Source organism: Corvus hawaiiensis, chromosome 5 (assembly GCF_020740725.1).
Source record: "Corvus hawaiiensis isolate bCorHaw1 chromosome 5, bCorHaw1.pri.cur, whole genome shotgun sequence".
Taxonomy (NCBI): domain Eukaryota; kingdom Metazoa; phylum Chordata; class Aves; order Passeriformes; family Corvidae; genus Corvus; species Corvus hawaiiensis.
In genome coordinates this window covers 14,020,096-14,164,274 of record NC_063217.1, presented here as the reverse complement: position 1 = coordinate 14,164,274, position 144,179 = coordinate 14,020,096, and the positions used below count along the sequence as shown (strand labels likewise).

The 144,179-nt window shown below is 37.9% G+C and overlaps 2 protein-coding genes across 7 annotated transcripts; one reads left to right on the top strand and one right to left on the bottom strand.

Moving 5' to 3' along the window:
• The first annotated feature begins 57,570 nt into the window (after nucleotides 1–57,570).
• Nucleotides 57,571–114,749, top strand: CLNK (cytokine dependent hematopoietic cell linker). 4 transcript variants are annotated; one of them, XM_048303879.1, is made up of 19 exons: nucleotides 57,571–57,659; nucleotides 62,199–62,247; nucleotides 83,994–84,065; nucleotides 85,048–85,097; nucleotides 88,805–88,839; nucleotides 91,283–91,442; nucleotides 93,160–93,236; nucleotides 93,527–93,572; nucleotides 95,866–95,894; nucleotides 96,242–96,261; nucleotides 97,730–97,858; nucleotides 100,824–100,851; nucleotides 103,667–103,685; nucleotides 104,710–104,773; nucleotides 105,901–105,941; nucleotides 108,341–108,474; nucleotides 108,791–108,868; nucleotides 109,000–109,155; nucleotides 114,215–114,749. In XM_048303879.1, exons 2-19 carry the CDS (start codon nucleotides 62,213–62,215, stop codon nucleotides 114,341–114,343), a joined length of 1,302 nt encoding a protein of 433 aa, XP_048159836.1. In that variant the 5' UTR covers nucleotides 57,571–57,659; nucleotides 62,199–62,212; the 3' UTR covers nucleotides 114,344–114,749. The 4 variants fall into 4 exon arrangements, with proteins under 4 accessions (XP_048159836.1, XP_048159835.1, XP_048159833.1 ...); XM_048303878.1 differs by having other exon boundaries at nucleotides 114,212–114,749; XM_048303876.1 differs by lacking the exon at nucleotides 114,215–114,749 and having other exon boundaries at nucleotides 109,000–109,806.
• Nucleotides 114,750–115,459: 710 nt separating this feature from the next.
• On the bottom strand, nucleotides 115,460–129,086 carry ZNF518B (zinc finger protein 518B). Of its 3 annotated transcripts, none has more exons than XM_048303874.1 (2): nucleotides 128,926–129,086; nucleotides 115,460–121,449 (listed from the first exon to the last, which is right to left on the bottom strand). In XM_048303874.1, the coding sequence occupies exon 2, from the start codon at nucleotides 121,229–121,231 to the stop codon at nucleotides 118,001–118,003; it is 3,231 nt and encodes a 1,076-aa protein (XP_048159831.1). In that variant the 5' UTR covers nucleotides 121,232–121,449; nucleotides 128,926–129,086; the 3' UTR covers nucleotides 115,460–118,000. The 3 variants fall into 3 exon arrangements, with proteins under 3 accessions (XP_048159831.1, XP_048159830.1, XP_048159832.1); XM_048303873.1 differs by lacking the exon at nucleotides 128,926–129,086 and adding an exon at nucleotides 128,527–128,791; XM_048303875.1 differs by lacking the exon at nucleotides 128,926–129,086 and adding an exon at nucleotides 128,570–128,791.
• Between the last annotated feature and the right edge of the window lie 15,093 nt (nucleotides 129,087–144,179).

The following is a 144,179-nucleotide window of genomic DNA, read 5'->3' as shown; positions in this document are numbered from 1 at the left end:
TTAGGCAAAGGGCACAAGACCAGAATTACTATCCAGATAATACTCTGTATATAGTCCACTGAAATAGTTTCCAAAAATAATATTCTCATAATTTTCAGATTCATTAAGGAAGGTTAATAGTCTTTTTAGGGGCAAATATCTTACTCTGGATCTTCATTATATCTGCTAGACCCAAAATCTGACTAGATGACATTAGAAAGGTAATTTATCCTGATGAGCTCTGATAATCCTTAGAACTCATCTATTCCTTCTTCAAGTATATTCTCTGTAGTGATATGGTAAAAGAATATCTTCATTCTTCTTTCTTGAGTACAGAAGGTTTCATATCTTCACTACTTCAACTGGTAACATATCCCAACACAGCTTTTTGGAGTTTACACAGTTCAAGCTCAAAACTTTATGTGGATCAGGTTCTTTGATGAAGTATTGAAAGTCAAAAGTTTCCATTTTCAAATACACGGTCTCATGAACTTTTGAACCTCTTCTGTTTCCTCTTTAAATTCTGTTTTAAAGTGATAAATATTGCGCCAATTAAAGTGGATGTGTTAAAATGTGTTACAGATCCCTTAAACCACTGTAAAGATGGGAAAGGAAGACTAACATGCCAGCAGTTGGATTCTCAGTAAATACCCAGAATATATCAGCATACAGGAAAAATCAATATTTTTACAAAAGTAGAATATAAGATAAAAAATGATGAATCACATGGAAGCTCATAATCTTATGAGTGTCATATCAGCCTAGCAGGCATTCATTTTGGATAAGTAATCTTAATATCACAGGATAAAGATTATATAAAGGAATTGCCAACATTTTGTTATGGAAATGAGAAAATTCAGGGTTAAAATAGAGACGAACGATTTCTTTTCATCATCAAGTGAAAAGATCAGCAAAAACTCACATGGAGCATCTTTCTGTATCTCTGTGGGAATTGTGCTTCTTGTGATCTGCTGCTGCCAGATTTAATGTGCTGAATTTATTATACACAAAGTTGTCTGACTCACAAGTAGTTTTTATTTCCTCATCACAGATACTGCTTTATGTTGTTGTTCAACAGCATAAAATGGTTAAAGTGGTTTTTTGCAGTATATACTCTACATTTTAACAAAAAAGGACACAGATTATCAAATATATTAAATACATAGTAAAAATAAGTGGGTTTGACAACTGCATGTTACTTGTAAAACAGCCTTTAATTCCTTCTTCAGGTTCCTCTTTTAAACATTGATCATATACAATGATTCTCGTTGACCTCTGACCACTTCACCTGTCATCCCTGAGGAAGGTATAATCTGGTCAGGACAAAAAAAATTTTTTTTACTAGTTTGCTGCATTTTCTTATTTGAAACACAGCAAAGCAGGGTTAAGAAATGAAAGGAGGGCCCCCTTCTTATTGGGATTGGTGGTATCACTGAACTACTGAATGTTGTCAGTGAGAAAAGAAGGGTGGGAATGTGCAGAGAGTACTTTTATTTGAGCATCTTTTATCTTGCACACATAAAGTACACAATTTAAGATTTCTCCGATATAATTTCTTGGCTAACAGTAAATAACAAGGGCTAAATATATGAGTAGCATAATCATTAATTTCTTTATCAATCCCATGGCAGGACAATTGATGAGCATCTCCCAGCCAGGGAATTGCCAGGTCAGTGGGGAAAGAATGGATCTGTTACGTTTTGAAACTAACCAACTTGATATTGCTGAGGTCTTGTTTTCTGATGTTCTACTTTGTCTTGTTTGTTTTATCCCTTTTCATGTCAGTATTTTTCCTCTTGTGTCCTTCAACTGCTGAAGAAAACTATCTCAGCTACTGCACTTCTGCTTGTTTTTCTTTTTCTTGTCATGCATAGCTCTAGTTCCCATACTTTCTTATTTCTTAATAGCAGTTTTCTTAGTAAAACCAAGCCTTAGTCATAAAATTGTCATGCACCAAACTAGGCCTGGATCACATACAGTTGAATCCTTAGATGGTGGGTTACAACAACAACAACGGCATTCAGAGCTGAACAGATTTACTCAGTGTTTGTGGTGAGCCTGGATTATAATCTGGTCATCCCTAATGAGCTCAATGCCTTATCTACTAGGCCACATTGTCTGCCTTCAGTAATAGCACATATATCCCAGCATTGCCCAAACCCCTGTGCTAAAGAACACCATTAAAATTGCAAAGTCATTATTCAACATTTGCAGATGCTGTAGTGGAGCTACTGATCTGACCTAATTCACTGCATTTTCTATTTATATAATCTGAGATGCACTAATCATATGACTGCTTACTCTTTTAAATAGGAGTCCTGCACTATTTAGCCCTCATTTGGAAAGAAGTTATTCTGTATTCTATTGATTTCCATTTCCAATGCCTTATTTGTTGCACATTATTAAAGACAATTATTAATTCCACATGGCCTTCCCTATAAAGCTCATCTCTGCAGATACCTACAAAGTTTAACCACAAATTTTGTCTGTGCCATTCAGGTTAGTTGGGACCTTGTCTCTAGACAAAAGACTTTTATGTAACACTTCATTGTTGTTTTCCGCTCATGCCATCAAAATACAAAGCTCTAACATCAAAAAATTTTCAAAATTACCATGGTTTATTCTTGTACTAATAGTAGCTGATAGTCCAGTATTAAAAATCTACTACCCTTTTTCCTTTAATTTTTTGGTTTTCATGAAAAGTAAAGGCAGTCAAATTCAGGAATACTTCTGGGCTGTGGAAAGTCTTTTAGAACAAGTCTTCAGAAACAGGGCCTGAGTATTCATGAAAAGTAAAGATTTTACTGTTGTTCATTCTGATGTTTGCAGGAATTCTTGATCTCCCTCTACAACTGTCCTAGGGTCCTGGAGGAAAGAAAGATGAATTTAGAAATATTGAGGGAAATCTATCTGCAAACAGTTTCACTGTCTGGGAATAAAAATCACAGATTTTTAGGTAACAGCTATTTCCATGACTGACTAATCTTGAGATTTCTGGTGAGAACTGTTTTAAGCCCTCATTACTTTTTTTTCCTATTTCTACAACCAGGTCCAGTCCCAATTCCAGTCGGTGTTACTGAAAGGTGAACCAAAGCACTGAATATATATTTTATACATGAAGGGATCTTTACCAAATAGACAACCACCCATTGTTTGCAGATCATTAAGGCAATGTAAGTAATGTAGGCTGAAGAGGAAAACCTTGTGTCTGAATCGATGCAATAAAAAGAAGATGTCTAAATCTCACAAGTAACTACAGATCCAATAGAGGTAGCTGGTGTCTGTCAGTGCTCACTTCCTCATGTCTTCTTTGTTTTCCTCAGCTCACCACCACAGATCTGGGAATTCTGGGAAACAAAATTCTCATTTTATAACATGAGACTGAATAGGTATCTGTTGTGTGCAGAAAGTTTATTTTTGCTCTATACCTTTGGCCAAAATAATGTTTCCTTGAATATAATTTCTACTGTATATGTGATTGGCATATCAGTTGCCTAGTAGCCTTGACTAGTATTTTTCTTATATTTTAGTAGTTCCAGTATCCTAACTCTTATCCCTGTCAGCCTACAAAAATAATATTGTCATAAAGCACCAATGCAACTATATCAACAGAAACCTAAGAACAAATACTGTTCTAGCAAAATAAATGGCACATACATTTTATTTTCTTTCTCATACATGAAGATCTACACTGATAAATATAAGCTCACAGAATGGAGGGCCCTGCTATTTCAGTAGATAATCAAACCCTCCTCTAGCTCACAATATCATTAGGTCTGACTTTCCCTTTTATAACAAAATTTCCTTTCTCTGATTTATTTGAGAATTTAGAAAATAAGCTTTTTGGAGTATAGATTCTCAATTAAGTGGTTGGAATTAGTAATGGTGTGTTTTGGGAATCTATTAACTATTATTAACTAGTAATCTATTAAGTAGTAATGAGAGATTATACTTTCCACAAATATACTAACAATTTTTCATTTTAAAGGTTATAGGGTTTTCATATTTACAACACATTTTTTCAGCAAAAGTGACATCAGATTTTCCTTTCTGCTTGAAGAAACTCTCTGTAGTTGCATGTGATTTAAAAATAAGTGTGCCCAACATTCCTTAAAGCAATGACTATAGATTATTTTTTCCCTCCTGTGCAGCTCAAGTTCGGTGTCTTTCATCTGCTGTATTGCACACATGAGGTATTGTCTGACGCGGGATCCTGATGTTTTAATAAGAATTTTGCATTTTGGCAGCCAATGAGACTTTCTTAGATAATTAATGAACATTCTTGCACAAAAATTAAACTCATTCAATTCTGGAGAAATCCAGAACAACTTTTGTGTGTGACAGCATGATGCATTTTTTCGATGATGAAGTGATACTCTCCTAACCCCTCATCTTTCTGTAGATATTAAACACTGACAGTCTTCACTTTGTTGAAGGGGACCTCTCTGATTTATAACACTCATACTTACTAATTTATCTTTAAAGGCCAATTAGCTGACTGAAGTGCTCAAATGAGTCAGTAGTAAAACGGAGATTGCAGCAAGGACTTAGCCACTATCAAAGTAAATCACTTCTCCCTTTTAATAAGGCTCAAAAAAATTATTTCATCTGTCCATTGCCTATGCCTCCTTCACTGATTCAGTTTTCTATAGGCCAATTAAAGGTATGTTTGCTAAAATACATTTCAAAACAATTTAGAAGGAAGCAGTAAGTGGAGAAAATGAAAAAAAAGGCAGACATTTGGGTTAACTGAGTACAACCTTTGCAGTGGACTCAAAACTTAGTAATGAACAAATTATTTTTATCTAGAAAGCCAGCAGAAGGCAAAATACAAACATAATTTCACAATAAAATTAAACATAGAAATTAATACTACCCTGCTGATCATGCCAACATGAACACTGTTAAGGTTTGAGCTGTCACAGAGCTGGGGTTTTGTTTGATTTTTTTTTTTTACACTACTTTAGCCTACATTTTGTTTGGTAGGTGAGGCACTTTGCAGATTTGTAGAGTTCACCAACAACAGTACTGGTTGTGTTACCATTTGTCATTGAAGCAATTCTCTGCTTAAAGGACACTTCATGTCCTAAAAGTCTGTTCCCTCCTGTGCCCTCTGCAGTTCTAGCAATCTAAATAAATCAAGGTCCCTTTACAGCAATGCATTAATGTGGAGGTAACCCAGAGCTTCTACCCAGCTCATCAGAGTTTACATCTTCTTATATATTTTTACCTTGCAGTTATATAGTGAGTTTGAAGGAGATGAGGGTATTATCCGAAAATTGCATACATATATTTTGTCAGGTAGCAAAATTTATATAGACCTATTATTTGTCTGAGTCTTCCCATATCCATCCTGAGAATATATGCTCCCTTTAAAGTACTGTAAATCTAACTGTCCCCTAAATCACCTTGGAGATGTCTGTCAAAATGAATAGCATTAAAGCTATCAAGAGTTTTCCAAAGTACATGTCTTTCTAAAAATCATAATACTGGTTTTATTTTATATTTATGACAATGCAAAATAATTATTGGTTTATCCAAAGGCAGCAAAGAGTCTTAAAGTATTGGAAGGGATTCTGAGTCAGAATGATGAAGTGCCTAACAGCCAATATTCTACAGCAAAGAACAGATCTCTGTCATTAAAATATATGCAACAGTCAGGCTTTTGCTAAAATGTGTTTAGTTTTAGAATGTATTATTTATTAAATAAACTTGATTTTCATTTTCCTCTTTTATTATCTTCTTCCTTTTCTATTGTTCTAGGATATTTTATAGGCATTTACTTGCAAAACAGAATGTTAAGATTGTAGAGTGTTTCCTGCTAGATGAGAGGTTTAAAAAGTCCAAAGAAATTTATAGCAAATGGCAGCATGTAACTGATGAAGGCTTACTGGTTGCTTTATTTACCAAAGTTGTTTGGTTTTGTAAGCCTGGCACTTCATTAAGTGAATGTCTTCAATTTAAGGTGCAGTTGCCTCACTCTTTAATTTGGACGGTTCTAGTGTTACAGTAAAGATTTTTATGTTGCAGTTACTGAAAATAGCTTAGCTATTTAGGCTCTGAATCATTATTTTAATACATTGAAGTACAACCATAATAGAATCAGTTCATTCCCCTGTTAAAATCCTGGAATGAAGCTGAAGGAAAGCAATAGGATCATCTAGGATCATTAATAATGGTAAAGAGTGACCAGGATGATAACAGGATGAGAAGCATCTCAGGATATAACTGCAGAAGGGAATGGTAAGGGAAAAAAAAGGAAAAACCATGGGGCACAAGGAAAGTTAAGCTCTAGGCAAAAGTTTTGTAATGGAGGTCCTTACTCCATTTCCAACAATGCCACCAAACATACTTAATGTTTAGCATAATTAATCTGGCTGGAACAATAATCTTTGCCATTGAGCTAGTCACTCAAAGACAAATATTTCCTTGACACCTTGAAAGACAACTAGAGTGTTTATCTATCCAACTCCAGGAATTGATTACATAGTCAGGGCTGTTTCTTTTCTCTGGGGGTTGTTGGATTTTGAGGTGGGAGTTTGAGGTGGGGGGCGGGGGGAGGGGGAAGGTGGAACTTTAAACAGTTTAAACACATGCTTGTCTCAGTCCTGCTTAAAGCCACAACAAAACATCAAAGCCATTCCTAGCTCCTTCTTCGTAGGTCTAAAATATAATTAAGTTCTTTTCCTTCAGTATCTTCAGCTTGCTGAATGCCACTTGACTTAAAAAGGAAGGAAACAGTCTAATAAGGTACACACTGAAGTGTACTTAGCTATTCATAGCTCATAATATCTTTCAGAGAAGGGAGATTTATTGGCCCAAAACCCTAGGCCAAATTCAAAATCTCTTTCTTTCCTCCCATGCACTAAAGAACAACACATGTGCAGACATGCACACACACATGGTGGCTGGGGAGGGGTGTCCTTCACTCAGGAAAAAACTGTATAAACTGTTAGATGGAAAATTAGAAAATAATTGCCCAAGGAATGAGTATGGCTTCCTGATTTCAAAAAGCAAATCAGGTGGATGCCTTTATGAGCACAGAAATTCATCTATCACATGGTTTTCCACTTACTGATGGAAGGACGGGAAAATTAACTGAATGGACTCACAGCTGCACTAATACACAAAAACAAAGGTAGTTTTCTACACCAAAGACTTATCTCAGAATATATTCAATCAAGATTCTATTCTTCTGCCTTGGTAATTAGATCGAAGATAAAATGTACTTTCTTCTCACATTTCTGCTCTTTTTGTACAAATAAAAATGCTCTGCTACACTTCATCTGCAGTTCATAGCTAGTTTTGAAAATCTTAATAAATAAATTTTTTTAGAAGAAATTACTCTGATGATATCATGGAAAAATGTTAGCATGAAAGACAAATGCAACTGCATTATTTTGAAGAATTTTTTTTTTCCAAATAAGGAAATTGTGACAAATGAAATTAATTGTAACAAAACATGTCAAAAAGAATCAATTAAAAAAAAAAAAAAACACAAAACCAACCCCAAAATACGGAAGTTGGTTGTAAGTGGAAATTTGTCTTACAGACCAAATGAGGCTTCCTTAAAAAAGGTGCCTCTGCTACCAGTCTAAAGTGATCACATTCCCTCACTGGTATGTGCAACCCAGATTCATAGCAGCTACTAGAGTCATACTGAAGTCTCCTGATATAAAGCGTAAGATAAAAAAATATAGCCAGCAATGTGAAGCACCTTATCTACAGGGCACTAGTGATGCACTTCAGAAAAATTACTACAAAGGACCTAACACCTCTTCACAAGTTATCTGCACTACACATGAAAAAAAGAAAAAAAGAAGTCAACAGATAAGACCATGAATCTGTTTTGCATATGATAAGAGGCTGGTTTTCACTTGTGGTTTTGGTGGGGCAGGTAACAAAACCAACATGTCTTGAGGTTCCAAGACTAATTTCAACAAAATCTTAGGATCACAGAAATACTCCTGAGGTTATTAGACTTCAATCAACAGACCACTGGGAGTCCACAAATTAGTTTTAAGAGAATAACAAATTTATTTCTAAAAACCACAGTAGTTTCAATAGGTCTTAGTGAACTTTGGACTTTATGAAAAACAGACTCTAAAATCTTCTTAAAGGAAATTATTAGCCAGTCTACAGTAATAGAAGCTCCAGTTCATCAAGATGCTGTTCTGGTTTTGACTGGCTCAGAGTCCATTTTCTTCTTAGTAGCTGGTACAGTGCTGTGTTTTGGATTCAGTGGGAGAATAATGTTAACACACTGATGTTTTGGCTGCTGCTCAGTAGTAATTACCCTGAGGAAAGGAGTTTTCAGTGTCTCATGCTCTGCTAGCAAGGAGGTGCACAAAAAGCTGGGAGAGATCATGACCAGGAAAGATGACCCAAACTGTCCAAATGGATGTTCCATACTATAATACATCATGTCCAGTATATAAACTGAGGGGAGTTACTTTGAAGGGGGATAATCACTTCTCAGGGGGAGGCTGGGCCTCCATCAGAGGGTGGTGAGCAATTGCAGTCTGCATCCCTTTTTTCTCTTGGGTTTTGTCTTCTTTCCCTTTCCTTTTTATTAACATTATTAGTGCTAGCAGTATCACTATTATATTTCATTTTGCCATAATTATTAAACTTGAGTTTTATTTTCCTTTCTTTCCTGACTCTCCTCCCCATCCCACCATGGGGGCAGAAGGGAAGAGAGTGAGCAGCTGGGTGGTACTTGGCTGCCAGCTGGGGTTAAACCATGACAGATGCACAACCAAAAGCTTAGGCAAGTGAGTTGCATCTTTTTTGATCTGATATAAACTCCAGTTCTCAAGTGATAGAAAAAACAGTTAAGGTTTCAGGGAGGGGTAACACCTTCAGATCCCCATCTTAAATCATTTTGCAAGTGCAATGAGAAAGAGAATATTCTGTTGGAATGAGCATGTTTGCTGAAGGGTGATATGCTTCATCAACGGGTGTGTTACAGGAGATGATTTCAACCACAGAGAGAAATTAGGACTGACAAGCTAAATAGTCCTGACATTTCTGTGTGTGGGCAGCATCTATTCTGGTACAGCTTTTACCACTGGAACTCTGCAACAGCCCTGGCTGCCAGCCAACATTCATAGTCCCTTGAAATAGAAACAGTGGGCAAAAGATGCATTTCTTGGGCCATTTCCATGTTGGGGGGTTTTTTTGGTTAATAGTAGAATTCACACTTTAGCCAGCTGGACAGGATCTTAAAAACTCTTAAAATTTGCATAGAAATTCAGTGTAACTAAAAGGTGTCTGAGATCCAAAAGCCTACCAATGTCATTTATTCAAAACCAAGGTTCACCCCCCCCCCATCCATCTGCATTTCTTGCTACTTTCATTATGTTAATTTCAAATGCTTTCAACAAAGAAGATATAATTTTAAGCCTAGTGAAAACCATTCCCTGTGAAACAATGAAAGCATCACATATACCCAATAGCAGAACTTAGTGGTAAAGGAATATGTTATTGAATTGGAAGAAGCTTCATATCTTATTCCCATAGAACTAGATAAAAGGGATAATTTGAAGTGTATTGTTCTATAACACTGAGTTTTTGATTTCATGGACATTCTTTGTTTTTCCTGTGTAACATATTTAATTTCAGATAACTGTATTAGCATAAGAAAGCTATCTCAGCAATGCAAGGGGAAAGACATCTGTCATTATTCTTAGGGACAGAGCTGATGACAGTATTTACCAAAAATTTCCCTAGCAAAGACCAATTTTTACTTGCTCATGCTGTCATGAGCTTTGAAGTCACCTAGGCTGAAACTCTCTGTGCTCCAAATGCCTCTGTCAAATGAATTATACATGCATGTGCAAGGAAAGCTTCAGTCCTATCAATATCAAAGAGCTCGTCTTGAAAAACTGACCAAAAGCAAAGAACTGTGCTTTGTTACAAAGTTTATTTCGCATATACTTTCCCCTCACCCTCAGAGAGGTGGATCAGATTTAACTGAATCTTTCTTAACCACAAGTTATCACTTCACAATGAATCATGGAATGGTTTGGGTAGGAAGGGACCTTAAAGATGATCTAGTTCTGACCCACCTGCCATGGACAGAGACACCATTCCCTAGACCAGGTTGCTCAAAGCCCCATCCAACCTGGCCTTGAAGACCACTGTAAATAGAGTCAGAAGTTCCATCTTCTTGTAGCTGTTACCAGGGTGTGGGAAAGAGTAAAAAAAAAAGAAACAAACTTGCATATCGTTGGAATCCTGATGGATTTGGGTAACTTAGTCATGTGCAAATTGTGTCTGCATCTATCAATGAATTTCTATTCATTTTCATTTTCTTATGTCTCTAGACTGTGCTATGTGCAGGGTCTGACAGGTATTTTCCCTGTAACTGCTTTAAATCCAAAACCAGACAGCTACCTCCATTACCTGTAAAGAAACATATCATAGCAGAGGGGGAAAAATGGGAGAAAATCGTGGGTGAGAGGCTGGGACTGAGGCTATGGAAAGTACTATTGAGGGAGAAGACCTGATACACACGAACGTCGTTGTGAGGAGTCTGGGTGTGCACAGGGAATTGGGAGGGGACACATATGGGACTGTTAACCCCACCTGACCATAGGGATATTTAAAATCATATGGCATCATGCTCAGCAAAATACCAGGAGAAGAATCACAGGATAAATTAGGTTGGAAAACATCTCTGAGATCATTGAGTCCAACCTATGAACAAACATAACCATGTCAATTAGATTATGTCACTAAGTTCCATATCCATTCTTTCCTAAAAACCCCCAGTGACAGTGATTCCACCACCTCTCTGGGCACTCCATTCCAATGTCTAATTACCCTTTCTGTGAAGGATTTCCTCCTGATGTACAACCTGAACCTCCCCTGGCACAGCTTGAGGCCATTTCCTCTCATCCTGGTTGCCTGCGAGAAGCCCCTGACTCCACCTGGCTACAACCTCCTTTCAGGCAGTTGAAGATTGTGCTAAGGTCTCCCTTGAACATCCTCTTCTCCAGGCTAGACAATCACTCAGCTGATCCTCATAAGACTTGTGCTCCAGACCATTCACCACCTTCATCACCAGTCTCTGGATTTGCTCCAACACCTCAATGTCCTTCCTGAATTGAAGCAGGAAGGAGAGGATATTTAGTTATGGTATTTGTCTTCCCGAGGAACTGCTAGGTGTGATAGAGCCCTGCTTTCCTGGGGATGGCTCAACACCTGCCTACCCTTGGGAAGTCTAGAGTGAATTCCTTGCTTTCCTTGCACAGGTCCCTTTTGCTTTACCCATTAAACCATCTTTACCTCAACCCACAAGTTTTCTCACTTTTACCCCCTCCAATTCTCTCCCCCATCCCACCAGGGGAAAAGCAGTGCTTGGTTAGTGGCTGGGGTTAGACCATGGCATCTTCAATTTTAGTATCATTTTTCCTGTTTCTCTTTATTCTAACCCAGGAATATTAGGTGTATGTCCATGTTCCTACACGGAAAAGACTTACATGAGTGATATTTGGTATGACTGAGGTATGCTCTCTACTCAAAGCACTGATTCAGCCATTTTGTTAGCCTATTCCTAAAAGTATTCAGCTTTCATTTTCAGGACCAGAATGAGATGGTAAAATTAATTAATAGCTGTACCTTTTGACTAATTTGGGGAAAAAGCCCAATCTCAGTTTCATCTTTCCCTCTAGTGATAGCATTAATAATCACAGATTTAACTCTTATTGAAAATCTTATAGTCAGGTTTAACTAAGGTGTTAGCAGTTATTTGCTTATATTATTGTAACACTATGAACAAGCTCACAATCATTTTTAAAAGGACACCCAGGCACTCATCATCATTCCTCTACTCATGATTTGCACCAGCATGTTTTTTATTGTGATAATTCAGTAATAAGGCAGAGACTGACACATATCAAGAGTTCTTATCAATCCTTGGCTTCTCCCATTTGCCACTCCAGGCTTTGGCTGCATGTTACCATGAAAATTGCTTTCCAGAACTGGTAATTATGCTTCTACAGCTGATGCAATTTAAACAAACAGCAGCATCAAGAACACAAGAAGGGCTTTGGAAGATATAGTTAATCCTGTAATAAAAGGTTGTTTGTTTGCTTTTGAGAAAGATTTAAGGATATTTTTTCATTAGATATAACTCAAGTTAATATTTTCTTGGGATTTAATTCAGGATTAGTGTTTATTTATGAAATCTACTATTTTGTAGAAACTATAATTTCCAAAAAACAGTATTATATTTGCATGGAATTAAAGCTGATAACATATAAGTAACAAAATGAAAAGAATAATTTTCTCATAGTCAAGTTACATTATATCTGAGAATCCAGACTTACATTTAAAATGTAAAGAAACCATGAACTCCAGAAAAAAAAAACTTAATCAAATGCTATGTAAAAAAATACAGAAATTAATGGGTTTTGCATATCATAATGATCTAAATCTACATTAAGATTTTTTCCATCTATCCTTCACATGATGTCAATTATTATAACAATAAATATCCCTGAATTGAACACATAAATTGGGAAAAACTAACATATTCAACCACTGTCTTATCTTAAATTAATGCTAATGTGGGTTGAGCTAAACTAGAATATTTTTAACTCAAAAGAGAGAGTACAATTTGACTATGCTTTAGGATTATGATTTTTTAAAATTAATTTATAAATTCCTAGTTGTTCCAATACAAATAAGAAAAAAGTATTAAAGAAATTTAAAACCACACTTTTACAATCTCAGAAGCATCCACATTAAGGGAAAATTTATCAAGCAAGCATTACACAAGAAAAAGATTTGACATAATTTGGTAAATCAACATTTTATGCATATCTTAGTATTTACGGTCTTTTTTCAGTTTGTTCTTTTCACCCTATTTGGAACAGCCCATCTCATTTTCTGTTAGACATAGTTTTTAACAGCTTGGTAAACAAAATATTGCAACATCTGGTAATGTAGGATTGAAAAATAAATATATTTCAGTTTGATGTTCGCAACTTTGCAGAGCAAAGACAATTCTGCTCATCCTGAGTATTCACAACATTAATTAGGGAACACCTAAACTTTGATATCAGTATGATTTTAATCTTTTTAATATTTTAATGGCAAGGGTTTCTCTGGTAGAATTTTTACCCTAAGATTATTCATACTGTTAGTAGGAGTATTATTTAACATTAGCTCATCCTACACTATTTGCAGAACTGACAGAGAAACTGAACTATTCTGTATGAAAAGGAGGAAAAAACCCCAAAATCTGTCAAAAATCAAATATCATAAAAACAAAGAAAAGAAAAAGTTCTTTATTTAGAAAATTTCAGAAATTACTAGGCAGACAAAAAATTAACAGAGGCACAGATTTCCATCAGTTTATAAGAGCCAGAGATATAGCTTTCCAACAGCAACAAACTTAATGTACTGTATATCACTGACTCCAACAGACCACACACAGAGCCCCCCCAAAGCCCTTCAATGTTAGTTTTATTCTTCATATGTCAAGAACTGCCATCTGTCTTAAACTGCATGCATTCTCTGATCTGGTAAAATTAAATGTGGGTAGCAAAATCTTAGAGCAGAGCCCTCCTCTCCACTGCTTTCTCCAGCCACACCCAACGCTCCCTTAAGCTCGATAGAAACCTACAAGCCCAGAAAAATAAATGAAATAATTACCATGGTTTGACAGTTCCTAGTCATACATGTACAAAACACTATTCTTTTGAGCTATAAGGAAGGAAAAAATCCAATAAACTCCCTTCATCTCCTCTACCATACAAGGACAGAGACTATATATATTCTTTCCTCTTAATCTGAACTAATTGACTCCAGGTGCCCCTCTGCAGGAGTGGTGCTGGGAGAAATCACTGATTTAAGGGTTTTGACAGGTCCTGTATAGCACCACAGCATTCATACATTTCTGTCTTAGTCTTCAAAGGTTATTCTTCAAAATGTTTTTGCCAGCTGAAGCATTGAAAGACACTGTTTTCACCTTTGAGAGGAAAAATGTGGTAGTTATTGTCTTAGAGAAAAAATGTAAGGTGAATCAGGAAAGTTAAGTTTCAACAGAAATCAGTTTATGGAATCTTGAGAATGTTTGCATGGGAAAATTACCAGTGTGTTAGAGGGAAAAATTAAGGCACAGGAAATAAATCCCTCTACAGGTATCCAATGAATTCACGCTTCCAGTTGCTACATTGGTGTTCCACCAGATACACAAGTTTTTACAGGAGGAGTGCAGGTTGATTTATGTTATGGCAATGCAACAGCAAGTTGCGATGTATGAACGCGACTCAGTGACTTAGGACTTCTTTTCCACATTTTCACTCAGAAGTTCAAGTTTTTTGGCAAGCCCTTTTGAATGTATGAAAAGGAATTGTTGGTATAAATCATACATATATTTTTATATAAGTTTTTTATATGCAAATTTAAATCACATTGAATCAACCACATAATTATAAAAGCTGACCCTGCATATTTTTGTAATGCCATTCAAAAAAGAGTAGAAGCAGTGCAGTGTCAATATACTATTTCTTACATTGCAAGTAGCAAAGAAACCATTAAGACATGTACACTCATTTTTAGTCTGCAAACACATATTTGACCTTAATCCATATACACTTTTTAATTGATATATTAATTAAACTCAGAATCAACCTTGGGACTGTCTAGACCTTATATATAAACATTTGAAGTTTAGCCACTGCCTTTAGTTTCAGACTGAAGTTTTGCTGATAGTCTAGAGCTCTAGGGACTCATGTCTATCAAGGATCCTCCTTCTGTACAAAATTTATTCCACTTAATTTTAACAGCCTGAGATTAGAAAAAAGCAATTATCACTCACAGCCATGGCTGGCAGAGAACAGATTGGGGTGACATGGCCAGATGATTATGTTACTTAGAGATGAGGACAATTTTTTTCATAATAGCAGATCCAGAACTCGTTCAGACCTAAAGAGGTGAGAAAATTATGGAAGTCAAACAAGTGCAAGCATCTCTCCAGAATCCTCAGAACTCTGGTCCTTTGTGCAGGCATCTCACCTAATTGTAGCCCAGTCAAAAAATCAGGAGAAAAAAAAACAAACCTCAGACCCTGTCTTGACAATTTGTACGTTCTATGGTTGTCCACACCAAAGCATGTGATAAATTCCCCACTCATTTATTTTGCATGCGCTAAAGTGATACAACTCAGTCTGTTTTGCAGAAAAAGATCTCCCTAAGACAACTAAGCAGAGTGCCAAATACAAACAGAGTATGGAGGTATGGTCATTTCTTTGCCCTTAAGCTCTCATCCAACCAACAACCACTTTCTATATCTTTGAATAACTATTCTCAAATCTCATATATTGAATTATAGTAATAAAGCAACAATGAAGAAAAACTTCTGAACTTTGGAAATAGACTTGAGAAAATATCTAATGAAACTTTCAAACTGATAATACTCAAAATGCATTGTGAAAAGCCAAGAATACATCATTGCATAGGGAGTTTCAGGAGAAAACCTTTATAAAGATAATCTGATAACAGAAACCTGGAAAGCTAACCTTTAAAAAAATTACCAATTTTCCCATTTTGTGATGCCATGCTACAACACAAAAAGTAATAGAATAGTAAAACAATCCCAGTCTCTTTAAAACAGGTCCCAAAATCTTTCAGTTACAAACTCCTGACTAAGCCAAATAGAATAATTTGTTATTTAAAAGGAAAAGTAATAAATTGGATTTCATGCCTGGAGAGCAACCTAATCAAGGTGATGTTGGATGCTGATAATGAGACTTTACCAGGAAATCTGGAGATTAGTATATTACCTTCCTATATGTTATTTCAGTTCAGATCTTATTTATAAATGCAGGCACATTCTCTGCTAGGTCATTCCAATTACTTGGTATATAATTCAGCACCTGAATCAATTCTATCAAGTTGAAGATGATGCTCTTGACAAGATCCTATTTGCTGAACAATAGTGGATAGAAGCTTCCTTAATAAAAGAAATAGAAAAAAACCTGTGAGCAAGTAAGACAAAGTGGAAAGTCGCTCTCCAAATGCAGGCCTGTTTCCTGTGGCACAATGAGTCCTAGCCCAGCATTTGCATGGTGGAGTGTTACTTACAGATGGAACTGTCAAAATCTGTTTTTTATTGTACAGGACGACAAATGTAGTCCCCACGGGAGAAACTTCTCAGCATAATGAAATCTAATCTCTCTGGAAGGCAAAAGATTCATTCCCTGTACATTTTATTTCTCCTCAACTTCCCTCTAACTACTACATGTTTTATAAGGGTTTCATACCTTTCTCAGCCATCACCAAATAGCAAGGGGATAGAGGGGGAAGAGACAGAATTGGCCATATTTTAAAATTTTTCTCCCTCCTATGCACAGCTGATTTCTTCTATTTCTGCTCTGTACCACAGTGATGCTCAGCTGGTGGAACACAAGAAGTACCAAGAATCTGCCAGACCTATACCAGCTGGACCCAGCTCAGTTCTCTGATTTTTTTCTCTACTGTGAGTTCATGCACATCTTCAGATCTTCCCATGCATTTGAAATATGTGACTAAAGGCACTGTATTTCAGTTACCTTTTCCTCATTTCTTTGATCATTTGCTATGGAATCAGCTTTCTCCATGGTGCTTTGCTTTTCCTTGGTCTCATCCCTTAAAATTACTAATGGCTTGGATCATCTTTCTGGCTATAGCCTAATATTTGGTCCACTTAAACTTGGCAATAATGTTACCACATTTTTATGAAGTTTGATATTTCCATTAAAGTTTTTTTCATTATTATCTATATACACAGTTAAATGACATGATTACATTGGTATTCTGGTGCAGTTTATTCCATTTCCCAAACATTATCAAATCCTGTTTCTCAACACCTGGAAGGACAGAGGTGCAGCTTATGAATGCCAGTCAATAAAGAACTCACTATACTTCTAATTGTTTTAATAGCGAGTCCTTCAGTCAAGCCCTAAAATATAATGCACCAAATCTGAAAGAGGCTATAGATCACATGAAGTCAATGTGTGCATTATCTGTACAATAGAAAGTTGTTTCAAGCACTCATTGAGAAAACCAATGAAGAAATCAGATGGATTTATACAATTTCTCTCTTTTTATTTGTTTCTTGCCACAAGCTGCTTCTGGTGATGGCACTAATGGCACTAATCTACTACAGAAGCTACTCTTGACAATGAGTGAATGGCTCATGGAAGAATCATGGCCAGTGAGGGGCAGTTCTTGTTTTGTATACTTAGAAACTTGTCCCCAAAGATTTCTTTGGTTTAATGCTTTGGTATTCAATCAGTGATCTATGGAAATGTAGATTTGTCATTTTCCAGCTAACATGACTCCACTGGGGATGTCAGCCCTGTCATATGACAATAAGATCATGTATTTCAAGAGGAATCACTTTCTTATAACTGAGAATTCTATGGGCTAAAATCAGGGTTCACTTCAGAGCTGGTTACTGCCTTTCTTCTTCAACCCACAGCCTTTGCTCATGACCTGTCTTATACCTCCCCACCCTAGCTTCCTGCTGCAATTTTAAAATGTATAAAATGTATAAAAACATATATATAGCTCACAAACTCCAGACAGGTAGCCACTTCCTTTGCGGGTTTTCTTTCACAAACATGAATATTGAATTTGCTGATGGGACTCCACATCTAGATGTCCTGCCACCAGAGGCCTCAGAGCACTGTAGAGCCAAAGCTTCATGTTTCTTAGCTCGTTCACCCTCACATTTCTACACCATGATATTTCTGCTCTCATGCATCTTATCAACACCTGTGATGGTGAGAAATGAACATAACATGCAAGATAACTAGAAGATTGAAAGTCAGTGTAATCATACTGAAATTATTCTAAATTATGAAGATGGAGTACAGACTCACTTTTATATCTGTAAGGAGGGATGAAGATTACACTGTGACCAGTACTTAATGCTGTCTTCATTCACTCTTGTTCAGCATGAGTTCACTTTTCAGACAGCCCCTCTGTGTCTGTGGGAGTGTGTGCAAACTGCAGCACTGGTATTTGTAGAAAAAAACAGGTGTGTGTTTGTCAAGTCAGTTATAATATCCAGAATAGCTAGTTTGCACAAACCAATGTGCTTGTGTGAGGTAAACAGATGGCATCATATTTTCCCTCCTGACGCAAGCACTTTTTAAAAGCTTTTGCAAATATCATTTAAGGACAGTTAACAATGTCAAATGCAAACATATTTAGCATCTCTCCTCAGTTCTATTTCAAGGTATGGATATAATACCAATGTATTTGGTATTTCTCTATCCATATCTATATGCATCAAGACATATAATATCCTTCTGATATTATTCTTGATTGTAATTGGGAAATCTTTAATTCAGAGGGACCTTTGTCATTGATGGTATCTCTCCATTAAAGGTCTTTGTTTTAACCATAATCTTTCTCCATATTTCAAAATTCTGCCACTGCAGCTTGGATCTTCCAAGTAGACAGTAAGCAATGCTTTCTCCTTGATACAGCTCATGTACTTGAGAGGGAAGCACATGCTTACATGTTTGTAGAATACTGCGAACAAAGCCTCAGAGTTTTGCCAACAGTGTGCAAATTCCATGCACTTCGATTGATTTTTCCTACAAGTCTTGGATCAAATTGAGACATCAAAAATCGAATTAATGAATAATTTCTCTGGACAGGAAATTATTTCATTTAATTACCCAAATATTATTTACTGACTTTGTCTCAGGACACAAGTCATGGTCATTTCTATTCCTTCTGCTCCCTTCATTTGATTTTCTTTGCACAAAAGGGGCAAGTGTTCTCTGTTTAATCACCTGTAGGAGCCTCTGTCAGAACCAGCAGTGCAATATGCAAGGCAAATGTACAACACCACAAAAAATAACCAGCTGACAGATCTGGTAGGACTCACTTCAATTCTAACTTCCTTAATGTAAGCTAGCTTGCTAACCTTGCTTCACCCCAATAACTGGAGCTGGATACACAGCTCATGTTACTTTCTTTAGATTTACTTTCATCTGAAAAGACAGGATATTGATTACATTGACTATAAAGAGTGACTAGGACAATTAACTCCTGATGTAGACACTAGTTCTCTGATCAGAAGAGCTTTCTATTTAATTTGGAAGTTAGATTCAAGCCATTGCTGCTAATCCACAGGCTGCCAAAGTAACAGAGAGAGATCTGCAGTGCTGACTCCTGATTCTGTAGACATTGTATTTGGAAACTGTGTTTGGAAACAGAAAAAAAAAAATTACCAGAACAATTTTTTCCAAGACCACATTAAGAAATACAGAGCAAGACTAAAGTACACTCAGGAAACAATATTTTTGCAGTGCTGCATCTTCACAATGCCTTGGATGGATGGAAAGACTTTAAAGAGGAACCAGAATCATCCTACCATGCACTTCTCGCACAGCTCCATGAAGAAAAGCAGAAAAGTCAAGGAATAGTATGCAGTAAAACATCAGAAGAATAAGCAGCTGAGGGCCCTGCAGCTGTTGGCATGTCCTGACACAGTGCTCATCTGCAAAGCACAGTGCTCTATTTGCATTCTCTCTTCCCTTGCATTCCTTTAACAATAAAAATAAAAAGGCAGGACAGTTCAAGGCAGAGGGGAAAAAGATATTTACAAACAGAAATGATACATCTTAAGGAACACAGGGTCTCTATGTAGAATTCAACATGTTCAGAGATCGATAGATACAGAGATTCAGTGTCAAATGAAGAGTCTAAAACCATACCATGAAAAAAAACAAACACCTAGACTACTGATGAATCAATTTCTTTTTAGAAATATGATTCAGATTTAATCTCTCTTTCATTGTGGCAGAAAACAAAAATGAAAAAGACATTTCGATAGCAATTTTTTAAAATTGCTAAATATTGTCTGAAAGCACTATTTACTCTCTTCTTCAGTAAATTTATAACTGGATAGCCATTGACAATAATGCTATAAGCACATACTGCAGTGCTGCTTAATTTTGATGGACCCTGTTGAGTAATCAAAGTTTTAGACACTTCATTCTCATAGCATTAGCATTCAGGACAGTAATAAAAGGGAATTCAGGGAGAAAAACAAGGGAAGAATGAATATTAGCAGAGAGTTACTGTGAAGGACAGATGGACAACATTGCTACAGAAGAAAACCTGCTGGCAATTTCTGTACCTAATTCAATGCTCAGGTACAAGTCATACTGGAGGGTCTTGGCATCGAGTCATGTGTAACTGAACCAAGTATGAAACTGTATCATGAATTTTTTGTTATTCTATGTTTATTGATTGACTACTGACAGAAAGAAAGAAAGACAGACAAGCTTAACAATTTCCATTTCCAAGTTAAACCTATATACTTCCACATTTTTATAGAAACATACATACTATTAATACAAAATTACATTTCAGTGAAAATCAAAGTCTCCTTTTCAACATACAGATCATTTCGATATTCCTGAAATATAGGATATTTTCATTTAGATTAAATCTACTCTTATTTAGTTTTAGGAACCCAAGTATAAAAGTAGATCAGTATCTCAGCTAGAATATATCTTCCCAGATCACATCAGAAAGCCTGACTGTACTGAAAAGCCCTCCACGAGCTGATGACTGGTTATCTTAATTCAGAAAGCCATGACTCCCATATGCTGAGTCCCATGAGCCCTAGGACATTGAAATAGAGCATCTGTTCTACTGCACCACAGTGCACATTTAGATGACTGACTTCTTCTATATGGTTCCAAGCAAGTGGGAAACCAATTTCAGATAAATCAACAGGCACAAAGATTCTAAAACTCTTATCTTTAATTCAAGTTAAGTTACAACTTGACTTCTTGTTCAGTTTTTTCTGAAGTTATATGTTTCTTTTCCTTTTTATTGTTAATATAGTATTTAAACATCTGATGTTCTCCTTATCCCCATCAGTGGTTATCGCTGCCATTCCGTTTGGTGATATTCTGCTTAGCTTGTCCCACTTGTACGATCAGATAAAGGAACAAATTCCTTCATGCCTTTTCATTCTGGATACTGGCCCATTGAATGAGTATGGTGTCTGTGTCATGATAACAAGATCATGAAGGATGCATTCCACTATATGTAATGTGGCGGCTGATGGGCCTGTGGTACAAGGGACAAAGAGAGTCTGCTGGTGAGACAGTCCCTAGTACCAAAAGATCCTCCCCAGGTTAGGGTGACCAGCAAGGCTTCCCCCAGGCGGCATTGCTTCGGTATGTTAATGTACCCCAGTTCTGCTTCCCTGGTTGGCCCGTTGGCCTCCCCGCCCCTTCCTACCTTATATGTCCGTGCCCTAGAAGGTTCTGCACTCCAGGTTCCTGCACTGGCCCTTGACCCATCGCCACAACCTCAGCGTTCCCCACTGGCTCCCATACCCTAGTCCCGCCTGTGTACCGCCCCCGTGCCCTCAGACCATTGGTCTCTGATGCTCAATCCACTCCCGTATATAACCCTGGACCCTGCCGTGTTCTTTGTCTTTGTCCCTGGAACCCTTCACGAGTCTGGCTGCAATAAACCTCTCCCGTGGAGCTCTATATGAAGACCCTTCCTTCCTCTTTGCCATCAACTCACTTTAAGGAGCTATCCGTGTGTGTGTGCATGCATGCATGTGTGAGTGTGTGGTGGTCCTGCCAGAGTGGCTTAACCTTGGAGACGCTTTTAGGAAGGTTGGGCACCAACAAGCCAGAGACAGTGGAAAATGTAATAACCAACAAAATATCACAGATTTTTTTCTTTTTATGATAAGAATAAGGGGAAGAAATGCAATTTATTCTAAGTTCATATGATAAATAAAAATGTGTTAAAGTCTGGCAGTGGACAGTTTTTAAAGATAATGAAAATACCTCTCAGTTCTATTTGGCATATGAAAATATTTCATGTTGAGCTTTCATGTGTTTCTTATTTCAACCTGTGATTATACCAAAGACCAGAATTCATGTAATACATGCAAATAATTTTTGTTTTGTGTGATTGCATATGTAGGTGAGCTAGGCTACTTCCTGATACGTCTCTCGTTTCAGTCATGGGATAACTGAAATCGCCGTAAATGTCTTTCAAAGACATGTAAATAGGCTGTGGAGATGAAGGAGTGTAACTGCTGATGTCAAAGCTGTTCTGCTTTGGATAGAAGGAACTGTAATTATTAATGTTTCCAAAAGCCTGAATAGTTTCAAAAACTTCAGTTTCACATCAAATATTCAACTACTCAAATTCATTAACTGCTAACTTGATATTAGGAACTACATAGCAAATATGGTGTAAGTAGCTCCTTTCTCTTCTAGCATATGCTTCATTGTTCTGAAAACTCATAATCTCTGTAACAAGATAAAGAAACAACTATAAAAATCTATACCCCCAAAAAAAATCCTAGAGCCATCCAGATTTGTTTTCAAACTCTGTGTAAAGCTGAGTTATCCTCAGTTCTTGATCAAAGAAATATGCAAGAACAGTCCTTGTTCAGCCTCCCAGAAATGCTGTGAAGGGCACAGAATTGATGCATGGGGAAATGAGTGAAACCCTTAAACAATCAGAACTACAGACAATCTGTACTATTACTTGATTCAGAGCTGTATAAAATTGCCTGATACAAAAAACCAAAAATCAGAATAGTATTTGAGCATTCAAGAGATTTTTTATAGAGTTCTGTTTCTTTATTTAAAAAATATGTTGATAAGCAATATTGAGTAGCAAATTTCTTTAAAATGGAATATAACTGAAGATCAGAGTGTACTAGCAAACTTTTTGCACCTCTCAGGAAACCAAAAGTGGCAGCCACTGTCCAGCGTATAACTCTACTTCTGTTTGACGTATCTAGTTCTCAAAAGATACCCATGTAAATTATTGCTCTTAGGGTAATGTATTCAAACTCTCTTTAGTAAAACAGGTGGACTGAAATACAGGGGAAAAATTTCCCATCAATACAGCTTTGATCCTAAAGAACAAAATTTCTGAAGAGTTAACAAAGAGTACAAGAAGGGAAGGGACCACACATATGTTACAGTATTTGATCATTTTAACATATAGGTGAGAAACCTCTACTGACAATTGTTTATTTCAGAAAGGACTAGAACAGCCAGCTTAATGCAGGACTCTTAAGTGGTTTTGCTAGCACAGATTAATCAGGCCCTTGACTTTTTAGCATTTGATGTCTACATTTAGAGGATTATAAGTGTTATTAACATCAATTCCCTGAAAAAAAAGATAAAGATACAAAGATAATATGGAATTATTCTGGAAGAATATTCTCATGGAACTCTAAATATGATGCAATGGAAAGGAAAAAAAGATTTAAAACATTTCAGGACTACAAGAGAGAAAGATTGCTTGCTAACAAATAATTACAGAATAATGATGCAATATTAGTTTGATTTTCAAGCAAGTATTAATTAGAAAAAACAGCAAAAAGAACTGCACAAAATCAGATTCATAGGATAGTTCAAGTTGGAAGGGGCCTGTTGAGATCATCTAAGTCCAATCCCCTACTCAAGCAGGGCCACCTAGAACTGGTTACCCAGAACCATGTCCAGTTTGTCTCCTGGCATTCTGCACCGGTGCTTGGTCATGCTCAGAGTAAAAATTTCTTTCTTGTGTTAACATGGAATTTCATATTTTTTCATTGGTGCCCTTTGATTCTTGTCCTGTCAGTGGGCCTTGCTGAAAAGATCCTGGTGTCTTCATTCAGTTCCACAAGAAGGGAATACACACAGGTAAGGTCTCCTCTTGAGCCTTCTCTTCTCCAGGTTGAACAGTCACAGTTCTCAGACTCTCCACATGAAAAAAATGCTTCAATCTCTTAATCATCTAGTGACCCTTTGTCAGACTCACTTCAGTAAGTCCGTATCATCATGTGTTGGTGATCCCAGTAAATCCAAATAAGCCCAAATATGTTTGTGCATTGCTTTCTAGAGTGTTGTAGAAAAAGAAATTATATAAAATCTACTGCAAATGAGAAGAATATCTACACAAGGATTTTGCATGTCACAAAAGTTCATTTATTTATATTTGTATTTGATCTCTTTCTGGCCATTGAAAGACTTAGTAGACACCAGAAGCAAAGGGAAACTTGCTGCAACATACAAAAAGAGGGCAAATCAGTGAAGAAAAGAAAACCAAGTGAATCATATGTTCATGATTTATTTGTTTCCTATGGATGTAAGGCCAAACTGATACCAAGGGAGGAAGTGAGGCAGTGCTACAGGAGCAGTAGCTGTCAGCACAGTCAAGGCACCTTGTGAAAAACACGAAATCAAGCAACTCACAGCAACAACAATCTGTGTACAATCTGTGGGAATATTCATCAAAGTATGTTGAATGGATAATCTGGAGTGAGTATGCACAAGGTAAAAATGGGCAACGAAGCTGTTCAAATGTTACCTGATTTCTCATTTTACAGTTTCCTCACATAGTGTTTATTTTCTCATCTTTCTGCTCTGGGTTTCTTCCATGACTGAAATGAGCAGATGTACATATTGAGGCTCACCATATGTGCTCTGGCTCTTTTCTGTGACTGGCTCTTTTCTATGACTGGATGCTGTTCCACTGAAACAGGAACTTAAGGTGCCTGCAAGCCCAGATCTGCTTCCTTTAATTTGTCAGCATAACTCCAGTTGTGCCCACAAGCTGCCCCCTGGATCACATTGTTCCTCAAAATACCTGTCCCTTATTTGGGCCTTCATACCCCATCACAGTAGGCTGACAGACCCACACAGAGGTTTTACACAAATGTTGTCCTTAGGCCACCATTCACTTGAGACAACCTGCCATTCGCCCTGGCGTTCCACAGATTAGGTTTTGTGAATAGTATTTAAATAGTGTGAAGATCTCAAAATTCAGTCTCTTCTACTGCATACTGCTTGCAGTGTCCCTGGAGATCTACGCTTTGTGGTTTTCTCAACCCTAAATCTAGGCGCAACCCTAATACTAAGCGGAGCAGTAAAAGCAGCCATTTGTCAGGCTGAGATTCCCAGCACATGGATGGTGCCAAGGAGAAAGATGTGGAGGGAACAATGCTGTGGCAGTGCCGTGCTCCCCTTGGCATGCCTGTTGTAGTTGCAGTATCCCTGGAGCTGTACAGTTTGTGGTTTTCTAAACCCTAAACCCTAAGCATAACCCTAACCCTAAGGGCAGCATTAAAAGCAGCCATTTGTCAGTTGGAGGATCCCAGCAAAAGGGTGGTGCCAAGGAAAATGGTGTGGAGGAAGTAATGTTGTGGCAGTGCTGTGCTCCTCTTGGCATGCCTTTTGTAGATGCAGTGTCCCTGGAGCTCTAGGCTTTGTGGCTTTCTCAACCCTAAACCTAAGGGTAATCCTAACCCTAAATGAATCATTAAAAGCAGCCATTTGTGAGGCTGAGGATCCCAGGACATGGGTGGTGCCAAGGAGAAAGTTTTGGATGGACCAATGCTCCCCGTGGCATGCCTTCTGTAGTTGCAGTGTTCCTGGAGCTCTGGGCTTTGTCGTTTTCTCAACCCTCACCCTAAGCCAAGCACTAACCCTAAGTGGAGCAGTAAAAGCTGCCATTTGTGAGCTGGTGGTTCCAAGGAGAAAGGTGTGAAGGGAACAATGTTGTGACAGTGTCGTGCTCCCCTTGGTGCCACCGCCTCACAAATGGCTGCTTTTAGTGATCCATTTAGGGTCAGAGTTACGCTTAGGATTAGGGTGGAGAAAACCACAAAGCCCAAACAGAGACACCGCAACTACAAAAGGCGTGCCAAGGGGAGCACGGCACTGCCACAACATTGCTCCCTCTGTAACTTTCTCCTTGGCACCACCCATGTCCTGGGAACCTCAGCCTCACAAATGTCTGCCTTTAACTTTTGAGATCTCAGTACAACACATTCTCCACAATTCTCCTCTTACTCCAGGGCAAAGTTTAGAGGTTCAAAGGCATTACTATGGGGAGTCTCACACCTTTTGCAGTATATGAGCTTAAAGCTATGGAACATATCTTCTTAAGACACATAAAAACCTAAAGTGACTTCTTTACTATTTTAGTTCATGAATTTCTTTTCCTCTCACAATTTATAATTGATACAAGGTCATTACTTTCATACTGGGGTTAGAGTTTAGGGAGGGCAAGTACAAATACTGGTATAAACTACATAAATCAGTTCACTGATTTTTGTTTTGCTTCATACCTATTGAAGAGCAATGTTGTTATTTTGCTTTCTCCCATCTACAAAAATTTTAAATTATACTTTCAGTTACAACTTTGTCTTCCCATACTTTTCTTTCTTTTCTGTCGTATATCCACAACACAATTCTTTTGCTCTTCTCTGCAAAATTTTGCAAACAGCAAAAATATTCTCTCAAGCAGCTCACCACAAACCACCTCATTCTGATGTTACTGCAATTTTCCATCTCATATGTTTGTTTATTTTCTCACTTGCTGGAATTTTGAGTTTCTCAACCAGACACATTGGCACAATTATTTTTACCTTATTTTATGCACCCCGCTGAGTACGTCTACGGGCTCACAGTCAAACGTCTGCTTCCTCAGCAGCTGATAATCTTCTAAGCTCTGTGGGACTTGTTTACTAGTCAGTGCCAAAGGGGCACAGTGTTCTTTGAGTGGCTCTCATAGAGAGCTGTTGAATTTTTTACCAAGAGGAAAATCAGCAATGAGCAGAAGAAAGGATGAATTTTCTTTCACTTAATTAACTCAGAAAACTGCATTTTCAGAAGACCGCCCCATTTACTCAAATCTGCTACAGTAAAGACATAAACTTCATAATTATTTGGGATATTCTTTTACCTAAAGCATAAGCGTCCAATCAGAACCTAAGAAAATTAAAAGGGGGTTTTGGTTCTTAAAATATCCCAGTTAAAATACTGGTAGATGATGGCAGATGCACAGCATAGGTGCATAAAACCACCGTATAGTCTAAGTAAGTGCTTAATCATGCCAAGCTTGTAGTCACTCTATATCCAGTATTTGCTGTTGAATCAGACCATTGCTTTTTTTTCTTAAGCAATGATCTAACCCTATGGCATAATTAAGATGAAACAAATAGGATTTTCCCCTCTGTGCTCTTCTGTACATGGGAGACATCTTGTCCCACCAGACAACAGAACTTAAGCACTTACCTGTCCCTTTCTAATTCAGTCCTGGTATGCTGGACAAGTCACTTTACTTCTGCTTTTCCTGGGAAGCAGTAATAATAATACAGACTTCCACTGCAAATTGCTTTGAGATTTAATGATAGAAACAAAATAGAGAAGACAGGAATTATCACAATAAGATGATAATCATTTAATTGTTCACCCATCAGTAAAACTTAAATCAAAAGGTAGTGCAATAACCTTAGAACAGTATGAAAATTCAGCTTTTGAAGACTGCTCTGCTGTGCATTTACTAAACAATACACTGTGGTTCCCAACATTCATTTTTCAAGAAGAAATTATTACTTGCCACCTAGAGGTGTAGCAATTATCAGCAGTGTCACTGATAAGCAATAACTTACAATGGATAATTGAAGTCCTTCTTCTGTGAAAATTGAGCATTTGTTTTAATATATTTGATTGTTTTCAGCATGCTCAGATCTTCCTTTTCTGACAAGTGGAATAGCTATTAACTACTTCTGTTAAGCTGGATAAGCTCCATGCAAAATTAAACACAACCAAATTTCAGTGAAAGGTACAGCTCTAACAGCATCCCTCTGAGCTGCATTCCCTCATGGGGGTAAATGGAGAAATGACCTGCGTCAGGTTTATCACCTCAAGGTTCCCAGTCACACACGATTTTTCTAGTCTTGCTATGAACTTCTTGCTAAACATAATCCTTGAAAAATCCTTCTGGTATTGGCATCATCCCTTCAACACCTTGCATTAATTCCAATAGAAAGATTAAAAATAATGTGTGCTAAATAACAGGATTCAGCATCAGGTTCTGCAGCTCCTCCTAATGTCAAAGCAGTTACAAGAGGACACTCATACCAGATACCACCCCCCACAAAAAAATAAACAGGCCCCTCATTGATATTCACCTTTTCAGTCTAGTTTCTTTGGCGAGTACAATTTCAGGAATAAGGTGTAAATTAGGTATTTGGTTGAAATGCATGCATTTTCTGATTAAGAGAAACATTTTCCCTGTAATTTTGAGTGTTGTTAATTGCCTTAGTAGTCCAATGCTGAAATATAAAAAGTGGTCATTGTTATAACAACCATTGACATATAGCTGTATGTTTATCTTGACAGTGTTACAGCACAGAACAAATTGATACTGGGGTTTGTTTATGTTTATCCAGGGAACAAACAGAATGGTTTTTTTCTTATATTTTACCAATATCTTCAATAGTAGCAGGAGTCTGGGAAAATTTAAAAAGATAACATACCAAGAGAAATTATGTGACTGCTTTTTCCTAGGGGCCTCTCCTGGAGCCCTCACAATAACAAAGGCAGGGATACCAGGGGGTAAACAGCCAGAATTCAACATGAAAAATACAATACATGCATCAGCTTCAAGAAGGATGAAAGGAATTATATCTCGAGTACTAGGCCAAATTTGAGGTACCTTGCTGAGTTGACTGCCAGATTTCCTCTGTCATATGATATAGACTCACCAGATGAAACAAATTGTTAAATAAGGGTCAGAAAAACCTTCTAATATTCAATGATGATAGCTTTTTCATCTTTACATAACATACAACTAAAGTATTAGAATGAACAGTGTAATATAGGAAGCAGCAGCAGAAGTGATAGATGCAGTCATTAGATTAGAAATGGGAAAAGTTGTCTTCTGCAGATTGAATATCTAAGAATTCAAGGAAGTAGGCAAAGTAAAACAAACATCTATAATAGAACAAAGATAAAATGAGGCAATAGGGATTCATTAATTAATTTTGAAAATAGTCATGTTGTTCTTTTCCATTTGACATATTCACTGGCTTTTTAAATTATTATTCCTATCATTGGATAGTATTAGTAAAAAGCTGCATACTTTGGTTTCATCTGAATATAGTCTCATTAAGATTTAGCAGCCTAATGAAATAAGAACAAATAAATAAAATTTTCAATGTTAAACCATATCTCATATGTAATATTGCTATATCACAATATGTTTTGTAGCCTATGTATCTATGTTTACATGGGATGTACTATGTTTATATGGAATGCCGACAAATTTATTTAATAATGAAAATTAGTAATTATTCCATAGCTTCATAAGTTGGGCCATATGGGAGATATTCAAAGGTTTTCCTCTAGGGAACTCATATTTCATAAGGAAAACAGAAATACATTTGGGGGCACATTGTAATCCAGTGTACAAGACTAGAGATACAGCTATACAATTCAGAAATTCCACATTTTAAGCAAGCATATATTCAAAATTTATTTAGAAAATTAATTTTGTTTGGTGAAATTTAGCATTGCTGACTGACATGAAGTTCTATACGGTAAGAATAGAAATCCTTTTTCCCCTGGTTTATCATTTCCTTAAGACAGCTAAGCGTAAATTCTTGCAGAAATTCTCTGCATTAACAAATACAGTTATCCACTGTGCGTACAGACTTTGATCCTTAAATTAGTTGAGGGCTGTTCCCTTGGGGTTTTTTACATTCACAAACAGCTCTACTATTGTCACACATAGTAACATAGATAAATATATCACTACTTATAAATTGCCATGCCAAAAATACATATCATTACCAATATCAGAGTTTAAAAAATTAGGGAGTAGCTCCAGGAAAGCTTTACACAATTTACAATTCAGTTTTAGCTATTGGGAAGTTTGGAATGCACAGGGCAGAGACAGTGCAATGGCCTTTAGATTTTCAAAGAGAATGGCAGTATTCATTACTGGTGATTATAAACTCAAAGTGATAGATGAATTCATCAGTGGGTTCTGATGGGCAGGTCATGTAAGTTCTGCAGAGAGGAATTTCTAGAACACTACTTTTATCATGATTCTTAAGATTATGCTGAAAATCACTTACATGCTTAATATTTGTATCTTTAGGAAGGACAGACACCCCTAAGTGACCTAAACTACTCATCCACAACAATTGAGAGCAATTATTGTTAGAATGATCAGTGGTTTAGCATCATTTTTCCTTTCTTTGTTCTTCAAGTCCAAATTAACTTTGGGAAAATAAAATCTCCAATATCATGTTTAAAAATTGCAAGCAAAATACTTACCTGTGCAGTATTTTCTTTCTTAACATGTTTTCTGTAAAATGTTAATATATTTTTGCATTTCTACTACAAAGATCTAAACTACAGTGAAAAATTAATAAAAAGCATTGAGCCATTGTTTTGTGCCAAGACAGCACATTCAGGTCTCTAAAAAGCTAAATGAGTTTAAGTGAATTCTTTTTATCTCCAAACTGAACCTTTTCCTACTGTGTTTGAATCAAATGCATTAATGCACCAAGGCCCACAGAACAACTGTATGTCTGTGTCTGGAAACTTCTATTACATCCAGCTTAATGGATCTTTGAGGGTGGGATGCCAATTGCAGCTGCACTTTCTGTGGAGCACGAAGTGTAACTTACAAAAATTTCCCTTTCTGAAAGTGGATTTCACCTTTGTCTCTAGTGTCCTTGTAAAGTAAAAAGATGGGTGAATCTTATCAACATTTCTAACCTTCTTGCATTTAACTTCTATAGATTTAAGGAGGACAAGGCTCCACATCCCTTCTCATTTCAGATACAAGGGTGTGAATTGAAAATAAAGCATATTAGAAATTTTTGTCTCAAGATCAAAAAAGTTCCACATATAATGTTATAAAACCCAAAATTTCCTTTAACAGAAAAAAGAAATGGAACAAAAACCCCATATTCTATGTTGGATGTTATGACCAATATCCGATCTTTACAGTATCAGGGATGGAAAAACCTACAGCCAGAATACCAAGTGCTTCCCAGTCAAATGAGGATAAGCACAACTCAGTCAGCATTTCCAGTCTGATTGTCCAGAGCTATGGTCTCTCACAGAAAACTCTGACCATGGACTGTGGTCCTTGGTCAGCTCATAAAACTCTGCAGCCCACTTGCTTTAGATCCTGTAATCAATGCCTACACAGCCTGAGCCCACACTCACATTTGCATACTCTTCATTAAAGTATCATCATCTTTTAGTAGTTATTCCTTGGCTTTCTGGATTCCTCATTAAGGCTTCTTTTAGAGAAATAGACTAGAAAACAAGGGAGCACAGACTTAGCCATGCTAAGCCAGTCTTAACCAAGGAATATGCTACATCCTTGCTTTTTAAAAACATTGCAGAATTGGGGTGTTAATCTGTTCTCCTGTTGAGAAAAGCAGTCCTTTCTTTCTTCCATGCAGGCAAGCTGAATATTTACAGCAGCTCAAACTACTGCTGAGGAGACAATCCACTGTTAGGAGGCACTGGATAAGCAGTTCTGAAGCAGTAAAAGATGGTCCTTAACTGCTGTATCATCTTTCCCAGTCATAAGCCTTCCAGAGTTTGTCACAAACCTTCTGTGGAATACATCATAGCAGGTTTGCCTGGTCAAGCTTAGACACACACTGAGCACTTACCACAAAATAAACAAGTGCATCCTGTGTGTCACAGCCACCTTCCACCTTGCACCAATCCACCTTCAGTTTATAAATAAAACTGAGCTGCTGATCATTGACAGTCCCTGATGTTACCATGATATTGTTCTTCATTATTTTATCATTGGTATCCAAGCCTGATTCTGGACAGGTTATTACTATATTCTACTTTCTCATACTCCTTGTTATCCTTTAACTGGATTGGATATTCTCTCTCACATCCCATTCTAAACTTATAAATATTTCTAAGCAAGTTTCCATTTCCCTACTTTTAACTAACTAAAGTAATTGCTGCAATTATTTGACCTACTTGCAATTTTTATACTAAAACTGGTGCAGTTAGTGCTACTGTTCTTTCCTATATATTCATTCTATCTACTAACATCTATAAAAGCTCAAATCAACATATCTCATATCCACACTTACTATAACTAAAGAAATAGCTTTCTAAAAAATCTGCCCCAAATGAAAATGTATTAAATGAATACCACAAAGCAAAAGCATGTGGTACCAATGGGATAATGTAATCTTAGTCTTACTTATCTCATGGCAATCATTGATGATTTACAATAAGGGACACAGCATGAGGTACTTTCATAAAACTGTAAGGATTAGAGCTGAACATAAACAAAACAATCCATGCAACTGGAAATAGCTTAAAGATCATCCTTTTCCATAAATATGTATGAATTTATCGAAGAAAGGAAAGGCGCAGTTATTTTATCTCATTGGCTTCTTATCACTTGTCACAAATGGTAACTACTCTACATTCTCTCTTTATATTACCCCTTCACTCTCAATCTGTGATTTTTCAATATGACGAGATTGTGCTTTCAGCAAAACACACTCAAACTATGCTGTGGAAGGACACAGATTATTTGTGCACCGATTTGGATGTTAAAAGCCAGTCTCCAAAAACGTACCAGTGACACCACTCCAAGTTCCATAGCCTACTTTCTCATCTGATTTTTCCTGAGAAAGTGTTGGTTACATAGTTCAGAAAATCTGGGGATAAAATACTGCATCTCTACTGCAGACAGTTCTCCTGAGACTATTGGATTTTTACCAGAAATAAAGGAGCACCAGTGATAGAACTAAAATGATGCAATTTGCATAGCTCTCTATGACCACAGTTTTTTATCATAAATAGAAATAAAGGCAACTTTTTAAATGGCTCCTGAACCCTAAAGGCTTTGACTCGAAAAATTCTCATTTTCCTTCTACAACTCTTGTCTCCTCAAATCCCCACACTTTGTCCTTCAAAATTGTCCTTACATGGCTTTTTCTTCTAAGACAGGTATCCAGCTTTATATCCCTTTTAACAAGTGGCCACACTCTACAAGGCAACTTTTTTGAGGGATCAAGAAGGATTCAGAGTTCTTTTACAACCTTTCTATTCTGGAGGATTCAGCAAGATTTAATGCCTTAGTTCATCTTCTAAGCAAAAAAATCTAGTGTAAATTTATGATCTACAGATACTTTCACCAGATCAGCACCCTGATGATTTAAAACACTGTGTCTGGGAGTCCTTCCTTAAATTTCATCAAGAAGGAATTAAAATGATGGAATATCTTTCAGCTACAGCCATATAATCAAAACAAAAATGGTTATCCACTAAATCTATTTTCTGATGTGACTAATGGGAATCATTGATCTAGTAAGTTAATTACAGCTTTGATTTAACCATATTTTTTTTCTTTTTGTAATAGATGTAATAGTAAAAATTCAATAATATATTATACATAAAAATAACTTTGATTTCATTAGAAAGTTGAGCAAGCAAGAAAAAAAATACACAAATGGAAGAGGGAGTGGATCCCAATCATCTGCATCATGTCACCGTTAGACAGCATTGCCTTTCCCTCAGTTCACTCCAGCTAGCTCTTTTCAAGGCAGCTCTTCTATAGGGGAGACAAGTCCTAAGATATTCAGACATGATCCAGACATTTGCATTTATACTGAGTACTAATGACCCCTTTTTGGCCCTCCTTTACTTAATAGCATGGACACAGGATGCATAAAACCTGACAGCTCCAGAGATTTTGGGAAAGCAACCTACACACCACAAAACTCTACTTCCAAATGAAAACCAGTCCATTTATGTAACTGCACAGGACTACATCAAATTCTTATAGACTAATGTGACAATTAAAAAGCTGTAAATATATTCAGCCCAGCATTTTAATAAGTTTTTTAAACAGGCTTCTGAATCTTTTGAGAAGAACATGGTCTGAGTACAGTCTTGCAACCTGCAAGATTTAACAGCTATCAAGGGCCAGTTATATCTGAGATACTTTCACTCAAAGTGACAATTGAAATTATGAAAAGTCATGATGTAAATTGTATGGAATGTACAGTGCTCAGTAATATAAATAGTGACCTTTTAAAACTGACAGAGTGAATTTGAGAATCCACAGCACTGCCCCTTCCCTAAAACTGTAAAGTTTTACATGAGGGAAATGGATGTAACAGGAAATGCCATCACCTTAACCTAGCAGCATTCTTAACCAACAGGTTTCTGACTTCAGTACACATAAGGTCTCTTCCTGGATTTTACCTTTCTTGTGCTGCAATGAAAACTTGTTTGAAGATCCAAGGCTGTCAAGAACAGATACCATTAGTGATACGAATCAGATTCCTATAACCCAAATACTGTCCAGTACTGGAGCTGAAGAGCCATTCAACTCCTATCAGCCTGAGACTTTTGAGTAGCACTTTTGAGTCACTGCTGGATGTATCACTGCTAAAAACTAATACTTACCTTGAAATTCACATTGTTACTCCTTTTGCTTCAACATCCATTTCTCTCTCTCTTATGGATGCCTTTCATGACATCGTTTATTCTAATGAGTGAGCTATACCAGTTATGTTTCAGTACATATGGAACCATGCCATTTCTAGTGGCCCAGTATCTACATCAGATACAGAAATATGACACAAATTCTACAAATCTACTGGCATAGTATTTGCACTGACTGTATTATTTACTAATGTGGGTAACATAGCTGTGAGCTGTGACACACTCACCACAGCTACATCAAATGTATGTCAGCATATATAAGTTCTGAAAATTATCAGGGCTATACACTTATTTTATCTTATGAGTGATCCCAAGACATAACAGGTGGACTTTAAAAACCATGAGTTCCATTCCTTCATTCTATCTTTTTAAGTTAGACTATCCCAAAAATTTTTGTCATACTTAGTCCAGACAAGGCTGAATAGTTCAGTTCCTATTTCACATAAAAGTCTTACACATACTGACAATCCTTGCTCTTCTTTCCTCATTTTGAAATAGTCATTGGCATTCACTGTTTCTTCTTAAGTCCATGAAAGGACTGATTATATACATTTCTCCTATTTCTACTCTTCCTATTGCACAACACCAAATGTCACTGTTATGACTTTTTCCCCTCTGTGCAAGAGAAGACAATCTTTTAAATATAGATTTTGCTTATGTGGGAGGGTTTTTCCCAACAGTAGTTTTCCTGACACAGTTCTGAATTTGTAATTTAAATACTTACATATATTTTACATATATAGTGTGGATTGGATGGATAGATTAGACAACACACAGGCAAACCAAGAAAGGGGCATAGAAACGAAGAAAGGAACACTGTAATCAAGTGGTCCTGCAAAGTACCTGTGATTACTGGGTGCATTTTCCATCTTGGTTTTACTGAAGGTCATGAAATGTAAATGCTAGCAAGTAGGTATTGAACACATAGAAGATTTTTCTGGTTCTGATTCAGCAATTTATGATAAGGGTTCACTGTATCCTGCAATGATACCTGAAGAAATTATGCCTTTTGACAAATATTATCTCCAAATTAAAGGCAGAATTTTATGCTGAAAACAGCATAAAGCAGATTTGTTTTCAGAGTACTCCCTAAAAAAATCTCTTTTTTTAAATTATTTTTAACAGGTGTAATGCACATCAAGAGCTTTGAAGGGAGATAAAAAATAAACAACAAATAATATGGGTAAATTGAATGAATAAAATCACAAAAATGAACATAAAATAAAACACTTATACAATGAAAAAAAAAAAATAGAAGGAATAAAACCAGCTTTAAAACTAGCCCTTAAAACTTTCAGGTGCTAAACCAAGAGCTCCCAAAGAAGAAGTATAAAGCCACTTGAGGTCATACAAATTACCAGTAAAGTCATGAACTTGATGGAAATTCTATTGCAAATTTGGCTCTTGCAATCAAACCTGGAAACCAACAGCTGCCAAAGAAGCCTGGTTCTCAGGCTAGCAAAGAACTTCACTTAAAATCAGAATCTCAAATACAGTGATAAATAAAGAATAGTGCACTGCAGATAAAAATAGGGAGTTTATACGTGCAAAAGCGTTATAAAATGAGAGTGCCTTAATAATAAACAAAACCAGAAATGTTTGTACTCAAAACTTCAGATATTAACTTGAATATCACTAATGAGTCACCATTTCGTTGGAAAGGCAGTTAACTTCCATTTAGGGACACATTTTCAAAGACCCAGGGGACTGAACTCAACAGAAACTAGAACATGTTCTTGAACATAAGTGTAGTGCAAGGTAAATACCATCTTAAAACACAGCATCTCCTTATAATCATGTCTTTAATGCAGAGTTATTTTCTTACTCTGAATGAGTTAAGTGAATGATTGTCAAGAACATAAGACAGATAAATACACAGATTTAAACTTTAATGATTTAAAATTATTTAATATTTTAAAACAAATTGTTGGTCTATTTTGAATTAAAATGCCTTTCAAACTTTGCCCATAAAAAGCCCTGAATCATTTGTTATTTCTGATTCTCCTTCCTGACAACAGTTTCCAGTCATCTTATTTCCTATTCATATTACTAAAACCAAACTGGGTCTGTATTATCTGTGACCTTTACTTATGCTTTGGTAAGCTTTTACCTATGGTTATTAAAGCTTTTTGAAGGACTATAAAATGAATTAAGTCTTGATGACAGACCTCAGAAATAAGGTCAAGAGCCTGGAAATAAGGTCACCTGTGAATATTTTCAAAACTGCTGCTGTGGAGAAGGAAGAGGTCTTTAGATTGACAGGAAGTTTAAAGAGCATCCTCAAAGCTGCTTTGTGTACATGGGTTATTTAGCTCAGATACTAATAGCAACTCCATAATGAAGGAACCTTCTATCCCTATCTAGATGAATAAAGAGAAAGAGAGCTTCACTTGCATAAGATTTCTACTCAGATATCTTTTTGAAAGAAACTTTGTGAACCACAACAACTTAGCATAACTCAGTACTAATTAGCAGTTAAATTCAGACAAGAAAGTCTTCCATTCTAAGCCCATTAATTTGGCTTTGGCAATGAAAATTTTGCTTAAGGATCTCAGATATATTAGTTGTCTGCTCAAGTGTTATATGGACTATATCGTTCAGCACAGGAAATAATAGCAGAGGGTGATACAGAGATGATTTTCAGGAAGAATGCAATGCAAAGAAAATCTTTGTTGAAGTCTCAGAGGACAGCAGCACAAACAAGCCTTCCTAGTCTTTTGCTATATAATTTTGAAATCACTAAATCTAAATGAGATGAGGGAAATATGAGGATTAGGCCAACATCACTTGCTGGGGCAATTTTCCTCGTGGACATATCAAAACTGTAGAGCTGTAATACTTGTCGAAACCAAACTATAAATGGGTTTCATGGGACAAGGGAGGGGAAGGGATAATGGAAAGGATAGTTTGTCTCTCATAGATGCATGTGTCTATGTGAAGAATCATCTAACCTCTTCTTGACAACCCTGTTATGCTTCCTTTTTCATTTTTTGCACAACTGTCATGCTCTATATTCAATTTTTATGTTATTTCTTTTCCTTCTCTCTTCCTCCCCACCATCTCAATTCTCTCTACTTCAATTTTCAACTTATACAATGAGGAATCCAAGCAGTCAAAGTAAGAAGTTCCATGCTGGATCAAAAAAAAAAAAAAAAAAGTGCTGTCTCTGCCAGTCCACCAGTTGCTAATACTAACAGAACCACTTAAGCCTTGAAGCATAATGTTGGACATCTTTTCAAAATAAGGGCTGTAATACTCTCACAGTGATGGTATTCCTTCTGCCTACCAATATGTCCCTTCCTTTAAAAAAATTGCTAGTATCTTGAGATGTGTTACTGAATTTGAGTCTTATGTACATGAAGGAAAGGGGCGGGAAAGGGGAGAATTTAATCATTTTACTCAGAAAATCTTTTGATTTATTTCAGTCTCATTTTGCTCTTGTGTTGCTCTGTTTGCCCTATCAGCATAATATGCCAGATTTAATAAAGTCCATTCATGCTTCACTGTCATTTTTATTTAAAGACTATTAAAGCACTGATATTTAGAAATTTCAATTTAGTTAAAGGTGAAGGTTTGGGTTTCTTAGGTATCCTCAGATGCTTAAGCAGAAATGTTAACGTATCAAAGGGTGGCTAAATCTCAGGTTTTGGATTACTGGTCTTAATCTGAACTTTTGACATCTGGCATTTCACTCAGCTCCCTAAAAAACGTGCTTCAGAAGTGATATAGCTGTGGAGATCACAACACAGCTAATTAGCACCAACAGATGAAGTGTTGATTTCTCACCACAAGTGAAACCTGCTATAAGAAGAAAAATAAAATAACTGATAAATGTTGGTGATTAGAATTTGTAATCTTTGTTTTCATGGTACACACAAAAAGTCTGGGAGGAGGTTTGCATAGACAGCCTATATGAAAATAGCTGCACCTGTACTGTGGGGGAGGGATGAAACACAAGGCAGCAGATGGAGGAGCCACATGGACTCTTCACTTCCTTTGCTTTCAACTAAGTGCTTTCTGTCACCAGTTCCATAACCCAAATCAGAAGGCATGGCAGGTACAGGCTATACCATAGTCCCGATGAACACGTGGATTCCTAATAACAAGAACCCTGTCAATCTCTGCAATGGAAGGGATTTGACTGTTTTCAGTGGTTGGAATAGCAGCTACAGAGGAAGTTACACAATTACCAGGTAAGGCCTGCAGTTGGATGCCATACTGACGCCTGCAGAGACACTAACAATGAAATCGTCACTGGGTTGCCTTCCAGAGTCAAGGAATTTCAAAAGCCTTGAATTCTTGTAGACCAATCCTTACGCTAAGCATCTATATTTTGGAGAACAAAGGACTGGAGAAATAAATCGCATTCTTAGTCTAAATTAACCATCAACACTGCTCTGTATTCAATGAAGAGGGATGGACACTGAAAAAAAGTAATTCATCTCATCTGTGTTGAGATGGAATGAATAGCTCTCTGGAGATAGCTCTTTCTCTCCACTGACTACAGAGTGAGCCTGGATGACTACCTTAGATTAGAGCTGTGTCTTTTTGGTGGCTGAAATAAAGTAAGATGAATCTAGGCAAAAATCACTAGAACTTCTAGAAGCCCATTTATTTTTCTTTCATCTCATGTTACCTGCAATCACTGGGTACCATACAGATGAGTACATTTTCTCTGCTCATTAAATTTAATTCAGTAATGTTCCTTACATAGCATAGTATAAATTTCTTAAAAAATGCCATATGCTGTTCAACTCTAATAAATTCCTACCAACCCTTCAGCTCTGTTTAATTTTTGAAATCAATCATTTTAACCCTACATCATAAATTATGCAGTATTTCAGTTTATTTAAATAGTCTGAACAGTGGTCTGTGGGATCTAAAATCTCTGTTCGTTAACTGTCGGTCACTTTTCCGTTTTATCTTTTTACTCTTAATGGCTCTTTAAAAGACAAGCCTATAGGAACTATCATATTTTAGAGCTAGCATTAATTAATTAGTAAAAAAAATGTTATTTTAATTCAACAGAAAGACTTTAACAGATTTAGATTTGGTTTTTTGTGCTAGAAAAACTTTTAGGTTTAGTTTAATATATGTCCTGCCTGGGCCTGTGGTTCTTTCTTTGGCATAAGATGATGTAAAAATCTCTTCTCCAGCTTGCAGAGGATAATTTGCATTCAAATACACATGGATAGGAATCACTCCACATTATTTCTGCTTAATTATCTCTTTCCCTCTCCAGAGCAAATGCAAAGAAGTGAAAAATGAGTTGGACTTTGGTTGTGCCTTTTGCACAGCACTCTGCACTACTGAACTGATGCCAGCCAGAAGCTGGCAGACCCTGGAGTCCCTGAAGCTGGACAGACTTTGGGTCAAGAGTATTTCAGGAGAACACTTCTGTAGAGGATAACACAGAACAAGTAATAATAAAATTAATGCTCCATTCATCAAATCCAAAATCATCAGAAGCATCTTTCTGCTTAGGGGAGACACATTGCTAATAAATAGTATAAACCCAAGAAAATGGAAAGAACTTCTTGTCCAGAAAAAGGCAACAAAGCTGGTGAAGGGGCTGGAGCTCCTCTTATGAGGAGCAGCTGAGGCAGCTGGGGGTGTTTCATCTGGAGCAAAGGAGGCTCAGGGAGGACCTTATCACTCTCTACAACTCCCTGAAAGGAGGTGGTAGCCAGGTGGGGGTCAGTCTCTCCTCCCAGGTAACAAGTGACAGAACAAGAGCAAATGGCCTCAGGTTGCACCAGGGAAGGTTTAGATTGGATAGTCGGAAAACTTTCTACACCAAAGGGGTGTTCAAGCACCAGAACAGGCTGCCCATGGATGTGATGGGAAAACCATTCCTGGAAGTGTTTGAAAAATGTGTAGTTGTGCCACTTGGAGACATGGTTTAGTGGTGAACACTGTGGCTTTGGGTTAAAAGTTGTAGTCTATGATATTAGAGGTCTTTTCTAACATTAACAATTCTATGATTCTATGAACAGTTTGCCACATGTCTTGAATATATGCTGTTTAAACTCCTCTTTGAGCAGAAAATAAAGGTGTTTTTCTCTCAGCCAACAAGCCACACTTGTCATTCTCCCAAGCACAATGAGTGGCAACTGCAGGGCCCAGAGGAAGGCTGGGCATGAACTGCTTTGCCTAATGATGCTCCACTATCTTCCCACCTTATGCTACTTTAGTCAGGGCTAGATTTAATCAGGACTAAATTTAGTCAGTTTTGTCAGAACTACTTTCATGCCTGCTTTACCACATGGGTGCTGGCTGACCTGCATCCTGAGGGCTGTGCTGGAATCCTCTCCCTGCAGGGTGGCCTGCTGTGGGTGATATTTGGGGGAGTCTCCTGAGGGCATGGGTGGCCACTGGCTGGGCAGGGTGTCCATCTGCTGTTTGTGGTCAGCACACACAGTGTGCAGGGCTGAACTGGACATGGCTCGGAACAACCCAGCCACTCCAGGTCTAGCTGAGCTGGGGGTGGGTTAAGATGGCCTCTGGGGGTCCCTTTTCAGCCAAATTATGATTCAATAACATTATTGTCACTGAATGTTGATAAACGGTCTGGGGCACTGCTCAGCAACAAAGCAATAAAGGTGGAGCTACAGTGTTAGTGAGATGCTTGGACCAAATTAGCCCAGGCAAAGTTTGTGGCATGAGGTGATGCAGTGGGACAGTGTGTAATAATACATACTTGACAAATGTTAATAATTAGATGCAGGTCTAAGGGAGCCTAATTCACATGTTAAGCTGCTTGGAAGAGTCTCCTTCAGCTTATACCTGAATGCAACTACAACAGAGAGCTGAGTAGGCTGGAATTGCTCCTTGGCTTGATGCTCTCTGTGCTTGTCAGCACTCAGTGACACCTCTACATAGGCAGGGAATTAGGCAAGAAAAAGTACACAAGAGGCAATGTGAATGGGAAAGGAAAAGGACCTATAAAAAGAGAAAGACATTGATACTTGAAATTAAAACTCCATACTTCATCATTAGTTTTATAATATATTCAACCACAAATCTATTCATAATTTGATTATCAGTGGAACTTCTGTAAATATGAATTACATTACTTCACAAGCTCATATTTGAAAGACATTTCATTGAACTGAAATTATTGGGTTTTTTCTTTTTACTGTTGAGAATTTGTCAAAGATATTAGAAAGAAGTGGTATTTGGAGCAAAACTCCTGCTGCTTACTGTGTGCAGGGATCTGCCAGAACCTTTCAGAAGGGGCATCATGTTCCCACTAGGCAGCTCCCACCTTTGAGAAGTTACCCAGTCTGTGTGCAGAAAGCTGCAAGGCCTGTCACACTACACTTAATTTTTCTAACTGAACCTACAAACCAGGTCAGACCCCACCCAGGCACATACACATATGTGAGGTGCATGACAGGACAGAGAAGGTTTCTGACTTCCTGTGGGCCACTTCAGCAGTTAAAATATGTAAAATACTGGTGGTTTGGGTGGTTAACATCTCCCCTATAATTCCAGCAAATGCTGCACTAACAGCCTCACTTTCTCAAGCCCACTGGTTTCTTTTCTGTTTTTTTTCTTCCTGGTAGAAAGAGAGCACTTGCTCTTAAGTGTTATACTATTATGGCTGGTTCTGCAGTAGTGTTTATCAAGAAATCACCCTATACAGGGCTCAGCTGACATCAGTGATGAAGCAGGTGCACTACATGAGCAAATATGCTTTGGCAAGATAAAGCAATGTTTGCAGCTAAATTGTGATTCTGCAACAGAACCAGCAATCTTAACCCCAGTTTCACTGGGGGAAAAACAAGGTTTGTCAAGGCAGAGATTATTTTCGGTCTTCTTAAAGAGTGTTACAGATGAAAAAAATATCTTACTTCAGTCTGTACTCTGGTTTCACTTAACATGTAGAATGCCTGCCTCCCTTACAATGGATTTCAGGACTGAAGAGGCCTTAGCAACCTGATTTGTAAACTTGCTCTACTGTATTATTCTTTTATGAATTCTGTGTGATACCTGGCTTCACCTTTCAGTTTGGTAACTTCTCAACAGAGGAAAGAGGTTAATTCTATAATTCTAAATCTTTTATGGATAGCTCCTGAAAGAGAATGCATTTTTCACAAAGGAGACTTGGCAATGATAACTACATAACCTAGTGAATGCATAAATGTTGAATCCTGACTTCAGATTAGGAAGAGTTTTAAACGTTCCTTCCATCCTGCTTGTCAACAATTGGCAGAAATTTCACAGATTTCCATTAGCACTAATTAGAATTAATTTGCTTTGTAGTATGTGACAATTTTGTCACTTCTTTAAACTTTCCAGAGTTTTGCAGTTATCAGAATAGAAAATTTGGAACTATGTGGCCTCAAAAGTTCAACAATTATTTGATGCCAGCAGATGTCTATTCCAAATGGCATCTGTTTCCCTTTGAGATTAAAAAGGATGTATTTTTATTTACATTTCCCATTCTATTCTTGCATGTAAGTCTAAAGAAAACCTATTATAACATAGAAGTAAATCAGATAAAATTTAGATGCACCTGTGCTTTCATAATTATATAAATAAGTCTGAAAATTCTGCATGGTTCCCATTGTTGCATTAACTCAGCTTTGTGTCCCTAGAAATGGATTAAATTAGATCAAATCAATAGTCTGGCTTTCCTTTTGATATATTGCAGGGACAAAACACAAAGCAATGAGCTTACAGTGATTCCATCAAGAAGGTAGTTCCATTCTGATGGGTCTGCAATAACAGTTGACTCAGAATTAAGTCTTTCAATGCTCAAATCCCCTACCAGTGGAAATGAAGAGTAGAACTCACCTGCGTGGCTAAAAGGCAATTTTAAATATTTTAAAAATAAAAGATATTAATGAACACATGATTATTCAGCTGGGACAACATCCAAATACCCAGCAATACCATGCTCTGGACATGCATTAAAAACATGGGTCTTCACAGTCCATTACTTGCTTCAACTAATTTTCAACTAATTTTTTAAGAATTTTTAATTAATTTCCAGAGGCACTGCAAATGCTATTACTTTTTCACTGTAGAAATACCCATCTATCCTGATTGTTTTGAAATCTATGAATAAATAGAAATTCCACAAACACTGTATGCATAGCTGAATCTCAGATACTCTTTTCTGAAGAATGACTCAACACAATGAAATCCTACTAGTAATTAAAATTAGCATACAATTAAAAATAGGAAGAATTTAATATACATCTTTTAAAGTTATGATGTGCTCTCCAAGGACCTATCCACATAACTAGCTGTTCCAGAAGCTTCTTGTACACCATTAACTAGTGCAAAGCACTACAGATAAGTGTGGCCCACTTGGTAAATAATGAATGTCCTGTTACAATTATTTGTAGCTCCATGACATATCAGCAACACAATAGAGTGACTAATGGAGGAAGGAAGAGTATGAAATGAGAGATTTAGAGATGCTACATACTAACTAAATCCAGAGTATTAAAGGTATCAGGTGGCAGAGCTCAAACTTTTAATTTCCCTTTTTTTGACAGACAACTGCCCTTAGAACTGGACTGTTCATGTGATAGCTATCAAATATTTTAATTCAGTTTTTCTTATGAAAATGTAGGTTTCAAGTTACAAGTTTGTTCTATTGCAGCATCTTCAGAAAAAAAAATTATTAAGGCTCCCTTTAGACATTCTTAAACAGTTGTAATGTAGATATAGAACATCTATATGATTATAATGTAGAAAAAGATTTACTATGCTACTCCAGAGTACATTTCTTTAGCCTTTAGCAAACTATAAGAACAGTTACATAGGCTTTTTAATTCATACATGCCCATAATTTCAGACACCCCCACAAATACACTGCAAGTGGGAAGAAGTGTTCCTTTGTCCCTCATCTCCCATCTGTGGTTGCCTTGGCAAACAGGTGATGTAAATTCAGGTCTAGTATTGATACACTAATAAATACTAAGTATTTACATACTAAGTATGTTTCCTACTTAACCATTTGGCAGTTTTGCCACAAGCTGTGTTGGGAACATGATGTCACTTACTTGAAGAAGGTCTCTAATTTTGTTTTGAAAATGAGCTTGCATTTCTTTATTGTTAAATTCAAATATGAATCACTCTCAGATCAAGCATTAATAGGATAGACTAATTTGGGAACTACGTGGCCAAACATGGCGTTGATCATTGGATTGCTACAGACCTTGTCCAAAAAACTGTCAGGGTATTCCTGGAAAAATTAATTCCTGATGGGCCTCAAAGGCATTTTAGAAGGGGGTACTAGTTAGTGTGTTATGTATGAACCTTTCAGTACTTTGAAATTATTATCAGCCATGAATTTGAGGCATGGATTTTTCAGGGAAAGAGTTAAATCTCTGCTCCAAAAAAAATCAATATTAAATGTCATATGATAACCTGACCTTAGGCTTATCTATGCATCCCCTTATCCCTCTAACATAGGTCTAGCCTATACCTACACCTGGATCCAGGCCAATTTTTTATCCATCATTAAAACTGGTATGTCCAGTATTTTTAATAGCTGGTTACTGTTAAAGTGTTTGTTTTCCACTAACGCCTGCTCTCTAATGGAAATAATTTAAGCTTTAAGCTTTTTCCAGCCTGGTTTTTAGCACCTGAAAGCACAGTCAATTGTCAGTTTTCTTATGATAGATTTTAAAATAGAAAATAGCCAATATTTATTTGTAAATAATAAGAAGTTTACACCTAAGCCTGCCTTGATTCTTCTACAAGTCCAGTGCATCAGCTTTGGCAAGTATCAAAATGAGACAGCAGGATCAAAGAGTTCTGCACAGGTGGAGTCAGAGAAGTGAACCATAAGAACCCAGTTTCTAACACTAAAGTCACTGATTAAACAGCAAATAACAGTTTCTGAAAAACTGGAATCACCTTCCACTACTGTAAGGTACTTTTTCTGCAAAAACAGGGTGATAGGAAGGAATGTCCTCATGAGAACATTGTGTCATGAGGGTGTAAGAAGCATAAAAGTACTTTTTTCCCCCAGATATGAAAGCCAAAATGAAAAAACAACCTTTAGGAATTTCATGATCTCCTAATTACTCGATCAAGGGTTTTCCTTCTGGATTTACAATTTCCAGATGTTTCATGATTATAATGCCAGCTTAAATTCTGATTTGACATCAAAAAGAGAGAAAAATAATAACAAGTTTCAAAGGGAAGCAAAGGACAAAACATGTTTATTGGAGAGTTCTTCATACATTTTTTAAAGCAATTATTGCTTTTAAATGTCACACAAAAGTGACTTCTCTCAAAGCATTGATAGTTCGCACTCCCAGACTAGACCCTGAGTAAAATCACTCAGCTATTTATGTCTTCATTTCCCAGCTATAAGGCTCAGGAGGATATGAGGTTTTCCAACCTCAAACCCCTTCAGTTACAGAATGTGCAACTGTTTAATTGGTTTATTCACAATTGCTACAAGTTTATACGGTTTTGATCCTTTGAAAAGTTATATCTGGGCAAGTAAAGTTGCTTCATTTTCTTTGACCCAGCACGTGCACTCTGAGTCAAGGACACCTGGAAAAAGAGGGCAGCTGAGGAGAAACCAATGGGAAGAAAGGGATACTCAGCACTCTGGTGGTATCAGATTCCAGAGTGATTTCTTGGGAAAAAAACCACCCTAAACAATTCATCAATTTTTAACCAAGCTGGGCATATACCAACTTTTAAAATAAATAAATAAATACATTAGCATAAATAAATAAATTTCAGAGCACTTAATTCTGTATTATCTTCTTTTACTTGGATAACTATCTTGGATTTTGACAAAAATAACTTAATTTGGGATCTTTAGTACAAACATGTTTTTTACTAAGCCTTTCAGGGATAAAGCAATAACAACATGTCACAGCTGCAAGGCACTTTTAGTCAGTACTCTTCCACAAATTCTCTCAAGACTTGTGTTTTTATAGTCACAGCAAGTTTTGGCATCTTCATTTTTTCTTTCTGTGCTCTGGCTTGACTTTGCTTCTCTCCAAATGCCCTCCAAATAAAAATAAAAAACATTCCACCTAAATAACTTCAACATTTAAGTGATTATACATGTGCCTTTTTTTCTGTTTGGAAAATTTTATCTCATGAGTTCTGCAATCATAAGTTCAGAGCAGGGCCAGATCCTCACTCAGCCAGGCTTTTTTAAGATTTATTAGCTTAGTACTAATAAGTATTGAATTTATTTCCTGTTTTTAAAAGTACACTATTCTTTTACTTACTTGGAGCTTTCTAAAAAGAAACTGGATTTTAAAACACCTTTTTTACCTCAGTATACCAGATGATCTTGAAGGTCGCTTCCAATCCAAACTATTCTGTGATTCTAGGATTCTAAAATAAATATATAATAAAAATAATAATAGTAATAATATTTGCATATTTCAAAATTGCTTAATATTATGCCAAATATGATAGATATATATATATATATATGGTTTTTTAAAATGTATTTGTCAGAGTTTTCTGTTGGTATTGAGACATATTTATTGCAGTGCCAAAACCCCCTAATTTTTCTCTGTGATAAATTCTTTTATTCCTCTGCTTCCAGCAGGTCTCCGGGTAAATTTAAAGAGTTACAAAACGGTAAAGACTGGTGGCCTCCCTTCTATGAAGTGCAATATATGGCTTTACTTCTTCTGCCTTAGAGGATGAATCTGGGTCTCCAACATGTGTGTGTCCCCAGCACCTAAGAACTTCATAGCACTTCTCTGGTATTTTTTCCCCTCAGAAGCAGGTAGCTTATTCTTGTGAAACAGGATTTTTTTCTTCCAATATAAAAGAAGACAGCTTCTCCCTCCAACTGCTTTCTTCTTTGACACTGTTACACAAATTCTTTTCATCGATTTATATAACCTTCTAACTTTAACATTTGACTAAATTTAATCAAATGTATGTTGTCATACACACTTGTTCCTGTGACAATTTTGTTTAGTTTAAATAACTCTTCTCTCCCTGTTACTTTCACTCCTAGTATGGAGAATCTCTCCCCAGACTTTGTTATACAAGCTGTTCCTGTTTATTTTCATCAAATATACATTTTGTTCACCTTCTCCTTACATTCTGCATTTCAATTTCTTATTTTCAGATAAGATTCTAGAAAACATTCTTGCTCCCCACTACTCTGCATCAAGACTTACTTAAGGACATTTGTTGGGAAATAATTTAATGAGAAAGAAGAAGCTGAGCATTGTAATTCTTTTCTTTTGAATTTCTGAGAAAAACCAGACTTGATCACTCAAAAAGCAAGCAGATAGTAATAGCAACACAAACACACCCACTTCCACCTTGGGCCATATTTTGGAAAAAACTGTCAATGATGGAGAAAAGTTATGGAAAGTTAAATCTTGTGGACATTGTGATAAAAAATCCATAGTGAAACTGAGGATTCTCTAGAATGATAAAGTAATAATCCTCTATTTTCTATAGAAAGTCAGCATTTTTGAAATCTTCTAGCCATAAACATGTAATCTGTGGTAAAGAAACTTTCTAGATTTTTCTTCCAAACAATGAAGACAAATAGACATCTCCTAACAGGCTTTTTTATGCCCAGTTTGACATCTGTCTTCCTGTTTCACAAGCAACAAGTTATCTGCTTCACATTAGTAGTTAAACAGGTTCTTAACTTTTCTGCTGAATGAGCAGCTATCAGGAAAAACAAATTGTTATCATATAGCCCACAGTTTGTAGGATAATATAATATGCCTAAAACTTTCCAGTCATGGTGCAGCATTGCTCTCAAAGTCAATGAAATTTCATGTAAACACAAAGACGTGTCTGTGTGAAGAGTGATCTGAGACCAGGACCACAAACTCCAGGATTCTAGATCTATTACAGAATAATGTTCAAAAGTTAATTTTCCCTGTGGTATTTAAATAGACTGAATGTGCAAGTAATTCTTGGTCAGCCTGAGTCCCAGCCATGTACAACTAGTAAGAATGTTAAAGTTGAAAATTATTGTTTCCATATAATCTTTCTAGATACTTCTGTCTCTCCTGGGTGGGGGATATAAGTTGTTTCTATCTTTACTATTCATTTCATATAAACTTGAGTTATTTGGCAGCTTTGTGGGTGAAGGCATATCTGCATTAAAATATTTAAAATATTAGCTTTTTTAATCTACAACTCTTTGAATTTGTTCTCTATCAAATTTTCAATTAGTTGTCCCCCTTAAGTCAGGTTGCCAACAAGAAATTATTCTAGTACAGACACTCCTCAGCCAAAGGAATGCAAGACCATAAGGCTGGCTCAAAAAGATCCTCATTATTTTCTGACAACTCCTTAGGAACAGTTGTTTGAAAACACTGTGAAATAGGTTGCATTTAAATAATGTAGAGGTGCCTGTAAATGCAGCCTGATTCAAAGCAAAAGCAACAAAATGTCAAGGCTGGCTAATTTTAGTAGGGGTAAAATGGAATAGTTTTAAACTTATCTTTTCAGGTTTTTGTTTCCAACCCTGCCTAGATCCATCCTTCATCCTCTTTTTCTCTCTCCAAACCTTTGTTTGTGCTTATCCCTGTTCTTCTATTTAAAAAACAGTAAGAGCAACCCCGCTGTAACCTCAGCTCCTCAGCTCCAGCTCTATGCTCAAGCCCCCACACCACCCCTCACTTTCTTGACATCTACAAAGCCCCAGATGGGAGGATGCAGTAGGGGTCAGTACCTATGCAGGCAACCTCACTGGCCTTCAAATCCAGACATTCAAAGCAACATTGCTAAATGAGGCCATTCAAGAGCTGAAGTACTTCGAACTATTTTGGGTGGGGGGGGAAAAACCACGCTCATTATTTATTCCAGGAGTGTTTGAGTATTTTCTTTTTTAAGCATAGGCTTTATGTATTCATGCTTTTTCTCTGAGGGTTAGAAACATAATTCCCATTTAAAGGAAAGCTGAATCTCACATAACCGTGTGATTTGGGGGCTATGGCCTGTTAGAGACAAATATAGTGTATTACAAGTCTCACCCATGAGAACTGGCAGAAGTGAGTGTAATGATAGCATTTCAATCATCATAACAGAATGCTTGGAAACAAATATATAAAATCAGAAAAAAATGGGACAAATATTTCTTCCAGTCTCAATTGTATAAAAGTTTGTTTATATGCAGTGTACAAGCCAAATCTAAGTTGGCATAGTCTCCGTAAGCCAGAATGAGGAAGAAAGGTCTAGACAAATATGAATAATACTTTTTAAGAACAAAAGCTTATCTGAATATCAATAAAAGTATTTCTCTTGAAGACGAGATAAACATTACTTCTTGTTTTATTTCTCTTATGTAATGTACCCTTAGTGATTATTTAGGTAGTTGTAGAAAGGGATTTTTAAAGACAGAAGAATTAACATGTAAAAATGAATAAGAAATGTGAGGCTTTTCTATGCTTCTTTTCATAATAGAAAACATAGTCACACCATAAATTAATAATCACAAGCAATAACTTCTAAGAAATTGATAATCACAGACTATGTATTTATCTATAAGATGTTGTTTTTCTCAAAGTACTTAACACAGTGATGCCTTATTGTCACACACAGCTAAGGAATTTACTTTTTTGTGACTTCAGTATGCTTTGAACTAGGTTCCAGTTGAGAATCCCAACAAAATATATTACATTATGTGAAACGAATGTATCTGTTGTTTAAAAAATTCCAGCCACTTATAAAAATGATTATTTGAGTGCCCAGAATCACAGTTTGGAAAAAATATACTAAAAAAAATTGGCATTATCCAAATCAGTCCCTTGCATAAGCATAGCAGTAGTGGTGCAAAGCATTTACTGGAAGGCAGCCTGTGATCAGCCTTCCTCCAGCAATGCTGTTCATGGCTGTGAGTCAGTTCTCACGCCGCAGACTATTTCAGAGAAATCTCCATAAAACCATGTCTCTTAAAACACCTTCTCTTTTCTATTACTATTTCATTACAGGCACTTTTAGGAATCATTATATGTGCTTTTTGAAGTAACCATCTGCATTTAAGCTATATGTGTACTGGTAAAGTACAGTACTGCTCATTGGTGTGTGCTCCTGACACACAATCATAAACACAATTAGTGGACACAATCATTCAATTCAAAGCATCAAAGTCCTAGAAAATATTTTCGATAAATTTGTCTCCTCAGTCACCTCGTGAGGTTCAGAAATTGCTGGTTATTTGTGAAGGGTTGGCTTTTGTTGGAGGATGGATTACACCTAGTCAGCAGGATGGACCACGTATACAATGAGAAGCATGTGCCAAGATGAAAACTGCTTTAGTAACTGCCCAGAAGTGCCTTGAAGGATTAAATGTATAAAAGGAATATGAATAACAAAATAAAAAGCTGAAACCACACATGTGACCTCAGCATAAAAAGACACTGAACACTTCCTTTTCTGGTTTACACTGAAAAACTAGTTCTCATTTGGTTTGCTAAACATTTTTTATCTCATTTAATATGATGGTAGGTGTTTTTAGCTTTTGTACTCCCATGTTAGAAAAGTGACCTTTTCTGTAGTATACGGGGAAGACTTATATAATGGAGATTAAAATAATTTAGAGAGACATTTTAACATATTAAATATATAATGCAAATATTAGCAAAGCAAATGTAGAGAAATAATAAATATACAAAGTTCACCTGTAGATTTGCTTTCAAAATAATAGGAACATTGTATAGAGCTAGAACCCTAGAGGGATATTTCCTCTGTATATTATAGGAACATTATAGAAAATTAACATGGAAATAATTGTATGTAGCACTAACAGTACATAATAGACTCTGCCAACAGTGACTTAGGCAGGCTAATTAGAGGATCTGTCAATGAACAGCTATGGACCCACATCCAGTGTTATTAAGACCAGTGAAAGCAATGTTGTATCTTCTCTGTTGTCCACAGATGAAGGATGTGAAAATGCAAAGGCAGTTCAGAGGAGAGCCAAAATAATGAACTAAGGCATAGGCAAAATAAACCCCATTATATGAGTCTTAAAGAGCTCAACTTGTAAAATACGTGCTTGATCATGAATACATGAAATAGTGGAGGCCTTTGAACCTTGCTGACAATGTCATAACGAGATCCAATGACTAGAAATGGAAATTAGGCAACTCAGTTTCAAAGTAGCTGTAATTTCACAAAAGACTAAATTTCAGAGAAATGACACAGATTAAGTACTTCAACAACTTAGCTTTACTAACACCTTGAACCTGTAAAGTGAGATTAGATACATTTCTCCAGAACAGAACTAATTCATCTTTTGGAAGAAATTCCTTGGCTTGTGATCATGGTTTGAAAGGAAGAATAAAATTGGAGAATCTTCCTGGTTTTGAACTCCTTGAGTTAGATTAGTATCAGTCATGTCTTTTATTTCTGATCGCCAGGGAGACCAGGACTTGCATGTACATCCCCCACAAGCTCTGTAGTTCTGCCTTAAGATAAGGATTACAAATTTCATGCTTTGGGATTTTTCAAAATGCCTGTAAAGAATTGAAAGTAAGTGTTTTGCCATGACACCTTTTTGGTGCAGAGTGGGGCAAAGATTCTTATCTCTCTCAGAAGCAACAGAGCCTAGCTATGGGGAAGGGTAAGACATGTAGCAGTATCACCCTCCAAGCTTCCCAATTAGTATACTTTATAAGTAAATTAATTAACTATTAATTTAAACTGATGTAGGAAAGTAAATTTCCTCTCCAGTGAGGATGGCATAAACACTCATTTTTCACAATTTTGTAACTTAAGAAGAGTAATTCTGCTTTCTCCATGTCCTTTTCACTCCAGAAAAATCAATTCATTGTTACATGTAATAAATATTTATTTCCCAAGTACCGAAGTCCTTGGTCTTGTATGTTATGTCTGATAATCTGTAATATAAAACAATATCAAACAAGTTCTCATGGACTACTAGTCTTTGACCTGATTAATTAAGTTAAATTAATTAAAATTAATGTAAAAATCTTAAATATTGCATTTAACATTTGGCCAGTCAGTCTAAGCAAAAGGCAAAACACAATACTTACATATATATATATATATATGCAAATATGATTAATTGCCTGAATAGAGCAATTTTAATAACAGAATCTTCCTTTTCCTGGTGCTACTAAAATCAGAAGATCAGATTTCTGTATTACTAATCTATTTCTTATAACTTTTATATTCCTATTGCACTTAGAAACTTAGAGAAAACCAAGAAAAACATTTTAATGATTTCCTGCCTTGGCCCAAATAACTCAGTTATTTCTAAGGTGGATACTAAGGATTATTATAATACATTGCCCATGTAAAAACAACTTTAAATGCATTTTAACCATGTAAAAATAATTTTCACCATTTTTGAAGAAATCTAGTATTCCAGCCCTCAAAGTTTAAAGAAAGTCTGTGACAAAAAAATGACATTTATATTACAGATATTTTTTTCTACTGGAAAAAATATCCATATTTTGAAGTTTTCTGTAAACTAAGAAGTCTCACAGATCTATAGGAGCTTAGACAACCTGAGCTGCAAGATTTCTGAGTGACTTCTAGAAGTATCTTGCCAGCTGTGACTCTGAAAAGTCCCCTCCTTGCAGAGTACTCCATGGTCCTCCACTGTCCTAAGTCCCAGCTTCATTACAGAGTCTAGAAACAGGGAGATGTGACTCATGCTGAGTGGACTCCCAAAATTAAATAGGGTGAATTCTGCACCGAAAGCATGCTCATGCTGTTGGGGAATTTCACATATTTCACAAAGGTGTATTTGGGTTTACTTGAAATGTACTATTGAGCCTTTCCCCAACCTCAAACTTGATTAGAGAGATATTCTTGCAATTTACACAAACTAAACAGAACATTCTTCTTCCACAAATGCATGATGTCAGCAACTTTTACCCAAACCCATATTTGATAACTCTGCTATTTAAACTCACAAGCAGAGTACAAAAAGCTACCTAAGTTGAAAGTAGCTAAGCTCATAATGATTTGTGCTGGTTTTAATTAGTATATTCTATAGGAAGCTGAACTGGAATAAAATATTAATAGATATTATTTTCATTGTTCAGCAGGCCTGATAGGTTTTTATTTCTTAAACAGTGCTGATCTGTTTAATCTGATTTAAGTCACGCTTCTCCACAGCACAGTATGAAGATTTCAAAGCCTGTGTTTCTGGAAAAACAAAGTAAAATAAAACAAAACCCATGCAAATGAGCTTAATCAGCATAATATCAATGAAAACGTGATTTATTACCAGTCAAAACCTCTATCATTTGTTTCAGTAAATTTTTGTACCTCAAAGACAGACATTTTTGCTATGTGCAAATATCATATTTCTAATTAACTTGGAGAAAAGGGGATGACTGAAATGGAAAGAAGACCAAAAATATTGATAAATTTGATCAAAATGTAATGTCCTATTCTAAAAATAGAAAAATTTATTTTGCCAAATAAAATCATACTTAACTGCAACCTCACCTGATCAGTAATTAAGCAAAGGCTCCCATAAGGCTTCCCTGGAATTATGGCCTTTTAATTTAGCTTTGAAGAAGAATACATTTGGATTAAAAAGATATGTTCTAACCTCATTTATATTGACAGAGTTGATCTATTACTGTAGAGTCTGTGACCTTGATAACACATAGAAATTTTAATATAGACATGATCTCCATTCAAAAAATTGCAGAGGCACATTGTACACAGAGCTTCCCCATCAGATACACCAGCCTTATCTATATTAGCATTATTTACAGGACGATTTGGCCTTGTAAGTGACACTGAGGAATGTATAAAAAGAAAATTCAGAAGTCAGCAAAATGCATTGTAAATAGGGAGGCATACTTTGCTTTTCAAAGCAGTATTACAGGCAAGAGAATGGTGAGAACAGTCTGTAAGCGATTGAAAAATAACCTTCCTAGAAAGGTTTAATTAAAATTTTGTAATGCTACAGGCACCTAATTATTGCTTCAGGGAACAGATGCAGAATATCCATGTTCCACATATACTAGAAATTCCATTATGAATAGGATTTATCCATAAAAACATAATAAAACATAACTCGGGATAAAAAAGGATGGGCAAATGTTTTGGTTTTTTTTCATTGTCCAAAACACAAGGACAATGTCTGTCTGACAGCATGTCATCTGTAGGGCGCAAGCATAAACAGTGTATAAATAATAGGTCTTGCCCTGCCACTTACTAATTCCTTTCCCCAGCACAGGGCTTGGATGAACCCAGGTAAGACAGAAGGTTCCTGCTAAGCCCTCATACTCATAAACAATTTTATAGCCTTTCACTGAAATTGGAAAAGCAAAAAGTTTTTATTCTGTTTATCTCAAAGCTGAGTTTATTCATCATTCAAATTGTGTTGTAAAAGCTGTCTTTCTGTGTTTACTTTCTCATCATAATTCTATTGTTAGAAAACAAATTTGGTGATTCTGGCATTTCATCCTGTTCTGGTGGCTACCTGTAGTATTTAAGAATGTAAGGGATATTCCCATGCTGTCATGACTGACAAGATAATTGACTAAAAAGAAAAATAGAAGATGTAAAAATTAATTGAAGTAAATTGGAGATGTGAATGTAGGGCATTTAATTATTCATCCAAGAACAAAAGGGGCTAAACAGAAAAGAGAACATCCTGCAACACAGAAAAGTCAATATTCTGCAAACCATAAAAGGCAAAGTACAACCCATTCTTCTCTCTGCCTCATAGAGAAAAATTCTCTTTGTCTATTGAATTCATGAAAGGGCAATTCCACTGGCCCTATTAAGCTTCAGCTCTTCCGTATGGGAAGCCTGCAAGAGTGGCTTTGCCTGGGACAGGAAGCCTCCTCCCCAGTACAAGAGAACTTGCAGGTCCAAGGCTGCCCAGCGTGCTCATGTGCATTAAGCCTGTCCCCCAGGCAGCCTGCAGCTCTACCAAGGCAGCCATGCAGATGGAAAGCTTGCAGGAGGTGAACCATGCTGTGTTTACATCTGTCCTGGGATACTGCACTTTCAGAGACACAAAGACATGGCCATTAGAGTCCCTCCACTGTAAACGAGACATTTTCTCACAGTGAACAGCTTGGGTATTAAAGCACTAATGTACCATTTACTAAAGGCAAAGTACTACTGATGTTAACTATAAAGATAAAACAACTTTTTCTGAAGAAAAGAGAGTTTGAGGGAATTTAAATCTAACCATTTTGAGACGCTGAGAAATTTTCTAGGGAAGTAAGGTTTTTCAAATTCCCCTCATTGAAACAGGATGTCAGTGCTTATGGGTTTTAGCTTTTGTCAATGTCTGTTGCTGGAATGATGGTTACCAAAAGAAATTGTGAGACTGGTCACTCCACAGCAGTACCTTATTGTTCAGCCATAAAAAAGACACATATTTGTTGCAAAAATTTTGCATGATCCATAATAATCATTAAGGAAGGTTTGTTCCCTTGGAAACAAAGAGTTCTTTTATAAATGGTACCTTTTTGAACTTTCTGAACTTAGTCTAACAAATGTTTAACTCCAAAAATTTCAAAACTGTTTCAAAATGGCTGATTTTTTCCCCCACTTTTTCCTCAGTTGAACTACTACTGGATTCCAGTGGTAACAGAGTTTTCAAGTAGATTTAGATAAACTGAAGTTATTTTTATCAACAACTTTTTATCAAAGCAAGTAAGCCTCAGCAAAAGAATACCATAGTCATAGAGTCATAAACATAGCACAAAAACACTGTCCCTCAGAAACTGTCTCACAGCTCCAGAACTTTCTGTTCTGTAAAACATGAGAAGAAACAGACTTCTGGAACAAAACCAAAAGTCACATTATTACTGCTTCAGTCAGGTGAAACCCTGACCTGAACAGAAAGCCAGAGATGATGAGCTGCTGTGGTGGCACTTCTGCAATATACACCGCAAAGGTCCATCCTGCAATAGACAATACTGGTATGATCAGTGCTTCAAAACTCTTCCTAAGAATTCCTGAAGTTACTCCTCCTCAGCAAGATGGCAAAGACTGCCCATAGCACAGCAATAAAAGAAAGAAAACTGAATTTTCAGGGGTGTTCTACAAAGAAAGCCATAGTGTGCATCTTCCTTCTCTAAAACAACAATTCATGAGAACAGTGGGACTCATGCTGAGACCATTTTATGCTAAACTGGCACTCCGCAGTTTTACAGACAGTAATCATAAATGTGTTCATCTGCCATTATGTAACATGGTTCCATGCAATATATTAATTATAGTATTTTATTTATGCACAGAGTACTGTCAATGTTATGGCTTCAAATGTTTGCATTAAAAATCCCAAATAAAAATACAGCGTGCTTTCCAACCACAGAAAAAGTATCAATTGGTTTGTGGGTCATAGGCTGATCTGATCAAGAATTGAAAATACCTATTCCATTTTTGACTGGTTTCCTTCATGGAAAGCAGATTGTCAGATAAAATACCCTTTTTTTCCTGAGAAACACAACAAGCCTGCAGAAAAACTAGTGGAAGGGGGGTCAGCTTACAGCAGAAGTATTTGTTTTGGAAATTCTATTAACAAGATTTATTGGGGCTATATTGTTAGTGCCCCATTCATGCTAGCTTCTGGGCTCTCTAAAATGCTGCCAATGCTCTTGTTCTGGGAAACCGTTCCTGTATACTATGGACTGATGTTTTCAGGATATACGGTTTTCTCCCACAGCAACATTGCCTTTTTCTACAAAATGCTATTATAGTAGAAAAAAAATGTTTACTAAAGTATATTTTTTAGAAACCTCATATATTTTTTTCTATTTACATATTTACATGTCTTAAAATACAAGGAAAAACATTCATGTTCTCCACAGTAGTCCTATACATGAGTACAAAGATTTACTGAAACCCCTTGAAACCATGGCGTAAGAATAAGCACGTTGTTCCCAAATTATTGATTTTGTTCTGAGAAACAGATAATGAAAACAGTTAAACATACCTTGAAATAATGTGTAAGCTCTTTGAAAAGCTTTAGAAGATGAGAAAACTTAAAATCAGGAGATATATTTTTCCCTATTAAAATTAAGCAGCAGCCTATCAAAACAAAAAATTTTTCTCTGTGTTAACATTTGAAATTACTATTGCCACAGAGACAGAGCTGCTGAATATGGGTTAAGGTAGGCGAGAATGAGAGAGCATCTTGTCTGTCTTACTGCACTTTGAGGTATATTCTTAGAGCGGAAAGGCTGAATATCTACCAGTCTCACAGAGCTGATTGGTGCCTGGACTGTTGTGGCCATCCACAGGAAACTTACCAAAAGCCCACAGAATATTTGTCCACTGGCACTATTTCAACCTGCCAGTGCCTCTGACCTTCAGACAGCTTTGTTTTTGTGGAGCATATAGCAAGGCTTGAAAGTTTGCTTTACAGGGGAAACCACCTGGGCATTGTGCTAGCTCCAAACCCACACACCGTGAAGGAAGACCTCTGTGAGTTGCCCTCGATTCTTCCTATGCTCTTCTGCTTTTAAAAGGTTTCTGCTGAAGAGTTTTATCCAAGGGGATAACTTGTGTTTCTCAGTCTGTTTTTGCTCCAGCAGATGCCTACTATGTCTTGAAATCTTGAATTTCATGGGATGAGAGTCCTAGAAATAGCCTGATGCCTTGGATGGTAGCATAGAGCAAAACCTTGTGCCTGCCTTAACTGTTTTCTTCTCTAGTAAGAAAATCTATAGAGCCCCTATAAAGCAACTGTACTTTTTTTGCCTAATTCCACTGCATGTTTTTTCTGCATTGCTAATTATGTTTCTGGGTAAAAGTTATGTATTAGAACTGCATTACAAAGTTACACTTAATAAACATGCAAATAGTTTCCTAAATAACTGTCTTTACAGCGAGCTTTGGCAGCTCCTATTAGAGATATATTTTGTTACTGTGAAGCTTCTGGTTGCATTTCTGGCAAGACTGGGAATCGAATTAATGTGCCATTTAAATAAATTGAGCAACATGCTAATTATTGCCAGAAACAAATTAGTGAAACCAGATTGTATTCATTTAAATCAGATAAATAGGTACTTCTTCCTACAAGTAACTGTTGGTTGTTGCTGTAAAGACAGTCTGAAAAAATTTTTGACAATGCCTTTTGACAACTGCTTTTCACTTGCTGGTGAAATGACTGTTTCCATTCTACCACTGTTCCCTGTTGTACCGAATACAATTGGCCTGGTGCTATAAAGAGCTTCAAAAGGAGATTGAGAAGAACAAAAATTAAGCTTCCCGAGAATTCCCACACCTTAACTGTAATCTCACAACTGATTTTCTGAACCAGGAGTATAGTAGTGTCTATGGCAACTTCTACCCATTTCATTAAACTTTAATGTGAGAATACAGACGGCCAAACGAGAGAGGATAACCAGTGAAAAGTTTACACAATGCCTCTGCAGTGCCACAGTCTCTGCATGAAGATCTGGCTCCTGGCAGACATTTTTAGCTATTTATAGGTTGAGTTAATTATTTGCAGAACTGAAAAACAAACTCTTCAGTTCTTCCTTCTGTAGTACTTGACAAGGAGTCTGGCTATGCTGTCAGCAGGATTTTCAAATCCAGTTTTCAAAGGTGTCTAAATGATTTTAGAAGTTTATGTCCCATTTTCAGAAGCAAACCACTTGTTTGTTAACTCACACTTGATTGTGAGAAAATGTCTTTTTTTTTTCTGCAACAACTCCATATAGGTTTTGTTTTGGTTATTTCCTGTTGGATTGGGGTTCATTTGGGGTTTGTTTGGGGTTTTTAAAAAAAATTTAAATGTCCTGAAGAACTTGTATATTTTCTTCTTAGTGAAATAACAATGGCAAAAAAACCTTAAAGCACTAACTAGTACATACTGTCATGCAAGTTGTTAATAGAACAAACTTGTACTAACTGTACAAATGAACAGACAGGGACCTTCTTGGTTATAAAATGAAGCATTTTAAAATGCTCAGCATTTTAAAATACTGGGTCACCCCAAGGATAATGCAGGTTCCTCTGATTTTCTCCAGTCTGATGTTTGGACAAAAAACTCATGCAATTTCCTGCAGGGGCCTGCCTGAAATTTGTTTGCATTGCACATCCCTCTTCTGAAAGTAAAAGCCCCAGGAAATCTGCTGCCTTTTGTGCAACAGAGCTAAACCAAAAGCAAAGCTACACATCTTCACTTTTCCCTGAGTTTCACTTTGAAATTTCATTTAACTAACAATAATTGAAAGGTTTTGATCATTTTTTATTGTTCTTGGCAAATGGTACTTGGCTGGATTTTTAACCGTGCTTCATATGTTGACTAGTCATTTTTTTAGACAGCACATAAAAGCTAATTCTCATTTTCTCATTACCCTTAGTTACGCTTTTTACAGACTCTTGGTGGCTTGGGGCCTTTTATTTTTCTTGCTTCTTTTTAAGTTGCATAGAAGCACCCCTTCTGAGCCTAGTTTATTGGAGACTGGAATATATTTTTTTTGTTATTTTGACTAAGATGGTCTTTTAAGGACAGGGGCATGATTAGCATGTGCCCTGCTTCAGTTTGCTTGGCAAGGGGCCTCTGTGCCACAGCGGTTTAGCCAAAAGAAACAGCCAATCTCCTTGACTCCTGCACAATGTGCTGCATGTTCCTGTGTTCCTGTGTTTGATGGGCAGAGGAAGAATGGCAGTGCAAAGTACATCATGAAGATACAGCATTTCTGTTGTCTGCAAAAGATTTTTATTTTTTTTTTTTTAGTCCTCCTTTTCTCCATGGAACATCTACACCTACAATCTGGGCCAAGTTTGCTAGTCTAAATGATTGCAAACCCTCTTCTTAATCAATAACAGACATGGTTGGTAATTTTACTAGTTGTATTTATTAGCAAGGATTTTATTTCCAAAGGCCCCCATGCCCACAGTAAAGGCAGCCACCCAAATTCAGTAGGTGTAAACTGCCAGAAAAGTGGCTTATCACAACACCTGTGATGAGGAACTTAGCATAGTGTTACTTCTGCACTCTGAGTGATTTCCAGCTAAGTTACAAGAAATAAAGAAATATTTCTGTGATTCTGCTGAATAGGGTTCTCAGTTGAATCTGCTAATGTATCCAAAGTTTTCTTCCTACTGCATTTTACATCCCCACTACTAACAACTTCAGTCTTTTAATGTTCTCAAATCAAACTTTAAAAAAATAAGGGGTCTTTTTTTCATGTGAGTTTTCTCTTTTCTTCCCCCTCTAACTTAAACCTTGTATTTTAAGATCCAATCTACATCAAAATGCCTATAAGTTTTCCAAAAAAGAGATTATTACATAACTATGTAATTATTAAATTCATAACAACTCACTCATTTGCAATACTGTGAGTTATTACAAGTTTACAGTTTAGCTCATGCCATCTTTGAATACTTTGAAATAAGTTTAACAAGTGCAAAGACCCGAAGAAAATGTTGGCCAAACTGCGTCATAAGGTATTTCACATTTGATAGCTAATTTTCAGGAAGCTTTCTTCAGAATATTAAGGACTTTTCAGATGATTGGAGCATAATGTTCAATATTTAAGGCAGGAAAAATGGCTTTTACTCTTGTAGTATGTGATAAGAGAAGTCAGCACTCTTTGGTGACTTTTTAAAAAGAAGCCGTTTAGAGAAAATGCTGTTTCTTGCACATCTTCCAAAATTTTAACCGTCTCTTAATTTTAAAAAGTAGTTAAGGAACTCTTTTTCTCAGATGTCCATCTGCTTCTACCAATACTGCTTACTGTAATTCACAAGCCATCACTGGCAATGTCCACTATCACAAACCCATTATTGTGATTTCAGAGAAAGAGCAACCTGCTCTAGAAATCTACCAAGAATACCACAAACACAGAGTAAATACAATCTGTACAGAATAACAGCAGGAGAAAATCAACTGTAGAAAAATAAACCAGTTTGGTTCACTACCAATACCATTCAGCAATAGCTAAATCCGGGTCAAAGTATTTTAAACTAAACTGAATGTGCACACTCATGGGTATATAGAAAGCTTAATAATTTTTATCTGTGAATTTATGGCCAATTTTAAAAGAAATTGTAAAAGAAATTTAAAAGAAAATGTAAAATAGAGTGAGGATAAGAGAAAGCTCAGAAACAGCTGGTTTGCAACATGCAGTTCCAAGTCCCTGCCCTCTGACAAGTTGCTGCACATTAGAAGAGCAGACAATAAGACTGTTTTTTACGCTCACTGCAGTTATTAAGCTAAGAGGAAGTAATGGCAGTGGACAGTGATAGAGACAGAGTAAATGGAAAAGTTATAAATTCCATTTTTATGTCTAAATTACGTGACTACTGATATTAGGAAATATCAGGCAGAGAAAAGCAGACAATTGGAAAATTGATTGAGTCATCAGCTTAAAAGTCTTGGCAATACAAGACCTGACAACTCTGAAACAGGTTTTAGAATTCTAGATTTCTTCAGCACAATGGTAAAACCAAACTTTTAAAAACTTTGTTTGTCTGAGTGTGTGTGTGTGTGTGTGTGTGTGTGTGTATGTGCATATTTTAATTCCCTCTTTTGTGACCAAGGAGTTTCACAGACCCATAACATTTAGATTTGTTTTTCAGAGATACTTTTCGAAATTCATGTTTGGCTTTTAAAATTTAAATTTCATTTCCTAAATTCTCATATAAACACAGATCTGTATGTACAAATTCCATTACTGATTGCACAGATGGTAATGGTAGAACAATTTGTACAATAAATGGAAATTTGTCCATGTATAAATGGAGATATCATTAAGGCCACTTTTAAAAACATGATCCTGCTAAACACTTTCTGATGCTGCTCATAGTAATTGTCACATCTTCAAACAGATTAACACCTGCCAAAACTGAAGCATTTTTCTCCTTAGAATAGAGGATAATTCAAGATAAGCTCTTTTCTAGTTTAGCAAAAATTATTCTGAAGAAAAAAAAAAGACAAAAAAGTACTGAAAATTAATACATCTAGATTTAAGTCTCTAAATAAACAGTATATTTATTTTTTCATCACAGACTCTTTTGAAGATATGCATTTCCCTGACTCAGGAATCATGAGCAAGGAGTAAGTACTGTACCTGAATGTTTGCCAGCCTCCCTTTGGTACTCAATACTTAGTTGTATGCGCATCCAATTATTAATGTTCATTTTATTCTTCACTCATGCTAAAAGGTTAAATGGCAGGCTCACAGTCTTTCCACATCTTCTAATCTGTTACTGCCTTCTACTTTTGTCCTTCCTGAAACTGCCATGTCCTACTTTATCTCCTAGTTCTCAAATCACCCCTCAAGGATGATTTCTGAAGGGTGACTTTAATTCCACTACACTTGCCTCTATACAAACCAAGTATAAACCTCTAAATACCAAGTACATTAACCTGATCTGACTTTCTAAGAGGGCATTTCAGGTTTTTAAAGAAGGCTAAAGAGCCATCAGCCCCATGCAAATCATGCCAGTGCTGAGGGGTTCTGTGGGAGCAAATGAAGTCACAAAAAAATTACACATGAGCAACTAAAGATCTTCCAAAACCTGGGAAAAACAGATGTAGCGCTCTAGAGTCAGCTTGTAGGAACTACAAGGGCAACAAAGCTGAGGCTTGATTTTGAATGCCAGTTAAAATACGTTGAATGCATGGCCAAACCCAAGGTCATATAGGGATTCAGTAGCACATCCTGGCAAGGAATGCAAGCTTTCCAAATCCCACTCAGATGTCCTTCACTGTGAAACACTGCCTCCTGTGTTTTTTTACAGCTGGGGCCTTTGAACACAAAGTTTTTCAAAGCAGTGCCAGAGTCATATATTAGTGGATAGCTCTGAGAATATGTTTTAAATAATCTGGAGCCAATGGATTTTTTCCATGGGTAATAGATGGAATTTAAAATTATTATTGTGTCACATTATCCCTAAAAATACTTCTCTTGTGTAAGCATTCAAACTGAACAACTCATGTGGGAGATGGATTCAGTAACTTTTCACTTTCTTCATGTGTTTATCTTCTCTTGCATACTTCTCCAAATTTATGTCTGCTTCTTGAAAAAATATTAAGACAGAACTGAAAGGCAAAGACTGAAAGCGGCTTCTGTGTTTTCTGTTGAGATATTTTCCCCAAAGGAAACCTGATTGTCTAACAAGGTGAGCCATCTTTCTTTTACTATGAGGCATCTTACCTTTTACCCATAATGAGTACCTGAACTTCTGCTCAGGTTACCTCACACCACTTACACTGCTGTTGCAACATTGTACCATCGATGTAATCCCTTTTTCTTCATTTTAGGGTGGCTTTGCTTCTGTGTAGCATCACAAAATTACTGTCCATTTGCTGCTCTTAGCCATCCCCACCCTCTTCTCTGTAGCAAACATCTAAAGCACATTGACTCATACCAGCTGCCTGGGAGTGTATGTGTTGCATCAGGATTCAACAGCACACACAGAAAGGAAATATTCAGCATTGAAATATATTCCCTTTGCTGCAAACCAATTCAGTTATAAGGAACAGAGCAATTCATATGCTGCCAGGAATGTGTGTTTTATTTCAAAACATGTCTTAGGTAATTGAGAGCAATTACTAAAATTGACAAAGGGAAATAACTCCCCAAATCAGTCTTTTGTTTTAGATCCTTGTGTGTCAGACTTTAAAGCTTTACCTTCTTTCTCCTTTATATTTCTCCCTTTGACTGTCTTTCCACATTGCCTCTTCCCCATAGGTTTTTCCATGTTTCCTTCAGTGCTCCCAAATGATGGGAGCCACCACACAGGGCCTTCCTTTAAACACAATTTAATTCCTTTTACAGATCCTCTGATTGCTAATATGAGAATGTATTTTTGACAGTTGGAAAGCTTTAATTTGATGCAATATGTAAGTGAACAAATAATGGAATGGTCGAGGTTGGAAAGTATCTCTGAAGGTTACCTCATCCAGTCTCCCTGCTCAAGCAGGATCATCTAGAACAGGTTGTCCAGGGTTGTGTCCCGTTGAATTCTGAATATCCTCATGGATAGAGACTATGAGAAAACTGTGCCAGTGTGCACTTGCCAGAGCAAGGAAGTTTTTTCTTGCATTTAAACAGAATTTACTGTATTTTTGTATTGATAAAATTGATACATTGATAAAATCCCCCTCAAGCCTTCCATTTTCCAGAGGGAACAGTACCAGGTCTCCCAGGCTCTCTCGGCATGAAAGATACTCTGGCCCTTTACTGGACTCACTCCAGCAAGTCCATCTCTTTCTTTTGCTGGTTAGCCTCAAGTTCCATACTCAGGACGGGGCTTCACTGGTGCAGAGTCACCATCCTCAGCCTTGCTGGCAATACTGAGGATGCATCTGGCCTTCTTTGCTGCCTCATGCTCAGCTTGGTGTCCACCAGGACCCCTGGATCCTTCTCTGCCAAGCTGGTTTCCAGACTCAGCAAAGATTGGTGAATGGAGTTGTTTCTTCCCATATGCAGGAGTCTGCATTTCCCTTTCTTGAGCTTTGTGAGTTCCCTCTCTGCCCATTTCTCCACCCTGTTGAGGTCCCTCTGAATGACAGTACAACTGACTGCTGTATCAACCACTCCTCCAAGTTTTTCACCTCCTGAAATCTCGCTGAGGCTGCACTGTCACATGGGTCACTGACTAAGATATGAAACACTATTGGCCCCAGTATCAACCCCTGCGGTACACCACTACTGACTGGCCTCCAGCTGGAGTTTGTGCCACTGATCACAACCCTTCAGACCTGGACATTCAGCCAGTTTTCAATGCTCTTTATTGCCCACGTGTCTAACTCATATTCATCTTGTCTATGAGGATGAATCATGCATGTATATGCACATTCTATTATGCCTTTTTCCTATTCTTTTCCCTTTCTTCTAACATCACATTAGAAGGGATGTTACCACATCATGTACTTACTTTAATGTCCCTTACATTCCCAGAGTGGGGCTGGGTGGAGCAATGCATCCTGTGATTGGTGCAGGGACTGTGCAGTTCAGGGAACAGTAATTTTCCTTCAAGTATTGAATTTTGCTAATTTGTGGTTTTCGTCCAGGGGCACAACCACATTTCACTTTTTTCATATGTCGGCTTCAGAGAAGAACTCAAATTCAGGGAACATAAAGGAGGCCATGTAATTTCCTGTTTGAAAGTTTGCAGAACCCTCAGGTTTTGCATGTCACAGAGGATACAACAGAAGCCACACTCTGGAAAATGTTATTTTTGGCAGCAGCAAGAGGTCACAGTTCGGGGAGGGGGTGAGGTTAGTGAGATTCCTTCAAGGTATGGCACTCTTTTGTTCAGACTTGGATCCATCAGTCAGGATCCCCTCACATTTCCACAGAGAGCAGGGGACCTGCAGCTTCTGCCTACCATCCCAATGGGAATTATAAGGATCTGTGAAAACATTTTTTTTTTCTGTAGGAAAGCTCAGCTTCTACTTCATTTTCTCTTGTGATTATTTTTAGGCACCCCAGACACTAAGAAAATTTCACTGCAGAAACATCCTACAGCTACCATGACCTATAAAGAAACAGCTAACTCAGCTTAAAGTAGTCAGCCTACTATTGAGAGTAACATACCAACAGCAGCTCACTGCTTGATGAAAGCAACCTTGGAGGATTTACCTCCATGAGCAGGAAAGGTTCTCAGTTCAAAACTAGCTCTAGCAGATTCACCTTGACTGAAGTCCCTCTAGTAACCAAATTAAGACATGGAGTCAGGTTTTATGCATGAAGTCGAATTTGTGTGTGTGTAGGAGCACTGACAGAATAATCTAGTACAAAATTGTGTTCTGGCAGGTAATGCCAGGCAGCTCTTTCCAGCAAAAGAAAAATTTTGTGTATAATATCCAATATCAAGTCATTCTGTCTGAAAACTGGTACCTATGCTGCACTTGCAGATTTTTTTTCTTCTTCAGAAGGGAGTGCTCAGGTTTAACTAAATGAGAAGACTTCACTAACACCCATTTTCTGAGATATCACAAAAACACACTTCATTTTTAAGGAAGTTACACTTTCATGGGGTCCTGGACCTACAAACAAGAAGGGGCAAACACTAATTAGAAAATTAAGAACCATTTCTGAGGTCCTGACAGGTTTATATATACTTTGTTATAGCTTTTATAGGTGTCAAATACATAGACAGACAGCTCTCCATCCAAGCTTACGCTTGTTTTTTAAACTGTGATCTTCGTGGGTCACTTCCATCATAGGCTATTCTATGATTCCATGATTGATCAGTGGCAGGACTCACCCAGTGTGGGTCTATAATTTTGAATGCTTAATAAAATCCAAAAGAATGGCCATGTGTTAATTTAGACCATGACACCCATTCTGTAAATACAGAAATTCATTAATCAGTGAATGAAATACTGTAGTTCCTTCAGCTGGCAGCAAAACAGATGCCTGTGGACCTGTGTATAACTTTTGTGGGAAAATCCCATGTGTACAAAGTCACTTAGCATTTATCATATCACAGTTATAGTAAAATAATACAAAATAAGATATGCACATATTTTCTCTCCTATCATAAGAAAAATAAAGCCATTTATTCCCCTAACATGAAAATCTATTCAAATAACAGCTTTAAATCCATGGGCTTAAATTATGTTACAGTCAACATTCTCTTTCATGCTCAAGCAAAAGATATTCCCAAAATCTCTCAAAACCTTGCTGCAGTCAGTCATCTGGTACAAAAAGCAAAGCCATAACCCATTGTTCCTGATATTTTTAACTAAGACCACAAATGAAAATAATATCTCAAATGGAACTCTCTCTGTCCATCACAAAATAACACCAAAGAGCACAAACAACCTTTGTGGTTCACCCTTGCACAGACTCTTGCTCTTGGAGTGCAGTGCAGAAATGGGTTTAACAGACTTTCTGGCACAGTGCACTCATCCTCCTTTCTGTTTTTTCATTTCATTTTCTCACAAAGCTGACCAGAGGGAAGGAACACGCAGCTGCAATTGCTCTCTTCAAGGTCTAATAACAGCCATGCAGTATATCACTTTAAAATACATTTTTTTAAATGAACAAGTTGCCCTCGAGGCTGAGGACTGGTGAAATCTCCCATGCTAGATCAAACCACTGCTTTTGGTTTCAGCCACAGGCCCTGCTGTGACTGCTCCTTTGAAGTGCTCACAGGTAGGGGCAGCTCAGCAGAGAATGCCCTGCTGTGCTAAACCAAGGAGCTTGAACCCAGAGATCTTATTTTCTGCTTGTTCTGGAAAAAATCCTGCTGAGCTGCAGGCATAGGTATTCAAATAGGAGGGCTATAGGTACATTAGAAATATTGCAATTGATTAAATGACATTTTGCATGGGAAAGGAGCTCAGATTTAAGCCAGGGTCTTTGAGCCTAAGTGTAACATAGCTATAAACTGAATTTCAACCTGTGTTTTAATGCTGGTGGCTTACTTCTGCTATGAGAGTGGGTTTTAACTACATCTGAGACTGAAGATGTGGTGTCACCTGCCTGTAAAATAGATACAGAGATATCTCTCTGCATTGAGAAACAACTCTTCAAGTTCTAACTAAGCTACAGCAAATTTAAAGGCAGCGTTTTAAGACAGTATGTTTCTTTGTCTGCAGAGAGGAGCTTCAGCCCCAGCTGTGAGTACTTCAAAGGCATAGATTCCACAGCTGGTACTAGAGCTAGAATTAAGATGCCAGCTTCAACATATGCTAGATTTTATGATCCAGAGTTTTTCATCATTAGTTTTATTAATGTATACATTTTAATAAATTGGAAGTCATCTATAACACTAATTTGCAATTTTAAATACAGCTACACTCGAAAATATTATTTAGATGAAGGAGACATTTTAGAATTTGTGAATTATTTACATTTTTCACAGGTTTTCCTTTCCAAAGGATCAGACATATACCTCCTGTAGTTTGGTAAGGTGCTGAAAGTAAGAATTGCCTTTATTAGCATGTCGAGGTAGAACTTTCCTATTATCAATAAAGGCCTCTGAAATATTTATACAGTATACTGAGGAATGACTCCATAACCTAGCCAAGTACAAGGCTGAAGCTACAAAAAGGCCAGTGCTACTACTTGGAAAGATGGCATTATTTCCTATACTTTTTCCTGAAATAACTAAATCACTTCAAGCACACAGCTTGGCATGTGAAGGGAGAGGCAAGAGTGAGACTGCAGCTTTTGCCACTCTGTAAGTGTGGCAAGGCAGGTAAGAACAAGCTCCTCATCACAGAGATGCTGTATCCAGGGGAAGCTTGGCTTACCCTGGGGTAAAGCACAGATTTCATAATACTGCTTAAAAAAAAATCCCACTGATATACATGTAAATAGTATTTCCTAGATTAATCCACAGACCCCCCCCCCCATCTTATCCCTGATCCACAGATAATGTGGTTCTGCCATTCTCCATCTCCTGAGTTTGGAATCTAAAGATAGGATTTAGAGGTGGGCAAGGGACACAATAGGAAAACCCCTGCTGGTCCATTGTCTACAGGGTGTATTGAGCCAACAGGACTGGAAAAGTATCTTAAGAACAGGCTTTTTGGGGGCTATCAATTCCATTTTTAGTCATGGGGTTTATTTCATCTGAAATGAAGCCTACTTTGAAGAGTTTGCCCTTTTAATGAAAAATCTAAGTCAATAATTTACAGCCTTGCTGACAAAAAGGTCTCTTTAAAAAATCCTTAAGATTTTCTCAGTGAAATAGCTTTTTTCTCTTTGACTGAATTATTTGATAAACAAGGCATTCTAGTGTATTTGGCTTTGTTTATATGCTTCCTCTCCTTCAAAATGAAATGAAAAAAGACAAAAATGTAGAGAATGAGATGAAATCAGGAGTAAAAGCTAAATTAAACTGGAGACAGCTCGAAGCTTCCTGAGAGTCCTTTCTGCATACTCATTACACCTCCTATTTCCTCCCTCCCTTCTCTAGGCAAGAAGCAACATTGCATTTTATTAGCCCACGATGAGAAGCAGTACAATGTTTGCTATCTGGCCAGGCTGGAATTACTGTCAATTCAGCTGCTCTGTGCAAGAGACATTAAAGAGTATCTCTTGTTCCATACTGGGGTTTACATTTTGTCTGCAGCTATGAAGCTTTTTCAGTCTTTTTAACAAGGACAGTACAATGTCTTTGGAGGGATTATATCGTTGCCCTTTTCTTACTGCAACTTAAAGTATAATAGAGAACCATGGAGTAACTATAATGCTGTAATTAACTGGAGTGGCTCTGCTGATGTTATTAACCATGAGCATATAATTCAAGTGGCTTCTAAATAGCCATAAAGCCCCAGGAGTGACATACAGCTCCATATTCACTTCATAACCATCTGTTATTATCAAAATATGTTGGATTTTCCAGTTTATGGTGAAAGTTTTAAAGTAATGCCTGTGGGAAACACAAAAGGTGGAAAGGCTCTTAGGTGTGAGAAAAAAGCACAGGGGGAGTAGGCAGAAATTATAATACATTTGTACTAAATATTAGTTTTATTTTACTGTATCAGATCCAAGACATGCTTGTAATTCTTATTGTCCTTTTTTCTCCCCAATGCAATATTCTTTTTCATTCTAATTCTTCATTCTGAGCAATTTATGTACATCTGACATATCTGTAGCCTGCATTAGGGAGAAGTGGAAAACATGCAGTTCAAAACCATTATGACTTTCCCTGCCCTGTGGTGCAGAGCTCAGCTTGTGTGAGTTGTCATAGCTTTATTAAGGTCAACGTTCCAGCAACTGGTAGAGCATCTGATGCTCCTGTGGTTTTGATCTGAACACACTCACAATTTCCTTCCCATCTGCTTTCCTTTACATGCTAAACATTTATATTTCAAAAACTGTGTTCTTAGAATTGCACCTTTTAATTCACACACAAGCAGTTAAAAGTTTTTAAGGTGCATATGCCATCTCTGGCTTCTGGGAACACAAGACAAGAACCATGGCTGGCAAAGCAGAGTTTTAGCAGGCATCAATCCTTTTTGGCAAAGAATTGGAATTTCCTGATTTTTTTTTCTGCTTCTGTTATTATATGCAATATCATTCGAATTCTATTTTTAAAGATCAAATTTTCAGGACAAATTATTAAAAACATTAAATGGGTCACAAGGAGCTAATAAGTCAAAGGAATCCAATAAGCTGGGCAAGGTGAACTTTACCCCTTCCCTTTATCAGTAGTCTGGCCAAATGTCTCAAGTACAGCCAAGCAGCCAGGCCACTGTAGCTGTGTGGAAAGAACTGGAGGCTGAGTTGAAAACAGTCAAGAGATGGGTGAATCCAGTTGTTGATTCCAGTGTGGGGTGGGGATGGTGTTATGGAGTACTGTTTAAATTTGGGACACAGTCAGATCTGGGACTGGAGTTTGAAACTAAAGTAACCAGAGCTCGTTTATAACAGGGCTCTGAAAGGCACTTGAGGTTACATGAATGCTGCTGCTGCTACGGACAAAGAACCTCTGTTGGTTTGAGGCTGTATTATAATTAGTACTAGAATCAGAGTTAGCGTAAAGCTGTCAGAGAGTAAGCAGTGAGAAGGTGGTTGTGTTGATGAATGACAGTGAGACCCATAGGGACAGCAAATGCACATTACCAAAGGTGACTTTATATATGTTTATGGTTTGTTGAGACACAGTAGTATCTGGAGCAGAGGTCAGGGAATTAAATGAGCATGAAGTGAATTTAATATGATGGTGGATTTGATCGGACTGGTAGAGCTCAGATAAAAACTGTCCCAAGGGATGCAGAGCCAGAAGTCAAGGGAATTGATAGGACTATCAGAGCAAGGGCTTTGCCAGGCACTGGTAGCAAGATTCAGCACAGGGTTCAGATCAGAAAAACTCATGGCAGTGAGGCAGGGGCAAGGCTGACCTGGGAAGTCAGTTTGCTGGTCAGGGTTCTGGCCTTACCTAGTGGGGGTAGTAAGGGTCGGACACAGCACCATGGTTGCTGGGCAGGATCAAAATCATGCTGGGAAGTCCTTTGTGGATTGGGGTATCGATCAACAGGGTCCATGGACAGACATGCACATGCCTGTGGCTGATCTGGAGTCTGTAACTTCTGTGAATTCATTGGGTAGGGTCTGACAGCCCCGTTGGACTGAAATGGGGATCCTGGGCCAGGGCATTGGGCTGGGCCAGAGGCCCCAGGGGGTGGGTGGTCAGAGCCTTTAAGGACTATTAGTGCTCTCAGGGTCCTAGCAGTAAATGATGAGCCACTGACCTATCTTTAAGGTTCAGAATTGGGGTTGAGGCTAAAGGCATAGATTTATGAGATAGCTTTAAACGGTGTCAGATGTACCCCACAGAATTAGGATGTGGGCTAACAACAGCAGCATGGTGGTTTGGTCTATGAAACGTTTCACTCAAGTACAGTTAAGGCTAAGTTCCACTCAGTGAATAAATAAATACAGTAAAAGGCAGAGTTTATTTCTGGATCAGTATAGGCTAGGATAAGAGCTGTGAATAAGAGCTTTGCTGACTGATGGGTTAAAGCACAGCAATGGCCAAAAAAAAATGAAGATGGATTTCTTGAGTTTTTTACTTCTGGGCATGAACAGGAATACGTTGCAGACCAACCTAAAGCAAGGACAAAGGGCTTCCTTCAGAAAAATAGATGGGGTTTTGTGCATGTATCAGTGGTCAATTCAGCATGGGCAAATACTGAAAATGGATCCCACTTCCAAAGAGGTTTTGGTTGTAATTAACATTATCGATTGTTAGATATTACTAATATTATGTTTGAAGCTGAGACCAAAGTATTGGCTTTAGCAATTCCAGTGATCTGTTGAACTAGATGGAAAATTTTACAGTCTTTCACAGGACTTTTCTGAAGTCACCCCACTGGGCACACCATCACAGTGAAGCTGGCTGAGTACAGCACCACTGATCCTGGCCTTGAAAGTAAATCAGCTGGTAGCATTTTGAACACCCTCAGGGACAAGCAACAGAGCTTGCACTGATACTGTGCCAATGGGTTAGCTGAAAGTATGAGAGCACTATATAGAGAGTGAAGAACCTCTGAGCATGATGTCACTACAGCAAAAAAAAGCACATTATGCAAAACATTCCATTTTAAAAAACATGGTTTTAAACAAATACATTAATGTTCTCTTCAGTAGGAAAGGATGAAGTAACTCCCTAGACTCATCTAGCGTTCCTCCGGTGGTATCTTGAAAATACATTTTGTTGGGTTTTTTTACTGTAATAGATATTATAGAAACCTTAAAGACAACTGTATTACTGGACCATGTTACAGGATTAATGGTGCAAAAATGTACAACAATGAACCAGGTCTCAGTATGTGAATTCATGTTTCTAAATTAAAATAACTTTCCCTTCTTCCAGTACATGCTCACATTTGCCAGCCTTTAAGTTTCTAAAGCGCTCCTTCCCCTCTTGGCAGCATCCTGATGATGGTACTGATGATATTGCAGAGAAAAGTACAAGACTTTTGCAGCCCTCCTTCTACAACATGAAATTTCGGATCTGTCAAAAGAGAGTACCTCTGTGGCTATCACTGACATCTTGGCAGCAAGAAATTTTAAAAAAGACTTATTGACTCACATGAATACCAATGGAAAACCAAAATATTTTATTAACAGAAAGTAATTCCTTTGTAAAAGTGCATACACATACTGAACAAGGTATGGATTTTCTGGAGGAGGTTTGTCATAATAGCCAAGGCAGAAGAGGATAAATGATGCCTTCCTTTTGACCTCTCCGGGACCTCTTTCTCTAGGTTCTGTCCCATATTGTAATGGGAGAAAGAATACCAACAATGGTAATTTTGGACATATAAATTATATTGAATGAAACTTTCATTTGGTGTAAATGGAATAAGTTTGACTTAAAAACCCAGCATAACTCTTTTCAGCTTTCACCAAAGACACTGCTGAAGTATCTTTTTTCTTAAGTGGAGCCTACCAGTTCTCATTTGACTGACTTTCCCAGCATGAGTTTCTATTTGCAGATATTTTGCACACATTTTCTTGACATTTAACCTTGCATTGTTTAATTTGGGACTGGAGGTCAGAGTTCGGTTTTGCTAGGCACATAATCTGAACAGTGGACACTAGGGATGGCATTATTTTAAGTGTCTTCTGTTTGTGTTGTTAAACTTTAGTTCATTTTGCTGAATCCCTAATTAGTTTGGAATGTACATCTACACATTAACATGTCCATACTAAAGTATTCTGCAGTATGCTAGAATAAGGGCATGCAGTAACGGTACCACTACTGAAAAAGGAAAGTTGGAAAAGCAGTTTGCTTACATTCCTGTTTTTTGACAGACTTCTATTGCAAAGAACAGCATTATAGGAATCTGATCAAACCCTTTGAAAGTTGGTGAGAATTTTCCCATAAACTTACTTGGTATTCATTACATTATGAATGAAATTGATGATGGAATGATGTAATATTAATTTTCTGCCATGAACTGCAGAAGTAGTAGAGGTGAAGGAGATTTTTTGAGAAGGTTGTGACATTAATTTAGTACTGTTGGTTTTTACCAAGTAGCCTGATCACTGTGCTCTCCCCAGATACAAAAGCAGTATGTTTGGCCTCTGCTCCTCTAAGCAGTATCTGATAGCAACTAAAGATGCAAGAAACAAATACAAGAATAAAAAATAAATTATTACAGTTAACTGGAAGAAATTAACTAGCCCAGTGTGGAGTCAAGCCCCATTCCCAGTCCAATTTCAAGATTGCTTCAAGCACACAGGATGGAAAACTTGACGACGGTTCAAGTTTTATCATATTCAAATCCCCAGGCATCACAGACAAACATCACCTAACAAATTTGTGTTGATCCTTTATGAAAATCCCATTATTTACAAAATAGTTTGTTTGTGGTTCCTGGACTCTGTTTCTGTTGAATGGCCCTCAAGGACAGAAAAATTGAGACAAAGATTAAACACCAGGCTGCAGTTGAAAGTTGACAGATGATTTAAGAAACCTTTCCTAAAAGTAACATCATGCTGCTTGTGAAACATGTCTGGTTTTCATCTTTGCCAGCTACCAAAAAGTCAGGCACTTATTCACAAAGGCTTCAGAAACAGCAAGGTCTATTCCCCTCCAGTCCCTCTTCTTTAGTAAGCTTTTCACACAGACACCCAGCCTTTCCCCTGAGTGCACATCTGCTGCTGTCAGGCGGCGTGAACTGAAATCCCATGAAGCCACGAGACCGGATAGCTGGCAGTGCTGAGCAGGTATGCAGCCGTGACTTCTGCAGAATTTATACCTCCAGGGTGGGGCACAACTGTAGAAGAGTGGTCAAAAGCCAGAAGAGGGTTAGTCTGGGATTAGTCAGGACAGACACCTGATAATTGCAGTGTAGGACAGGGCAAGAACATGAGCTTTTACGCCAAGATGGATAATTGAGAGAGGAAGGGAGAATTCTTCTGAAGTGGAGGACTTTTGGTGATTCTTTTAGATTTTCAGAGGCACTTAGATACAGCCAGGGAAAAACTACTCTTTTCAAACATGAATGCTGACACTGAGTCAACAGCAGGTTAATTCAACCATGTAATTTATATTTTAAGACCCAAATCTGAGTGATATGAATGTTTAAATAAGCAAACATAGCCTATTCAGCAAAGTCTCTTCACTTTCTCCCAAATGAAGCACCTCTTACATTTGATTTTTCAGTGTGAGTTCTACAGATGGCTAAATCAAGACATCAAAATATTTTGAAATTTACATATAATTAATAAATACAGTTTTCCAGTCAGAAATCCCCAGAAATAAACCAGAAACCACTGGTTTACTATTTGTTGTCCTCCCTGAAGAACTTTGTGTTTAGGAAATGCCAGTGGCTGTTTTCCTAAAAAAAAAAAAAATACAATGAGGTAATTAAAAAAATGAAAAAATAATAAAATTAATTCTTTTGGTTTGTGTTTTGCTGATGATTCAAAAACTCCATCCATATGCTTATAAATGAAAGAAACAGCTATGAAGGTGCTTGCTTGTTCATTTTTATTTGGAAGAATTACCACTATACTTACCTCTAATACAGTATGGAAACCACTCCTGTGAGAACACTTGAAGCAATCATTTTCATCCTCCTATAAACTGGATTTCATTGGCAACCTGTAAATACAGTGTGACACTAAGGATGTGGATATAGGTTTAGAGGACAGTAGCTGTGAACTGGAGTGCTTTAGTGTACCCTGCTCTTTTCACAAGATACATATTTCTCTCCAACCTTGGGCAGGGTAATTTTATTCTCCCTGGATACTGAAAGCCATATTTTAGGCTATATTCTATGTCTGAGAGGGAAGGATCAAGGACTTACATTATTACATTTATATATAGATTAGTCCAGCTTGACTCAGATAGAGTAAAATTAAATTAAAAGCTGCTTACTTGCCAGCTCCTTCCTGTCAGCAGGCAGCAAGGAAGAACAGAAATGGCATTTTCTTCAAGTTCTACCTTGTTACTTACCTGTCATATGCAGTAGGTAGGCTCAGGTTGTTTTATGATTTGCTGTTGTAGAGAAGTGGCAAACCATTGTCATAATGGGAATAAGGAGGGAATTTTGATCCTGGCACTTAAACTCCAAGTCAAATGTCTGCTGAAAGAGTAGGTTTGCCTAGGGCTACGGGGTAGACTGCCAGAGTCTGGCCTCTGGTATGTGCTAGAAAGAGCTATACACCTAACGACAACACCTCGAGCAGTGCTGAGTCTCACAGCACCCCTGAGGCTCTGTGGCGAGGAGCTGTAGCCAGCACCGCACCCGCTGAGACACAACATCACCTGCCTGACTTCTTGTTTGCTCCCAGGATGCTGCTCATCCGTGGAAGAGGGAGATAAAAAACCTTCAGCTCTTCTGACCACTGAGGCTGGGATTCCTAGGTATTCCCTAGGTGAGTGGAAATAGCGGAAAACTAGAAGGCTTTGGCTTCATTTTTCACATGAAGCAGTCCCCAAAATGTCTGGCAGGTAGCAACTCAAAGATTCAAGGACTAGTGAGAGATTTAAGAAGTTAAAAAATTTTCCCTCTGACTTCCCCAGGTGAATAGGGATTTGCACCCTTCATTACAAGATGCGGGGACAGAGATAAGCAATATATTCTGATGTATGAACTTAAAAAACAGTAAAAATAACTTTGTAGATACCAACACAGAAAGTCTGAAAACTGTACTGCTTCTGAGAGGGACAAAAGAGAAAGTAATTTAAAATATATATATGAGCATTTGGAAAGACACACACTGAAGGTAGAATTATCTTTACATGGCATGCTTTCAAATTCTGTGTGTTTTCTGAGACTGCTTTTGTTACAAGGATCTTAATGAAAAAGTAAAACACATTTTTTGCCCATTCATGCCTTTGCTCTTCATTCCAGAAGAAACCCTCCAGATGTGAAATATCTCACAGGTTTGCACAGAAGCTAGAGAATGTAAAAATGAGTGTAGCCGCAATGATGCAACCCTAAACCTCTACAAAGTGTTAATATCATCCCAGGAACAGATTCAGATGAGGCATTGTAATTCAATGACTTCAATTTCTATGATCACACAGTGCTTCAGAAGCATCTTTTTTTACTGTTATTTTGTTACTATAAAGCACTTTACCTGCACAAAGAATTCCCTCAGTCATGTCCACTCAGTTTAGTATTTACCTGCTTGGACTGGAAAATGTGAAAATCCTGTCCACATGACAGATTTGGTTCCTTTGTAGTCTTACTCATCTTCTCATAGAATACATGATTTTCAGTGACTTTAGCAAAACTTACTGAGAAACAATTTTTATTCATTCTTAATAAGCATTTCTATTTCAGTCCACTGCTTGCCTAATCTCTCTGCTCTATACTGTGCCATGGCAGAGCTGTTATTTTAGATAAGAAAGTCCTTGGCATAAGCAAGCACAGTAATATGAACAGTAATTACAGGTACCCAGGCCTCCCAGCAGCATTCATCCAAGTGCCAAATGTCTGTGGTTACCTTCCAGGTACCCACAGCCCCTGTCTCTCCTGACAGCAACACTTCAGCCAGACAGTCACTGCCTGACAATTTATCAGTAGTCCAAACTACAGGAACCTGACTAACTGGGGTTTTCCTGCAGTCCAGGAATTGAACTGGATCATTCTTGTTAATCCCTTCCAGTATGCTGTGGATTCTATAAAAGCAGGTTGGTCTCAAATGTATGGACTTGAGGTGAGAGATGCTTAAACAAGTACATGAAGCTGTGGTACTGCCTTGTGCAATGTATATACCAGTAAGGAAACATACAGGAAGGGTAATGCAAGGAGGGGGAAGGCTCACTGTTCATGCCACTTTATTCAGAGGCAAAATTGTCATGACACACCTTCCTAAGAAGTCTTTGCCATGTGGTTCAGATTATATTGCAACATTTGGCTTGAAATGACCCATACTACTCTGTTGCTGTGTGAACATGTTTTATCTGATTGAGTACAAAAGTTGTGGGAAGAAAACCATGCCAAACACTGAATGTTTTCCAGGCATTTCTTTGCAAGGCGTGGTGTCATGCATAACAACAAAGACCAAATCTCAGTTTCGGAACAGCAATGGCTTAAAAGGAGAAGTCTCTGTCAGTATTTGCAATTAAGACTGAGTTAAATATTTTCTCCTCCTGAAAGATTGCAAGCTTTTGACTTGAAACATGCCTTAGTAGAGTGTCAACCTTTGCTTCAATCACAATGGCCTACCATTTGTTCTCTTTTTCTCTCATCCCATGCAAAGTCACCTGGCTAGGGTTAATTACAGCTATTCCACATGAGATGATACTGTAATACAAATAAAAGTGTATTTTGTGTATCCTAATTGTCAGCCTGAATACCTGTACTAACCAGTACTAGAGAAGTGGCATTCATAACACATTCACCAAGGACTTGATTCCCTGATAAACTAGTTTCAATATCTTCTACGATTTTGTATGTGGAACTAGAGTACTGCATCCAGTTCTAGAGTCCCCAGCACAGGAAGGACATTGACCTGCTAGAGTGAGTCCAGAGGAGGCAACCAAGATGATCAAAGGGAAGGAGCACTTCTCCCATGAGGAAAGGCTGAGAGGATTGGTATTGTTCAGCCTGGAGAAGAGAAGGCTTTGGGGTGGCCTAATTGCAGCCTTCCAGTATCCATGGGAGCCTACAAGAAAGACGGAAGGAGACTTTTTAAAAGAGCATGTAGGAACAGGATGAGGGGGAAATGGCTTCAAACTGAAAGAGAGCAGGTTTAGATTAGATATTAGGAATAAATTTTTTAGTGTCAGTGTAGTGAGGCACTGAAATACACGGAGTATTTGTGGAAGTGTTCAGGATCAGGTTGGATGGGGCCATGGGCATCCTGTTCTAGAGGAAGGTGTCCCTGCCCACGGCAGGTTGGTTGGAACTAGATCATCTTTAAGGTCCCTTCCAATCCAAGCCATTCTATGTTTATATGGTTCTTCCAAAGAGCTGGCACTTTGCAGCTTGTTACTGCAGTTTGGTACTACAGAAATGTTTCTATTCAACATTTCTAAAATCAGCATTTAACCAGCACAATAATTAATTGCTGTTCATAATACTTGTATTTCTGTGGGGTTATCTGAACTGATAGCGTGCTGATTGGTTTCTGTATTTACACATAGCATTTTAAAGGTTGCCAGGGAAACCTGGAGCACTCTTTTTGGAAGAAGAGAATCCAAATTAATTGTGCCAATCATGATTTCTAAGTAGCTTTGCAAGTGATCAGTTACATAATTTTGCTAAGATAATAGAGCCTTTAATATTTATTATTATGTTCCTAGCATTTACTTTAGGTAAAAAGAACAAGTCTCCTCCAACACGGCACACTTGGAGGACTATTGCACTTTAAATGTGGTAATCAAAAGAGCATGTTTTATAGAGCATTTTTCGTAAGTCACGACAGCGAGTACAATGTTGCTATGGATGATCTTATTACTGATTCATAAAACTGACCTTTAAAAATTAAAAGAACAAAAAAGCTCCATTTTAGGGCAGTAGTTGGGATTATATAAAAGTGGTCAGGCCTTTGTCTTGGACCCGGACGATATTAATATGCCAGTATCAAAACTGTGATCCTGAACCCCCTGTGATCTGCTGAAAGGTCAAATGGCTCTTCCCTCCCTTCCTGTAATCCCTACCTGCTGATCTGCCTGCAGCAGGCTACCCCTGGCTGGGGAAAGATGGAAAGCAAGTAAGGAAACTTGTGGGTTGAGATAGACACAGTTTAGTAAGCAAAGGAAAGAAAAAGAAAATAACCCGAAACAAAATTAGTGATGTGAAGACAATCATTGAGCAGTGGCTGTCTTCCAAAATGAAAAAAACCTCACTTGTATTTTTTAGCTGAGCACATGTTGTGTAGTGTGGGATATCCCTGCGGTTAGCTGGGGTCAACTGTGCCAGCTTTGTCCACTTCCAGCCTCTGCCCACCCCCAGCCTACATGCTGGGAGGGCAGAACAGGAAAAAAAGAAAGCCTTGGTGCTGTGCAAGCACTGCTAACAGCCAAAACACAGTGTGTTGTCAACAGTGCTCTGGTCACAGATCCACAGCACAGCACCCTACAGACTGCTCTCAGCACAATTAACTCCATCCCAGCCAGAGCCAGTACAGCAAAAATATCTGACATATGTAGGAAGGTAACTGTGCCTCTCCAAAACTCTCACACTGTCCTGCACATAGTTACAGCATTCAGGAACAGGAATATTTGGGCTCACCTTTAGAGAGATCCAAGCCCTCTTTGTGGATAGCACCCACAGGAGGAGGACTGCAGGGTATTCTGGTGAGAAGCATTCATTACCTGCCCAGGCACTGTGCAGAAAACCTCCCCTCCTTCATGAGTATGTAAGCAAATTGTGAGGGAAGATCCAAGAGGTGTGGGTGCCCAGCTGGGGCACATGAGCCCACACTGAGTTCCTGTATGTCTTTTCAGTGGAGAACAAATATATAAGCAAGATACAGTAATGGTCACAGTACAAAGTTACATACCTTCTCTGACTACTAGATTATTTAATACAAAAGATGGTGGATAGCTATCCCTCATTTTTCCTCAGAGGAAAGTGTCTGCCCGATGCTCCCAGCTGTGTAGTGCAAGCACTGGCTGCACCTCCTCTGCAGCCTGAGCAGCCACCAAGACTCATTTCAGGCAGCTGCTCTCTGCTAGCTGGCAGCAGCTCCCTGTTCAGCAAGCTTGAGATTTCAAACCCTGCTTTGAGGTGTCTAACTCAACAGGCACCAGCCAAAGAAGTTCAGTCCAAGATCTGTAAAAGACCTATAGCCCTCTTGAGCAGCATGTGGAGGCCAGGCAGGATATACCCAGACACCCAAAGCAGCAAGGCACACCTGTGTTCAGCCAACTTTGGAATACAAGCTTACCTTCAATAGTGACCTAGCCCAATCAAGCCAGGTTATAATCTCTCTTACAGTCAGGTATCATTTCCAAAAGTGAACTCTTTTCTATGCACTTCCCTAGAAGTTTCTGACAATGTTAATTGTTGTTAGATTTAAACTGTTTCAAAATGACTTCTGCCCTCCTGACTGCAGTTTTGCTCAATCCAGGCCACAGCAGAAGCGGCTAAGCCTCCTCCCAGCCCAAACCCTGCTATTAAGTAACAGCATCTACAGACATAGATGCAAACAGATGGCAAAATAAACAGTACAACACACTTTCAAACCACCATGTAACTGAAGGACCTTGTGATTGCCAAGTCCCCCAAAGTTCAATCACACTGACATGTGCAGTGCATATACCACCTTTAGTAGCTGTTTCAGGAAGCAGGATGGTTTCTGAATGAGAGTATCCCTTAACAGTCACCCTGGCAACAATTTATTCAGAAAATAGATTTAAGCCATGGATTTATAAAATCAGAGTGTTAAATCTTTTGTTGTATTAAGTAACCCATAAAATATAATACTGACCTCTTTCAATAGTAGGAATTGAAAAGCAAAAATTAAATATAAATGTGGTTTTCTCTTCTCACAGGCCTGACAGGTGCCCACTTTTCAAACTAGGGACTGACCCCCTTCAGATGTCTACACGCAGCATGGAGTTCCATGCTCCATGTTTTATTCCTTTCCTTCCAGAAAAACTCCTTCTTCTTTCAGCTTGTTGTTTTATCCCCATTTTTCAGTTGCAGACAGCAATTTTCTCTTGGTTTATACATCAGTTGGACTGGGACTAATTTTACAATTGTGACTCATCTGTCACAGGAGGACTGTTCTGTGATAGGAGCTCTCAAACATATCTGCAAAACCAAATATATATGATAGGACCTCTCAAATATTTCTGCAAAACCAAATAAATATGCAAATAACTACGAAAATAAGTAACAACAAAATCAAATAACCAAAATAATGTTTAAGCAATAAGCAATTGCTTCTGGATATTTTGGGCCAGATTAGGCGATTTACAGTCTGTCATGAAGAAGGATTTGACATGAATACTACATTGCCTTTGGAATGTAGTAACTGACTGAACAAAACATCAGGCAATATTGAAGTGTTACATACAAAGCATTGCAGTCAAAGGAGAGGCAGTGAATATGACCACTACTTTTCTTCTTGTTGTTTCATTGTTGAAACAGAAGAAAAGAGTGACAATCAAGATAAGAGGAACTGGACTTTTGTCTCTTTTAATCATCTGTACTTAGCCAACTTTCATTCCTATTAAGTAAAACTTACCCTGGTAACAATCCCCTTAAATGCTGTGAAATAAATAAACTTTCAAACGGAGAGTCTTAAAATTTCCCTGATAATTTCATGACTCTTGGAAATTTTAAGATCTTTGAAACAGACACTTTTATACAACCACTTTTATACAACCATAAATTAATCATAACTTATCACAACAGAACCCATCAAGATGAACTCAGTTGACTTTAATGTAAGTGTAATTTCTGTTTCTGTAGGTGCTCCATTACAATTGTTCTGCATTTAAATATTAGTCAATCAGCACTCCAAATGAAGTCTACCCTCACTTTTTCTCCCCAGTATAAGTTCTGGCCATACATAATGTGACTTGAATGTTGAGAGGAATGGGTATTGCTGCTCTGTCTGTGTCACTAGCCTGTACTATCACAAACACACAACTTAGGATTTTGTATCTGGTCAGTCAGATATGAGTATCGTAAGCAGGAAAAGTTATAGAACATAGCCAGCTAAAAGAAATTCTACATTTTGCTTAAGTAAGAAGAGGTGAAAGTGTCTAAAAGTGCATTTTTTTAAAAAATCCCACCCTTTTGCAGAAGGAAATAATGTTGCTGTAGCATTGACCAGAGAATGAAGAAAATTCTGTGAAGGAAAGATGCTTTGGCCCTATAATTAGACATGGGGATTTTAAAAATAGCATAGCTGTATTTTAAAGCAAAAATGGCAAAAAGGACTTCTTTTTAAGCAAGGTCAGGATTTTATTAACATAGAACATTCAAAAGGTGCTAAATATCCTCGTGATCTCAGCCATGATAAGTTTCATGACAAATCCTAAGCCATTTATGCTACTAGTTACCAGTAACGTGTATGTAGTTCTGATGGACTCATAGAGATATCAGTAAAACCTCAGTGCTGCATCTCACACAGAGAGAAAAGCTACCTAAACAGACTAAAATAGTTCCCTGCTGCAGGCAAAGGAGAACCTGCAGAAGGTCACTCTGCAGATGCATGTTGGGAAATTTACCACAGGAAGGGGCAGGGAGAAATGAAGGAAATTCAAACACACAGAAATTATGTTCACTGTATGTATCATACTCATGCAACAGCCTTTTGCATTTGTAATACAGACTGCCTTGGGGAAGTTGGGAGAAGAGTTTTGCAAGGAATGAAATTGTTCTTTCAAAAGATAAAAAAATTATACATCAATGATAAAGAGCATTGAGATGACAGAAATCAGTTACTTGTTCATATTCCACATGCTCCAGAGACATATCAATGCAGCACAGATTTAACCACTTAACCAAAATTCTCTATAGCTATAGCAACTGCTCAAGCATACCTCTCCTGCTAAATCCACAGCTGAAAATAAACATATCTTGTCATTCTTCTAAAATTTGCATCTTTGCATTTGTGCCCTTTAGTATTTCCATAATAAACTGTCTAACATGACAGTTAGAAAAATTCATTAGCAATGTGTGCATTTAAATATTGATTAACGTGTGTGTGTGTGGGCAGTTTTTGTTTGGTTGTTTGGTTGTTTGTTTTGAATAGGTTTTGGGGCATGTTTGTAAAGAAAAACTGAAACCTGATTTGGCAACACCGATTATAGGATCTATGAATTTAAATGACTTTGAGTAGGACTAGGTCCAAAAGGACATGACCATCTTTTCATCTGTAGAAATTATTTATGAGATAACCCTAACTCTTTTTTCTGAAAACACTGAAATGTCTGGTAGTCAAAAGGTAAAAGTGGAAATCATCTCAGTTTTGGTTTCAAGGATGTATGGATCAGTATTATTTGAGTAAAATAAGGAGCTCTAAGAGAGGCTCAAGAGCAATCAGAAGTAGAGAGGCCAAGAGGACTGAGCTCTGTTGTTTTGGTAGCTACACCACTGGTGTTTAGCAACTATTTTACCAGCAATAGAGATCTTGGATAGGTGCCCCTGGGTTTTAATTCTTCAGTTGAATTCAGTAAGTACCCTATTCTAATGTAACCAAAACAGTGGCTGCAGGAATTCAGTTTCCAGCTTTTCATTCCCCTGCCAGGAAACTGTTTTTCTTTTTTCCCAAATAGCTGAAAACAAAAAAATCAGGAAAATATTCAGAGAATGAAAATGGTTGAGGTAGAGAAAAAGGTAATCATTTACATATGTGCATTGAAAAGTTTTGAAAATTAGTTTTGGAGCTCTGCTTGCGCTTGCATTTCTTCTCCACTCGTTGGTCTCTAACAGTAAACTTTGTTCAATTCTGTCAGAGCCAACAGGAAAACAGTAGAATATCACCCAGCAGATTCAAACAGCAGGAAAACAGCTTTGCCAAAAAATAAGTAAGTAAATAAACTACTTTTTAAGTCACTGATAAATAATATAAATAAAAGTTTTATTATTGATGTGTCCATGCTATTATCACACACCCTACTCTAGTACACTCTTGTGTGGTTTACAGCCTGTTCACTGAACAGGAAACCACTCAGCTTCACCCTTTGCTCAAAAGCTGCTGCTAACTGAAACTATTTTGTAATTGTTAAGAGTGGGCTAGTTGGAACTCAGAGGTTTGTGTTGGTATTTTCCAAACTTTAGGCAATTCCAAGTGTGGATGCTTAGATGTAGATAAAATGAGTGTGCATTAATGCAGTCTTAATGTGATCCCTGGTCAAATCTTCATTACAAAATAACTTTTTATGTTGCTTCTGAATACTAAGTAGTGCTACTGCAAAGATCCACAAATGTTGCTGGACAGGCTGATACAGAGCTATGGTCCAGTGGGTAAAGAGAATCATGGTAAGAGAATCAACACCAGAGAAAGGGTTTTATGGTTCTTCCACACCCAATACATCTCATATATTCTCTATGGGAGAGTAATACCAGGATGCAAGAATACCACACCTGGACTAGAGGAAGTGTTATACTGAGCTGGCAGAATGGGAAGGGAGCCATGTGGAGTGGCACAGCTGCATGTGGAAAACGAGTTTTATCTCCTACCTCCCTAAGGAAACTCATCCCTCCAACAATACACTGAATATGCTAAAGCATCAAGAAGGCTGTTACAATATTTATGTCTAAAATGAATGTTTGCAAAATGAGTAGAGCTCTCTGCAACCAACTTGGAGCTGTAAGTGAACAAAAATGTAAGGTTTGACCCAAGGTTTTTGAATTTCCAAATCTGCAAAGTCATTTCTCAAATGTAGATATTATCCTTGCAGTTTTCACTCATTAATTTAAACTAAACTCTTTGAAAAGTTTCATAGAATATTGGCAATTTCTATTATTTAATCAAGTGGATATTTTTTTCTATTTTTATTTATTTAGATCTTGCCCAAACATACGTGAAGTAATGAATCAGAATATACGTCTGAAAGGTAAAATTCTTTCACTGCTGAAAAAGGAAGTACTATAGCACGTCTATTTAACCTACTTCTTACTCAGAGCTAGTAATAATCTGTGACAGATCTGAACATTCTAATATCATAAAAATTTTAAATGAATTGTAAGAAAAAATTAAAAGTAATGGATACCCACTAAGGGGATACCAAATAATGCAGAAAACAAAAAGGCGTTTACTTCCAGTGTGCCGCCAAAAATTTTTGGTTTCTTGATGGCATACACTGCAAAAAGCCATCAATAAGTTACTCTCTTGATGGGAACTGAAAATATTACTTTCTAGAAAGCAGCTGAGGGAACTTTCTTTTTCCTTCTGCTGCTACCTTTGAAGATCTCTCCTCTTTTTGCTATTTGCTGTTCCAAAACAACAAGACAATGACACAGGATTTCTAAATCTGTTTCCATGACAGATTATGGTCTGTCAAGCAAATAGCAAGCATGTGTTTAAGCTACATTAATTTCAAAAGCGAAACACTGCACTTATTTAAATTGCTGGTAAATGACACCGTAGTTCACAACTGTAGCTGTGCTGAGACATTTAATGCAAAACATATAAAATTATCTAACTAAAAAGTGGCACAACTGGCCAGATAAATTTATTTCCTGTACCATATGTTTATAGTGTAATGTGAAGTTTGCTTAAATGCATTCAATATCCATATAATATAGAAGATTTAGGGCTGGTGAAAGCACTTCTGGGAAAAATAAAACCCAGCAATCGATCATCTAACTGCAAATCCTTTCTTTTCTGTGGATAGGTGGCCTTAGCACAAATACCCACCATAACTGGTATTTATTCACATGCCTTTTTCACATCTCTGAAGTGAAACCTGCCCAGTCTTTTACTTGGTACTCTAATTAAACCTATACTATTCAGGAAGTTTCTGCCTGTTTTTCTAGCCCCTCGGTAGGCTTGAGGAATATGTCTGTATACTTGAACAGGACAAGGTTTTCCACCATAATTTTGGGCAAGACAGTAAAAAAGTGACTCTGAAAATGTCTATGCAGTTCTTCCTTGAAGCATTTCCAGCTTCAGGCTTTTTTCTACTGAAGTGGTTAGGACACACCATGAGGATCACAAGGTTTATTAAATCACAGCCCACAATTCTTTATCACTTTCTGCCACTGGCTGAAACACCACAGTGACTGAAAAAATAACACTGTGCATTCATAGATTCAGGGAAGCCAATGGGAACAGATTTACCTTCTGCTTTCCCACATAAAGGGCTATGTTTTTGATGTTGGATTTTCATGTACAAATTCCTAAACTGTCACCTTTTTAAACAGAACTTTTTTAGGTCACCATGAAAAGCAGTCAAGGTTGCCACAAAATTCACACACTGTTTTAATCCCTTACAAATTAAAGAGAAGATAATTTTTTTCCGTTTTGTCCTTTGACATCAGGCATTCTCTGTCCACTGGCAGAAACACACCCACATGTATGCCATAGAAATAAAACACCTTCCTATTATTATAACTGATAGTCTCTATTTATTAATTTCACAGGCAATGCAGCAAAGCAACAAAAAATTTTCAGACTGAATAAAATATGATCTGCCCCTAGAGCCTGAGGACTGAAACCTGATTTGGCAACACTGATTATAGTGTTGCCTACTCTAGCCAGTGCCAGCTCTAAATCGTTAGCTTGTAGTGAAAAAAAAAATGATGCCAGAAGGTCCAGCTGATTGCAACTACCTGGCACAAAGATTCTGTCCTCTTTCATCCTTGTTCAACAGCCAGTGCAGCAAAAGCCAGAAAATTTGAAGATGTCCCTGCTCATTGCAGGTGGGTTGGGCTAGATGATCTTTAAAGGCCCTTTCCAAACAAACTAGTCCATGACTCTATAATAAATTGGATGTTCCAGGGTAATAGATAGATAGATAGATAGATAGATAGATAGATAGATAGATAGAAAGAAAACAGCAGAAATAGTCTCCCCTTAGGTGTTAAGCCTCTGCAACAGTACCTCTTCTAACACCTGGACAGTGTGCAGCACTTCATATTCTGAAGGCCTGATATGTACAGCAAGGCTAACAGAGTGAAATATTCATCTTCATTACGAAAATTATATTCTTAAGTAACAGGAAGAGTTGTTTCTAGCTGGTTTGCATTCCTCAGCTAGCACAGAGGAAATATTTGGGCAGTGACCTTAGGTAGAGGGCACACCCACGGAAAAGCAGCACCAGTGCTGGTCACTCCATTGGTCCAGTGCAAAGGAGGCCTAAGAAGAAAAGCAGAGGGAAGGCTGGAGTTTATCCCAACTCCAGTGATTCATGCATAACAGAAGAGATGATAAACTGACCTGGACATCAAATTGTAAACTGATATTGGATAGCAATACATCACCCCAAAGGCTTGTTGTCAAACAGTCCCCTTTTAGCATTAAGCCATGAAATGCATGGGTAATAGCATTGATGTTTACCACTGTTATTCATTTTTTATTGTTGAGCATAAAACAGTGACTTTTTTTATTTTTTTTAGAAGTACAAAGGCTGAAAATTAAGACACTGCCTTTTTATTTTTATCCTGGCACCACCTTTAACTGGGTTTACTTCTGGTTTGCACCAGTATAACTAAACAGAAAATCAGACAAGTAGCTTGAACGAATAAATCTCCTTCCCTCTCCCCCATGAATGATCCTCCATGCAGAGATTAAAGTACTACATATACTGAATAAATGAACATTCAATGCCATCTGCTGGGGTATACAAAAGTATGCAATACTAGGCTCAAAGAACCAGAGCAACAAATGCAAAGAGAGTGTTTAGGCAGAAACTTGCTTCTTTCAAAACACAGATGTAAGGGAGGGTTGTGGGATCCTGGCTGTCCTTTATACCCTTCTGCCCTGGGATACAATTCCTGGACAAGAAGTAGTTCTGGCTTTAATTCTCTCCTTAGCACAAAAGTGTTTCAGTGCAAAATTATCCCTTTCTTCTAAGCAGTACAGCATGATGTAATTATTTGTTATTGATTGGTCTTGATAGAAGGACTTTCATGCTCTACTTTTGAAATCAGGCCATTATGTAGCCAGAGATGCAAGATTGTGAGGTTACAGGCAGCCTAAGAAAGGATTGAAACAGTCCAGAACAAGAACACATACTGGGCAAGGTCATACCATGGCTGTTTTGCACCAAGGAGTCACTGGATTAAATGCGTAAATCGGGTTATGCGCAGAGCTTGGGAGTCTGTGCTCACCAGCTCTTTGGCTCTGTAGCTCATGCTCTCCTGGCAGACAGGCACCACTGAGAACAGTTTATAGCCTGAGAGCTGGAGGGTTCTCAGTTTGGGCATTGTCTTCTGCTACTAAAAGAACAAAACATGTTTCTATTCGCAGAGGGATTTCCAGACCTGGAGTCCCACAGCTCTCACAGTTCTGCATCAAGAAGCAAAACTCAGGGGAGAGAGAGGAGTGGAAGCACATCCTTCTTTGGGTGTTTTTGGTGGGCGGGCTTAGACATGCTCATGGTCATGAATCCCATTTCCACACAGCTACTTCCTCATGCATTGCATAGGTCCACAAACTCATGGGTGGACCTGCTTCATGTCCTTTTTTCAGTATCTCTAAAATGCTGTAAATAAATACTCTAAAATCTGTGGCTGGCAGATTTTTATTCCTTATATATTAGCTACTGTATAGTTTACTACAGAATGGGACCTGCTGAGAGTTTTTCTCCATTTCATACAGAAAACAGAACTATTCCTGCTAACACCTATCATTCTGTAAGTACCACATGTTCTTCCTAAAATTTTACTTTTCTTTCACTTCCTGATGTATATTAATATTATCTTGGCTATAATACTAACAAAAAATGCAATCATCACTGGTTTTTAATGCAAAATAAGGCACAAAAATTGTGAAATATAGTTGAGAACTTCTAGTTTGTTTTAGTGGGATCTAGACTGGAGAAGTGACTCACTCACCAATTCTCCATTTATGGGCTGAATCTAAAATACACCTTTATCATAAGATCAGGTGAAAATAACAGGAGTCAAGCTGAACAAGTATGTCAGTCATAAACCTCAAGGTTAAATATGTAAGTGATACAAATGAAAGCTGAAAAGCAAACAGTACACATTTCAATGTCTTTCTATTTGTATCTGAAAGCTGGGCTTGAGTTTCAGTTCAGGTGTATAAGAGTGTAAATACCTTTTAAATCACAGAAAGATGAAAATAAAGCACAGGTCTGTGTTCAATAAGCAAGTTGGGCAAATAAAGGATGACTAAAGAAGTTTGATGTAATCACTACTTTGACTGCTTCAGACTTCACAGAAAGATTAATAACAATCAGATGCAATATGGGATTAATACCAAATAGAAGGCAGCAACAGCACAAAGAAGAATGGGGAAAGAATGGTCAGGAGAATATTTACTTATGCTAAGACACTTAGGGAACTATTTAAGAAATTTCTGAGACATTAATTAATTATCTTTGGGAATTCTCCAATAAGTCCTGAATTCCTAAAAGGATGGAAAAGAACAGTGGTAACCACAATTTCTTCCAAGAAAGAAAGGAAATCCTAGGACTTATTTGGTACCTGGAGAGATTATTAACCATAGTCAATCTGAAAGCATCTTATGGAAAAAATAGGTCTGATTATGTAAAGAATTGTTAATGTGAACCTGAAGAACATCTCATCAACTCCTTAAACTAAAAGTAATTTCCTTTTCAATAGCTATATGAATACCATAATGAGAAAGAAAACAGTAAATGAGATATATCTTGATTTTTGTTAGGCTTCTGATATTTTCCAGAAGAGTCTCACAAGTAGACACCTGGAAACCTGGTTTAGATGAAAATGCATGAAGTGTTTGCAAAACTGATTGAAAAAATACCCACTCTCAGCCTAGCTGACAGTAGTCTGCTACTGAACTGGAAATAGTTGTGCAGAGAAGAGCCTGAAAACCCAGGTACCCTGCAGGGGCTGTCTAGGCTGTGGTGACGTTTTTATGTACTGTCATAACCTCACCCTGCAACGTACTGTAAAGAACACTTCTTGGAGGTCTGCCTCAAGTTGTAACAAAGGTGTGTACAACTTGGAGAGAGTTCACAGGAAAGTAACACTGGGAATATGAGATTCAAAATCTTTTAAGTTGGTTGACAACTCAGGAAAGCTTTAAAGAAGCATATTTGCTTAGTGAGAAGACTAAAAGAAAATATAATTATAGGCATTAGCATCATAAAAGTTGAAATAAAGTGGGTAGTAATCTTTTTTTTTAGTGTCTTTGGAGGTTTAAATAGGTTTAAATTTTGGCACTCAAGAGAAAAAAGCATGAACTGAAAGGGCAGTTAACTGATAGAAGAAGATACGTCAGGAAGCTACTGAGTCCCATCAGTAATGAGAATAAAACAAACATCAGGGAATAAATTTTCAGAATAAAATAAATTTGAGAATAAAGAAAACATCAAAGAATATCCAAGTTCATGGATGCACCTACATTGTTGGTAACACGATATTACTTCCAGAGGCATGGGGTACCCTCAGCTGAGCTCCCTTGGCAGCAACCTCAGCTCTGTGCTGAAGGAAGCCAGCAGTTATGTTCCAGTGAGTAACCAGTGAGGATGAAGGGTGGGGCAGCACTCCAGAACATAATCTGGAACAAACCTATACAAGTGTATAGACACATCCAGAAACATCCTGAGTCACTCTCAGCACCATATTTCCATGGACTCCACTGTTTCTTATGTACTCGTTATCACATTCACTTGGACTGCACATTTGCTAGCACAAATCCCCCAAAACACTGTATGTTTTTATTTTGAAGTGTGACATTTTTGATGAGCTAGTTAATATATTCTTGCAAGCAACATATGTAAACAGTCAGTACAATACAAATACCACATGGATAATATTATAATAAAAGATACCGTTTCAAAAGTCTGCAATGATCATATAATTAAGCACTCTCATTATATTTTCAAGAGCAGAGAGGCAAAATTCAGAGAGATATTTAAACTGTCTCCAAAATGGCTATTTTAGGAATCTAAATTAAAAATATGGATCCTCAAACCACTTCCTCAACTACTTTCCAACCCTTCAGTTTCCATCAGAAAATTTCCCATGCACCAAAATGTCTGGTTATGGCAATCATATATTTCCACACTGAAATTAATCTTGAATTTAAAGTTATTTGTATTATCTCTATATCTCTTCTTCTGTCCAGAGCAAGTACTTTACAATGAAGGGCAAGAGTGACTTACAGTTTTCCTCCAAGTTATCTGAGGAGGAAGATGAGTACGAGACTGTAAGTTCTTCCATGCTGGAGGCCATTCATTCTTTGAGAATCCTTCCTGCCAAACCTCTACAAGAATCTGAATATGCAGGTAACATTTTCTGTCTGTGGAAACTGAGCAAAACCTAGAGTTATATAGGAACAGTACAGACTTGGAGTTTTCAGTCCAGACTTATTTTTTAAATTCAATGGTTTGACTGGAAAATAACACTGGTAGGCAGAAACATGAGAAGAGCTTTGTCTGCTTCTTCATATTCAACAGTTACCCTGATTTTCATTAGATTATGCTTAATTAATAATTACACACTCTTTTTTAAATTTTAATATCACCTTCACAGGATAAATTCTATTATCCCATTCCACATGGAATGTGCAAAAAACCGGCTGATCAAACCTATAACCATTTCAGAAAAGCTCACTGGTATTTAAGCCTAGAAACCTTTAAGATGGAAAACATACTAAAGAACACACTAAACTTTCCTCCAGATGATTATGTAGTATTCCTTCTAATGGTGTTCTCTGATGCTTTAAATAGCAGTAATAAGCAATTACTTTGAGAGTATTTCTCAAGCATTCTTAACCTTGTAAGGTAGCAGCATTAATCACCTTTTGGTTTACTAAAGCCATTCTAAATCACATTTAATGCCTAAACATACAGAGCCAATTAATATGCTGTTTATGGAAGTGAAATCTCATCATAGCTGTGCATTTCTCCAACCCATTATAAATACTCTGGAGGTTTTAAATCGTTAAAAAACTGGGGGAGAGTCCTAGATAAGAAAGACTGGAAACCATAAACCAAAAATATCTGAAAATACAGGATCAATATATCTATGAAAGCTTGCTCCAGTTCACATCAAAGTCAGCAAAGACATTTTCTGCTGATTTTTTTGTGAAAGTTTGTTTGATGGCTTTTAAAGTGAGTAAGTTTATCAGTGTGTGAAAGGATCACAATCAGTCTGGACAACCAGATATTCTACATTCTATTCCAAGACTAATTTGTCCATTTAACTTGGAAATCTGAAGTGAATTCCAAATACAGTTTTTATCTTGGTTAGTAGTAAAAACTTCCAGTTAGCAATCAGAAGCTTTTGTTGTTTATGTAAGACTGCCATAAAATAGCCAAAAGACATAGTTTTTGTTTTGTGATTTCAGATAAAGCACATTAAACAAAAAGCTGGTTTTTGCCTGTCTATTATCCCCAGTAACTATATTGTGGCAAGATACAAGAGTGAGGAAAGGACTGAAAATGTATTTCAAAAGGGTAAAATTCAATGCTAACATTTTTGTCATCTTTTCTAGACAAATACCAGTGCCCTTGAGATGTAAAATTAATGATTGACACATGCTAGCATACAACCTGTGCATTTCTTTTTGATAGCTATGGATGCAGATTTTATTAAAAGCTAAAGTAAAAATTAAAATACTCCCTAGAGAATAAAACCCCTACAACCCTCACAAAACCAGAACAGCACAACAGCATTGACAAGAGCAAAGGTCCAAATGAAAAACAAATTCAGTAATCTAACCACAGTTAAGGTCAAATGTCTGCCTTAACTGTTTACCAGCTTATGAAGCCTTTTTTTTTTAACCACAGTGAGCAGGTTAACCATAAAGCTATCACCAGGGTCATGCTATGTCCTCAATACAGCTGCTAAAATGGTGTTTAAGTTCTGAAAAAAAAAATAAAATACCATGAAAATGGGAAGACCTGACCTTAAAACCAAATTTTAAACATTAAAAGCCCTTCTTCTTCAAACATCATATAACTGAATTACTCAGGCTTGATTTTTCTTCCTCTTTTGCAGATAAACGTTGCTTAAGGCCTTCAGGTACCACTTCCCCAACAAGCGAGAACCCATCTCAGCCCCTTCAACACTCAACTGTAAGACACCAAACCTTATTCACAAACACATTTCCCTTTTCTCTAATATCCCCCAAAGTGCAGTCTATTTAAAGTCTTAGACACATCCCATTCATTTGCACCAGGCCAGCCAAGTTCCTGGAGCCGTTCCTGTTTCACTTTGCACAGATGCCCTCGCCTCCTGCTTTCACTCGTTGACTGCTGGGGTTCTGCTAAGTCTTAGAGGCATCCAGTCAGGAGCAGCACTTTTCTACTGCCATAGCTTCAAGAAGGATGGCTAACATCATATCTTTATTTTGGTTTATTAACAGATTCACACATTTGATCCAGAGGGGAGAAGAGTGCCAAATGTAAGAGGTATAATAAAAAAAAAAGTACCCATTTCTGCAAAAAAAAAAATATTAATTGCTACTTCCATATTTACCTTTTGTACATAGGCAGAGATTACACATGATAGAATAGACATGGTTTTCAGAGCAGCAGCTGCTTTCCAAGACAATCATCCTGCAAATTTTGCAGTACTGTTTCAACTATCTGACACTGAAGTAATTCTTTACAGAAGGAGATATACTTTATCTCAGGAGCTCCCTGTTCCTACAGGGGGAGGAAAAAAATCCCTTCAGTTTAAATATCAGATTTTCCTTTTCACTGTATTATAAGGACATAAGGAGCAGGGAGAATCCTATGTCTCCTAAACTCTTCCACTAGAAGGTTGAAAGATCCCTGCTATGCTTTACTTGTAATAATGTCAGGCTTTTTCACTCCCTATCCTTCTCAGACTTTTTGCATAAATATATATCATAAAGAATAATCTAATAACTGTTTTTTAATAGTAATACCAACTTTAGCAATTCCCACTAGGGATTTACATCCTAGGGTAACTATCTACAGAGGCTGTCTGACAATGTTCACCTACTAGAATATGTTAATTGTGTCGTATATCACCTAGCATATATTTTTTCTCTGCTGCTTTACCTTTAACTCTAACTTTGCTTCAAAATCCTTTAATTCCGAGTCAAAAATGTACCTTTAATTTTTGTTCTGTTTTGTTTGTGGTGAAATCAGAGACAGACTATTTGATGCTTCAAGAACTTAATGCAGTGTCCAAATATTAAATCCTCTGATTGACAGTTTTACTCAATTGCAAGATCATTTTCAAAGTAGGTTTCTATACACTTTTTTAGTATTTAATTTACTTTGGATGTAGCAGTACATCATGAAGTCAGCTACTGAAGGATTAAATATCTGATTAGCTTTGAAATGAAATAGTATTTTTTATCTTACCATTTTCAAATCTTTGAACCATAAGGTGATATGGTCAAAAAGACTGCAATTGCCAAGCCAAGAAAATATGATCCCTTTGTGTTTGCTGTAACAGCTGATTTTCAGAAATTATTATAATTTGATCAGCCAGAAAAATAACTCAAAGAATTCCATGTAAAACAGCTTTTGCTTTTTTCTCCTCTTATTTCATAGTATAATGAAAACATAGAGACAAATAATTCCTACAGATGATGAGAAAGTAAGCACTATATAGTTTGAAAATGAAAGGTTAGATTGATTCTTGTGAGCAAATCCCCAGGCAGCCTGGCAAGAAGCTGAATTGAGATAAATTCGAGTAAACCAGATTCAAAATCTGCAGAAATCATAGGCAAGGACAGTTTGTCAGTTTATGTAAAGCTTCGAATTCCACCAGGATTTAGTAGGTTTGATTTACATGTCTCCATGTGATGTGTGCTGATGTGAAGACGAACCAAAGCCAGTGCAGGAAGGTAAATTAAACTCTGGAGTTTGAGAATGCAATTGATACGTAATTTTAGCCATTCCTGAGTGAACAGTGTTTATAGAGGACAATATAATTTTTAGATAATAACCACACTGGTTTTAAATATAGCCTAACATTTTTTCTCATGTCCCATGCTATTAAGTGGCCTTGCCACAAGATGGCATGAATAGCACAGAAGACTTTTAGTCAGCAGTATTTTCTAGAAATGTTAAACGTTTAAGGAATCATTATTTTATTCAGAGCAATTTGTTATGGTTTATTTGAAGGAGAGCTTGAGATCTCCTTTGCATTAGTTAGGATTTCAGCATGTAGAATTTAGAAAAATATTTTCAATATCAAAATATAGTGAAAATAAAGTAAGATTTTTTTTATTAGCAAGATGTTAATTTAAATAATCAGACATATTTTGGTATATTTGAAAAAAAATAGATTTGACTTCATAGGTTTACAGTATTTTTATATATTTCTATACAAAAATAAAAACAGACAAAAAATGCATCCCTAACTTGATAAGCATATATATATGTGTATATAAAGTCTCTGAAGAATATTTAAATTTATAATACCAGAATAAATTTTATAAATATATATAAAATATTTATATTTTTTTATTTTATTTTTTATTTTATATATATTTATATATATATATATATTAAATATATATAAAATATATTTATATTATAAATATAAATAAAAGTTTCATTCTGAAAGCCAGAGCAGAGTTCTGGAGGTAGAGCCAGGGAAGGGCAAGGAATGGAGTTGGACTGCCCATAATAATAACAACAATACCAGAATAAAACTGTAACTTCATTTATGAATTCTATGGGTAGCACTCTACTAAGAATTATTAATAATTATTTTTAGGAGGAGGAATGAAAATACATGGATACCAGGTAAGCAGAATCTCTCATCAATTAAAATTTTTACAGGTTATTTTGCCAATTAATAGACTTTTAAATGCAGGCTGCCATTTTGCTAGCACTAACTAAAGGATGAGAGAACTCCTGTCTGCAGTCCTACATTATCTCCCTCACCTGCATTCACAGCTCATGAGGATGTCTTTTATTCCTCAGTGATTTTAAAACAGCATGTTAAAGCATGATGCTTTGTTCTGTAGAGCACATAAACCCTTTGACTCTTGACACAGGCATGTCTACTTAATCTAAACTCTTCACATTTCTCTCTAGTAAACTAAGGGGAAGAAGAGCTTACAGAGATTTTTGTTTTCTCTCTTTTCCAGGAGCCTACGCCTCCCCCACGGTAAGATCACATCAGAGATCACTTACCTGTGGTCCCCAGGGAAGTCAGTGCTAATGAATGCTCCCATCCATCTGTACTGCTCATGGTAATGAGGTGACTGGAAGTGAGCCAGCATCCTTTCACTGCTGGCTCTCTTTGGACTTACAGGTTCTGATACGGAATTCAGGAGAACAAAACATGAGCTCTAAGTGTTCATAGCAGGAGCTCAGGCCTGCATCTTCAAAACCAACCTGGTTGTGCCTATGGACAAGTCAAAAGCCTAGAAATATTGAATCTGGTTCAATCCAGATATAAATTGCTGAGAAAAAAAAACATTCCATCAATTTGATTGGTGCCTTAGGCTCTGTTCACTGTGACAATATTGACTTCATTCTCACTTAAATCAATTTGCCAGCACTTTTTGCTATACATCTAAATCATGTATAGAAATCAACTGGAATATTTCCACTTCCTCCCACAGAAGATAGACCAAGCTCTATTCCACAAATATATTTTTCTATGATATGCCCAAAAATAAAAATTAATCATTTCTTGATTTTGTCAACCTCAAATAATAACTACTATGATTAAAAAAAAAACCTTTCTAAAGGTCATCTAGGAATGACAAATTTATTCCTCCATGCCTACACTCACTGCCCTAAAATCTATAAAGAATTTTAAAATATGATTAGCATTACATGTTCAGATTTGATTCTAAAATGTATGAAATGCCATAGAAGGGCAGTATAATTTCACAAATTCAAAACTGTAATAGTGCAGGAATTCTCAATCCTCATTCTCAATCCATTATTCTACAAAACTTCACTATTTGTTTCTGTTTGTATTGTGGTGGCCAGAATGGTTCTTAATTCTCTCACCTGACTTAATTTGGGTATGTAGTCTGCAAACACTCAAGGCTCCCTCCCCAGGAGCCCACCACTGAAGGCAGTTCTGCCAGGTACCATGGATGCACCCCCAGTTTTGCCCAACCAACCTCTCCATGCTACAGCTTCCAGCTGGAGCTGGGTTGTGACTGCCTGGTCTCAGAGCATGAACAGGGCATGCTCACATCTGCCAGAAAACACCAGGCCCAGGTTACCTGTGAGATTTCTGGGATGAAGCACATTTTTTCCTGGGTGTCTGAAACTGCAGTGTGTTCCCTGGTTGGACCACATACACAGCCATACCCACCCAGAAATATCCACACTGCAGAGCTGCACTTGGCACACCCTCGTGAGGCACACAAAAGCAGTATTAAGTGCCACACAACATGGTGCAGTAATGTCTTGCAAATGTAGAATATTATCCAATATTACTGTTGCTACTGAAGGGCCCTGAAGAGCTCCTGGACCTGAGCTTGGCTCAGCACAAATACATTGAAATACTCTCAGAAAATTCCAGTCTCTTACTTCTAGAACTTCCACTTACAACTTACTCCCTGCAACCCCTTTATTCCCTAATAGCTCTTTAAGTTCTTTGACTTCTCTAGGCCTCTGAAGATGCTGCCAAAGCAGTATCAGCCCCTTCCTCCAGAGCCAAGAATAAGCAGCCAGGTCTTTCACAAGAGGAACATGCTCAGCCAAGATCCCACCTTTCCAATATCAGCAAAAGTCACAAGGTACAGTACATTCCTCATCTTCGTTCCCTGAGAATCAAAACACTCTCCCTGGTCAAACCACAAGATTTTACTTCCATTACACCTCTGCTTTTATTTAAGAAAGTCATTCTTCAGACAGCTGTGAATAATTGAGAGAAGTAGTATTTAGTGTAATGTGACACTGGCATTTTTTTTAAAAAAAGAACTGACAAAATAACGGTAAAGAAGTAAAGGAGCAGAAAAGTAGACAGTACTTGCATGAATACTTTGTTTAAAGTTTGTCCTATTTTTTTCTTTAACAACATTTACCGGTTTTGCAACCACTTTTAAGTAGAAAAATGCAATTTACTTAGGACAAGTAAATGGGGAAAGATGAGGAAATACACTGACTGCACCGGAGATACAGAAATACACTCCACATCCCAAGGACATTACATTCAGCAAAAGAAATGACTCATCTGTAGCCAGAAGTCTGGCTTCAGCCCAGGAGACCGATGAATCCAGACTACAAATCACTTCTTGTCCTTTCCATTTTGCACTCCTCAGTCACACAACACCCATGGTCATTCAGCATCCTGACATGGCAGTGAGGATGAGCCTCCTGAAGCACAAACCACTTGTGTCCAGCTGTATGACCCAGCACATGCTTATGCCAGGTTATGTCTGGTTGCTTTTTCCACACAACATGTACATGGTCAGATGAGCACATACCTACCCTGCTCACTGCCACATAACCAGAAGTGCATGTGCTCTTGCTGTGTGACCAAAATGCACATTCATAACGGGGGACAGTGTTGGACACATGCCAGGAAGAGGAAAGACACAAATCCAGGGCCTACAGGGTATGATGCTCAAATGATTCTTGACAAAAACCTATAACAACCAGAAGCTGTGTCAATTTTGTCCATCCTTCCTTAAATGACTTCAATTTCAGCTCAGCAGGATGGAATTTTACTTCATTTTACAGAGATCACTACAAATCCCTCGGGGAAAATAAGCTTATAAACCAAGGAAATAATCTTTTCCTTAAAGTTAAGTATATACTTAATGAGTGAGCTCTTATTCTGGGTTGTTGGGGTGGGTTTTCTTTCCTGAAGGTGCTTAAGTTTTCTCATGGATTAGGTTCCAAATGCTGTTGGTTGCTAAGACATTTTATTAATATGAAGTAGCTTCATATTCAGATGCAAGACCGGACATAGAGCTGCAAAGTTCCAAATACCACGACTGATCCCCTCCCTTGGTAGGGCAGCACATAGATTGAAAGCATTGTGAGAAATGTAATAATCCATGGTGCCAGCAGACATCAGAATGTAGAGCACTTGCATTTGAAAGGTCCTATTATAAAGCCGAATCCTGCGATATAAATACATGTCAAGTCTATTGTACTAGGGGTTTTTATCACATGAGTGAGACAGAAATGGCACAGAATAAGACCATGCATGATCTGGGAAGGCACTCAAGAAATTTCACACACAAGCACTTCACTCAAAATATTTCTCATCCATCTTCAGTCCACTTACAGCTTTGTAAGGAGAAAACATACATATGAGCTGCAGAGGGAAGGAGTATGGCACTACAACTTACAGTCCTTTGCTAGACTGTAAGCAAAGCTGTCCAACCACAGATGTGATGTAGCAGGGCAAGTCCTGTTTTCCAACAAGATTTGGAAGACACATAAAATTTAACACATCATTATTTATACACTCTATAAATAGCTTCATAAAAAAAAATAAGGAGTTGCAGGATCCTGGAATGTATCTTGGAAGCTTTGGTATGACTTAAACTTTTACATGCCCGTGGTAAGCAGGCCATGCAAGGGGCATGTCCCTTGGAGGTGGAGGCCAACCCTGCAACCACACCTTTAATGTCACTGAACTTCACCATGCACCCAGTATGCTGAATATGGGCTTTCACACTCTAAGCAAAGGCCCTGGAGACCAAGCTAACAAATTGCAGAAGCTAACACAAAAGCAACTATCCAAACACAAAACAGTTCCTCTCCTTTCTCCTAGCCTTCCGGAAACTTTCTCCAAACAGATCATTCCCAAATTTCTTGCCTCGGGCCTCCATGCTGATTGATATTTTCAGCACGGACATGAGAAAGAGAGACCTTGTCACTGTTGAAAAATAGCCCCCAGGGCTTCCTATATCAGATCTTCCTTTTGTATTCCGACTGATTTAGCAAAATATCTCACTGTCATATTTTATCAGTCCAGGAGATAGGCTAAACAGGAACCAAATCTCAGAGCCTTCCAAAAACTACAAGATGCTTATTCACACCTTATGTTGCTAAATAACTGGTAAAATCTGGTCCCCTCTTTTATTATGATACATGCTGCTAAAAAGCATAAGCTTGCATTATAACCAGAACATCTAACAAAAGATGCCAGACTCAATACTTGGTCTATTTTTGGAGGAAGAATATTTCCTTACCAGGAAAGGATGATATTCCTGTTATCAGGCATATCAGGAGAAGGCAGAAAAATACCTTAACACCTACTTAATCAGGACCATGAGGAACATTCTCCACTCATCTTTCCCTAGTTTGCACCTCTTTCCTCTACACTTTCCATTCTGCCTCTGTGAGTGTTTCATTTTTGAAACTCTTCAGTCTTCAAGGAACTTACTTCCATTTATAGCTGACTCTGAAGTGTGTAATAAGACCTTTTGGCATGAGATGAAAAGTGTTGAAGTTGATACTCCTCTTTTTCCCCTCCTCCCAGTATAAATCCTTAACAAAGTTGTCTTTTACCATAATGAACTCAGTGGACGCTATTCTTTTTTTAAGGAAGTCCAAGATACTTCTCCTGAAAATAATTCATGTAAAAAAATAACCAGCCTCTGAACTTCTCTAGCAGTAACAAAATCCTTCCCTTGTCAAGGGCTGTTAGTTTTCAGTGATGATGTAAGCAAAGTACTTAAGTACTCAAAGTGATTTTTATTTTAACATAATTAAATGGTTTGCATATTATTCTTTCTTTTCCAGACACTCATCTGTTAAGGAATCAAATGAAGTAAGTATTCATCTTTGTATATATTAGGACCATAAAAGCCAAACACATTCCATGGCTACACAGCCCCTCTTGCAATAGTATTTTAGCCTATTAGGTAAAAAATACTGTAAGAATTATATTAGCTTTGGGTCATAAAAGTGTCCATCTTTAATGTGTGTTGCAATTTCAATACTGCTACTTTCTGAATGGGGTAAGTTCCTGAATTTGTTTGCAGAAATAAAAACACAGGTACAGTGCAAAACCACCTGTCCAACTACCCACATAAAAGCACCTCTCATAACTGCCTGATGTGGGTGCCCCTGAAGAGGAGCAGCAGGAGACACTCTCCTTCAGACAAACAGAGCTTCCACATACATTTTCACAAGCAGAAAACTGAAATTAAAAGGTCAATAGAAGAGTGTAGTAGCATTAATGTAATATAAATTCTTCAAATATAAGATGACCCATTTCAATACAAAACAAAAATGGGGTGGTTTTAAATTCAGTTTTAACGCCACCTGCTATCCCCCAGCTCCCTTCTCCCTCTCCTTCCTATTTCTGCTCAGACCAGTGAAGTAAAGCAGAGGAAATGGTTTTAGCAATAAAGGAATTTAGTTCTGACAAGTGTTTTCCCACAAAACTTAAGAGATACAGTCCCTACAAACATGCAGACTGTTAAAGAATGTTTGGAAAATTTGGAGAGAGGTTATAATTTATAGCATCTTGTGCTTCTTACTGAATGTTTTAGTTCCTGCACTAATGTGTTCCTACTGAATTGATTTTAATTTTTTTTCTCATTAAAAGGAACAGAAGAAAGGAAACTATGATAGTTAATTCAAACTGTTTCCTTCCACAGCAGGTTGTAGCACAAATCTATAGACTATTCGAGATCTAACTTTTAAATACATTGAGTTTTCCTTCTCTGCAGCTCTGACTGCGAGGCTGCCCCAAACTTCACTCCTCTCAGGGTTAAAAACTCTTTTAGTTTGAAAGATGGTTACAAAAACATGGTTTGATAGTAATATTGTAATTAACACATAATGTTAAAAAAATGATATATTGGTAAGAAAGATAATATTTTAACAAAAAAAACTTTGTCTTTTCCTGGATACTGACTCATTACAAACCAAAAACTCTCCCAAGAAAAAGAAATATCTTACAGCTGTAACTAATATTTCTGGATGGACACTGTACAGCTGCACAGACATCTCAGGTTTTAACTGGCTCTTAGTTAGGAGAAATATTGTGTCTTTCATGACATGGAAAAGATAAAATTTAATTTTGATCACTTCTCATTCATATAGATGTGATGACCTAAAAAGTTTCAGTGTGCCCTTGTCAGGGTTCCAGGCACTGAAGAGTAGGTCAATAGGTTTGAGAGAAGGACTGCCCTTCACCATAACCTAGACAGGCTGCAGGAAAGGGTACTGAGGAGTCTCTTGAAACTGGAAAGGACAAAGGAAAAATCCTGCCCAAGAATGAACTAAACCCTCTGCTCACCTCAGAAGGACCTTGAGACTGAGGCTGAACATGAGCCACTAGTGATGGCCTTGATGGCCGTAAAAGCCAACAGCATATCAAGCTGTGTCAACAGAAGCACTGCCAAGAGATCAAGGGAAGAGACTATTCCCCTTTACTCATCACTCATTAGACAACACCTGGAGTACTGCTCAAGGCTGAAGCTGACAGAGGGGAGAGGGTCAGCACAGGGTCACCAGGACAGCCAGGGCATGCAGTGCCTGCCCTGTGAAATGAGGCTGGTAGGGCTGGGCTCTCTCCCAGAGAGGGGACAGCCCTGGGAGAACCCAACAGCTGCCAGGCAGTGTCTGAGAGATGTTTGTCAAGAAGGCAGAGCATGGCGCTCTACGGAGTGCACAATGGAAGTACAAGAGGCAACCATCTTGAAATGATGAAGGTTTCAACCAGAAATAGGGAAGAAAAATTAATTATGAGGGTACTGGAAGAGGTTTCCCAGAGAGGCTGTGAAATCTGCATTCTGGGAGGTTTGCAAGACCCAGCTGGTCAAAGCTCTGAGACCCCAGGTCTCATCTCACAGTTCTCTGTGCTTTAAGCAGGAGCTCAGGTTAGGATCTGCCTAGGTCTTGTCCAGCCTGAATGAGACTTCAAATTACTAAGTAATAGGTAAACATTATCGGGGAAGTAACTTATAAGGAAGGCTCAAAGTGCAACGTCTACAAAGAATAAACTGTTCTTCTCTTTAATATTTATGTATTATAGTCTTAGAGGCATCAAATTAACAAACAAAATAATTGCTATTCCCACCATTTTGCTCTGTGAATCAAAATAATACAGAAATACAGTGAAAGTTTAGGAGTCAAACTCTGGTCCTTAGAAAACTATCATTCTTATTTTTAACATAATATGCTGGATTAAGACTCTCCACACAGTGATTTTGAATGAAATATCTGCCATGACAGTAAAAATAATTGTACTGTCAGTTAAGGTTCCTGAAAAGAAGTGACTGATTTTAATCTCTGGATAGTATCTCTCCAGTCAACCATAATCAATCTCTTGATTTAACACAAGATCAAGGAAGGAAAACCATATTGTAAGTTAAACTGACACACAATAGTCATCACGAAATGGTGATCTTTGTAGTAAACCATATGTTCACTTACACCCCTAAAAAGTTCAATTCTGATTGTTGCTAGTAGACTGAGACCAATATTCAGCCCTATTTTTTGACAAAGTGATCAGTTATTAATGATTGAATGTCTATAAATTATTTTAAAACTGGCAGGTAGTTGGGTCTGTTGGGGTAAATTCAAGTTACAAATCCAAAGAAAAATATTTACTATTTTATCATTTTATATAGGCACCTGGAAGAGAGCAAGGTCAGTATTCAATCATATGATAATAATTTGTTGTCTTTTCTTTGTATTCCAAAACTAAAATAGTCCATCATTAAAATTCTAACTGAAGCAAGAGACATCCCCCAGGTATACATCTGCTGAGAATGGAGAGAGTTAGAGAGACCTCAACAGTTGCTTATGAGCAGCAGAAAAAGGAAACTTAACTTGGTCTTAGCTACAGCTATTTGGGGAGCCAGGTATCACATTTGTCCTAAGCAAATGTCTTAAGGTTTTGGGGAAAATAAGAGGGTTGTGCCTAAAAAACTGAGAGAAGGATATCCAAAAGAGATCTGCACAGAGGACATCACCCTTCTCTCAATCTTGGTGCTCTACCATTATTTGAGGGTGAGAATTTTTAAAGTTTTTTAAAAGCTTTAGGCTTTTAAAGCTAAAAAAAAAATTAAAACCTCCCATGTTTTAAAAACATGTCAATTCTTTAGATGTACATACAGCTTTGAAGAAATGGCTTAAACCACTCGCTGTGTCCACATGCATGAAGGTCCATAAGAAATGTTACTGCAAAATATTTTGAAGACAGATACAGGTTACATGGCTTTTATGCTGTTTACACTTTGTGTTAGTGAGTTCATAATTTCCTCTGGCATTTCCTTTTGTGGATTAAGGCATCATCTCCTGATTTTCAGCAAGAAATATTATCGACTGCATTAATAAATTCAATGCCTATCCTGTCCTATAAAAAGGATTTATGAACTCTCCACATACTTCAAGTTCAGCATTCTACATTATTTACTATTATCTTAAGCCATATTTGGCATCGGCAATCACTGTAATGTCCCCCATGTAACATTCAGTACTAGTCTAAATGTTTCCCACTGAAATCATTACCTGACTCATTCAAGCCAGACTGATTACAGCCCTTCAAGGTTTTCTATTGAACTGCCTCACCCTTGTGTATGAATGTACTTAATTTATTTCACAGTAGTTGCTAGATACTGTCAGTTACACTGAATAGGAAATAATAAGTTCTTATCCTTTTTACTAATAGTTAAAAGTTTGAGGAAGAAACCTGAGGTATCTTTTCAAGCACAACAGCATCCTCCTGAAGCCAGGTAGGAATATAAGAATTTCATGAGTTTTTACTGGATGCTTAAAGGACTAAATATTCTGCTCTAGGAAATTATACTTCACTATGCAATAACACCAAGATGATACCACTTCCTGATGCCATGCAGTGATATATTATGTTTTGCCCTGATGTATGACAAGAAACATCTTTGGGAATTGCTTTCAAGCTATTGTAATTGCAAAGCCAATTTTTATCTTTAACAGCATGCTGCTGTATTACATTTCTGCTGCTATTTCTGTGATAGGGAGTTAAATATACTGTATAAAGAAGACTTGCTATCGCCAGCATCAGCATTTCCTCTCCCCCTCATTTTCTATTTTTATTTACAAAAGATACACACCTGGCTATTCAAAGGCCAATTATTCTTCCATAGAAATCTGCCATAGTTAGTCCTATTTTGCTTTTCTAACCTACACAAGTCTTTCTTTTCTAAATGTCTTTGATCTATTTTCTCCTGAAATATGCAACAAAAGCCAAGAATATAGGAGACAGCATAGGAAGTATATGAATGATCTAACATCTTTCAAACACAGAATCTCTCTGTAGCATTGTTTACAATAATGGCGTTTCTCCAAGATAAAATTATTGTATGGAGTAAATATGATCATATTTGTGACCCCTAGTATTCTGTTTCTTCTTGTGCTCCTGTTATGTGAAGTTATTTGGTCAACGCTCTTCCAGTGTAACACAAAAATACTAACTGGGCACTCAGGAGCAATCTAGAAAATCAGAACAGGCAGGGAAGAACTGCTCCCTGGGTCTGCCTATAGAGGCACTGGGAATATCAGCTGAAATTAGCAGGGAACAAAAGCAAACTATGCTTCACTACACATGCAGTTAAAATGTGGAACTCTTATGGAAAGTGAAAAAAAAAAAAAAAATGTATACAACTTGAAAAAGAGGCTTGTGAAAATAAGGGAAGAGAAATCTGTCAAAAGACACTGAATACAAAATTACCACCCAAAACCTGGGAAGGTCCAAAGCTACCATCAGTTAAAGGAAGGGGTATTCTGGGGAAGCACACAATCCATCGCTTTCTAATTTGACTCTTACACTGCCACTGAAAGAAATACTTTTCTGACATTACTTTGATTCATTGTTTTTTCCTAGCCCTCTATCTACGTGGAGCTCTAAAAACATTTGCAGCTCAGGTAAGAACCAGAGATTGCTTTGAAAGCCAAACTAAACATGGAAAAATAAGCGTAAGAAACAGATTCAGGTTCCTATGCTTGCATGTCTGCAGAGGATTTTCAATACACTTCCTACTGTCCTTAACCACATAGCATACTTTTACTCTCCTGTAACTGCCTCTGCAAATGCCCTTTTTTATCAAAAGAACAAACCCCTAAGCTGTGCCAAGAACCTATGAGTGCATAATACAAACTTATGGTAAAGCAAATACCACCAGAAAGAACATATGGACTGCATTATTTGTTCAGATCAAGTAGGATTCAAATTAACTTTGGTCACTGCCAGGCTAAACAAGCCCATCTCCCCTAGTTTTGTTTCACAGGCCCTAGCTCCCAGATTCTGGTGGGCTCCCTCCATTGAGCTGCTTCCTTCTTGTCCTGGGGTGCAATTCCAAACACTCTTCTCTGGATACCTACTAAAAACCATTTTTTACATAATCTGTAAAGCTCATCTAGGTCTCTGTTTGCTGCTGCCACTCCAGACACTTCCTACCATCCCTACCAGGGCCCTTGATAATTCAGGCTCTCTGGGACGGCAGAGTATCCTTTTCCCTGTCAATTCCTTGCCCTCCTGAAGCAACAGGGAGAGAACAAACAAGTAGCCCTTCTCCTGCTACCCTACAATTGCCTTTAAAGTCTGTATTTGGCTTAAAAAGATATTTTAAGAATATTAATTTTATTAAATATTATTTCTTGACAAGCTGTTGTTAGCTCCATCTCAGCCAGACTTAGTACATAAGCATTGCAAGAGAATTTTACCCTTCTTGTCCCACAGCTTAAGACACCAGAAAAAAAAAGATCTGCAAAACATACACAGCACAGCTCACATAACAACTATGGCCCTAGCAGTGGGGGGTCTCCTTAAAAAAAAAAAAATTCTGGGGATAGCCACTAAAAATGCAATGTGAACAAAAATGCTAAAATCATGATCCAATAAGCTGAACAGTAACAATATTGCCATTTTGACAACTCAAAGTGATTGCAGAAACAAAAGGTCGATGTCTGGTCCCAGGCCCTTTGAACAGTGGTTTCATTACTGAACAGACTGATTGCCTGCTGAAGATCATGGCTGTCTGTCTACTGCTAGCAGCGGATCTTGTTTTAAAAACAAATGCAATGCAGTTATTAACCAGAATATGGTACAAATATGACTGGAACAGTAAAATGCAATGAAAACCATTTCTCCTCTGTAAAAGAAAGTCTTCCAAGTAAAATTCGATATTGTCATACGCTACATACTGGCTTAACAATAATGAACTGATAAAGTATGAACAGATAAAGCACAATGAAATACCACCCTGACAAACAACACTGTCTCTGGTGACAGTAACCAGGAGAAGATGGAAGCCAATAATAACCACATTCTTCTTGTTTAAATGGACACTGGGTCATTTCTCCCACCAGCACTGCATGAAACAAACAAAACTGTTTTCTGTTATACAGAAGAATCTGATGGTTTTTATCTTCAATTAACAATTTTTCTCCATGTCACATATCTGAAAATTACATTTGATCTTTACATTGAAAGGAAGCCCTTGCTTTTCTCAGGCTGTTTCTGCTGCATCCTGATCAGTCAGCCCAAGCCTCCCATATTACAGACTTGTGTTCCTGACCCAACCCCTGCACTTCCTCAGCTCCACAGAGACCTGGCCTAGCTAGTAAAGGGCAGCCCTAAACCTACAGACAGCAAATCACATTTACTTCAGGAGAAGGGTTTCAGCTATTCCAGGCCCCTGTATGGAGCAGGGGCACACAGCCAAAGACCAACACCTTCTCCTTACTGCGACAGCAACCTCATGCTTCGGTCCTGAATTTGTTCATTGAAACAAGTTGCAGAGCAGACTGAAATCCATCAGCATGGCAGAACTTCTGAATCCTTTGAGGTTTCAACAGCTTGGTAGAAACAATGCTTGCTGGCAATGGAATAATGAGAGGCTTTAATATGATCCAACATAACAGCAACCAGGATGCAACACAAATAAAAGAAGCTCAAAAGGTGAAAATAGAACAGAATGAACCATTATCCTTGCTCCATATTTAGTATTTTATTTAGCATTTGCTGTTTTATTAACAGTTTATTATTTTGCTATGTGCACAATAGCCTGTCAGATTGAAGTCAATTAGAAACCATCAGGAAACTAATGTGCTAAATCTCTGGGGGCATTAATCTGAAATCACTGATGCTGCATTAGCACAAGACCACGCATAACTGACAGCCCTGAATTTTAAAGGTTAATACCACAATACTCTACTTCTAAACTAAAAGTACTATTCTCAAAATTACTTAGTAAAACATAGTGTGAAATTAAATTATAACTTTAAAGAACGCAACTTTTTTCCTTCTGCATTTACTTTTACAGGTTCCACATCAAGTGTAGATAATTTGACAGTAAAGAAGCCACCACCTCCGACACCATATGCAGCATGCAAAAATAAATCAAAACATTTGCTTGCAGAACAGGAAATGCAATCTCTTACCCAACCCACTGAAAAGGTAAAGACCAGCTTTGCTTCATAAAAAGACAAGTTTTTAGGAAACAGGATTAACACTCTATGGCACCACCCCTGAACCCCTCTGAAAGATGTAGGTATTCAGTGCCCTTGAGAAAGTCCAATATGAGCTCTTGAAACCATGGATAAGAATTTAAATGTCTAATTTGATTAACACTTCCTAATCAGACTTCTCAATATAGATGCACTACCATTATATACTGTGCTGAATGTGCTTTAAATGAAGATTAAATACAATCTGGTTTTGCTTCTGCCAGTTGTTAATTTCTGTACACTGATTATGCTATCTTAAAATTAAGGATTTAAACAAATGTGAATGGTACATTGGAGAATATGATCGCCATAAAGCAGAGAAGATACTGTTACAGAAAAACGTTGTAAGTACCATTTGTCTCAAAATTGGGGATGTAAACTCTTGGCGGAAAATTTCTGTAAACTGTCTACAATGGCTTACAAGTTTTGTTGTGAACTAACCATACAATCCATAATTTAAATCTGTATCATATAGGATGAGACATTCTTGGTTAGAGATTGTTCAAAGAAGTCAAAGGCTGAACCATATGTTTTGGTTGTTTATTATGGAAGGAGAGTATACAACATTAAAGTACGTTTTCTGGAAGAAAGCCAACAATACGCACTGGGAACAGGGCTCAGAGGAGAGAGTGTAAGTAAAATCCCATCTGTTGTTATAGTCTATAGCTTTTATGTTGGACTTCACAAGTTCTTAATAGCAAATATTAGTTACAAACTCTCCCACATAACAAACTTGATGTTTCATTACAGTTTCTTTTACATTACAGTTTCTTTCAAGTATGTCTCAAGTTTCAAGGAGCTTCAACATAATAATTTAAAACCAAATTTTGCATACCATGCTCAAATTCAGATTTAAATCAAGGTTAAAATTTCCTAAGTACTTACAATACTTCTACCTACTGTAAGTAACACCTGCAAAGTAAAAGGGAAAGAGAAGTTCTGCCTTTTCAGGTATACATATTATTTTAGCATATTTTTAAACTTGTGATAGTTTAAGCAGGCATTTTCAAATATATACAACTCCACAAATATATACAACTCCACAACTCCACCAGCAGGACCTGGTGCTGTGAAGCAATAGGACAAGTTTTCATGGATATTCAGAAGCAATTAAAGCATGTGAGTCCCCAGCAATCAGTCTTTCAGATATGGTAAACTTCAATTAGAAAATCCCTTTAGACTAGTGATGCCTTTTTATGCAATTAAATTCAATTATAGTCATGATAGGAGTCTAATTCTTACTCTACATATATGGTTAAATAATAAACACTGTATCTGCAAGTCTCTCACACAAGAAAAAATAAAACATTAAAACTGAAAGTAGACTCTATAAAAATGTGATAATTGCAAAATAAAAAAGCCAAGCAAACAAAAAAACCAAAACAACAAAAAAACAAACCAAAACAAAAAACCCAAACAAGAAAACCCCCCTAAAACTCGTAAGAATGCTCAGCTGCAGAGCAAAAAAGCAAAGCAACAACCTCCTATGGGTTATTAGTTATGTAAATCACTGACACAAATCCAACTCTGGTGAAGCAGCAGACTCTGTAGCTGAATCTTCAATTATATCCTTTTCATGAACACCATTACTTTTCAGAACTTACCTTTTGTATAGATAGACTTTAAAGAGCCTGAAATCACAAATGACCCAGGCTGATTTAAGGCATTTGATGGGTCCAAAATTTATATTAGAATTTTTATTAGAAAATATGGATTTCACAAGATAAACAATGTTTACTGGCAAGTTGATCTTCAGAGACAGTGGTTTAATGACAAAGGCAGGAAAAAGTCCTTCATTATTCAAGTGCAGTGAAACAGTTTTGGAAGCTGAATGGCAGCACAAAACAAGAAGTGTCCTGCAGGTACCATCATCCTGGTGCTGCTGTAGTGACCATCAGTCTTCTGTAAAGCACTGGCAGCATTTCTCAACTGAACCTCCCAGATGATTTCCTGGAATTTAAGTACGATTTCGGAAAAAGCAAGTTTAGTTTTCCATGGTTCTTACATTGTTTAGTCTTCCTGTAATGGCTCTAATACAAATAGGGTCAGAACAGAAACAATGACAGAAATAAGGCACGCTACAGCATGATGTAGTATATGAGTGTGTTCTACACTACAGAATAAAGACATAGAACTAAATTTTCATCATATTAACAGCTTTAACAATTAAGGTAACTGGAAAATTACTTGAACAGTACATGAACAATTTTTACTGAACTGAAAGGAAGGAGAACACAATCCCTCCCATCTCAGGAAATACCAAAATATATTACTTTATTGTTTGTTCCAACTTCTGCACAGACAGTACGCATCTTAAACAGTGGGTCTGGACTGACAAGTCAAATTGCAAAGTAACAACTCCAAAATAAGGATTCCAAGCATCTAGTTAACAACACACAGTCCATCCAAGACTTGGCTCTACAAGGCCAAATCACGACTCCTTACCTTATGCCACCTTCTTTGAGGATTCTTTCTCTTTAACTCAAACCTTCCCATAGATCAAGCATGACAGAAAAAAAATCAGAATTGCTTTGCTGGTCAACTAAGTGCTGTGCCAGGAATCACAAACATGGCAATCTTCCACTCCCATGTATTATTCTCAGCAGTAGACATGAAAATAGAACTAGGCACAAAGCACATGTGCAGTAATGAACAATCATTGCTCAGAAAAGCTTCCTCCATCTCAGGCAGTCTCAAAGGATTCCCCAAAAAGGCTCGCTCTTGAAAACCTGTCACCTCAATTTTTGCAGCTCATCTAAGTTTTCTTTCCAAAGAAGGTGAAAACACTTTGTAAGGCTGTGAATTACAGCAAATTGCTGCCTGTAATTTTCCAGTACCTGTTAAAATGCTTTCCAGAGCACTCTGCATTGTCCCTCCACAGGGATTACCTTTGTTACACCACATTTTGCAGTGCAGCCAGACCTAGCTGCTCTATCAAGACTAGCTGAATATTCCCTCTTCACCAGCCAAAGAGAAAGAAACCTAAATGCCAACAAGTATGTGCAGACCTATTACATTTCTCCCCAGTTGGTGATTTTATTCAGGGGTTTGGTCTTAACAGATTTTCTGCAGTATGTTTTCACTTTTGAATTAGTCTATTTTCATCCATTAAAAACATGTTTTTCCTTACGCATAAATATAATTATTCTAAGTTTTCCCTACCTTATTGCAACTTTTGATTTTTACTAAACAGCATACAGGTTGCTAACATATTGTATCATCAAATAAGATTATTAATTAACAGGGTTTTTTTAAATGTATTTAACTCTTATGAGTGCTTCTATCACAAGCTCTCATGTAGCCCTATAAGGCCATAAGGGGGAAAAAAAAGGGGTTGATCATCAGATTTTTATGGTAAAAGTAACTGAAGTTCCATGCAGCTTAATTAGTATCAAATTCTAATATAATAAATAGGAAAAGGGAAAAAAAAAAATGAAAATCACTTACTCTCTTAGTGGAGGTACAACTTTTGCTAGCTATTTAGCCATAGATGTTCACACCTGCGTACGTATTTAACATACCATACTGAGCTTTCTAAAGGCCAAATTACATAAAGCTATAATGATCAGATCTCCAAATGAGGCATACATGGAATTCAGGAATTTACATTCAAAACTGCTACCCTGAGCACCCTTTACTTGGCTGTTGCCTTCCTCTATTCCAGACAATTTCACTATTAAAGATGCAGAGATCCCCGTAACACTGCCTTTTTTCATGTGCATAGTTCTTTTGAAGATGACGAAATACAAGCCTTCACATTTAAAGCTGATCATGAAAAAAAATTTAATTTTTTTATCGCCTCTTCAAAATTAGCTCTGCCACAAATAAAATACATGTTTTTAGCATGTCTGTAGAATCAGTCTCAACTCCCAACGCAGTAACTGAAAATGAAAGGCAGAAGTAGGCTCCTCTTCAACTTGGTGCCTGTTCTACAAAGTTTAGCACAGCCCAATGTGTATCTCTGGATCTTCCTGTTCCAGCCACAGACACTTTCTCCATCCTCACCACTACATTTGCAGCTACCTTTCATCTTCAAACTATCAGTCATACCAGTCACACCATTTCACTGGATTCATTTCCATATGAACCACATGGATTAGCTCCACCTACCTTCAGCAGCCACCATCCAAGCATATTAGGGACCACTTCCACAATGCCTCCCACTGACAGTAGTTATGTCAAAAGTTACTGCCAGGAAAAGAGGCACAACAAACAGCCAGTACCTTCAACTGAGAGAGATGTTTACAACATATGCATCTTGTGCCTAGCTTAAATGACAGCTCAGGGATGAATGGTCTCATTCAGAATGTGCAACATAGCCCAAAGTTATACCACCTTCCGAACACAATTTAGAACTACACCTTTCACAAGCAATCCTTGAGACCCTATTCCCATCTCCCCAGAACAGTCTGGAGACCTGCAGATAGGAAATTCCTATGAACAGCAGAGATTGGCTGACCTTTTAACTTCCCAACCAACAGAAAACATTAGAAAACAGGAAAATAACTGGTGCTGGTAAAGAGTTAATTAAGAATAAAAAAAGTAAGGATTACTTTCATACAGCATGAAATACAGACCAGTTTTGACTCAGTTTTCAGCAGCAGCAGTGACTTTGAACATAAGCAAAGACAAAACAACAAAGTAGAATAAATGCATATGAGTAAAAATTATCAAAACCAAACTTTAAAAAATTACCATACTGGCTTTGAGATCAAATAATTTTCATCTTAATACAAGAACAGTTTCATCAACTCACACATTTAATCAGATTCTGTTGTTATAAATTAGGTGTGAATCAGGTAGGGGTGACAGACACTACCATGAGACACCACCAGGTGTACAATGAAGATCCATGCTCAGAGTAAATGTTATAGAAGTACGTGATAAGTATTACTGTCAAAGCAAGCTTTCATTACTGTGTGCGGTTCTGGTGGTTAAATACCAATGAGCCTAGAGAACAGCTCAAGAGGAAAACACTGATGAGAGCTCTGTGGTGTGATGAGAGCTTAGAAGTTACACACAGGGAAGAGAACTATTTAAACTGAAGGACTGCTAACCATTGGAATGGGATGTTTCCAGAGGACAGATGAGAATAAACACCTTGGATAGCTTTCTGTTGCTCTTTGATCAGATCAGCAACCTTGAACCAGACCTTTATCACTTTAGGAGTTGCTTGGAGGATGTCATTTTTTGGGGTGTGAGAGAAAAAGATGCTTCTTGTTCCATACTTCAAAAGGATTCTATAGCAACTGTCTCAATAAACTGAATGGGAAAATAAAGCGTACATTTAATAAGTTACATTGAAACGTGCAGTGTAAAAGATCATGTAAGTGAAACTTGTGGCAGGAAAAAGTTGGTAAGAATTTATAGTTGCTTCATTGTTTCAAGATCTATCATCACATCTGGCATCACAAGCTGTTATAGGTAATACTGCATTATCAGGGCTTAGACATGCTCCCTTTTTGCCCACAGGAGCTAGTTGCTTTGTCCTGCACAAGATATAGACACAAAAAAGAAATAGTAGGATCAAAATATGGTGCTTTTCCTTTTAGAATTGCATTCATCTAATTCCATGCGAAATATTACCTATTTTTTAATACTGTTATTTGCAAGTCTTCTAATGTTATAGATTAAACCATCTAGCAATTTCATTTTCAGTCACTGATTACTATCTTTCCCCCCCCCAGCAGAAATTTAATTCTGTGGAAGAGATCATTGACTTCTACAAATCCGTTCCCATAACACTCATTGACGGAAAGGATCAGTCACGAAACCACAGAGAACAATGCTACCTCACACATCCATTCCAGCCATCCTGATGTGTTCTGCCTTATTGTCAATGATTCATCTGTATAGATATAAATAGAACGGTTATTTAAATGTCTCAAGAATCAGATGAGCCTTCTGAGCAAGGAGCTCCCCATAATATAATGAAGCATTCTACAGATCTACTCCATTTTTTGATTGTTGCATTTTCACTTTGAGGATAAAAGTAAAGAATATGTCAATGTATTAATTCCCAAGAAGGTGTTGAGGACGACTCCTGGTATCTTGAGAATGACTGACCAATTTGCTTATCTTGCACTCTACCATCTAACTTAAGATGAAAATGAAACTCGCCGTTGCTTACCTAAATGTCACTGAAACTCTGCTAAGTAACAACACCTAATAAAGTATACCACAGTCATTAAATAAATATTCTTGCTTTTAAAAATATACATGAAACACTGCATGTCAGAGTTCTCACTGTCTAACAATTTCATGTGGTGTGCATATGTTTGCTCAACAAGTTGTGCGCAGCTGCCACTGGAGTTAGTGTCAGCTGATGCTTATAGGCATTGGAGATTATAAAGCTAGTTGTAATTATGTAAATTCTATTACTCAAAGAGCACTCATTCTTTAGCTTAAGCAGATACTTGTATTCCATACCTGAGCCTTCAAACATTTACATAATAGAACCATTATGCAAACAGTCACTTTGAATTCATACCATGTGCAAATGTAGAGATAAAAATCATCAGTAGGAAGCATAGATGTATTTCAAAATCAGCAAGAAAACATGCTACGGTGTGTATGAGCAAAGAACATAAGAATGTGAATATTTTTCTAGGAAAAAACCACAGAAATACTTATTCATACAATTTGAGTTTTGGAAGCCTAGCTAAATTTGGTACGTTTATAAAGGAAAACTACAATTCCGTATGTACATAAAGGGATTTTTTCTGCACAGCATCAATGATCTTCCTAAGCACACTCAGAAGCTTGACTAGGTAAATATAGTATAGGAAAAAAGAAACCTCAGTTACTTTATCCTTATAGAATAGAAACAAGAAGAATAAAACCACTCAAGCCCAAAACCACAACATTCCAACCCAATTTATGACATACTAATGTAGTGGCACAAACTAGCTCTAAAAAAATTTAGCAGTTGATTGTTATTTTCTTGCAACCTTTTTATTTCTCAATGCTGCATCAAAAGGGAAGAAAACATCCACTGTAAATTACTGCTCTCAAACTGATGAGACTGTTAAACGTGAAGGATTTCTATTATAATTTTATCCAATAAGAATAAAAGTAATAAAACAGAAGCTGCTAAAAAAAAAGTAGAATTTAGCAGAGCTCATAAAAAAAGCATGACATAATCTGCTTTAACAAAATTTCATAACCACAATACAATTTAACTTACAAAAGGTTTTCATGTTGAAACCAAAAAAAAATTATAAATTAAAAACCGTAAAAGCCCCAAGTCTTAACAATTTAAATAAGATTATGGCAGTGACATACAGAGCTTTGCAGATGTTTACTAAAGTAAACAGTAAACTTGCTTACAGAAGACAAGCATTGCTAGTATACTTAAACCACCCAGAGTTTATAAAGCTGAGCAGCAAGACCTCCCCCATCCCTCCCCCAGCACAGCTTTCATGAGCAATGTTCTGATTTTGCCAATGACAACTCTTACAAAGCAAATTCAAAACTATTTATTTGGTAGCTTCTACAGAAACAAAATTAATTCAATCAGTAACCTGGACCAAAGGAATTAAAACAAAGGAGGAATGCTAACCATGGGGTTTTTTGTATTTTCAGTATTTATTGTATATGATACACCAGAATTTTAAAATGGAAACTATTTTCACCATTGAAAATGCAAATAGCACTGTTAGGTTTGGCATCAAAGTATATGAAGTGAAAAAAAAAACCCTCTAGTGTACCCATCTAAAAAAATATAATTCCATTTGAATACAAAATGAGAACTGTCATTTCCTTATTATTGACAAAACAGGAAAAACAAAATTTGTTCTGTGGAATAGACTAGTCTGATACAAATGATATAAAAATTTTCCATGCGTACGTGACGAAAAAGATCTGACTTAAAGCACCAACTATCTGAAGGTTTTTAACACTGTATTGCAAAGTTATGGGAAAGCAATAAGTGGTTTTGAAAATAAACTTCAGTCAGGTGTAGTTTTAAAATATTTACATTTCAATGTAGATATGATAAATATTTTATCAAAACAATGTATAATCTGCTGGAGTATATAAAAAAATATTTCCAGCTAAACTGTTTACAAAAATGCACCATCAGTGAATAGAGTTAGGGACCACCAGTTTACCAGAGAAGTCCCAGTTCAAACATAGAACACACATCCAGCATTAGAGTCAGTACTGATTTTCATATTTCTAAAACTGTAACACATTTTTTTAATTGTATGTGCTTCAATATACTTCATTCTATATGATACTAAAATGATTTAAAATTGACAAGATGAAGAGAAACATCCATAGCTCACATACAAAACAGTAACTTCAGTGTCATCCATCCCTCTTTTGTACTAAAAACTGTAATTTGGCCCTGATTTAGAGAAGTGTTTAAGCAACTGAGCAATATTTACACTGCACTGAAGTACACATCAGACATAATCTGTAACTAGGCACATGCTTGTATCAATTTGAGGCCTACAAAAAATAAATTGTAACAACATCTAAATTCTTAAGCATGATGAAAGATTGCACTGAAAATCTAGTTCAACACTGTCAATGTAAAAGCTGTGCAACATGGCTTTTCATTTTGAAAAGTCTTCACCTTCAGCAAGTTCCCCTGTAAATAAGCTCACCAACTAGAGTTCTAACCAAATACTGAGTTCTGTAAATGCTTCTATCACACACAAGGTGGTAGAGGGTTTATGTTTGGCTAAGACCATTTCAGAACAGCCTTGAGGCCATAAAGAGAAGCGCTTTTCACTATCAGCCCAAGCCTGATGGTATCTCTGGCTTGATGATACAGAATCCTGACAGTGTTCTGCTGCCTCACATCTACACAATATAGTCTAGGTAAAGACTAAGTACTAAATAAAATTAAATTTTTTAGTGCTATCTGCCCTAGCGGGAGTAACTGATTCCATACATTTTCATTTACACCCTTCTATCTCCTCTGAAGTCAGCAGAAGTGTTTTCATTTCACTGAAACAGAGCACTTGCATTTAAATTTTACTTTTTATGCGTAGTGCTTAATTTGCCACTAGACCCTATGACATACACTTGCTGTCCATGGAGGACCAAAGGTGCATTTCCATACAGATGTGTTCGATCTCTGAAACACCATGCCGTAATAAAGCAAACTAAATCCTGCTAAATTTACAAAGATCTCATCATCTAAGACTTTAATCCATACAGACCTAGCACAAACCACATAAAGCACAGTATCCTAAGGTAACGAGAAAGATGTTTGCATAGCAAATCTTCAAATTTCTCCTATGGAACAGATGAAGCTGACCTCCAGTATAAATTTCAAACACAAGAGTGCAAAGTAGTGCTTAATCCTCACTATCAACTTCTCTCCGTACCTCTACTCTCGTCTTCACTTTGCTAACAGTAGAGGATTTTTGGCAAAATAAAGCAGTTATTTCAATCCTCCATTCCAAGCAAGTTAGTGGCACTCACTAGAAAAACAAGAAGAGAAACCTCCCCTAGTCTCTCACTTAATGTCTTTTTGCTTGAAGAGAAAGAACATCCCAACCCTTGGTTGCCTCTATTAAGTGCCTCTGTCCATGACTTATCCATTCTTCTTGGTCCATATATACTCTTCCACAAAACCAACACTTAAACAGACACTGAAGTGCTTCAGCTGGTGAACTTTCCACCACTTGGTAGTTGTTTTTATGGGTCTTTTTTAGCTTCATTTTTAGCATACTCTGCTTTTTTGCTTGGTTTCCCATCTCAACATTCTGAAGAGTAAGACGCTTTCGATAACGTTTGACACCAAGACAACTACTTGTCCTTTCTGATAGAACTACTTTCAGGACTTGACCTTTATACTTGTTGATAGTCTTCATGACATTAATTATCTCTGGTGAATCAACATCAGGATGGTTTAGTACCACAACTGGCTGGTTACGACGAGGGCATTTTATCAACTGATTTGTTTTCAGAGGAACAAGTCGCAGACGCCTTGCTGTCAACAGGCACGACATATCAGAACTTGAAGTGGTTTCCGACTGAGCTCTTGTTTTCCTCTTAGGAAGTTCTCTGAAGTTTGCTTGTTTTGCCTTATTTTTGGGACCTAGTTGACTTTTTGAATAGGGCTTGCTTTGCTTGCTGACATCACTGCTTTTCTGAAATGGTGCAGCAGTTTGCTTGCTGTTATTTTTAACACTTGCCTCTCGCTTTGGTCTTTGCCTGAGTGATATAGTTCGGGACTCAGCATTTGGCTCGCTCTGATTAGGCAAACATGGGAAATTACTGCTAAGTGTCTCAGAAACACTGACAGGGACTGGGCGAGGCAGAAACATTTCATTGCAATGCACAGGAGCTGATATTTCACTCCTGTTTTCTATTCCGTATGAGCTTTGACTGCTAGTAGCATTCAGCACTCTCAGCATTGTCCCTTTGGGGATAAACACTGGGGAAGCAACATGGGAATTTTTAGTTACCCTGTTTTTAGAAGTTCTTGCAAATGTAAAGAGCTGATCTTCACTGTGTTGTTCACTACTGATCACACTTCTTCCACCATGCACTGGAGACAAATTCGCAGGTTGTTCCACTTCAGTGGCACAAACAACTCTCTCACAGCTTGCTGAACTTTCTTGAGGCAAAAGCAACTTTTTATTAGAAGCTTGACATCTCAAGGATTTCATGTTAGGTTCAGCAGCAGACATGAGCTGAGCAATCTTTCTACACAGCAATGTTGCTGATTTCTTCCTGCGTGTTGTGTCATCCCATCTGACATCCTCTGGAACATTTTCAGCCCCAGAGCTAAGGGAAAATACAGATGAAATAACAGGTCCTTCAAAAGGTTTGCCTTTATTTTCCATCTTCTGTAGTTCTAGTGATTCCAGAAGACGACTATTCTTTTGACTTATCGTTTCATCTCTCTTTACTTTGCTAAAGCCGAAAGTTCTATCCTCAAAAGGTGGAGTTTTAGTAACATGAAAGTTTTTTCCTGCCTCAGAAGATATAACAGGTTTTTTATGAGAACCCTTTCCAGCTAAATGTGCTTCGGTAGAGCTGACTGGTAGACTCCTACATTCTTTGTCAACCCTCTTCACAGACAGTGTATCCTTTTCTTTATGGACTGCAGAAAAATTTTTGCCCTCCTGAGCAGCTTCTACTGAAATGTTCTTGGAACTTTTACCTTCAGAAACAGAAGCATATTTTGGACGGTATATATCCTGACCTTCTTCATAACAATACAGATCACAATGTAAATTATTTTTTCCATCTACTTTCCCCCTTGAGGATTTAAGATCACTTTTTTTTTCAGTACTGTTCATCACCAGAGATGGAGAACAAAGTTCTATAACACCTGAATGGACATCAATACCTTTCACCAAATGAAAGCATAATTTTGATGTGTCTTCCCTCTGTATAGATACAGAGCTACAGTCTGAGAGTTGAGAATAAGAAGAACAAAAACATTCAGAATTCTTGTCATACGTACTATCCACATTAAGCTGGTTACTAACACTGGATAATTTGTTTACATTCACTTCCATGGTAAGTAACTCATTTTGAGACACAGATGTTTTTTTTATTTCTGCAGATCGTTCTGTACCTTGATTCTCAAGTTCTTCTTCAGCACAGTTCACAGACTTGTAAGTTGTTTCTTTCATAGGAATTAGTTTAAGAACCAGCTGTTGTGCTCCATTCACTATTTTAAGCTCTACTATCTGAGCTAAACAGTTAGAAGGAACTACAAGTTCAGATGGTGCAATTACTGTTAAAGGCATCCCAGGTTGTAAAGGCTCTGTTTTTGGGGAATAAACCTCAACCTCCACACTTTGATTCTCACATACACTCATTTCAGATGGCTCCAATGTTGTCTTATCCTGGACTGATGATGTGTTTATGCTGCATTCTACATTTTGAGACGAGCAGACTGTTTTAGTTGGTTTACCTGGAATCTCACAAACCATATTTGAAGACAAATTTGAAAGTTCATCCTGGAAAGGAATTTTATTGTATTTCTGCTTTTTACATAAAGTGCTTTGACTCTGCTTCTTTTGCTTGTGGTTTATGAGAGTATTTGACAGCCGTTTTCTGGGTGTTTCATGTACTCTTCTCGTATGTTTAACTATATAGTCATGCCTAACAGCACCATATTCACAGTATTCACACTGATATGGAAAAGTTCCAGTGTGTTTCACCAAATGTCTCTGGAATTCTCCTTTGGTGTAGGATACATAACTACAGTGGGAACAAAGAAACTTTATTTCCTCATGTTGCCCTACATGCTTTTTATACTGTAAAGGATCCTTTGTTGAAAATCTGCATTTATCACAGTAGTATTTACCTGGCAGAAAATTTTTTACTTTAAATGTTTTCTGGGTTTTACTAGGGGTTTTTCTTTCACGTTTTTCATAGTTTGCAGCATTGGCACCCTCAGGAACAAAATCGAAAGCTGGTGGTTTAATATGACTGCACTTCTTGCAGATGAAATTTTTGTCTTCAGTCCACTCAAGCTTCTTATGCTTTTCTATATCTTGCACTGAAATTTTCTGAACACTTCTGCATTTTATACAGCTTATCAGTGACAACTTACTGTTCTCAGCCTCAGTTCCTTGGTAACAGCAGTTTTGGTCATCTGCCCCTTTTGATGGATTTGTTTTATCATCAGAAGATTGCTTTGGCGATGTAGTTAAGGAATTATTTTCATCGTTAATTTGGCCCGGGTACAATCTTGGTAAAATTTCCCTCATTTTTTTCAACTGCATTTCAGAAGAAGCAACTCTGCACCAGTTTCATTAAACACAGCAGCAACAGACAGAATGTTTTCTTGGTATTAGTCTTGTGTATGTTGCTTATCAATCAATCAATCAATCAACCAATCATTCAGGCCACCAATCTGCAGAATATAAGCTTTGGAAGAAATGATGTTCAAGCAACTGCATCTGTGTTATAGTCCATGTTCTTAGTCAATCAACTTGCAGCACTAAAGAATAAAAAGCAGAAGATTAAGTCAGTTACAATTCACTGATCATTGAAATACAATGAACTAATAATTGAACTATTAGTGGACTACAGCTGAACTACAGAGTGCAAGTCTACTGTTAATATACCACTGATTGTATTCTGCACATACAATCAATAACTCTAAAACATACCAAATCAAATAATCCTTTAACATTTGCTCTCATTCAATATGTTTCCAAATTCATATAATTACCTGCTATGCATCAAAACCTAAAGAGTTCATGATATTTCTCCCATGTCATGAAAAATTTTACACTTAAGGAAGATATTTATAAGCCAAACAAGATACTTGATAACAGTACTGAGCAGCAGAGTATGATTTCAGTTCAAATATAGCCCTCTACTCAGGACAAGATAACATGAAACACTGCAAGTGCCATTCATATGTGAATAGCAGGGAAACAGACTGTGGATACAATGGTTACTAGAAACACAGAACTATTTGTTTGTTCTTAAATAAAAGAATTTTTAAGTTAGCACGGAAATTCCTGACATACAGAAGGAAGTTCTTTTCTAATCAATGCCAACATTTCAGATACAAACAGTCTTGAACATTAAGTCATAACAAGATGTGATTTATGCTTCACATGTTCTCAAAGTAATGAAGTCAAAACAATCTGTGGCAGCAAAATTAATTACTTTCTCTTCTATTAATATCACAGTGTAATAGCTTCTATGTATGTGGACAAGCACATAAATAATTCACTTCATCCTAATAAAACAGAATGTCAATCAAGCAAAATAAACAATGCAACATAAGGAAGAGGGAGATCAGTAGTATCACTATAAAACATCACATTAACATATGCAATATATTTGGTCCACGGGTTCCAGCACTCTCTCTATTATATTTAACAGGAAGAAGATCTCAGCCTTTAAGCTTTTGTCAAGACTATGAGACCACTATTATTTGGAAAATAAACAACCAAATTATGCTTTTGAGACATACATGAAGTCCAGTCAACACCTTTCTTATTCTAGCATCACTAGTTATGGACATACTGTTGCACACACTTGCAATCACAAACAGACTTGATTGCATGAGGTTACTTCCATTTTTCAATACACCCAACAAAAGGCTTCTGCTTCTGAAATTCAGATCCTCACCAACTCTACCTACGGAGACCAGGGCCTGATTTAGACTCCAAAAAGCATAGTGCTGAGTTCACTCAAGCAGCTTCCTATCACAATAACCTTACATTCATCAAGAAATTAAACTATGGTACTGGGAAGACAATTGAGGTGCTCGAGTTAGTCCAGAGAAGGGCAACGGAGCTGGTGAAAGGTCTAGAGAGTAAATCTTATGAGGAGTGGCTGAGGGAGCGGGAGATGTGGAGCCTGGAGAAAAGGAGGCTCAGGAGAGACCTTATTGCTCTCTGTAACTACCTGAAAGGAGGCTGTAGCCAGGTGGGTGTTAGCCTCTTCTCAAGTGACAGAAAGAGAGGAAAATGCCACAAGTTGCACCAGGGGACATTCAGATTGAATATTAAGAAAAATTTCTTCACTGAAAGGGTTGTTAAGAATTGGAACAGGTTGCCTACGGAAGTGGTGAAGTTACCATCCCTGGAGATATAAAAAGACATGCAGGCTCGGCACTTAAGGATATGGTTTAGTGGTTGGCTTGGCTGGGTTACAGGTTGGGCTTGATGATCTTGTAGGTCTTTTCCAGCCTAAATAATTCTGTGATCTCCCTAATAGCTTGAGAGGACTAAACATCTGATCCAAGACAGTTTTTCTGCATCTTATGTGGTCACAGCGACCATATCCTGCACTGCATCAAAAGCAGAGTAGACAGCAGGTTGAGGAAGGCAATTCGGCCCCTCTACTCTGCTCTTTTGAGACCCCACCTGGAGTGCTGCTGCATCCAGCCCTGGGGCCCCCAACACAAAGAAGATGTTTCATGGCTCTCCTCTGGACCCATTCGAAGCTGATCACAGGGCTGGAGCACCTCTCCTATGAGGACAGGCTGAGAGAGGTGGGGTTGTTCAGCCTAAAGATGGGGCTTCACAGAGACCTTATAGCACCTTCCAGTACCGAGAGGGGGCTTTCAAGAACACTGGAGAGGGACTTTTCACAAGGACATGCAGTGATAAGACAACAGGGAATGGCTTCAAGCTGAAGAAGGGTAGATTTAAATTAGATATTAGGAAGAAATTCATTACTGTGAGGGTGGTGAGGAGGCACTGGAACAGGCTGCGCAGAGAAGTTGTGGATGCCCCATCCCTGGCAGTGTTCAAGGCCGAGCCCCGTTCAAGGGATGGAGCCCTGAGTAACTTGGTCTAGTGGAAAGTGTTCCTTCCCATGTCAGCAGGTTGAACAACATGACCTTTAAGGTCTCTTGCAACACAAACCACTCAGTGATTCCATGATCTCCCTTGTGCTCCATCAATATCCCTAACTGCTATAGGAATGCTGCCCTAAAGATAGGGCTCTTCAAAGTATACAGATGTAACCACAAACAGTAAAAAAATGTTAGAAAACTGGTTAGGGACAACATAACAAGCTTTTCACTCTTGAGCAGATGGATGGCTGTACACTAAAATTCCTTAGTGGGTAGTTCTAGGACTGTAGTAATCTCGTCTCATTGCAACGCGGACAGCTGTGAAAATATACACAATGCGGAAAAAAAATCAATGGCAGCCTTGCAGGAAGGAGGAAAGTATATATGACTGCTGTATCGTGATCTGGAGAATTTTCTTTAAGCAATTCTAATGTGGATTACATTAGGTGCTCTATTACCCTGATTCTAAAGAGGAAAGAAAAGCAAAACATTTGTGGTAGTTCAGCTGGAAAACCCCTTCCTGGCTACTACAACACTTTCTAGACTTAAGATGAACGTACTGACACACAAGTGTGGTGGTAGGCCTACATTCAGGAGATCCACTGTTTTGTTTCAGGAGAGAGATGGTAAGAGATCTTGATAAGCTCAAGATCCAGAACCAAAGATGCTTTATGCATTTCTATACAGCTTTAAGAAAGATCTAATACGGCATTTGAAAAGAAGGGGTGAAGCTAGATCAGTATTTGCCCTTTTCTGCTGTTAACATCTATCCATTAATACTGCAACTGCCCTCCATGTGAACTGACTGAAAGCTAAGTATAGAGAATTTATGCCATCAACATCCTTGACCACAGAAAAAAGTATTATAAACCCAGAGAATTTTCTTATATTTTTTTAAACTCTGTAAATTTCACCTTATGGGAGAACACGAAAAAGAATCCACAACCTTTAAAGGGCAAGAAACACAGTCCAACACTTTCAGAACACTTCAATTTAACAGTCCTGGGCTTCTCAGTCCAAGACCATGCCAGAAAAATTTAACAGAGGTAATTCAAAGAACAGGCTAGCAATCCTTCCAAATTTTCCTAATTCCAACAGCTATATGTAGGAAAGTGGAAACAACTAGGTTTGCCGTGGTTTAAGTCCAAAACCATGCTTTCATGCAGACCTGTGACAAATACCATGTTGCTAGAATGCAGGTTTCAGGTGTTGGTGTGTGCCTGTGCTTCACATGTGCAAAAGGTTGATCCCAGGCAGCAGCCAAGCAGTCACAGAGCCGCTTGCTGGTGTCCCACCCTCCCCTCCCTGAGTAGCACGGGGAGTGAAGTAGAGAAGAAGCACAAGAAAGTTTATGAGTCAGGACAAAGGCAGTTTAACAGAAGGAAAAAAGCACGGAGGTGACATAAGGGAAATCACTCACCACCTTCCACAAGCAAACCAATGCCCAGCCAGCCTGTGAGCAGCAGGCAGCCTGCAAGGCAACCCCCTCTGACCTTCTTCCACAACTTCCAGATTTCTTGGCTGAGCATAACATATGTATGATGTGGACTATCCCCCAGACCAATTCTGGTCAGCTGTCCCAGCTTTGTGCCCTCCCAATCTCTTGCCCACCCCATGTCTACTCACTAGAGTGAGGTGGGGGAAGGGGGAAGAAAACCCTGACATTGTGCAAACATTGTTCAGCAACAACCGAAACACCAGCATGTTATCAACACTGTTTTAGCCTCAGATCCAAAACACAGCACTGTACAGGCTGCTTTCAAGAAATTTAACTCCATCCCAGCCAGACCCAGTGAAAGGTAAAAAAAGAACTAAATAACCAGTTAATGCCGAAGTAACATCTCTGCTGTCTTCCTAGCTAGTTTTTCACCATGTACCCTGAACACTGACCAGTTAATAACACAGGTTTTTATACAACCAGCTCAAATTTATTCTTATTTTGGACAAAACAAGCCCAAAATTATACTGTCATTTCATGCCTGTATTAAAAAAAAAAAAAAAAAAAAATTCTGGTTACTTCAGAAAACCGCGATCATCAATGTACACAGGAAGGTGAACATTACACACATTCGCTCCCTACCACTGGGGGAGGTGGGGAGGGGAGGAATTCCCCTAAAAATTTGTTTTGGTATTTGAAGGGTTGGCAGAAACATGCTATAGAAGATTTAATTAAAAGATAATTATTTGATTTTTCAAGTTATAATCATATGCAGTGCACACAGACCAATCCAAAGACATCATTAAAGGAGGAACTCAAAGTCTACAAGGAGCCTCAATGGCAAACACAGGAACAGGATGGATTAAAAATGAAGTAAAGAGACACTAAGAGTGTCAAAATCAATTCTAGTCACTGTCTTTACAGGAATGAATTCAGAAAAAAAAATTAAAATATTCAGAAATACAATAAAGTATCTGAATTAGGAAACATTAAAAAATAGAGGCCCTAGTTTGAAAAAAAAAAAAATGCAAAAGCTTAGAAGCACATGGAAAAAAGACATCACAAGAAAGATAAACCAAATTTTCTCATTCACTCCTACCAAACACCTGCAATTCAGTGACATTAAAAGGTCAGGCATTCAATGAAACAAACATTTCCGCCTTTCACACAAGACTATCATATCCTGAACTTCGCTGCTCAAGACACAAGAGATTAGCAGATCCACAGAAATCAAAAGGCATTCCAAACTGTGGATATCCCATGTACGTAAAGGTTAAAAAACAAAGACCCATTAAAACAAAGGAAAACAGGATGAAACATCCTCTGCAGGCTGACTATGCTAAATTCAACCAGTACAAGGGTTTTTGCACTGCAGTAGGTTACAAACCACTGATGTGGCCACTGCCAGACTGGAAACTTCTACTTACTTCAAATACATTGAAAATTTGTTCATCATTTCAAAGAAGAATATGTATATTCCAGGGCTTTAGCTTCCCTTAGTTCAAACTATATGCTGCTATCAATGAAAAGGGTGTGATGAGCAGGATGCATTTAGCCTATGTGATCAAATAAATGAGCCCTTACTTCAGCAAAGCACATACCCCTCACACACAAAGATCACAGACTGCAGCCAACAATCAGGGTGTGCTTTGGTACTGAAAAGCCCATGTAAGTCATACCTAAGAAAAAGAAATTTAAACAGAATTGGAAGACACTGTGCACCACTGCATCAGGAGGATGCAGTGTGTAAAATTTGAGCCTCTGTGAAAAATTTAAATCCCTGCGCATGCTTAAAATTACCTCGTCTTTATTTTACAATTATATATATGTATATGCCATATACTGACCGTTTAATATCGATTATCTCTGTTCAGCAGAGTTAACCGTTCTACTGACCCAACTACACAGCTGGCAATTACTAGTCACTAATTTTAGACCTAATGACTGGGAGAGATCCAAAGTGCTTCACTCAAGTATTACATATTGTATTAATTAAAATAATTAATCTTGTATTAATAACAAGCAATTCAAATACAGCAAAGAAATTTTGTCTACAAGTATTTCTTCTTAAAAAGACATTTTGTTTCACAATAACAGCTAATCACACAGTCGTAACAGTTTTTGGTTTGTAGCTGAAATTCACATGAGGTTTTTCAAAGCAAAATGACCGAGGAATGACAATGCAGACAAGTAAGAAGATCAAGGACCATGCATCAAGTTTTTAGAGCACATTTTTATTAGAAATATACAGTTCTTTCACTCTACAGAAAAAAATCAATTACATTTAAAATATTTATTACTTATAAAGTCATGCAAAACACTGATTGAAAGGAAATCACTATTTTTTGAATGCATAAGTGAAAAAATGTCTAATCTACTAACGTTTTTTGGCATTGTATGGAGGCAGGTACATGTATGTACTATGCAGCATTCTACTGAAATGGAGGTCTGCTTCCCTGTGGCTCTAGGAACAAGGCCTAGCTTTATTTGTATCTGAAAGATATATATTTCTGTCACATCATTGTGGTGTCTTGGTGGTCTTCCTGCAATAAGCTAAACAAGGCATTCCCAAGTAACTACCATATCAAAAGCAGTATTCTAGAGAGTGCTCAGAGATGTTTACAGAGTTGTTTATCATTACATGTATAATCAACTTTTTTAATCTGTGCTGCTCTTTCCATCATTTCACACAATTTACAACGATTTTCAAAGTGTTTCTGTATATCCAGAGCATACTGACTAGTATAAAGAATTACCCTACTCTCAAGCTCTAAGGCCTATAGGAAACACAGCAAGGAAGTATGGCACTGAAAAAAATGGGAGAGGGAAGAGTCCCATTAAAAGCACATATCCATCTCTTGATGTCCAGATCTCAAAGCAGTCATGTAGGTGTTAAAATGGATTTCTACAGATTTCATTCCTGCTAAAATTAGCCACATACTATTTGTATGTGCAAGAAAAGAGCCTTGACTGTAACCACCTACTGCAGTAACAATGCACAACAGACTGCTAGAAAAATCCTGTAAAACACCATTAGTCTTCTTAAACATAAGCCAGACTTTTTAAATTAAACGTACATTGCAGAACACTTTGGCCACATCTACGATAACACTGGATCATTTATTTATAAGAAAATGGGTTTATACGTCTAAATTATTTTAAGTGTCCAATGTAACACTTTACAATGATAAATTGTCTTGCAACAAAATTCAATATGGAATTCAATTAAGCCAATCTTATGCCCAAATACTCAAAAGAACCTCATTTGCACACAAAACACAGGATGTTGTATTTTGCTCATGAATACATTTACTAACCCGAGAGCTCCTTTTCTTCAGGAGGATGACCAAGACGACAAACCTGGACAACAGCTTTAGTCCAGACGAGTCCAAAGCGGCCTGATGGCGTCCACGAGACAGCAAGCACCAAGAATCCCCTTTTCTTGGGCATCCAGCCCACGCACGCATCAGTGCTGCCGCCTCTCCGCAGAAGAGAGGCCTCCCTCGGTCGCTCGCTGCCCGTGTGCGGGGCCCGAGCGCGGCGCCGCGGGGGATGCGGTGCGGGGACGGCGCTGCGCGGGCCGCGCAACCTCCGCCCGCCGCCGCGCAGTGCCGCCGCCGGCCCGCAGGGGGCAGCACCGCCGCGCCTGCTCCGGCCCCGCCGTCCCGCGCGGGCGGGCAAGGCGGCGGCGGCAGCCGCGGGCCCGGGGGCCTTACCTGGCTCGGAGCGGGACGAGGGGGAGGAAGGAAGGGCTGCCTTCCTCGGCGCTGACCCCGCCAGCCGCCACCGCGCCCGTTGTCTCCGGACACACGAGAAACGCAGCGCCGCCCCGCGTCCTGCGCGGCCGCTGCCGCCCCGCCCTGCGGCGCTTACCCCGGCAGGGAGGGCGGGCGAGCCCCCCGCCGCCGGCCCGGCCCGGCCCCCGCCCGCTCCGCGGCGGAACTGACCTCACGGCCGCCCCGCCCGCCGCGCGTAGAGCTCTACCGAGCCCGCACCTGCCCCGCCTCAGCGCCCTGCGGGAGCGGCACTGCCCGCGGGGCGGGCTGCGGGAGAGGGAACGAGGAGAGCCCTGGGCTGCGCTGCGTGCGGAGGTGCAGCCTCGGGCTGTTGGCCGCGGGCCGTCCCTCCACACTGACACAACAGGCCAAAGGATGCGCTGTTGTTCCCAATAACCCCTCTACATCCTCGATTCCGTTGTGTTTTACTAGAGTATGGTGTGGGCATACATTTCATGGGCATTGCTCAGTGAAGTACTACAATGGTGTACTAGTTGCGTATTTTCAGATCCTTCCTATGAAATCCGGATGTCTTTTGAAATAAGGTGTTCTTAGCAAAATTTGAAGGGAGAAAAAGAGGATTTGACTGACTGCATCTTGCCATATAAAGTACCTTTGATGTCACTTCAATATCAAATCACTCCACTTAAAAAGCAAACCATATCTAACGCAGGGCCAGAAGTCTTGCCAGATGAGGTCTTTGAAATGAAGCTTTTTGGTACATGTCTTCAGAGTTGAACTCTCTGTTGCTGATTGCTCTGTTAGTATGGATTTTGTGTGATAAGCAAAACCAGTAACTTACATTTTCCAATCTGTTCTCTGCTGGAATGATTTGAGAGTGCTTGATCTCGTCTAGGCATGGACACACATCTTCAGGGATCTTGGATTTTGGGATAGGCTCTTCAGGTCACGGAAAAAGAAAAGGGAAAGCTATAGACAGGGAGGTCTGGGGGGAAAGAATCCTCTCAACTATGATTTTTCAGTTCCAAAATGAGATGTTGCCCTCAAGGGTCTGTTATATCTTTTGATCAGCAGTGTAAGAACGCACTCTTAATTGGCAATTTGGAACACCATAGTTTACTGAATATTTTTAAACTTGTGAAGAAGGTCTTCTGGCTGATAGAGTCTGTTGGGATTTCTAGAAGGCTTTTGAGAAAGACTGTCAGAGAAGCTAAACAGTAATGGCATAAGACCGAGTATCTTGTTATGAACAGCTGGTTAAAGATGGAGTGAGTGTGTGGTCCTTATAGCATAGATGATGGGTGCACTGCTGTATCAATCTCTGCTTGGACCTGTTCAACATACAAGTCACTTGAAAAGGGAGCTGGGCACTCAAGTGACAGCCTTCTAATACCAAGCTATTGAGGGACCTAAGGGCAAAATCCCACTAAAGATCTGCAAAAGGACATTATGCAGCTGAATAACTAGACAGTAAAAGGGCAGATTAGATTTTGGATAGATAAAAGTGATGCACAGTTAGGAAAAACATCCTGACTTCAAATAAAAAATCAACTCTAAGCTGACTAGTACTGTGCAAAAGGAGCAAAATCTTGGCCTGAGAAAAAGTTTCTGTGAAAATCTCACTTCAGTGCTTAATCAAGTTCATAAAAGTAAACCTTATGTTGAGATTTGAAAAAGAACAGAGAACAAAGCAGTGTAATACTGCTGTATAAATGCATGATTTTACACATTTTAAAAGCTCTTTGAGTTTCTAAGTTCCCTCAGCTCAGGAAAGACAGAATAGTAGTGGAAAAGGTTCAATGAAAGGTAAAAAGGATGATCAAAGGTACTTTGCTCTCAACTTTCACATAAGGAACAGCTAGGTAAGCTTCTGTCTGAAAAAAAAAAAAAGAGGACTGTTGATATAACAAAGGACTAAAAATTATGAGTGATCATTGTAATTGTGAGCAGTTACAGCTGGAAGCTGTGTGTGTGGATCCAATGAAATCCACCAGGGACAATTTGCAATTACTGACTGGTGTCAGCTATTCTGCAAAAATTATTACAGGGTGTTATGACAATTTACTTCCCTAACTGTTATATCAGTCAGTGTTTGTAATATGAATATATATTCACTTTGTTACTGTGTATTAGCTCACATAATACAGTGAAATGGAATGAAATAGTGGAATTTTACTGGAGACTTTGGGTTTGTTCATACTCAAGTAAAACAAACTAAAGGACAGCCCAGCCCTGGAAATAAGGACTTTGCTTCTTGGAAGCATAGAACTGTCCACGAAAGATAAAGGACACCCATGGACAGCCCAGATAAAGCCTGAATTCTAGCCACTCTAATATGTCTTTGAAACCCTTCCAGTGTTATCTGGCAAAACTGACCCCAGGGACATCTGGATCAATAGACAAGCAGCAAGAATGCTGCAGAAATACAGCTGCCTGGAAAAAATTTACTGTGATTAGAAATCAGTAGTGTGGGTCTTAGTTATCAGTCAAATCATATTGTACTGGAGTGGTTGAAGGGTATAAGAACCCTGTGTAAAACCGCATTCAGGGTGACCCAGTTCGGCTGGAACACCTCATGTACATGAATAAATATTTACTCTTGTAATTCTATACTTTATTTCCTGGTCTCTCTTGGTTAGAACCAATTGTTGTAAATTTTCATAAAAGTGAACTACACTGAGTAGATTGTTTTCTTCAAAGCCAGAAAAATTAGAAACATTCCTAAAATACAAGATTACAATATTTAACACAATAATTCGAGAAATAGTTTGCTAGCCAACAGGTTTTTTCAGCTCATCTATCTGTATCTGAAAAAGTCCAGACTGCAATAAGTATACTTCACATCAGTAAAATGGAATCAGTTATCTGATACTCAACACTGATTAAGCACTTTTACCTCTCTTTCTTAGATATATGTAGCTAGACAGCTCTGAGGTTAGAATGGCAATTTCGTCTAACAAATGCAAATAGATTATTTAGTATTTAAATAAGGCCAAACTAAACAATGTCATCCAGAAAAAGCTTTGTTATGGAAAGCTTGAGAGACAATTTGCATCTTCCTGTGTTTTCCAGCTACATAAATTCAGTCCCTCCCCTGCATTTTCTAACCTTGCGTTCAAAGCGACTCAATTTCCCTTCCTTGTCACATGAACACTCTCTTCTTTGCAGACATGAGTGTGCCCTGATCAGATCAGATCACAGCACCTCTTTCTCACTTAGGCTCCAGCCCTGAACCGACTTAGTACACCAGACAGGGAGTAACTCTCCTGCAGTTTCCACCTTATCTGTCCCCTTTGGTTTGCCATTTGCAAGCTGTCTTTCGTGACCTCCGAATTCCCAGCTCTTGCTTGGTCGTTTGTTCCCTCTCAATTTGTCCTGTGACTCAGCCACCCGAAGTGCTGGTTAGGCATTGGTGAGCTTTCCTGCTGAGGGTCCTAAAGGAAGGGTCAGCACTTAGTAATGCCAAGGCTTGTTACCCAAGTAGAAAACGCTGGTAGCAGAGCTGCTAATTGGCAAACAAAAGCAGCATGCAAGCAAGAAGCTTCTTTAACCTCCTGCATCCTTTGCAGCACTGCTGTCCATGAAACTGGTCCTGTCACATGCTGTGGGACACCCTCATATCAGGAATTCACCATGGTTCCTCAGTTGCCACTGCTTGTCCTGTTGCCATCCTGCATTCCTTTCCAACCTCTAACAAGATTATCTGATATGAAATGCTGATTGTTGCTTGTGGATCCATGAGAACCACAGGTAGACAGAATCACAGAATCACAGAATCACAGAATCACAGAATGGGTGAGACTGGGAAGGACCACATTGGGTCATCTGGTCCCACATCCCTGCTCAAGCAGGGTCATCCCAGAGCATGTTGCCCAGGATTGCATCCAGATGGTTCTTGCAGATCTCTGATGAGGGAGACTCCAGAACCTCTCTGCGAAATCTGTTCCACTGCTCCTACACAGTAAAGAAGTTCTTCCTCAATACTCAGGTGCAATTTCCTGTGCATTAATTTCTCTCCATTGCCTCTTGTTCTATTGCTTGGCACCACCGGGAAGAGCCTGGCTGCATCCTCTTGATGACGCTTCCCTTCAGATACTTAGAGATATTGGTGAGGTCTCTTGTCAGTTGTCTCTTCTTGAGGCTGAACAAGCCCAGCCCCTTCAGCTTTGAAGCTGGACTACAAAACTAAAAGAGCTGTGTTTAGAGAAGGTTCACAATAAAAGAAAATAAAGGGGGTGAGTAAATGAGCTACAAGATAAATCAGGTGCTCTATGTGCTTCTCTTGGAACAGTTTTTCTTTGTGTGTTACTAAATTCACAAGCCCTTCTGCCACCAAAAACGTTGGCATAAATCAAACTCTTTAACACTATTTTTAGTGTTAGATTGCAGGCATTACTTTATTACAGCACTGGATGCATGCCAGATCTTTCCCTGAACATGCATAAGAACTTTCAAAATTTTTCACTATTTGTACATTTCAGCAAACAATGAAATTAATGTTCACTGGCTCTAATTTATATAATTCTCTTCATTAATTATTATTCTATCTTCTACTGGTTGTTGATTGATTTCTCTCTTCTCATGCTAGTTAGCCCACATTTTTAGGTTTTTTATTGCCTTTTTTCCAGATACAGAGGGTTTCAGTACAATTGTTGAAATGACTTTGTCAGTTTCTTCTTTATCTCAGGGTTCTGCAAAATGTCCTTGTGGTTCATAAATTCTGCATTCCTAGTGTCCAGTTTCAGCAATATATCTCTCCCCCAGGTGTGAGATCATTGAAGCATATCAAGGTTGGTTACAGCTGTTTTAGTGAAACTTAAAGTTTCAGTAATTTTCCCAAACTGTGTTCCCACTAGAGCAGCTTGTGGCAAACCCGAATCGACACATAGAGGTAACCAGGGTGATCACCAAGCCCCAGCTGAAATGCAAAGGGTGGATTTATTTCATTACCTCACAAACAACACCATGCAGCAGAGACACAGGCTCTGTCAGGCTTAGTTCATCCTGGGAAATAGAGGCACATGAGGACACGGGCTCTGTCAGACTTAGTTCATCCTAGCAGACCATGAGCATGGGCAGGGGCTCACTGCCTGCCCCAGTATATCAAAGGGCTTCACACATGCACAGTTTATCCCAAGGCTGTGCTTTCCTGACCTCTCCCTCTCCCAGCAGGAGGCTCAAGTCTGTGTGTTGAGAGTGTGTTATCCCTGCACAGGAACCCTGCTGCCTCAAAGCAGGTGGAGGGCAACACTGGGCATAATAAATGGAGTTTGCCCACACTGACATCCTGAGCAGAACTATTTCCTCCTCACCAAATCTTCCAGTTTTAACCCTTTCCTCCCAGCACTTGCTAAATGCTGGCTACAATGACAGGGTGGAAAATTATACTGCTTATGATTAATTAATACAATTAATTAGAAAAATTAATTAAAACAATTAATTGGAAAAGTTATAGGGAAAGCTATATCATTTCCAGTTTTCCCCCCAAAAAAGTAAAAAAAACAATGTACTGGAAAACCTAAAAAAAGCCAAAACCCAGCGGTGATAACCCAAGTTGAAAATGAAGAAGGGGGCTTTTTTGAGACAAACAGAATTTCTCTCTGAGCCATTGCAGTACCTTCATATAACAGCTTCTCCTGCCCCCTTTCAGGACGTTGATAAAACTACAGCCAAGTGGATATGTTTTTTTACTCCATAGGCTGCAATAATGCAATCGTACAGTCTACTGAACTCAGGGAATGCACTTTGTACAGCTAAACTATGTTGGGTGGAACATTTTGGCTTCCAGGGTAAAAATATACTACTTTGTAAGCATTCAGAGCACTTAGAGAAATGTAATCTTTGTTTTCCAAAATCTGCACACAATGGCAATAGTCAGTATTTAAAACAGCAAGAGCAGAAGTTTCAGTTCTGAGTTTCCCAGCCTCGCATATTGCAGGCTTGGACTTTGAAGGAACCGGCTGAGTCGCTGCTTTGCGTTTCTGCAGCTGTTCATTTGATGCTGTTTGATACATTCCCTCTTCAAGTGGCTGAGCAAAGTGCAGGTTTCTTTAGATACAGGTTGCTGCTGATAAGCAGATCTCTTCCTCCTGCTGCTTTGCTGGCTTAGAGGGCATTAGAGCCATTGAGACTGGTCAGAAGGAGGTTTTACATGACGATGTTCGCTTCTGCATGCGCGTCTGTGCGGGCGCTGCGGGCTCGGCGCGCCCGGCTCGCCGGTCTCTGCTGCCCTCCAGCGGCCGCTGCCCCGCTCCGCCCCCCGGCTCCGCTGCGGGCCCGTCCGCCCCGTCCTGCCTCGGGAAATCACATTTGGAGCCTGGCGGAGGAGAAAACACACGTCTCTCGCGTTTTTCTGTCCTCTCTTGCGCCGGCATTTCTAGTATTTCCACCTGCATCCCCGTTTGTCGGTGACCTCACCACCCCACAGATAGTGCCTCTGCTCCGCCCCAAAGCGCACGGCATCCAAAGCCTCGCCCCCGTGTTCCTGAGCTACGTGGCAGCGCCTGTGCTGCCTGTCAACAAGCAGAACGCGTTTGGGTGGGCTGCTAGCAGGCGATGAAGTGTGGCTACTTGGGTTAAGTTAGTGGCTCCTCCAGCAAGCAACCAGATTTTACAGTCTTACAGGAAACACTCTCCTATAGACCTCAGCTCATTTATCAAGTTGTTCGATTTGGGAAATAGATTTAAGCATATGGGTGAAGGTTGTGGGTTGTGTAATCACATAAGCCTTGATCCTCTGGGAAGTCAGGTCAACAGATGAAAGTCAAGATGAAGAAAAGAAGAGCCAGCTGAGAGTGTGGTCAGGGCAGAAACTGGAACGAGATTGAGCCAGCGGAGACTGGAACTCCTGCAATGGCTTTTCAACAGACAGGCTGTGTGCAGTCATTAATCTGGGGGTAGCTTGGGCACTTTTTGAAGGTCAGCAAGCAATGTTTACCTGCAAGAAAGAGACCAAAGGTGAGCTAGAGACCCTTCTGGCACTGTGTTCCCTCCTGGTGGCTGAGCTAAGAAAAGCCCCTGGGATAAGGGCCTGGGGCCTGCGGCTGTCAGCCAGCACATCTCCAGTGGCAGCCCCCAGGAAGGAAGACAGTGGGGACTGGTGAGCATTCCAGTGTACCTTACAGCTGCCTAAAAGAAAATGGGGAGGAGATACGAAGTGAGTGAAAGCAAAAATTAATATTCAATCAGTTAGCTTAAAACCACACCCAGTTATCAGTCAGCAGTTGTCCCTCATCATTTATTTTTGTGGCTCATAGCTATTCCTTAGAAAATATTTGAAACTACCTAGGGATAGAATAACAGTCTTAGTCAAGCAGTAAAATGTGTTCATGGTAAAGATGTGTCCTGTAAACCAATACAGCAGGAGAAATCTGAGATAGAGTGTTGCATTTGACACAGAAATTAGAGAAATGGTGCTTAGCCAAATACCATTAACATGTCTTAATACTATTTTCAGGCCTTTCAGATTTCAAATTTCGTTGCCTTAGACTTCTGTAGGTATTGCAACTATTGCAAGAGGTTTTTCAGATAACTACCCATTCTGTGAAATTTTGTTTTGTCATCTATGAGGATATTAAAGACAAAACTATCCCTGTTAAATCTGTACATAGTTAAACCCTGTTAAAGCTATGGAGATCTTAAATGACATTCTTTATTTAAAATAATTTTACTGTGTGACTTTTTCTAAAAGGATCTTAGTTTCATAATAACGAAAATATTCTGTGATGATGCAAATCCAGACTGCTCCATCAGTGCCTTTTCTTTAGAATAATGAAGAAGGGCAAAATAGGAATTGGGGGCCGTTTTGGGGGGTTTTTTTCTCCAATAATTCAGAAATCCAAGTCATCATTATCACTTGTGTTTTACTTTTGTATCTATGGACTATAATTCCTGAAGAAGTAAAGGTGAAGAATTAGTAGAAGGAAATGTTTTTAATCATTGTCAATGTTCTAGAATTAGTAAATATGTGTTTCCATCAAGCCTGAGAACAGCATTTTCTTTCTGCTGCTTAACATCCCAAAGCACTGGAGCTGCTCTGTCATCACAGAGCACCCTGAATGGCATGAGATGTGCTTTATGAAATATGAGCCCTTCAATACAACCCTGAGACATGATGTGGTATCAAAACTGCCTCATTTTGGATCAAAATCACATTTAAGGGGCATCTTTTAATTTCTTAATTAATTTTCTTGAATTTGTCTTAGAAAGAGATGAGAAGATTAAAACTTTTTATAGCTCCTGGCTTACTTTTTTTCCCAAGCCTGTAGATGCTGTAAAGTATCTCTGACATCTGATAGTTAAGAGAGTCAATGCTGCACCCATACAATTTAAGAGAAGAATGTAGTTTTTAGGACAGTCTTCCAGCAAGCCTATTACTCTAGAAGTTATTTCCCCATTTATCTTTTGATGCAAAAGAATGTGAATTTTAGAAAATGCTGCAGAGTCACAAGTTTTCCATACTTAAGACATTTGGTTTTTAAGTTTCCTGCTGCTATGGCAGCTTTAGCAATAAATGCATTTTAAATGCCACTTTGATGAGTCACAAGTGTCTGTTGAACTCTCTTTGTGGTGAGCTACCATTTCACTTCCATTCAAAGAGTCTCATTGCTCTTTTACATTAATCATTCATTCTCTCCAATCTAATACTAAGGAACGAAGAGGTAATGTTTCCTATTTGTGCAATCACAAAAGAAATCTTACCTAATTCCTTGATTTTCTGACACAGTCATAAGCATAGTGAGAGGAAACATTGCATCACATTACCAAGCAGCTCCAAAATGGAGCCAAAAAAGCCTTGGGTGCTCACATATCTGAAAGACAACTTTGTAAGCATCAGGTACAACACACTGAATACTATGAATTCCAGGTTATCATCCCTACTGTTTATCAGAAATAAGATCTAATAAATAGTCACACTTGCTCCCTATACACTACATCTGTAGATATTTTTATTTTACATGTGTCCAGAAGAGAAGGATGGTAATAAATCACTTGAGATGAGGCTAAAAAATAAGCCTTTTTAGTATAACCACTTTCCACCCCACATACTTAAAGTTAGTCTCTTCCCTCGGGAGCTTTAAACCTCTTTAGTTCTATAGAGAGTCTCACAAGGCCAGAGATATCTGGTGATCTGTGGGAGCTTACACGAGTAATTGGGAAAATCTCTTAGGCTTCACCATTTAACTGCCTATGACTGGTTTGATGGCATCAGTCTGGACAGTTCAGAGAACAACTCAGGTTGGGAGAAGAACTGTGCTGGCAGAATATTAAACACCATGGGGACTTCTGTTTAAGGACTGATATACCTCAATTTTTTTGAGGGTTTTATAAGCTACATTGGAAGGAAATAGATAAAAACGGCTTGTGGTGGGGAAGGACTTAGATATAGATGTATTCTGAATTTTTTTACACGTTTAGTCTTGTAATCACCACTGAAAAAATGTGCACTGTTGTAGAAAGGATTTCTATTTTTAAATAAAAGTCAGTTAATTTACTTTTAGCAGATAATGGATGCAGGTAATCTTTTGAATACACCTAATGAGCTTATTTGGCTTTTTGAAGTCAATTTAGTGTCTCAACAGGCATCCTTAGTGATATTTTTAGTTGCAGTAAATAATTTCATAAAATAATGAGGTTTCCAACTGGGAATTTAGTCAAGTTAGAATTCCAAGACTAGAATACATTTCCTAGCAGCTGCAGATTTTTTTCAAAAGAAGTACAGTCCTCATCTCCATTCCTGGAAACTATTCAACATAAAGGGAACCAACACAGTAAAATTCCAATGGAGACACTCCTTATCCTGTTACTTTACTGTAGTGCATTTTAATCTGCACTATTATTGCTAAAACATGGCCTGGAGCTAAACTGATTAAATTTATTAAGTTCTTAAATTTAACTATTCTTCTACATAAGATCTTGAGTTTAGACTTGTAGATTTAAACATCCATTTTATTCTAGAAGCAAATTAATACTCTGTTTTCATATTATTAATGAGAGTTTTTTGGACTCATGTTTAAAAAAAAGTCTGAATCGCCCCAAGACCCCATCTACCTCTTCAGCTACCAACAGAACTATAAAGCCCTTACCCAACCCCCATCACTGACCTATTCAATAACACAAAATGCTGCATAGATTGCTAGTGCCTTTAGCTATATTTCTGCAGAACTAAAATTAAGAAGTGCAAATGGCTCCACTTTTCCATTGTAATGCAATTTTACCAATATTAACTTTACTTAATTCATATTCCTAATTTTTTATAACAAATATTTTTCTAGGCACTTCATAACATGATTAGAAACATCATCATGTCTCTGTTCAATTCTGTGTTTAAAAGTCAGTCATTAACTGATCAAAACAAATTATGGATGTATGATCCATTCTTTTTATGCTCAGAAGTGAATTCCTTTCTCACTGTCATCTTTATTCCAAGTTTCAAAGGCAGGATTCAAAATCCACTGCAGCTGATGGAAGTATTTCCATTGATTTTCACTGGGCTTTGGTCAAACCCCAGATGTCAATGAACAAGCTGAAACTCATTGAATTGCCTTGTTTACAGAAGTGATGAAGCAGGTCAAAATCCTCATTTAATCTCACTGTGCTGGATAGGCCACTGATGAAAGAGCACACTAGCAAAAGGCAGATTTTAAAGAGACAGACCTGAAACAACCTGCTATGCAAGTGTCATTTAGTTACCTTAGCTCTCTGATCTTAATTTCTCTTGATCCAACCTGCTACAAACTGAACATTTGAAAATAAACATGAGGCTATTTCTATTCCCTGTCTTTGTTTTCAATTACCTTTGATGTTGGCCAAATGGATGTATGTACACAATGTTGTAGAGTGCAGTGGGAAGACCTATAGGCTTGAAGGGAGTTCTACCCCATGGGTGAGACTATGTGGCCCTGTCAGACCACCCAGGGAAATCCTTGCCTCCAGCTGTTTCCCTCTGCCCAACAGCCCAGTGTCTTGTGTAGCCCTTTCCTCTCATAGACATCCTTCTAGGTTTGAAGTCAGCAGCAATTGAACTGTCTCTGCTTTTTCTTACTACCCCGACATGCACACATCTATCTTAAAAGTGCATGGTCAGTTGGATTATTACATAGGTTATGTAAAACTAAGTGACTTTTAAAAGTAAGGCACCACCAGTGTTCACTCTGCTAGCAGCCCCATCACTCATCATTTAATGAATCTGTTCAGAGGGGGAGTCTGAGTCTCCACCTACAGAGGTGATGCCTGAGATGGCCAACTAAAAACAGAGACTAGACAAAAATAAGAGAACAAAAGTAGGTATTTATTTGAAGGGCCTTCAAAGGTACACCCTGGGCAGGCCAAAGGCTACACCCAAGATGGACCCTGGGTCCTGAGTTCTTCACACTTTTGTAAGTTTGGTTCTTTGCATATCAGGGTTAATTGTCCAATTATAACTTAAGTTCATGATGTAATTATACCAAATTTGTCCCCCTTTGGAGGCTTTTAGTTTACACATTTTGGGGCCTGGTGTCCTTGAAGAGCAAACCTAGAGAGGTTTGCTATGTCTAACCAGCATGAGAGAACAGCAGCTAACAGGCCACATGAAACTTCAGAGTTACCCACTAAGCAGTACAGGATTTGAAAAATAAAAAAGTTAAAACTGAAGGCATCAGAGGAAGAGACTCCAAACTGCAGGATAAGCACAGCTGACAGCCAGCATATGAGTAAAGCAAAGCTGAATATGAAGCAGGCATTGCATGGCAGGCACACCAGTTCTGAAATGAGGAATAACAAAGGATGAGAAGTCAAGCTATTACCTTTGCACACCATTTCTAAAAGAAACCATAATTCTCACAAGTTCACAAACCTACATGAGACTTCAGGTGAGAGACCTTCTGTGAGAAACCATCACAGCTTTGTTGTCTCCAAATCAGTGACCATTTATGTCAGCTGTCAGTCCAGGAAGGTAACCCAAAACTTGGGATGGTAAATTCCTCTGAGGAATTTACTTCTGTGCTAAGGGTCAATATAGAAGCCTCATGTGGTTCCAGCTGATGTTCATCTCCACGAATGTTACCGTAACCTTTGCAAGTAGAAAGCATATTTGGTGGTTTATTCATACTCCCAGTATGATCTTAAATTAACACTATCTTTCATGAGGAAAAGATCAAAAGTTCCTAAGGCCTCTGGTCCCTCCTAGCAGCAAACACACACAGAATCTTCTAATGCAAATATCATATCTGTCAGCACAAAAGAAGAAACCATTCATATCAGTGTCAGTTACCAAATGTGTTTCTGTGTTTAGAATTCATGGTAATTTATTCTAATGATTTTTTAAAGAATCTATACAAACTGTTTAAATTTCTATTTGTTCTCATATCAGCTGTTATACAAGATCAGGTCTAGACATATACAGGATAGGGTCTGCTGATTTTAGCAACTGAATGCTTGGATGCAAAATGAGCAGACTGACTCATGAATAAGCCTCTACAGAACACCCACACATTGCAATATTTTCCTCCATGCTACTGCAAGAACACAAAGAGGAAAAACAAACTCAATAGAAAGCAAAATTAATTCTCTTGGGATTGTTTCAATCAGAATTTTAAGTGTCCTGAAAGCCTGAAAACAGTTAAATGGAAAAATATACTCAGTTGGTAGTGCTGTACACCTCCACAGGAGTACTGCAAGTATAGAAATGAGATATGGTCATAACAAAAATTAAATCAATTCAAAAGCCTTTTTACTACCTCTTTAGTGTGTAATTGCACATACAATCTGAATCAGGTATAATATTGTTTCAGTGCATTGACTCTTATCCACAACCTCAGGACAGAAAATATCTGCTTTTTTCTTCTCTTCTCCCTATTGGAATACTACGTGTTTTGCCTTCAAAATTGTTGACAGCCTTTTTCCCCAGGGAGGTTTCTTTAATGAATGTTTAGTACTATCCCCAAGCAGTTAATGGTGAATTTTTGGTCAGAACAGAAGGTGTTCGTCATGGAAGAAGACAGGACAAAAAGGGGAAAAGCCTTTATTGCAATTTCCATCTCTGTGACACTGACAGAAGAGATGCACATCCATGCACATATGCACATCCATATGCTTAAGGCGTTAATGCACAAGAGAGGCAATGACAGGGGAATTAGTGTCAATACAGAATGTTATACAGGTCTGCATTGCCTCAGATTCCTGAATCTAAAAAAATATTGCAGCATGACCAAGTGCATTTTGTCAGATGATGACATAAGTTTTGTAAAAAGCAAGAATAAAGAAAATAGGGAAATTTGATACCTAGATTCCACATGGAATCCACATGCTACTGAAGGAAAAGTAGATAGTTATGAAGGATTTTCAATGAGGAAACCAAAGTGGAAATAGAATAAAAGATGATAGATCTAACTTTCAAAAAAAAAAAACCACTTATGGAAATCTCTTTGTGGAAAAAAGTATAAGGACATTTATTTTTAAAAAGGAACTGCATATTGTCTAAGGTAGAAATCTTAGGACTGTCTTGTATGATGAAAACTTGGTTGAATTAAATATGTCTCTGCATAAAAAGGGGGGATAGTAACCTTTTCTATTCAAATAAGGCATGGCTTTGAAGGAGAATTTAAATTGAGTAGTAGCCTGGAAGCTTTGATTTACATCAAATAATTGGATATGTACTTCCAACATGCAAAGCAGGCAGCAGCTGAAAATGATCTGAAGCAAAACAGGATTTTCAAAATCATCACTGAATTATTTGGAACAAAGACCATGAGTATTGGGAGCAAAACCAGGAGTGAGAAAAGTATTAAAGTGCAGATGATTCACATAGGAACATCTTATATATAAAATAATAGCCTCTCTGACTGCTACTGGAATTGAGAATTTTATTGCAATGTCAACTAGGTTGTCAAGTGCTCAGGTCAGAAAAACAAATCAAATGCTAGAAATGACAAAGAAAAGAATAGAGGGCAAAGCAGGAAACATTATTTTTTTCCCTATATGAGCCCCATGTGCCTGCACCTTAGGTATTCTGGGATGACTCTTCTATTCCAGGGACTGGACTGGGTTCAGAGAAGGGCAGCAGGGATGATCAAAGTTAGGACCAGCTCTGTGAGGAGCAAGTGCCAGCACGAGAAAGAAACTGCTGAGAAGGGAATACAATGGAGGCCTCTGCAGCCATTAGCAACACAGAGAATAAATGAGAACAATTGCATTTTCAACAGTTGAAGAGACAGCAGTATTACACTCAAATAAAGCAAGCAGGCAGCAGATGCAGAAGAAGCAACAGGAGGTGATCTTCCACACAATGAGTAAGTAAGCTATAAAAATTCTAGAGATAGTGTTGTTCAATGAAAAAGTGTATATGGATTCAATAAGTGGTTGGGCAAATGCAAGAAGAAATATCCGCAGGGGACTAAGTTAAGGGGCATCACTCTCTGAAAATACCACTACATGATCCCTGGGTTTTGTATTCTGCACAAGACATCTGCTGGTGGTTGCTGCAGATTGGTGGGTTAGAAGGACCATTGGCTTAATGTGTCATTTTTATACTTTTAGGCTGCTGTAATTTTGTGCTTCTGTCTTAACAAATTTTGTTTGTATTGTGCATTAGGTTGATGCACAACACAAATTACCTTCCACCTGCCAAAAAGGAGGAGCATCAAACAGCTGTTGCTAGGGGTCTGTAAACTAGAATTAAATAACAAGTTATTGATAGTGATTTTACCATCAAATACAGCAGTAGGCATTTCTTACATAAAAGTGGGTTTGATGCCACACAAGCAGAAGGAATGTTACAGGTGATAAAACAAGATTTCGACTTAGAAATCCAAAGGCATTTGGGGTGCTTTAGCATATGGGAATTTAAGTTACCCGTTGATACTTGGCTCAGATTTCAGAAAACAGCATAATTACTTTATAAATGTTATATAATATGAATACTTAGCATATCTTTATTCATACTATCCCTCTAAAAAACAACTTTATAGTCCACAAGAACTGATCAAAAGCTTGGCACCCTTTTGATGTTAGATAAGGTAGAAGCTTAGAGACAAGAATTTCATTAACTAACACAGAAATGAACAGCAGTGTAAGTATTCTTTAGGAAAGTAAGCTATGAATAAAGTGAGAAAAGCTCAGTGAGAAGGTCTGACCAAAACTATCTTTCAGAAGTAGCAGCAGAACGACCAATGACTGAAAACAGTTAAGACAAAAAGCCTGTAAAACTCACTCCTTTGATTTTACTGGGAATAAAGTGTCCTCCAAGTATTAGT

Bases quoted from the DNA above. Each gene is read 5' to 3' on its own strand.
- CLNK (XM_048303876.1), top strand. From the start codon at position 62,213: ATGCATTTCCCTGACTCAGGAATCATGAGCAAGGA. The intron at 91,443-93,159 runs GTAACATTTTCT...CCTCTTTTGCAG, and splicing joins ACAAGAATCTGAATATGCAG to ATAAACGTTGCTTAAGGCCT. The intron at 108,869-108,999 runs GTAAGTACCATT...TGTATCATATAG, and splicing joins TACTGTTACAGAAAAACGTT to GATGAGACATTCTTGGTTAG.
- ZNF518B (XM_048303874.1), bottom strand. From the start codon at position 121,231: ATGCAGTTGAAAAAAATGAGGGAAATTTTACCAAGATTGTACCCGGGC.